The sequence below is a fragment of the Gastrolobium bilobum genome, unplaced genomic scaffold (assembly GCF_033153095.1).
Source record: "Gastrolobium bilobum isolate Gb01-03AN ecotype WA unplaced genomic scaffold, APGP_CSIRO_Gbil_v1 utg937, whole genome shotgun sequence".
NCBI classification, from domain to species: Eukaryota; Viridiplantae; Streptophyta; class Magnoliopsida; order Fabales; family Fabaceae; genus Gastrolobium; species Gastrolobium bilobum.
The window spans coordinates 1-111,226 of NW_026899318.1; the positions used below are offsets into that span (position 1 = coordinate 1).

General features: G+C 34.3%; 8 protein-coding genes, 1 non-coding gene and 3 pseudogenes across 17 annotated transcripts; 5 read left to right on the forward strand and 7 right to left on the reverse strand.

The window, feature by feature from the left end:
* Positions 1 to 7: 7 nt before the first annotated feature.
* Positions 8 to 2,555, forward strand: LOC133289591 (ARF guanine-nucleotide exchange factor GNOM-like; annotated as a pseudogene).
* Positions 2,556 to 7,949: 5,394 nt separating this feature from the next.
* LOC133289582 (probable transcriptional regulator RABBIT EARS) lies at positions 7,950 to 8,741 on the forward strand. Its single transcript, XM_061487562.1, has 2 exons — positions 7,950 to 8,339; positions 8,403 to 8,741. Exons 1-2 carry the CDS (start codon positions 7,950 to 7,952, stop codon positions 8,739 to 8,741), a joined length of 729 nt encoding a protein of 242 aa, XP_061343546.1.
* A 10,582-nt stretch (positions 8,742 to 19,323) lies between these two features.
* LOC133289585 (uncharacterized) lies at positions 19,324 to 25,649 on the reverse strand. 2 transcript variants are annotated; one of them, XR_009748502.1, is made up of 2 exons: positions 25,493 to 25,649; positions 19,324 to 20,099 (listed from the first exon to the last, which is right to left on the reverse strand). XR_009748502.1 is itself a non-coding variant. In XM_061487564.1 (2 exons), exon 2 carries the CDS (start codon positions 25,067 to 25,069, stop codon positions 23,189 to 23,191), a length of 1,881 nt encoding a protein of 626 aa, XP_061343548.1. In that variant the 5' UTR covers positions 25,070 to 25,111; positions 25,493 to 25,649; the 3' UTR covers positions 22,858 to 23,188. The 2 variants fall into 2 exon arrangements, 1 of the variants encoding a protein (XP_061343548.1); XM_061487564.1 differs by lacking the exon at positions 19,324 to 20,099 and adding an exon at positions 22,858 to 25,111.
* Positions 25,650 to 26,893: 1,244 nt separating this feature from the next.
* On the reverse strand, positions 26,894 to 36,800 carry LOC133289537 (protein HESO1-like). Its single transcript, XM_061487506.1, has 8 exons — positions 36,665 to 36,800; positions 31,453 to 31,617; positions 30,783 to 30,961; positions 30,586 to 30,681; positions 29,557 to 29,626; positions 28,455 to 28,585; positions 28,017 to 28,127; positions 26,894 to 27,283 (listed from the first exon to the last, which is right to left on the reverse strand). Exons 1-8 carry the CDS (start codon positions 36,798 to 36,800, stop codon positions 26,894 to 26,896), a joined length of 1,278 nt encoding a protein of 425 aa, XP_061343490.1.
* A 2,151-nt stretch (positions 36,801 to 38,951) lies between these two features.
* LOC133289539 (probable methyltransferase PMT11) lies at positions 38,952 to 53,114 on the reverse strand (annotated as a pseudogene).
* A 2,285-nt stretch (positions 53,115 to 55,399) lies between these two features.
* LOC133289540 (ATP-dependent Clp protease proteolytic subunit 6, chloroplastic-like) lies at positions 55,400 to 63,703 on the reverse strand (annotated as a pseudogene).
* An 8,804-nt stretch (positions 63,704 to 72,507) lies between these two features.
* LOC133289567 (ultraviolet-B receptor UVR8-like) lies at positions 72,508 to 77,276 on the forward strand. Of its 5 annotated transcripts, XR_009748501.1 has the most exons (12): positions 72,508 to 72,854; positions 73,218 to 73,291; positions 73,395 to 73,479; positions 73,587 to 73,718; positions 74,006 to 74,233; positions 74,382 to 74,621; positions 75,064 to 75,107; positions 75,445 to 75,627; positions 75,849 to 75,939; positions 76,081 to 76,136; positions 76,672 to 76,715; positions 76,903 to 76,993. XR_009748501.1 is itself a non-coding variant. In XM_061487543.1 (11 exons), the coding sequence occupies exons 1-11, from the start codon at positions 72,650 to 72,652 to the stop codon at positions 77,023 to 77,025; spliced, it is 1,449 nt and encodes a 482-aa protein (XP_061343527.1). In that variant the 5' UTR covers positions 72,508 to 72,649; the 3' UTR covers positions 77,026 to 77,276. The 5 variants fall into 5 exon arrangements, 4 of the variants coding, with proteins under 4 accessions (XP_061343527.1, XP_061343528.1, XP_061343530.1 ...); XM_061487543.1 differs by lacking the exon at positions 76,081 to 76,136 and having other exon boundaries at positions 76,903 to 77,276; XM_061487544.1 differs by lacking the exon at positions 76,081 to 76,136 and having other exon boundaries at positions 74,388 to 74,621; positions 76,903 to 77,276.
* Positions 77,277 to 78,477: 1,201 nt separating this feature from the next.
* Positions 78,478 to 78,551, reverse strand: TRNAN-GUU (transfer RNA asparagine (anticodon GUU)). Its single transcript has one exon. It is a non-coding gene; the product is annotated as a tRNA-Asn (tRNA).
* A 6,866-nt stretch (positions 78,552 to 85,417) lies between these two features.
* LOC133289551 (mannose-1-phosphate guanylyltransferase 1) lies at positions 85,418 to 88,137 on the forward strand. 2 transcript variants are annotated; one of them, XM_061487518.1, is made up of 6 exons: positions 85,418 to 85,589; positions 86,078 to 86,211; positions 86,551 to 86,613; positions 86,717 to 86,956; positions 87,088 to 87,797; positions 87,887 to 88,137. In XM_061487518.1, exons 2-5 carry the CDS (start codon positions 86,101 to 86,103, stop codon positions 87,757 to 87,759), a joined length of 1,086 nt encoding a protein of 361 aa, XP_061343502.1. In that variant the 5' UTR covers positions 85,418 to 85,589; positions 86,078 to 86,100; the 3' UTR covers positions 87,760 to 87,797; positions 87,887 to 88,137. The 2 variants fall into 2 exon arrangements, with proteins under 2 accessions (XP_061343502.1, XP_061343501.1); XM_061487517.1 differs by having other exon boundaries at positions 85,419 to 85,589; positions 87,088 to 88,135.
* A 4,842-nt stretch (positions 88,138 to 92,979) lies between these two features.
* LOC133289581 (histone acetyltransferase type B catalytic subunit-like) lies at positions 92,980 to 96,292 on the reverse strand. The gene is made up of 9 exons (XM_061487561.1): positions 96,144 to 96,292; positions 95,551 to 95,660; positions 95,369 to 95,437; positions 95,171 to 95,209; positions 95,011 to 95,087; positions 94,769 to 94,868; positions 94,309 to 94,390; positions 94,049 to 94,209; positions 92,980 to 93,914 (listed from the first exon to the last, which is right to left on the reverse strand). The coding sequence occupies exons 1-9, from the start codon at positions 96,262 to 96,264 to the stop codon at positions 93,252 to 93,254; spliced, it is 1,422 nt and encodes a 473-aa protein (XP_061343545.1). The 5' UTR covers positions 96,265 to 96,292; the 3' UTR covers positions 92,980 to 93,251.
* Positions 96,293 to 97,782: 1,490 nt separating this feature from the next.
* LOC133289594 (uncharacterized protein At2g39795, mitochondrial-like) lies at positions 97,783 to 99,217 on the forward strand. Its single transcript, XM_061487575.1, has 3 exons — positions 97,783 to 98,086; positions 98,278 to 98,624; positions 98,734 to 99,217. Exons 1-3 carry the CDS (start codon positions 97,820 to 97,822, stop codon positions 98,891 to 98,893), a joined length of 774 nt encoding a protein of 257 aa, XP_061343559.1. The 5' UTR covers positions 97,783 to 97,819; the 3' UTR covers positions 98,894 to 99,217.
* Positions 99,218 to 100,563: 1,346 nt separating this feature from the next.
* On the reverse strand, positions 100,564 to 109,840 carry LOC133289599 (delta-1-pyrroline-5-carboxylate synthase-like). 3 transcript variants are annotated; one of them, XM_061487583.1, is made up of 19 exons: positions 109,707 to 109,840; positions 109,444 to 109,619; positions 109,237 to 109,339; positions 108,975 to 109,136; positions 108,344 to 108,621; positions 107,641 to 107,791; positions 107,380 to 107,544; positions 107,215 to 107,292; positions 106,845 to 106,934; positions 104,819 to 104,905; positions 104,613 to 104,699; positions 104,422 to 104,509; positions 104,188 to 104,291; positions 104,022 to 104,097; positions 102,248 to 102,398; positions 102,029 to 102,097; positions 101,697 to 101,763; positions 101,544 to 101,614; positions 100,564 to 101,058 (listed from the first exon to the last, which is right to left on the reverse strand). In XM_061487583.1, exons 1-19 carry the CDS (start codon positions 109,764 to 109,766, stop codon positions 100,983 to 100,985), a joined length of 2,139 nt encoding a protein of 712 aa, XP_061343567.1. In that variant the 5' UTR covers positions 109,767 to 109,840; the 3' UTR covers positions 100,564 to 100,982. The 3 variants fall into 3 exon arrangements, 2 of the variants coding, with proteins under 2 accessions (XP_061343567.1, XP_061343566.1); XM_061487582.1 differs by having other exon boundaries at positions 100,566 to 101,058; positions 104,413 to 104,509; XR_009748504.1 differs by lacking the exon at positions 100,564 to 101,058 and having other exon boundaries at positions 101,602 to 101,614; positions 102,346 to 102,398; positions 104,413 to 104,509.
* Positions 109,841 to 111,226: the final 1,386 nt, after the last annotated feature.

Here is a 111,226-nt window from a genome sequence, read left to right on the forward strand (position 1 = left end):
ACAGAAGATACAAATGGTGCTTGAAGCTTTCTCTGAGAGATATTATGAGCAGTCGCCACATATCCTAGCCAACAAGGATGTTGCTCTTGTTTTATCATACTCAATCATAATGCTTAATACAGATCAACACAATGTGCAGGTAAAAAAGAAAATGACAGAAGAGGATTTTATCACGAATAATAGGCACATAAATGACGGCAGTGATCTGCCTCGAGAATTCCTGTCAGAGCTTTACCATTCAATTTGTAAGAATGAAATCCGCACAACACCTGAGCAAGGCGTCGGATTTCCTGAAATGACACCAAGTCGCTGGATTGATCTTATGCACAAGTCGAAGAAAACTGCTTCATTTATTGTATTTGATTCTAAAGCATACCTTGATCACGATATGTTTGCTATAATGTCAGGCCCAACAATTGCTGCCATCTCTGTGGTATTTGACCATGCAACTGTTACAGTTTTCACTATTGCGAATAGGTATGGTGATTACATACGCACGGGTTGGAGAAATATTCTTGACTGCATCTTAAGATTGCACAAGCTAGGTCTTCTTCCTGCCCGTGTGGCTAGTGATGCAGCTGATGAGTTAGAGCTTTCTGCTGAAACTGGGCATGGAAAACCTATTGCAAATTCTTTATCCTCAGCTCATATGTCATCTATTGGTACTCCACGGAGATCCTCAGGATTGATGGGGAGGTTTAGTCAACTCTTATCTCTGGAAACTGAAGAGCCAAGATCACAACCTACCAAACAACAACTTGATGCTCATTAGCGCACCTTACAAACAATACAGAACTGTCACATTGAGAGAATATTCACTGAGAGTAAATTTCTGCAAGCTGAATCTCTATTGCATCTTGCAAGAGCACTCATTTGGGCTGCAGGTCGACCTCAGAAAGGAAACTGCACACCCACACCTGAGGATGAAGATACAGAAGTCTTCTGCCTGGAATTGCTGCTTGCGATTACTTTGAATAACAGGGATATGATTGAACTTCTTTGGCAGGTTGTGTATGATCACATATCCAACATTGTTCAGTCAACTGTAATGCCTTGTGCTCTGGTAGAAAAGGCTGTTTTGGGACTCCTGATGATTTGCCAGCAGCGTTTGCTTCACTCCAAAGAGAATATTGCTGATGAACTTCTGAGGTCATTGCAACTTGTCTTGAAGCTTGATGCCCGAGTTGCTGATGCATATTGTGAGCAGATTACACAAGAAGTCAGTCGCCTTGTGAAGGCAAATGCTTCTCATATCAAATCTCTGTTAGGATGGCGTACAATTACTTCACTACTTTCCATCACAGCTAGACACCTAGAAGCATACGAGACCGGTTTTGATGCATTGTTGTTCATAATGTCTGATGGAGCCCATTTGATACCAGCTAATTATGTTCTGTGTGTAGATGCTGCTAGGCAGTTTACTGAATCCCGTGTTGGACAGGCAGAGAGATCCATACGGGCACTAGATCTCATGGCAGGGTCTGTCAATTGCTTGACACAGTGGACTAGAGAAGCTAAAGAAGCAATGGAGCAGGAGCAAGTGTCTAAGTTGTCCCAGGATATTGGAGAGATGTGGTTGAGGCTTGTACAGGGGCTAAGGAAAGTTTGTTTAGACCAGAGAGAGGAGGTTAGAAATCATGCTTTATTATCTTTGCAGAGGTGCTTGACAGTAGCTGATGGGATTGATCTCCCACATGGTTTGTGGTTACAGTGTTTTGATCTCGTGATCTTCACTGTGCTTGATGACCTGCTTGAAATTGCACAGGGTCACTCACAAAAGGACTACCCCAACATGGAAGGCACACTTATCTTGGCCATGGAGCTCTTGTTTATAGTTTCTCGTCAATTACTCGAAGATAAATTGATGACCTTCTGCAAATTATGGTTAGGTGTGCTGAGCCGAATGGAAAAGTATATGAAGGTGAAAGTTAGGGGAAAAAGAAGTGAGAAGCTTCAACAGATAGTGCCTGAGCTACTTGAGAACATCTTGCTTATTATGAAGACAAAGGTTATACTCGTGCAGAGGGGTGCCTTAGGAGGTGATAGTTTGTGGGAGCTGACATGGCTGCATGTTAATAACATTGCTCCGTCATTGCAAGCTGAGGTCTTCCCTGAACACGATTCTGAGCATTTGCAACTCAAACATGATGAATATATTTATGAAATAGGAGGTTTGGTGCCTGTTGATGTGGGTTACTTTCCTTCAAATGAAACAGAAATCCATGAAGATGCTAGCATTGTTAACCCTTGATCTTATTGAAGGCTGTCTGGATTCTCATATTGATTGTGCAGAATGTCGTGGATCACATTCGAACCTTAGTTTTTTTTGTGTGTGTGTGTGTGTCTACAAACGCACCTTAGTTTTGTTTGAAGCTGTTAGTTGCAAAGTAGTACAGGAGAGGGGTAACCTGGTAGTTTTCTTAGTTATAGTTATATCTCATGTTCACCTATAAATTAGTAAATTTTTTGGATGAAAATATGATGTGGTTGGAATTAGATTTCTCCGCTTCTACTAGAGTGCTTTGGGCTTCCCCTTCTATCCATGGGGTTGCCTCAGGGACAGTTTAACAACAAATTTCCTGAAACAGATTTTTGTACCGAACCTCAAATTTATGTCTTACTGTACTGTAAGATGCATTTAACTGTACGATGCAAGCATTAGAGTTCTCATTTTGCAATCCCTTTATATCTCTCCCAATTTTATAAATCCATCCTGTCGCATTAACGCGATGCATTTGAGATATTAATGGTTGGGGTTGGAGTGTTTACATCTTGGTGTTTGCCTTTTATATCTAGGATAAAATAAAGATCGTTTAACTCTAGACATGTTGTCACGCGTCGAATTTGACTGTTAATGGCAGCAAGTCCTAAGAATTGTACCACAATTACTTCAACTTTGAATTGTGGACGTGCTAATTAATTATTACATATATATTTTTTACGTCTTTCAGTGAAAGCTCAAAATTTAAGATGTGAACTACAATATAAGGAAATGCAAGTATAGACAATTTTCTGTTAGCATTGCTGCTTTCGATTAAGAATTCAAGGTACATAGAAAATATACAATTTTCTGTTAACATTGCTGCTTCGGGGTACATAAAAAATAATATTTTAAGTATAGAAACATCGGTACATAAAAAATTGCACATACTCCTGAAAAAAGTGATAGCTGAGATTCATAAAATTATTTATGCATGCTATTTCTTGATCTAAACACATTTTTTACCAAGCCCAAGCTTATGAACAATTCGTTTTTGGTTTTATTTTTAAGGTTAGGATTATGATAAAACTAAAACTATGATATGATATTCATTATAAAAAAAATTATTACATGAGATTTTGAAGTTATTCGATCAAGTACCTAGCTTGTAGACAGACGACTGATGAAGCCATGTAACAAAATAATAGAATAAAGACGAAGCAAATATGTATCACTCTTTTATATTTTTGTTTTCTATTTTCATTTGCATTTTTTCTTTTTTATGTAATATGCATGTGCCAATTTCTTTGTATCTCATTTCCTTTCACAAAGTTTACAATAGTACTATTTGCACAAATTTAGAAATTCAGTGCATGTATACATTAATTTATGGGTTCATTGCAGATTTTATTTGCAGTAAGTCCAATACGACGTCGTTTTTGGCCGAAATTATGGTATTTTTGTAATTTTAATTTATTTCAGGGTTATAATAGTCTTTATATTTATAATTTGTTAAGATTTCAATACCAAAACAACGTCATTTTGAGAATAAATGCAGATAACTTATCTGCATTAACTGCAGAAACATTTTTCTCTAATTTATTTTTGAAAAATTTTATAATGGTTTTTAAAAATCTTTTCTATTTCTTTTTTTTTTTCTGTCATCTCATGCTCTCCCCCACTCTTTGTAGAAAATTTCTTAGGTATAGCAGATGTACCAATTTGGGTAATGGGTACATCTTTTTATTAAAAGTGAATTTTTTCCTCCTATTTAAATCTAACTTTTAAATTACTTTTTCATTTATGTCCAATTTTTTTGTATTCTTGGGCAGGATATGCCTACATTCACCCAAAATTCACTCCTCTTTCCACAAAATTTATATTACATTTTATGGCTGATCCTGATCAGCAAATATCGTATCACATGGAATAAATTATTGTTCGACACATGCATATATACATCACTTATTTTTTTTTCTTTTTTTTTTTTTGAATACAATGGTGGTATTAAGGTTTGAATCTATAACCTCATGCAAACTATCTAAACGATCGATTCACCATTAGACCAATACTAATTCATAAAGCACGTACTATAACTTGATGTTATACACAGCCTGCAGACTTCCACGCTCCAATCAATAGTGGACTTAGACTTTTTTTTAATGTCTGCACAATTAGAATAAAAGAATAAAGTAAAAAAAATTTAAAGAAAAATTTAAATATATTAAAATACAAAAGAATATATATAAAAAAAAAACTTTAACTTAATATAAAAAAAGTAATCAAGAGTCAACTAAACTGTTACAATAGAACATTTTGGGTTCTCAACAAAAATTATGGGCCTCAATTTAATCTCTTTGGAAAAAAAAAGTCTAATCGTGATTCCTCAGAATTCAAAAATAGACTCAGATAATCAAAATCATGGTCCTCTGAAATTCAAAAAGATCCACATTAATCCCTCAAAAGGACTAACATGAGTCTATTTTGAATTTTAAAAGAATCACGAGTCGACTTTTTTTTAAGAGATTAAATTGAATTCTGTGACTTTTGTTCATGACCCAAAATATATATATATATATTTTTCTCCAAAAAATTTGTGTGTGCACTTGCACACACTAAAACATACGTAGATCCGCCACTGTGTCCAATTAGGCAGGCATCTATACTAATTGATTTCTCGGACTTATTAACTATTCTATTTATGAAATAGGACACCATTCATAATTCGTCGTATTCACTAGCCATCCTCTTTTTGTTTTGCAATCAAATTTATATATATATTGCGTACAAAATTGACTTCCCGGACTTATAATTTTCAACTATCGTTCCATAAGTTGAGATTGAAGACACTTTCACTCTTTCAGTATAATTTATTAGTGGTATTTTAGATTTCACGAGTCAATGACTTTGACATCTTACTATCTTATTATAATTCATTTCTGTCCTATTCTTGTCTTTGCCGTTGGAATTATGTGTCTACAATTATCTTGACAATATTTTCTAAATCTTTTTTAGAAATGGTGTTCATTTTATATTTTTCTTGTTCATTGACACGGTATTTGGACACATATTGTTAAATTTATCAATTCAACACTTATTTGGATAATTTATCTCTTATTGATTATATTTCAATTCAAATGCTGCTTTTGATTACCTTTGTGTTGGGACGAAAACCCGAATTAAGCTGATGAGGATATTTTACTTGAAATAATTAACTATTAATTTATCATAAATATTTAAAATTTTATTAAATATAATCAATAAGTGACAAATTATATATTATCTGTAAATGTTTATATATTCATTGAATATAATCAATAAATAATAAATTATATATTTACAATTCATCTTTGACTACGGCACCTATTTTATTTTTTAAAAAATAGGTTCCAAAATAATCTGCATAGTGAAATTTTGTGATGAACAAAAACTGGATCGTCTTTTCCACCACCAACAAATTATGACACTTTTTTTTATGTTTCTTATAATTAATTCTAAGATTATTAAAAATAATTTAGAATATTCTTTAAGAAAAAGAAAAGGCATTTGATTGTCGATTACTAGATTAATCATTGTACTTTTTATCTTTTAACTATAGTTTCTACATATCATTGATTATGATATGCTCGATATGGTCCCAACTACGTACGATCCATGAAGTTTATCTAAATATAGTCTTTATATCTTCATAGCTGACTAGCCATAAAATTATTTAAAAAGAACACTACTAGAAAAAACCTGTATAGTGACGGAATTGTTATAGAAATTCCGTCGCTAATTTCATCGTCACTATTACTTTCCGTCACAAATTCCCTCCCAAAATTGTTTGCGAGGGAATTTGCGACGAAAAATAATAGCAAGGATCAAATTAGCGACGGAATTTTCATAGCAATTCCGTCACTATACAAATATTAACGTTCTATTTTAACTCTTAAAAAATATGTTCGTTAATTTTCCTTTATAAATTAGTGTTACTAATTTGATTCCTTAAAGTTTAAGTTCTCAATTTTTGAATCCTTTATGCATTCAAACAATAAAGGTAAATAATATGTGAGTTTTCGAGGTATGAAATTAATATATAAGAAATTAAATTAATTCGTAGCAAGTATATCTTTCGAGAGAGTTTTTCTCGTAAAATAAGTGTGGTCTTAAATTATGTTGTTATACAAGGTTTCAATCTTGATAGTAGATTATATACTTGTCGTGTCTTAAATGGCTTTGAGTTCCAAATGTACAAGAACATTAGCATAAATACATGAGTAGCTCCTTTGCTTTATGTCAGCATAACTGATATGTTCTGAGTCTTCTGACTAATTCAATCAAATGGCTCTTAAATAAGCCCTTTGTTTGCTATGATATTCCTCCCCACAAAAGTCCACCAAAAATTAATTTTTTTTATTAAAAAAAAAACTGAAACCCAAAAAATAAGCAGAACATAATGCCAATTTGTTCTAAATGATTTTTTAAAATTTGTTTGAAAATACAGTCACTGAATATTAATAAAGAACTTAAATTCTGTAAACCACCATAATAACTCACGCGTGCGAATGATACGTACAAACAAAATTTTTATTTAGTTTCCTAGGTGGACCTACTTTTTCTGCATAGTGGTGAGAGTTTCTTACTAATTGGTAGAACTAAGTAATTTGGACCATTCTGAGCGTGATTTAATCTATCATTAGTTTGACTTATAAATTTGAGTTGTAATTAGGTTAACGTCATATGGGAGGAAAAGCCTACACAAGATTCTGTTAGTGTTTATGAGCAACACATGCAAAAGCAAAAAGATGTTTGAGATTATCAAATAAGGTTTGACCCTTAGCTAAGGCATGAATAATATACCATTTATTCATGGACGACACAGAAAGGGTTCACTTCTACACCTTGATTTGCGTTGTGCACTTTATGTTTTTGCAAATGAGCTTCACGATTCACAAACAATACAAAGAGCAAAACTGATTATTATTATTTTCCTCTTTGGAAATTCCTTAGTCAATTAAATTCCCTCATATTCCTGTAGTTCTTTTCCTTATTAGATTAACAATGGAAACGAGTATTTATTTTATATAAAAAAAATTATATCAATATCACACATAAATCTTAAAGATTAATAAGCAATTGAGTTACAAGTTGCTTGGCAACATGCTATTCAATACTGCATATTTTAAAAACTTTTAAGGTACTGAGATCAGAGTATAAAAAGATAAAAAGAAGGACAATAACAGATTAGTTACTGTAATGGATCAGAATTATAAATGACTCTATACTTGACGTACATAACTACATATATAGTGCATTTATCGAAAGAAACAAAGAAATGGCATAAGTCAACACTATTACCGTATAGGGTTAATGGAAGCTTCAGGGATCAAGTTTAGCTGTATTTTCTTACTACATGCCGTTATCTCCATCATACGTGTGAATCAAATCCGGTGCAAGACACTTGCTTAAATGGGACCCCACTCACCTATGTACCAAAACCAAGAAAAATAGTTTCACTACAAATTAAAGCCAAAGAGAGGCAGAATTTATAACCAGTCCTTTACAGCTAGTCAATTTCTCTTCCCTTATGGATTCCTAAGTTGCTTTCAATTATAATTACTGGGACAAGCACCTCCTACACCATTTATATATATATATATATATATATATATTCACTTCATTCGCTTACTTTTCCCATTGTACATTAATTAAGGCTTCTGTTTCTTATACTCTTATATACCCTGATCAGCTTTCTTTGCATGTGATGATGGAGGGATCTCAGTGCTTGATGTGGATGAAGAGAAAACAAATCCTGAAGTCACACCTTGAAGTACCAGTTGGAGATGGCAACAATTACTCATGGGAAGAAAGGGCTTTTGCAGAAGACGCGGCTAGGATACTTGGTGGTAGCATATGGCCTCCAAGATCTTACTCTTGTAATTTCTGTAAAAGAGAGTTTAGGTCTGCTCAAGCTCTTGGAGGTCACATGAATGTTCACAGAAGGGACAGGGCTAGGCTCAAACAAAATCTTAGCCCTCATAATGAATCCCTTGATCATCATCATCATCATCATCACAAAGATGATCATTTGCTCAAGTCATTTGGTAATCATTTCTCTTCCCAGGTAGATTGTCATCTTAATCCTTATTCTAGCCCTGCAACTACAATTACAACAACCAGACTCTCACCTATTTTATCATCTTCAATTATTTGGGAACAGAAAATAGGGTCTCCTAATTCACAAACAGAAGGGGTGGTCAATGCAAGAAAAGACAATTTTATTGGCTTGGGTTGTAATAATTATGTTGAGACAAGTTTGTCTGTGGGACTGACTTCCATGTTTGGCCAAAAATCACCAACCGTTCCTTGTGGGGATGAAGACATCAACAGTTGTAAAAGACTAAAGACTAGCATTTCTTCACTGCCCATCTTCCTGAAGCCATGTTCAAATGATCGACACTTGGCTTTCCAATCTGCAGAAATTGTACTTGGACTTAATCCTGTAATGGAAGATTTAGATCTTGAACTCAGGCTAGGGAAACAACAGAAAGTTAAGTAGTTTATATTACAGACAGAATTTGTGAAGTTTTTATGTAGTTTTCACTTTTCAGTACTGTTGCTTGCAATCCCTCCCCTCTCTCCCCTTTCCTTTTTCTTTGGTTCCATTTTAGGTTGATAGGAAAAAAGGCAACAGAACACTTTGTTCGCCTAAGTAAGCCTTGAGTGTAATGATAAGGTTTACTTTCTTGAAATGTTTGAATACACTAATTCTATCTCTCGTGGCATGTTACTATCCCTTTTTTTTTTCTTGAATGTTTAGTGGTTCTTTCTTTTCTCTCTGAGATCAGTAAGGTAAACTGCATGAAGCTAAAATGACAAAGGAAGATTCTACTTTACTAAAGTACTTCCAAGAAAATTTAAACTTCCAGTCTCGACCTCATTGTGATCAAATTTGTTAAACTTTAAATTATTTGTTAATGGGAAATGAAATCTCTGAGCTAGGGTTTCGATGAAGGGCGAGGCAAAGAAGGATGAACAAATGGAATATATTGCTTTCAATTTGGAATAAAAAAAAAAAATTGTTAAAAAAACGCAAGTGGAAATTTATAATAATAATAATAATAAGGGTTTAATGATTATCTTTCTTTGTTTCTATTCTCAACAATATTGTACAGTTTACACGTACAAATTTGATGCATCCAGTAAACTGCAAGTTTAGAAAGGAATCAGAGAGAGGAGGAAATATTTAACTGTAAGGTATTGAAGTGGTGAAAGAAACTGACAGTATACTGGCAATCAGAAGTCACTTCAGCTACATATATTCCAGAGAACTAACAGTAGTCACCTAACATAAAACCTGCACAAAATAATGAATTAACCTTCTTAAGTTATGGAGAGATTTTTTGTATAAATCTATCATACTTAACTATGTCACTAAAAAACATTGACATATTCTTGTTTAATAATGTATTAATATTTTATTAGCTTTATATACACAAATTGAGTATCTCTCTTACTTATCCCACCATAAATTCCAAACCCTTTTGTTATTTTCAACATCATTTTTCCTAACACTTCCAAAAACCAACTAACCACACGGAATCAAATTGAATATAATACAAGGGAATTAATTTAGTGTGAGTGTGACAGAGAGAGGGGAGAGTACAACGTCACATCATTGGCGTAGTTAACGCGTCTTTGTTTTTACTCTTGGTACGTTATATCCATGTTAGCTGTAGCTATTACCCTTCAAAAGTGGGAGGGAACCCCAGTCACCTAGGAACCTAAAAATGTGGACATGTTCCTTATGTTTCGAAGGACGAGACTATTTCTGGTTTTAGTAATGCAAAAACAGTGTTGGCCACCTTATTATGACATGGACCGTTCCTCCATAATACACGGCGACGTCACAGTCTCTACTTTTCAACTAATCTTTGTAAGGAAATTTGATGAAATATCACCTTTGACTTCATATTCAATTCTTTGCAGTCTGCAGAGAGAAACAACAGAGGCATTGTTGTATATGAAGGGATTTCAGCTATACCCTTCCAAATAGTTTTCCCATTATAGGTTGGACTTATATTGGTTCACTTTCTTCTACCTTAAATTAGAATAAAGATATATTAATGATTATAAAAAAGTGGAGGCCTTTTTTTTTTTTTTTGGTTTTTGGTAAACAAAGACCTAACCCACGAAACAAAGAAAGAACATAAAAAGAAATTTAACTATTGCAACTCAAAGCATGAGGTCTTCCAACGTTTGACAGATAAGCAAATAATAGTAATTGGATACTAAGAGGAGGTTCCGGCCAAATAAGATAATCTTCCTGAGCTTCGTAGTCTAATATGAAATTCGCCAACCAATTTGTACATGACTTACACTCTCTCAAAGTATGCCTAAAAATCACAGATTATTTTAGTCACTGTAACTCGGCCCGACCCGGCTGGGTCGACCTGGAACTGACCGGTTCGAGTCAAGCATTGGACCGGTCATGCATCAACCTGTTCAAACCAGGACAAATCCGGTCGGGTCATGCAATTAACAAAAGAAAAAAAAATCAAAATTGTTTCATCTTATCAGACAAAATTTAGAACTCATTTTAATTTTTTTTTTATAATTTTATTTGCTAGTATACCCTTCTACAATGACATCAAATTTTAGTTTCCAATACTGAAACAATTTGCAGAATAATAAATTAGAGAATTTGACATATGTCATTTTAATGTAGTTGAATTTGAAAAATATGAGTTCAATATCATTTAGAGGTATGTTTATGGAGATTATGAGTTGCAATTTAAATTAATATAGTAATAGTGTGTATTTTTATTTATTAATGCTTCACGTTTTTTTATCTTATTTAGTGAACTTTGTTTAATTCATTTTAAATATGTAGAATATAATTTAATTTATATGTTCATATTTATATATCTATATATATCCGGGTCAACTGGTCTGACCAGTGACCCACCGGTTCGACCAGTGACCCAGTACCCCGACCGGGTTGATGCCCGAGTCGGGTTTAACAACACTGATTTTAGTTTTCCTGTTCCGTGATTCAAAATAGAAAAATATACATTTAAGAATAACTAACTATGTTATTTTTAGAAAAATTAAAATTATCTCTTATTTAAGAATTTTTTTTTATTTTTTTAGAGATTTTAAATTTTATTAGATTTTATTTGAAAATTTATATTTAATCAAAATTGTGATTTGTCTATAATTATACCATTCTTTGTTATAAATACTTCTTAGTTCTTAAGTAATTTATGTTAATTTAGAATATATATTTTTTTTGGTAATCTTGTTAATTTTAACTACTATTGATTCTTTCTTTCTATCATACTATCCAGATTTTAACTACTATTGATTCTTTCTTTCTACCATACTATCCAGATTTTATAGAATTCTATTGATTCTCATTTCATTTAAGATTATAGACCAAACTTGAAACTTTTTTTATTTAATAATTGCATAAAATTAAGAATTCAAGATAAGAATTATTTTTAAATAAAATTACTTACTTTGACTTAGTTTTTGCATAAATTATAAGTAAAAGGGGTAGTAGGAATTTGAAACAAAGTCAAAGAATTACTGTGCCTTAAACGAATATACTTTAAAATTATCAATCTGAAAATAATCTCATCCAATTAAAACATTTTTAATTATCGTTTTGAGCGACTCCAGTCGTAAGCATATAACTTTTATGATTAATATTGTGGTTTTTACCCATATAAATTGAATCGTATAACTATTCATTAGTTTAATTCTTTTGGTTAAGATTTACCATTTTAATGCGAAAAAATGCACATTCCGATATTGCATGTTCAAGTCGCATATGATTTCATACGCAACTTATGCAAAAAGCTAACGTGTTGTATATCATGCATCAAGCTGCAAGACGCGCACGAGGAATAACGCACATCAGAATAATGTGTATTTTGCAATGATTTTTGTATAAATTGTACATGAAGGTGATGCATATTTTCTCACATTAAATTAATAAATTATTTATCAAAAGAATTAAACTGCGTATTTTACTTTAGATGGACAAAAAAACCTAATATTGTTGTTTACCATGAAGGGGAAGTAGTTGGTTCATGCGATGATATTCATTAACGTGAAATAGTTAGTGTTTGGCAAGGCCTGATTTCTGGCTCTATACATCCCTGTTATAGAGAGAGAGGTCTCCCATGGGCATGCATGATGTGTGTGCTTTTGTGTTTCCTTTTATTGCGTATTTATTGTAGGAATTCAGCTATGTTCTGTGCTTTAGAAATTACAAGTTTCCTTTTATTTATTTGGGTGGTTATGGCATTATGGAGAATGTAATTAATTTGTAGTATATAACTTGCTCTTGCTTGTTGAAGTTAAGAATAGTTGAGAGCATTTCAGAGACTAGAGAGAAGGTCTGACAATTGCAGCTACCTAGCACGTGTGTGTCTATGAATTGGGAGTTTTTATAGCTTTTGGCAGTGAAAACAACTAAACAGACATTTCGTACTATAATTAATCTGCTTATTCGTAGTGAAAGCAACTTTGATAAATGACACTTCACAAGCTTATTCCTCTTCTCTCCGTTTCTCTTTCCTAGAAACCCAACTCAAATAACTTGTTATCCCATTTTCCAAATAGAGAAATATAGGGATCCATTTCTTTTATTTATTTATTTATTTTTCATTCTTTTGACAAAAGGGAAACAAGAGAGACTGTGAGTACTGATCTACACTATATATATGCACGTGATGGCATTTGTAAACTATAATGAATCTCGTCCGTGACCGTGATGGTTGTATTGTATGGACTCTCGAGTGTTACAAAGTGATACTTAATAGGTAAAGCTGTCGGTTACTGTAGCTAAAAATAGTTGTTTGAATTTAAAGTTAAAAATTCAATCCTGTTTTAAAACATAATATATGACTCTTTATATTTCCATTACTTCTGATATATTTTATAATCACCACATTAATAATGTGTTGAATTGCAATTATTTCCCTTGTTATACTTAGATGAAAAAAATGTGTTTGATGATGAATTCAGAATATAGTAATATTTTCATACTCTCACTATCTTTCTTTCTTTCTTTTTTTGTACATACTCTCACTATCTTTCAATATCTATCTTCCTTTGCTTTCATCTCTATTTTTTATTTTTCTTTCTCTCGTATTTCACTTGTCTTATATTCTCCATCAATTTTACAATAAATCCAAATAATTTTGAAGAAATTTTTAATCTTTACCACACTTAAATTAAAATTATATAATATATAGATATATATATATATTTAAATGTATATGTATTTAATTTTATTTTTCTTTCTTAAATATTTTATATTTTAATTATATAAAAAATTGGTATTAAATTAGAGTCTAACTCGTAGAGTTTAAAAACTCATGAATTAGCTAGGGTGAATCAAAGTTGAACAAAAAAAAAACTGTTCATTTATTAACAAATCAAGTTCAAACTTAATTTACTATTGAAATAAATCTGAACTAACCCGGAGTTAGATAATCTAACTCATTTTAGTTCTTACCTTTATGTGTAAATGTACCTCCAGAATTAAAAGCATTCCCTAAGACATCAATTCATATACTTTGTTTTCATGTAAGACAAATCTCATATAGGATTTGTCAAATAAAAGCTAGCACCGTTAATCAGATCAGTATTTGGTACCCTATAAAACAAAATTTGCCACTTGCTAACGGTAAGTGGATCACATGGCAGAAGAATACCTCTATTGACAAACACTATGCAATCAAGTATAATCTTTGAAATATTTCCATGAAACTATATTTAATAAACCGGTATTATAATTAAGGTTGGATCGGTGATTTTCACGAATCAAGTGTAGGAGTTATACCTTTTATTGCATATTTAGTTTCAAGATCCAACCTCACGAAATCACCGTCATCTTCAGTGATCTTTTTGTCGAAGATAACCGGACGTCGTTAATATCTCACAAGTTAAAATTTCAGATGAAAATAAGAAAATAAAATGGACTTATGTATAATTCTATAGCTCGACAAGTCTACAAAATGGGTTTACAGCAAAATTAGGCATATCACATAAAGGTTTATTGTTTCTCATATTGTATTGTAGGAGATAAATTTATCTTCTAGTGTGTGGGGCCATATTTTTTTTCTCTCCTTTTTTCACATGAGCCTTATACATTTTTATATGTGCGTAGGAGATAAAATTTATTGGGCTCTTTTTTGCAGTGAATGCAAATAAGCTATTTGTATTGAACCCAAAACGACATCGTTTTGGAACGGAAATCAAGGTATTTTTATAATAATCTTTATTATTATAATTTTTTAATATTTCAATCCCAGAATTTAAAAGAAATTGTGCAGATTTATTTATTTATTTTTTTGAATTTCTAGCATTATTTTTTTTTAATAATTATAAGTTTATAACGGAACCACTTCTATAATTTGCAATATTTATAACCGCTTTAACTAAATTTTACAATGTTCAATGAATGATATTCGGGGAAAACAAAACTTAAAGCCAAATGGAATCAAAAGAAACATCCCTCTTACCAAATTATCAAATAATGATAGTTCAGTTGGCGTTAAGAAATTAGATAGGTAGGATAAAAATATATATTCGATCATCTTTAGTACCATCATCTTTAAGAAGAGTTTAAAGCTTTAATCCTGATATCCCACTTTGAATCAGATTAATTGCGAATCGATAAACTAATTGAAATATTAAAAAAAAAAAAAAAAACATCCTTCTTACCGACAGAAATAACTGAGGGCCGAGGGGGGGGGGGGGGGCAGTACTTGAATACCGAATATTTTGAACACTAATTATATCATAAAAGTTAAAATAAGAAAATATATTTATCAAATTATATAGGGTAATAGTTTTCTTATGTAGTAGAAGATAAGAGTTATCTTCTACACACTCATTGGTATAGGTGGGGTCCATTTTTAGGGGAAGAGAGAGAAAAAGTAAAGTGAGACCCATCTTGAATTTGTGTGTGTAGGAAATAGATTATATTTTATGCAGCATAAGAATAATAAATCCCAATTATATAAACAGAGACGACGATAACCATGTGTAGATCCGGAAGACAGTGATTGGGCCTCATTGGATGGGTTTGGGACCGAAAGTAAAGGAGCCCGTTAACTGCAGTATCAATGCGGATGTGCCCAATTAAAACGGCGTCGCTTTTGGATAAGCCCGCTAATTTGAAAGGTAAAAAGGAGCAATAAGGAACCTCCAGTTATGTCCAGTTGTTTTCAAGAGGATGAAATGGAGTAATTAGTAATTGAGTGACTTGGAACGGAGTATAATGATCATGTAAAATAATATTATTTAATTTTTAAAAAAAAATTAGTGATAAAAATCAATATGATGAATAATGAAGAGTAGAATATAAATATAAGTTCTAATTAACCATCTCAATGTTTGAGGCTGGAGTATACATCTTAATATCATTTTAGCAATTTTAATTATTGTTTCTTAAATTTCTTTAAAGACAACCATCTTGAAGTTTTTTGTCAAGCAATAACCATCCTTCAAACGAAAGAACAAGCTTTTCAAAATGTCTATCCCATTTAACAGAAAACTCTTTCAAATCTGCAGGTAATGAAATAATTCTCGGTTATCTAATTATATATGAATTACAAACTTGATTTTGAAATGAACCCCATTCAATCATAGGATATGAAATTGACAAATAATTTCTTGAACCATTCAAACAAACAAACAGATATACACACAACTGCCATCTTAAAATTAAGGAACTTAAAAATCCCTCTTGAATTCTATTATTGGAAGACCTCCTTTGTTTTCCTTCATGCACATTTTACGAAATTTCCGAAAAGTTATGCTTTATCAGTGGCAAAGAAAATATGCAGAAACATATCTCATGCAGTATACCTTACATGATTTGGTACATTAATATTGTGCCGACATCACATCATTCATATGTTTACTCTATTTTTCCACGTTTTAGCAACTCAAAAAAATATGATAAAGGTTAGATTATATAACATATGATCAATGAACCTGGAGAAATTATACTTAATGCACTCTCACATGACATGACATGCAAATTCTAAATAACAAATACCCGAGGACATTTAATGTGGTCCAGGACTTTATAGTCCTTAGTTTAAAATGGAAAGAAAATAGGACTCAGATGGAATTTAAGAAAAAGAGAGGGACTTAAATGGAAATTTTTTTTACCTTAAATAGAAAAAGTGCACCCAAAACAATATGGGCCGGGTGTATACTAGAAAAATCCCAAATACTCTATAGATACTAACTGCCCAGCAATTACATCCGTAGCATCCCACTCAGCTATGTTACAGTGGACACGTGTCCATCGGATGCTTAGTGAGCCCAATCGCTAGGATAGAAGGCGTCCTAGGATGACATTGACGGGTAGTTCTCCTAACCCAACCTAATGTCATTTTAGACGCTCTTCTATGTAGCATTTGGAGCAGTGAAATCCACCGTTCACCTGTGTGTATGAAGTTTGTGGGAGAAAATAATGAGGTAGTTACAATGAGGGGTGATCAGTTTTATTATGGATTTGACATTGACGTATTTGGAGGGTGGCTTCTTCCCAAAAGTGAGAAACAGTTCTATGGATGAAGAAGAAGATGAGTTATTGAAAAATTCCACCCACATGAATAAATCAAAAGCGAGAAAAACATAGCAGAAACTTCAAATGATGCAAGATGTAGTGGCGGCGTTGAAAGTTGAGATTGTGTAACAAAAGTGACGTAGGGTTATTTGATGTTGAGGGGCAGCAAATGGGCCAGCCTAATTTCGAATTGGGTTCTTTTAAATTATTGTGCCATGGACTTTGAAAGTGATGACACAAATTGAATTTACAAAACCTGGGCCTTATCCATCTTAAGTGAATAATCTTAAGCCTTAAAATTAGGCATAGCTGAGAAGTTTGGAAAAGCATTAAACCAAATTGAAAATATAAAAGAAAAATAAAGGAGAAATAACTTCGATGTACGATCCTGTTACCCTCTTCCAATCTTAGGCAAGGTCTCGCATTTGATTACCTTGGGGAAAAAATTGAACATTATCTTTCTAAGTAAGTTTTAAAGATGATTTTTCTAGTGAACTCAAAATGACGTCGTTTTGGAGTTATAAGATTAAAAAATTATAATTATAAAGACTAATATAACATTGCAATATATTATAATTATAAAAATATTTTGATTTTCGTCCCAAAATAATATTATTTTGTACTCACTAAAGATAACTTATCTCCGTTGACTAAAGAAATTCTTTATATTCACTAGTTCGACAAAGTTCTTTTAATTTTCCTTGTTGGTTGAATTGTGTTAATTTAGGACTTAGAGTTGAGCCAATTATTAAGAAACATGAATCTATATTTATGGGCTTTTATTGTGATATTACAGGCATCCATCCAATTGCAATACATTTTTTTTTTAATATTAAGAAAGGGACTTTTTACATTAAAATCTGTTTTCCTGAAATTTATTTAAATTTATTAAACTCAATTTATTCTCTCTCTTGAGTTGATCTTATGCTAACGCTTTAAATTTATTTAATTTTTTAAAAGAATACAGAGAATTTATTTAAAAAGACAAAAAAAAGTTGTATTGAAATGAGCTTTTTATTTTTATATTTTTTTAGAAAAATACTGTTTTCAACTTCTAAGAAAAGTTAGGGATGTTCATGGGTCGAACCAAACCGAATTGGTTTAAATGGTTCGGTTCGAAAGTGGTTCGGTTCAGTTCAAAACTCATTCGGTTCGAAAGTGATTTGATTCGGTTCGGAATTGGTTCGAGTCGATCCTCTTTTAAAAAGAAAAGAAAAAATTCAAAAATAAAGTTATAAAAATTAATTTAGTTCGATTTGAAAACGGATCGATTCGGTTTAAAAATGGTTCGATTCGGTTCAAAATGATTCGGTTCTTAAACTGGTTCTAAAACCGGTTTGGTTCATGAACTGATTCTTTAAAAACCGATTCGGTTCATGAACTGATTTTTAAAAATCGATTATTTTAAGAGTGGTTTGGTTTGGTTCATGGTTCGATTCAATCTTTTGATTATTTTGCATAACTCTAGAAATAACTATCTTTTACGTTTCTGCTCTTTTTCAAAACTTTCATCCAGTTATTAAAAAAAAAAATTCTATAAATGCTTTTTAAATTAAAAATACATTTTTTTTTTCTTAAAAAACACGGACAAACAAGACGTAAAACCTTTCACCCAGCGTTTCGTAAACTTTGCAAATTGCAAGTTACCATGACTGATGAGGGTCAACTAGAGCAGAAATTTAGGATGTCCACAAATATCACTATGCAATTATCGTCAGTTACAATTACCAATTTACCAGCGTTCCGTAAACTTTGCAAATTACAAGTACCATCGACTGTAATTGTTACTAATTGCTCTCCCAATAATTCTATACCATCCATCTAGTGTCATTGTTAGCCCCATACATATTTCATTCTCTACCTAGGTGGAAGAAACACTGTGTATGCGTGTGGAGCAAAAGCAAGCACAATCATACTAGTTAAAAGCCGATTGCGGTCTGTTGTGGCCAATCCTGAAAAACGCTATAATGCTATAACGGGTTGTGGAAATCGCAGAATAGATTAATAGAACCTAGATACACCACCATTGTTGTCAAAAACTAGTTACGTTTTTTACTAGAGTGGTGCGTGTTAAAACTCAAGTAAAAACTGTCACTGGTAGAAACGCCGCGTAAAAACGATAAAAACGGACGTTTTTACCGTTTTGACCATTTTTATTTAAAACTAAAAGTTTAATAAAAAAAACATTTACAAAAAAAAACCTAATTTTCGTTTTTCTCAAATCATATTCACAGTGCCTTAATATTTTTTTGTTTGGATATATGTTTTTTATAATTAGGTCTTATAAAGCTGCAATTCTATTATAAGTTGTGCTACGAGAATCGTGTTGTGTTTTTGGATCATTGAGTGCATTGAAAGAAGTAGAATTATATCCTGATGAGTAATGATCCAAAATCTGCAGGGTGTATAAAGCAGTTAGAGCGGTATTGACCAGACATTGACAGCTGAAGAAACAAATTACATAGAAATTAAATAGAACATATGCAGATGGTGTTGTATATATTATATATATCTCTATTCCATACCAGAAGGCACCAACAGTAGGCAAATACTCATATTGAAAACATAGAGGAAATAAGTCTGCATACTCATTAAAGACTGCAAAGGAAAATTTACAGATAACCTGAAAGGTGTTTAGGGAAAGCTAAAACACAGAACTAAAACGAAGGAATATACCAACACTCTCCAAGAAAGCAACCTTACATTTACTAGAGAGAACTACCCAAAATTCTTTTAATAAATTATTCCTCACTCTGCCATGTTAAAGTGAAAACGTGTCCTTCGAGATTCTCAGTGATCTTATCACCCCTAACCGTGACCACCTCATTATTCGGCCCCACAAACTTCAGACACTGATGAATGGTGGATACCTCTGCTCCAAATGCTAGGATGGAAGGGCGTCCCAAGATGATGTTGAAGGTTGGATTAGGAGAATCTACCACTAAAAATTTGACATTGATGGATTTGAAAGAGGATGGCTTCTTCCCCAATGTGAGGAGCAGTTGTATGGATCCCAAGGGAGTTGTCCTATTAGAAGCAAAATCCATCAGCACACCTTGAACGGGGGTGAGATCTTTCTCAGTGAAGCCCAGCGTCTTCAAGAAATTCAGGAATATGATGTCCGCACCGCAACCCATCCCGACAAACATCCCTGAGACTTCAGTGTTAGCGACTATGCCAGAAACTACCAGAGGGTCGTTATGGCCTTTGCGATCCTCATCCGTGAAACGCAGCACCGGGGTTCTGGAACTGCTGCCCATTGCTACCTTAGGGTTTTTACTTGCTTTCTTACGATTAATTTCTCTCTATAAAAGCCTGATGAAGAATAACAAATGAATGGGAAAACAACCCTATTATATAAAGTGATTTTTTGGTGCGGGACGAGAGATAAAAAATTTAAATTGAAGATAAGAGATGAGCAAAGATAAACAAATAATTCGAAAAAAAAAGAAAAAAAAAGAAGAAGAGACAAATCTAACCGATCAAAAAGATATAAAAATATAAAAAAAAAAAAATGAAACAAGAGATCAAGTGAAATAAATAATAATAATTCTTATGGACTGGATGTCGCAAAAGATGGGGTGTTTGGTACCAGAGAAATTTTTTGGTAATAAAAAATCACGATTACTGAGAATAGAATAGAATAGAAATTGAGTTTACTCGGAATGTTAAGAAAAAGATGTTTGGTTCGCCAAAATTTTACCAGGAATATTGGGTAAAAGTTATTGATTCCATGTTTGATTTAGGAGGAAATATGACTTAGAATCTCAAGTTATTTTACAGAAATAATCCTAACGACTATTTTTACTTTTCTAATTGATACACGTACCTCCACACCCGTTGAAAGAAGTATCTGTCGATGAACATCAGGTTTTGTTCAACATCTCTCCCACCTCTTCATGTGTTGCATCTGGTCTCACGACAAGTCTCACGCAGTGTTTTAAAACCCCACCCCGCCTCCAGGGTCAACCTGACCCCTCCCTTCTGAGGGTTGGGGTCACAAGTTGGACCATATATGCACATCGACTCCCAAAACTCAGCCGGGTTTCAGTGACTCCCGGGTCAGGGGCTCACTGCGTGTTTTTTTTTAAGAAATTTCAATGAAACAACGTCGTTTTATTTAAAAAAATAAAATAAAAATGTTTACAAACCTAAATCTAATCGTTCTCTTCTCTCCCAGCGACCTAGACTTCTGGTCTCTTGATACTTTGGTATCATTAGACTATGAGTTTTGTACTTTGGTATCTTGATACTTTAATTAAGTTGTGTAATATCGGTTATAATTGGTGAATTATGTTAAGTATCTTTTGAATCTTTGATGATTATTGATTTGTTTTTTAATATTTTCGTATAGGATATATATATTTATATTTTTTTAATATATAAAACTGGGTCAGCATAGTGACCTCGTGACCCTCCGATTGAACCCGTGCCCCCTGACCTCGGCCGGGTCAATGGTCGGGCCGGGTTTTTAAACACTGGTCTCACGAGCAAGATTAAGGTGGACTGTAGCAAAACAAAGACCGAAGACATGATAACAACTTGTTCAAGTGGACTGTAGCAAACAGAAAGGCCAATTTTATTATGTATGAAACTGTCAGAAACGGTGTGCAGGAGGGGTATTATTGTCTCAAAAATATGTTATATGCTTTTCCTTCCCTCAGTAATCATGAAAACCGCCTAATTTTTGATAATCCCAACAGTAACTTTTCTTTGTAAAATGCTTTACCGGTAAAGTCTAGATACCCAGGAATTAATTTTTGATACTTCTACCAAACATGGTAATTGACGTTTACCAAAGAAGATTTACCAGTAATCCTTGTGATACCCTTATACCAAACACCACCCAAGGGTATCTCAATAAGTTATTCATTAGGGAATTAAGGGATAAGTTCCCTATCTCAACAACCAAATCAGAAAAGCTAACAACAACAAGCTGATCATTAGGGAATTAATAGATCAGCTCTCAATCTCAACAACAAAATTAGAATAGCTAAGAATCTGGAGGTACTCAAGGCCTAAGGCAAAGAGGTAAGTGCTATAAATAAAGGTTAAAAATTTCAGGTATACATTTTGAACCTACTTTATTTCTAACATTGCATACATACCACGTCTTAGGTTATCCCCAAATAACATCTTGACGTCTTGGCTATCGTCGTGTATACAAATGCAGAGTGATCAATATATCCATATGGAATTTCTTTCATAAATATCCATGAGCGTATCAATCCTATATACAATACAATTAACATACCTTGAGTTTACATTCACGATTCACCCAAATCGAACAATGATGATGATGATGATGATGATGATAAATCAAGAGAAAGAAAAAATGAACATTGTCCTTCTACGTAAGTTTTAAAGATTTGCCAACCAAGGTTTGACAAAGTTATTGAATTTTATTTTATTTTTTTCGGTAAACTCTTGAAGTTTTACTCGTTGGTTGAATTGTGCTAATTTAGGGCTTAGAGTTGAGCCAATTATTAAGAAACTTGAATCTATATTAATGGGCTTTTATTATGATATTAGAGGCATCCATCCAATGATCCAATTGCAATAATGTTTTTTTTTTCCGTGTTAAGAATGGGATTTTACATCAAAATATGTTTTTCCTGAAATTTATTTAAATTTGTTAAACTCAATTTATTCTTTCTCTCGAGTTCATCTTATACTAACGCTTTAGATCATTAGATGTGATATATTTCGTCTATACTTGAAATGACAGAGAATTTATTTAAAAAGACAAAAAAAAATTGTATTGAAATGAGTTTTTTATTTTTATATTTTTTAAAAAAAATACTGTTTTCAACTTCTGAGAAAAGCATGGAAATAACTTTCTTTTAAATTTCTACTCTTTTTCAAAACTTTCATCCAGTTATTAAAACAAAATAAAAATAAAAAAGTTTTTAAAATTAAAAATACATTTTTTTCTTTCTTAAAAAGCACGGACAAACAAGACGTAAAACCTTCCACCCAGCGTTTCCTAAACTTTGCAAATTGCAAGTAACCATGACTGATGAGGGCCACCCAGAGCAGAAATTTAGGATGACCACAAAACTTCGTACACAAATATCACTATTCAATTATCGTCAGTTACAATTACCAGAGACACACAGAATTGAAGAGTAACATATATAGAGGAAATTGCTCTTATAATTTAAAGAACATCACCGCCAAATAGTGTCAAGCAATCCGAAATTGATGTCGTAGACTAAGTATACTTAATCTTTTTCAGCAACTAGGTAAGCATAAAAGAAAAAGGGAAAAAGACCAAGTCACCAAAATATTTAAGTCTATTCTATTTTCTCAACTTAGTCTGACAATATGATGGGAACTGAATACCGCGGAACCATATGAAGACTTATCAACATGACTCCTACACAACTATAGCCTCCACCATGTTAAACTTTCCTACCAATATCACCATCCAAAATTGCATGCCTAGTTAAAACAATCTCTTTGACAAGATTTCTGTAAGTGAAGGGTCTAACAGCTGCTCGCAAAAATAGCTCTGGAGGAAGTTTGCTCTTCTTAATCCTTTTTCTCCATGGACCTCTACCCACATACTTCCACTCTTCTGGACTAACCTTGGCTCTCTTCCCTCTCAAGGCAGTTTCATCTCCATCTACTGAATGTGCTGTTTCTTCCTTTGCTTCCATTGTCATCAATTGCTTCTTATATAACTTCGAATTGAACTCAACACTCCTTTTTACATAATTTTCCATTGCTTCTGCACTACTTGTTGCATTTTCAAACTCCTTCCCCCAGTCCTTCTCTTCCTCTTCCATAAGTGTATCGTCTTCCATGGCATGAAATTTACCATCTTCACTCTCTTCCATGTCCAAATCTAGATCTTGGTCTTCGTCGTCATCATCACTATCGACCAGCTCCTCCTCCTCATCCTCCTCGTCATCAGTAATGCCAGAATCATTATCACCTTCATCCTCAATCCAATCTAGAATCTCAGTTTCATCGGGATCACCAACATTAGCATCATCATCTTCATCAGGAGCATCACAACCCAGCTCCATCTCTTCCAACTTAGCCTTCCATTCTTTAGTATATGGATGTAACAATTGTACTGGATGATTGGTCAACAGAAACTCCAAACATTTTGACTTTTTCTCGTCACTCAATTTCTGATATGCATTGACTACATCATCAACAAATGACTTTTGATTCACCTTCACAATCTTACACAACCCACCAAAATAAGTACACAGCTCAACAGTACCATCATCGTTTTGTAACTCAAAAAGGAAATCCTCTTCTGTGCTAGGATCAAGAAATGGAATTATTGCCTTAAAAAAGTTATCCTGTGGTTCGAACCTACACTGGAACACTGGCCGCTTCACATATATAATATCAGGTCTCATCCATGCTGCACATTTCACTACCAATGACCTTGCCTTGTTCCCAAGTCTACCCATCAAGCTCCATTTATCTAATCTCTGCTTACCAGCTTCAAGTACTACTTCACTAACTAATGTCCACTGCTGCCAAGGAAGCTCTGAAATTCTCCACCTTGGGTGCCTTACGAATACCCAAAAATACCTTAATTTACTTTGATCAAGCTGCTTCACTTTTTCCCCAAAATCTGCAGCCATTTCAGATTGCTCAATCTCCTCCCACTCCTCATGATCCTTCACTTCTTTGATTATTGTCACACACTCATCAGTAAACCGACCGCGAATTGGCTCACCAACAACAACTCCACGCCAAGAGAAAGGTCCATACTGACCATATTTATACCAATCATACGGGTGACGTAAATTTGGATCATCCTTCTCCATGAACCGGACCATTCGATCATACCCAAGACCAATTGTTTCTAGCTCATCCTCAGAGAAGTTATTGGGATAATTCCCTCCTCCCCTTGGGTTTTTCAGCCTGTAGAATAGAGACTCAGCATATTTCTTGCTTTTTTGCCTGGCATTGTGCCTCAACCTTCTTCTGAACTCAGCATTGCCTTCAATTCGACCACCAGACGAGGAGCTACCACCGGACTTCTTGCTTCGACCTGCATAAGACCGGAGGTCTCTTGTGCAACCATTATCATGGGGAGTGTATGCTGGATTGTGGTCACAGCTTGGGAGTTTACTAAATGGTTTAGGGCTTTGGGAGAATGAGACAATTTTAAAGCGTTTCTGTGATTGGAATTTTAGGTTTGGAGACTTGTGGAAATGTCTAAGAGAAGAAAATTGGAGGTAAGCTGAAGATGGGTTCAGGGTTCTTGGCAAGAACTCACTTCTAAAATGGCTGACATCCATCTCAAAAAGCATCCACTAACGTTAGCTCTCCAATTAAAACCATACACAGACGACCTTCCAAACAATATCAACACAAATTCAGGGTTTCAAACTTGAAAAACAAGAAGCAATGTTCAAGGGCACTTCAACATCGGAGTTTGGCACAAATTAAACAATAAACTAGAAAAAAAAAGGAACGAAATTTAATCACAAAAAAACAAACTTTGCCGGCCCGTATCTCTCCACATGTTCACTTCGGTTGTTATATGTAACATGTCACTCTAAACAAGTGTCAACTAAATGAGTATGTGAAAAATTGAAGAAAACCCAGAAAATGCAACAGCAAAGAGGCTTAGAATCAGAATCTACTTATGCCAAACAATATAATTAAGTAAAAAGAGAAAAAAAAAAATTGGGGGTAAAAAGAGAGAGTTGAAGAAATAGGAGGGAGTGTACCATGATATATAAGGTTGCTCGAATAACGTAAGCCCCACACTACCGTTGCCTTCAAGGCTTCAACCGCAGCAGTACTATGGAGAGAGAGAGAGAGAGAGAGAGAACGCTATCCTTATTCCTTTCGAAACGAAGGCGGCGTTGATGTGTTGTCGCTCGGCAATTGCAATTGCAGAAAATGTAAGAACTCCGGAATTACCTTGTTAGATTTTATTTTATTTTTAATTGTAATAAATGACCACAAATTATACAAAGAATTCTGGAATTATCTGCTCGTTAAAATTTTAAACAATTAATGTTATATGGTTAAATAATTAAATTAATTTATTTTTTATTACTAAAAAATGATTGAATATCAACTTTTTTGATCGAAAATAAATAGGTCTTTATTTTATAAAAATTATAAATTGGTAGAAATTTCCTTCTTTTTTTTTTTTTCAATTCCTCTCAAATTTTGAATTGCAAATGTGCCTTTAGCCCCGCCTTGAAAAAAAGGTGAATATATGTCATTGACTATACATAACAAATATATAAAAATAGACCCACACCAACAAATATTGAAATTGAGATTTACGAGAAAATACAGCTCAAGTGTTTAAATCTCATAGCTAGCCATATCATTAAACACGAATGAATATATGTTATATAGACTTTTGATAAAATAAAATAAAAAGCCACACTTCAGAAGTCAGAAAAAGATAAACTCACATTTATTAATCTTGAATATTAATTGTGGATATATATATATATTTTTAAGGATTTATTGTTTATTATGTATGGTCAAGTCAGTATTAAACTACGTCGTTTTGTTTATTTATTTCTTTATATTTATTGATTCACCTTTAAATGGTTATGATTTACTTTTCTCTTTCTTTTTTTATCACCGTTGATTCACTTTTATACGGTTATGATTTAGTGACTGGACAAATGCTTATATCCAGTTACTTCACACTCATCAAACCCTTTTTTTAATCATCCTCAAATCATCTATTTTATATCGTTCAACACTCATTTACAAAGTTGAGAGAGGATACTATAATACTTCCCTTTCTATTTGTTTTCTCTTAATGCACTAAGATGATGATTGGAGATGAAAGAGTTTACACCGCTGCTTAATTGGCATATTGGCACCTTTGATAAATGAAACAACAATATTTACATAATAATCATGTCATCACATCTCATATTTAATGCTATTGAGCACGTAGAAGCGCGTCAAATAGCCAGTTAAAACCTGTTTGACTAGCTAAACTTATGGCGTTTGTCTGTTTTAGTTTTTATTTTTTATGTTTTATTTTTAATTAAAAGTTCAAGGGAGGTTTCCCCATTCCAATGGTTAAGCATAAGCGAATGCTTACGTTAGTACTTATATGTGATTCACCAATAATGGAAAACCAACAAGAATCAAATATTCCCTTGTGTGTCCTGGCTGGCAATTCTTAATTGGATCTTTTGCCTCCATATCTGCTTAGGTCCCCTTGAAGTTGAATTGCTGTAGTTTCTTCCTTGATTGCCATTTTGAAAACGTTGCTGTGGGTGTGGGGGTAGGTGCATGACACACTGCATCTGTGGCCGAATTGGGTAAGACTGTCCATCACTGTAGTTTGGAATCCAAGGTGTTCTGATAAGTTGAGACACCTGTGCTGATGCTAAGAAGTTCAGGAGAGAACTTTGATCCTGATTCTTTGAGGTAACTATGCCGTATGTCTCTAAAAATGCCTTGGATATCTTTTTAAGTTGTCCTGTGCTGACACATCTTGCAGTGTTTTGTGGCTGCTCAAAAGGATCCTCAACCTAACCATCCAAAGTACAGGTACAAACATCATTAGCAGAGCAGGAGAAAATATGCATGAGAGAGTCTAGTATTTTACACTAGAGCCTTGGCTCAGTCACTCTCTCTTTATGGGAAGCTTCAGACCGAAACACAGTTCATGTCATTCCATCAGATACTAAGTGCCCTTCTCAATTGCCATCTCCAATCATTATTAATTTTTTAGATATTCTTAACACATTACTATCTAGAAAACCAGACACTAAGGGCTTGTTTGAAATCTATTCTGAAAAACAATTTTTTGATTTTCAGAACAAAAAAACAAAACAAAAAAATCATTTGATAAAGTCTGTTTTGTCAAAAAAATTTAAAAAATTGTAACTTTTTTTTGATTTTAGAATCAAATTTAGAGAATATGTCTGGGTTGTTTTTGTTTTCTGTTTTGGTTTTTAATTTCCAAAACGAAAAAAAAAACATAGAAAATACTTGTTTCTATAATTATTCTACAAAACAGTTTTAAGAACAAAAAAATCATAATAGAATCAAACAGACCCTAAACTTTCTTCCCAAAGTATTATATTTTCCTTTTATAAGGGTAGGCTTTACTCCTACTAATGATGCCCTAATGGATTGATCTACATTCTATGCTTTTAATGTATTTGATAATAAATTTGATTTTGAACCTGCAGCAACATGCAGAAAATATACTAGTATAAAATAAAAGAAAATATTATTTTAAAGTGAGAAGAGTATTACTAATATAGCATAAGTCTTGGGCAACCACATCATGTTGTTCTTTATCTGTTCCCATTGACCGGTATATGGGCAAATTCCTAGCTGTGAGGCCCATGAATCCATCTGAGCAAACTGCAAGAACATACAACATGCTGTGATTATTACTGTTAAGTAAATAATGCCTGGACAGCCCTATAGATTGAGTAAATGCACTACCATAGTAAGTCTCAACAACAAACCCATATGAAATGAGTTTGCCTTTATAGAAATACACACAATATTGATCACAATAACATGCTCAATGGTATTAATTTTTTTATAAAAAACTATCAATTACAAACTTTATGGACGAATTCATACAAGTAACAAATAAAAATATAAGATGTAATATGGAGCGAACATATAAATATTGTTAACCAGCTCCAATTGAAAGCACAATTCAAGCGAACAATGATTTACCTTTCTTAAAAATTCAACAAAAAGTACAGGCAAAGATTTTCTGTTAATTGGCCTGGACTTGTCTGATAAGAACCTGTTTATGTTTGCATCACATGTTTCTGTGATAAGTTTCTCTGCGTCAGCCCTAATACCTGCATAAATTACACCCAGATAAAGGTTAAATTGTCTTGTTTAGGTAACTCGACAATTCTAAAGGCCACATCAGCCTTTTTATTATACACATGCAAGTTAACAATTCTAATTCACATCCTATCTTAAGAGACCTTGTAAGCATTTCCAATATCACTAGCACAGAATTTGAAAAGAAAAAAAGAAAATACGAGATAATGTTAAGTTCAACCGCCAATTTTTAAAAGGATCAGAGGAACATGCATAAAAACCACATATACATTTAGCAAGTTCTATAGTAAATAAAAAAGGGAACAGACTATTGTTCGATCAATGTTGGATTAAACAGGTATAAAAAATATAACATGGTCTCTCCTTCACCATCCATTCAACAATCACCCTGCCCCAGTCACTTATTGTAGTTAGAATCTTGGTAAGCCCTATAGAATAAGAAAAGAGAGAGAAAACAAAAGGATGCAAATGCGCGTTGTCTATGAGTCTGTGATCAGCCAGTCTCTTGTCACTTGTCAGAGTTGATTGTTCGTCAACCCCAAACCTACAAGCCACTAAATCTCCAACAAATATTAGCCTACCCCCAGAAACAGATCAATTCCATTCCACCAAATTATGTAAATCACATAATACAGACTATAACGTTCCATGAAATTTTTGGCATAGGCTCAATTCTTCATAGATTTGATCATTTGAAAAAGAAAAGCACAAAAGGGCAGAGAACAAGTAATGTGGGGAGAGAGACAGGTAGGAGGAGGAGCACTTCAACTCTTGACATTGCAAATAGTTGTATGCATTTACAGAATTCATAACATTGAATGCATGTACACAACCTGAACATCCAAAAAAAAGGTACATACTTCAGCATTCTACAAAGAGGTCCAATTTATAAGAAAATCACCTCAAAATCTAAAATCTTAGAAGAATGATGAGGATAATGAATTAATGATGCTTTGCTCCAGAAATCAAGGATGAAATGTACCTCTGAGATCATCTACCATATTGCCAGGGTATATATCTTTAAATGGTGGCAAAATTGCAGGAACACATGTCTGAAAATGAAGGGAGAAGTTGCATGCATCAGAACGACAAAGACTCGTCTATTAATTTTCAAAGAGAACAAAGCTAACAATTAAAGCATGTTATAGTGGATGTGCAACTGTTTTAAGCTAAAGATATATCTTTCTTCCAGACTATGAGACTGAAGGAACTATCAAATGGTTGAAGTTATAGTTCAAGCAGGAAGATGTAAAAGAATACACAGAAAATGCATATGACCTGTCTGAAAACTTTCAGCAAAATCCACATCCAAAAAATAAAGTAGTGTGAACAAAATATACTCCTAGTGTTGGCTGCACTATTCTCCCTCTCCTCTCCTCCTCAACCCCTCCTCCCTCAAAAGAAAAAAAAAAAAAAAAAAAAAAAAAAAAAAAAAAGAAGAAGAAGAAGAAGAAAAGAAATTAACACCACGCATTAAGGGGGTGTTTGGTTCAAGTTTTTGGAGAGGATTACCGGTAATCCTTCTTTGGTAAATGTAATTACCACGTTTGGTAGAAGGAATAAATTACGATTCCCGGATATCCAAGGATTACCGGTAATTTGATTTATAAAGAAAAGTCACTATTCAGATTACCAAAAATAATATGGTAATTCGGAATACCAATCAGAATACCAAGTAAAGGGAAAGCACAACAATAAATTTTGAGACAAAAATACCCCAATACACATAAAAATCTAGACCCAATCTATCAATTACAAAAGTAAAAATAGTTTGGGGTTATTTTTGTAAAATAACCTCATATTCCAAGTCATATTTCGTTCTAAACCAAATATGGAATCAGTAATTTTTACCCAGTATTCCCGGTAATATTTTGGCGAACCAAACACATCTTTCGTAAGATTCCAAGTAAACTCAATTTCTACTGAATTCCCATTAATCATGATTCCCGGTCACCAAAAAATTTCTCCTGTACCAAACACACCCTAAAAGATATGAAAAAGGGAAAAGTACCTGAAAGTGGAAGATTACAAGTAAACTGAGGGCGTAGGAGTTGAAAGTCCCAGCTTTAGAGTTATTGATTTTATGTGCTTTGGCCCATTCCTTAACCTACACAAACAGAAGCAATGCCTTAACAATTGGTTTGAAAGAACAAATCAAACAGAAGCAATGCCTCCCACAGAAACCATACTTCCTCAACAACAACATACCAGTAAAACCATACTGCGAAAGCGGTTGTCTATCTTGTGGATCCTTAACAAAATCTTGGACTTCATTTGGTTCTGCAGGCTATCAATTGAAACATCACAAGATATACTCTGTCGGTTGCTTTTAAATTTTAAAATGGGAACTCGTGCATTTGAGATGAGCTGCAAGCTGGTCCATCCACCTGCAAATTTCTGTTATTACAAAAATGTACTAGGACATAAAAAATAAACTTGCAAATTCCAATGTTCCTTCTTGCATTACTATAAGAGCATAAATTACAATCAAATGACAATTGAAAGGAGACTTGTAGAACCAATTCTGTACCCTATAAAAGTCACAAGTGCGTGCTACATAGATTAATTGTCGCCCAATAGGTAACACTTCCTAGTTGTATTGGTAAATCATGGAGAGTATACATAATAATCACATGATGATTATACAACGATTTGTGGCCCATGCTAGAATTTCTTACATGGCTATTTGATTAACTCAAATAAGCTTCTTTTGTTTTGATGAAACAACTCAACCAAGGTTTACACCAATTGCTTGAGCAATGTGAAGGTGAAGAGAAGGACATTATCAAACTAAAAGAGAAGAGAAATCGATCTTCTTGATGTTTAACAAAGAATTTTTGGCAACAAGTGACAGAAGCTCAACGTATGAGAAAGTTACCTTTCATTTTCAAAGCTCTTAAAAGACACCCCAATAACATTTGTTTATGTTTTCTACCAGCAGATGAAATATGTGAACCATTTGATAACTCAATTGAAATATCCAAGTCACTCCATGGTGTGAAGAGATTGGACACAAACGATCCAAATGGCTCAACAGTTGCTCCTGTTCCAAAAATGGAGTAAAAGTACCACTATAAATACTTGAATTTCATAACTGATGGAAATAAACGTTTTCTCATTTCTATAAGATACAAGAGCCCTAGCCACATCAGAAACTGACTTTCTTAAGATTGGAAAACTTCATGGTAAGTCGCCTGAAAATATATTTTGAGTATTCAAGGTATAACAGTAAGAATGAAAAGCTTAAAAAATTTGTTATGTAAAATATGATAAAATTCATATTGATTATTATTTACTGGAAAATCCCCCAGGCAGATGTGAAGCTTGAACCAAAAATCTGGCATATATTGTTGTTCCTTTCATTGGAAGACAGGAAGAAAAAAAAAAAAAACACTACAGTACTAGAAAAGATTAGAAACAAAAATAATAAAGACGGAAGATATGTTGAAAGCAATCTAAATTTTCAACCATGAAAAATCTCCAAGAACCAGAAGGACTTTGCTAATCTTTTTGATGAAAAAAAGAATAATTATCTAGGACAAACGACTCTTAACAAATTGTATGTCAAAAACCTTTCCTCATAATGAAGATGTTGAATATCAAGAACAAGGAGATTTATAAGTAATCTGTGTGTCTCAACTACACAGCGGAGAGACTATTATATAACTCAAAAGAAAGAAAATACAAAGAGATATACATGATGTGGGACTTCTATACTACTATTCTAAACTATTATTTACAACACTCCCCCTCAAGCTGGAGCATATAAATCATATGCACCAAGCTTGTTACATAAGTGATCTATCCTAGGCCCTCTCAAAGACTTAGTGAAAACATCAGCTAATTGATCAGTTGAGTTAACAAAACTAGTGACTATATCTCCAGAGAGGACTTTTTCTCTAACAAAGTGACAGTCTATCTCAATGTTCTTGGTCCTTTCATGAAACACTGGATTGGAAGCAATATGTAAAGTAGCTTGATTATCGCAAATGAGAGATGTTGTGCCAATGTCTCCAAATTTGAGTTCCTTCAATAATTGTTTTAACCAGATAAGTTCACAGGTGGTTGTGGCCATGGAGCGATATTCTGCTTCAGCACTTGATCTGGCAACTACACTTTGTTTCTTGCTTTTCCAAGAAACCAAGTTACCTCCAAGGAATACACAATACCCAGATGTGGATCTTCTATCACTGGGGGAACCTGCCCAATCAGCATCTGAGTATCCTTCAACTCTGGTATGACCTTTGTTTGTATAGAGGAGACCTTTACCTGGAGCATTCTTGATGTACTTGAGGATACGGATCACAGCATTCCAATGATCTTCACAAGGAGAATTCAAGAACTGACTTACTACACTGACTGCAAATGAGATGTCTGGTCGAGTAACTGTAAGATAGTTCAGCTTCCCAACCAATCTTCTATACCTTTCTGAATCTGAAAATAGCTCCCCCTGATTTGGCATAAGCTTGACATTTGGATCCATGGGGGCATCGACGGGCTTAGCATTCAACAAAGTTGTCTCCTCTAGAATGTCCATAGCATATTTCCTCTGGGATATCACAATACCATCCTTGGATTGAGCCACTTCAATTCCCAAGAAATATCGTAGTCTTCCAAGATCCTTTGTCTGAAAATGATGACTGAGATGTTGTTTTAACTGAGTAATGCCTTGATGGTCATCACCTGTAACGACAATGTCATCAACATATACCAACAAATAAATAGATCCAGAGTCTGAGTGGCGATAAAAGACTGAGTGATCAGCTGCACTCCGAGTCATACCAAACTGCTGGACAATGGTGCTAAACCTCTCAAACCAAGCTCGTGGAGACGAATAGCAGCCATAGTAATAAAGATGCGAACAGACGCCATTTTTGCCACAGGGAAAAATGTATCTCCATAATCTTCACCAAACACCGGAGTATATCCCTTGGCCACCAAACGTGCTTTGAGACGATCCACTTGTCCATCAGGACCAACCTTGACAGTAAATATCCATCTACATCCAACAACAGATTTTCCAGTGGGAAGAGGAACCAGATCCCAAGTACCACTGCCATGAAGTGCACACATCTCGTCAATCATAGCCTGTCGCCATCTGAGATGGGATAATGCCTCACCTGTAGTCTTAGGAACAGATACAGAAGACAAAGAAGAAAGACAAGCAAAAAGTGATGGAAAAAGGCGATGATAACTCATATTTATTGAATACCTGGGTGGAGGACGAATATTACGAGTACCTTTTCGGAGAGCAATGGGTAGGTTAATTTCAGAGGGCGGGACCGAAACCGCAGGAGTTGATGACGGCAGATCTGAGTCCATAGGAACCTCATCAATGTCTTAGGGTATGGGTGGATGTGGCCGACGATGATAAACCTGGAGAGGAGGATCTGGTGCTGGGACATATGGAGAAGTGACAATAAGCGGTGGTGGTGTGGAATCTGGTACAAGCGGTGGTGGTGTAAAATCTGGTGACGGAACATATTGAATTGGAACAGAGAGTAAAGGTAACTGAGTATCAACAGAGTCATCGGGAACGGAGGTGGAGCCAAAAAATGGCACAGACTCAAAGAAAGTAACATCCGCCGAGACAAAAGAGCGATGGAGACTGGGAGAGTAACACCGATAACCTTTTTGTGTCTGGGTGTAACCGAGGAACACACATTTGTGGGATTTGGCAGACAACTTGTCACGATTGGGACCGAGTTCATGGACAAAACAAGTAGAACCAAAAATACGAAGGGGTAATGAATGTAAAGGCTGATGAGGAAACAAGATAGAATACGGTACCTGGTTACCAAGGACAGAGGAAGGCATGCGATTAATGAGATAGCATGCGGTGAGAACAGCATCACCCCAAAAACTAGTAGGAACATTCCCATGAATTAAGAGTGTCCGAGCCGTTTCAATAAGATGACGATTTTTTCTTTCAGCAACCCCGTTTTGTTGGGGGGTGCACATGATGTGTGGTGAAGAATGCCGTGAGATGCCATGAATGATTGAAATGGTTGAGACAGATACTCACGAGCATTATCACTACGAAAAGTGCGGATAGGAATACCAAATTGAATAAGAATTTCATGATAAAACTTCTGAAATATGGAGAACAACTCAGAGCGGCTTTTCAGTAAAAATAACCAAGTGTTTCGAGAATAATCGTCAATAAAGGTAACAAAATATCTATAACCCCGAGTTGATTCAGTACGACTGGGTCCCCAAACATCAGAGTGAACCAAACTAAAAGGAGAGGAGGCATGACGATTGACTCTATTAGGAAAAGAACTGCGAGTATGTTTCCCTAATTGACATGATTCACATTGCAAAGTAGACAACTTGGACAAACGTGGCACCATCTTCTGGAGCTTTGTAAGACTAGGATGACCCAACTGAGCGTGAATAGTGAGTGGAGAATCTAATACAGAATAAGCATGAGAGGAATTGGAGAGCAGGTAAAGGCCATTGGACTCAAATCCGCTGCCAATTGTTCTCCCCGAATTTCGATCCTGTAAAACAACAGAATTTTTGGTAAAAGAAATGAGACAATCAAGAGAACGTATTAAACGGCTAATGGAAAGGAGATTAAAGGGTGAACCAGGGACATAGAGCACATTATCAATAGTAATGGAGGGAAAGAGATGTACTGTTCCAATCCCATGAGACTGAGCCTGGGAACCATTAGCCATAGTGACAGCAGGAAAATAACCAGAGGTAGAAAGAGAGGAAAACAAAGATTTATTACCAGAAATATGATCAGAGGCACCAGAATCAAGAACCCAATTACCAAATGATGAACTTTGAGTGAAACCAGCAACGCTATTACCTGTATGCACAACAGTAGCAATGGAACTAGTGATCGTGAGCCGAGAAATATCTTGAGGAAGGATAAATGAGCTAGAATCAGCCATGGATCAAGAACAATTCGTTGAATCGTGAACAGTAATAGAAAGAGGAGAAATTCTTCGGAAGGGCCGCAACGGACTCGAAACCACAAGGTAAGGATCGATCTGAACACGGAAGGAAAGGGTGATCCTAACGGTGGAAGCCGAGCGTATGTTTCACGCACGTGAGGGTGCTTCAGTCGGAATTTAGGAGCGGGCCTTGGACGGAAAGAACCACCTCCTTGTGACGGTGATCCTAACTGTGGGTGGCTCGCCGGAAAAAGTGCCTGAAAAGTGATCGGTGGTGGCGGTCAACGGTGGTCAAACGGTGGTCCACAACGCTGGCAACCTCTGATGACGGTGGGTCTTGCGGCGTTGGGTAGATCGGCTTCTTCTGAGTCCGTTGATGTACTTTTTGATCAAAACGATCGCCAGAAAACTTTTCCGGTGGAGGACGGTGGTGGCAGACGGTGGCTGGAAACTGACGATGGTGACAGTTTCCGGGAAGATTTTTACTCGGTAGACAGTGGATCTACCGGAAAGATGCGGATCTTGTTAGGCTCTAGATACCATGTTGAATATCAAGAACAAGGAGATTTATAAGTAATCCGTGTGTCTCAACTACACAGCGGAGAGACTATTATATAACTCAAAAGAAAGAAAATACAAAGAGATATACATGATGTGGGACTTCTATAGTACTATTCTAAACTATTATTTACAACAGAAGACAACCACAGCAACCAAGTTCTACTTGGCACACAGGTGCGGCAGAGCCGGAACTAAATTCCTAAAGTGGTTAAAAAATAATTGACTAAGGGAATTTATGAAAAAACTAAACTTGTAGAAGGGTCCAATTATACATAAAGCGTAGAGGGTTTATAAAATTTGGGAGGCCTGCCCTCCCCCCTCTATATGGGCACAAGTCAGCCCCTGGTGCTGGTACATAGCAGTGAGATTCAGCGAAGTAACTTAAATGAATCTTGTATATTGAATAATAAGTTTGAGAATAACCAATGCTAACAAAAGCATTTAGATGAACACAGCTAGCCACTGTCATGCATCTTGGTGCACCACATACAAAAACCATGCCTTTTAGTTGCACTAGAACAAGCTACATTAGCTATCGTAAGATGAAAGAAAGAAAGAAAAAAGAAAAGAAAAGAAAGAAAGAGCATAAATAAAACAAAACAAAACTTGTAGCAAAGTCACCTCTCAGGTTTTGCATAGATTGAACAACTATTCGTAAATCAGCGATGAGGGCAAAGCGCAAGTCCCAATCTTTTTGTGAGGGAGTGACAGCCTGAAGTATATCCTTTAAAACAAGACCCAACATAGATGCACTCATTTGTGTAGGTAAAAAACAAGTGGTTTGCAGCAGTAATGGAACAAATGAAGACTAATAGGATCATAAACTAGAGCATAGGCAATTTGGCATCCCACTCCCGTGCCTATGAAACCAACACCTCAAGCGTGAACTTGAACCAGAAACTCAACATTCAGAGAATTGGTCACATTACCCAGAAGCGGCAACACAAACCAATCAATGAACAGAGTTGAGTCAGGTGACGAGAATAGATGGTTGTTGGCCAAAGAAACCAAGTGGGGTTTTCTTGAAGCTGGTTCTGGTTCTTTAATATTCATTGGAAATGGGTAAATTCCAAATAGCACCGAGATGAAAGTTGAACATGTATGGAACGGTTAGAAAGCTCGGAAATTCACGTTATGGTCATGTTTAAGTAGATTTAATAAGAGAAATGTTTTTCTAATCACGAGATAAATTGTATCATTCAATCCATAAAAAAATAATAGGATCCACTAAAAAGAGAAAAGAGAAATGAAAAAGTGAATCTCACTTATTTTTTTATGTGTTGCATGAGACAATTTATCTTATGCAACATAAGAAAAACATTTCTCATTTAGTAATCATACAAAAGGTAAATTATTCGTGACAAAGGGAAGGAGATAAAAATTATTCATAGGTAATTCCTTATCCTATCAATTTTTTTTTTTACCATCTTACCTATACTAACTCCCACAATTAAAATATAACCGTCCAATTACCGTATATAAGAAAAAGTATAGAATCTCTTCTCATTCATTTTTTTAATGAAATATATAATCATTTGTAACTTCTTCTTCTTCTTTTTTGTTCAATAACAGTTTAAATATGACTAGATACCAATATCCCACTAGGGGTTAATCATTTGTAACTTTTAGCATTGATTCTTCATTTAGGAATTATTAATGAAAGTCTTGAATAAGCAATTGAGAATGGCTTGTTGCTCTTAAGTCCTGCCTTACTCTTATTTTGGAAGTAACTTATTTATCAATAATTAAAGAATAATTTTACATCCTGTTTTAGTAATGTCTTAGGATTTGGCTGGGGTGGTTATTCACCCTTAGCCACACCAAAAAAAAAATGTCTTAGGATTTATTTTTTTATTTTTTTTGGGGAGGGGGTATTAAAAATCATTTGCTCCTAAAAAAAATATCCACATCAATCATTATGTAACTGGGTGAGGGTGAGCACTGAGTAGAGTAATGCATGAAACAAAACAACATTGATCACAACCAACAATAACAAGTCTACTCTTATTTTTCATAATAACAGTTATCCATAGAATTCAAACATTAAGAATTGTAGTCGAGAGATTCACAAAGGTGAAGAGGAAGAGAAATCGCATGGGTCACAATAAATGTGAGAAACAGAGGGTACATGGCTGTTGTTGGTCTTGGTCTTCTTCATAAGTAGGACATGAATTGAGTGAAAAATTGTGAATTCGAGAATGGGTGGCTATTCCCGCACCCATGCACATTCAATACAACAGAAGGAGGAAAAGGAGAAAGAAAACAAAAGTACAAGAAATATCGAGTTCGTAATATTTGAACTAAATTGTAAAGAACCTTGGGATACACCACTCCAAAAATTAGTTCAAATGGTGGGAGTGTCCAAGGCCTTATAAACTCCACATTAGTTGCTCATATAACTAATGTGGGACTACATATCTCAACAAAACTTTAGTTTTTGGGTTGAATTGGTTCTTTACATGGTATCAGAGCCTCGTGTCCCGGGTTCGATACTCACCGTCTCCCACTTTCTCTTGTGGAATTTCTTTATTCGCACAGGTAGGTGTGCCTGTGCATTGTCCACTCTTCAAGCTCAATGAGCTCTCGTGTGAGAGGGCGTGTTGAGATATATAGTCCCACATTAGTTGTATGAACAACTAATGGGGCCTTTGTAAGGCTTTGGGTACTCTCACCTTTTGAGCTAGCTTTTGGGGTGATGTATCACAAGATTCTTTACATGAACATTAATGAACAATATAGAAGATGCTCGACCTACAACTTAGTAATGTGCAAATAAATTGAATTTTAGAGACTAACAAGCTCTTGCGACCTGATGTGAAGAATCAATAAGCAAATGCTTCCTACAATCACTGCCGGAAGTGATATTTACACTGGCATCGTCCTATACTTTGTCAAAATGAGTGTGGTTCTATATTCTATTGTAGGGATCAAAAACCAAAAAAGTGTGTGTTTGGCGCCGTAGGTGCTTATGACAAACCAAGATCCTATAGCTTGCATAAGGACCCTCAGAAGTATCTCGCAAAGTGACTAGCCAGCCCATGGCCTTGCTAATCTCTACAAGCTCATCCACGATGGCAAGAGAATCACGGATGTATGCCCGTCCACCAGGTCTTGGTATCCGATCCATCTCAACCATAATTGATGAGACATTGCACCTGATACAGACAAATCCAACATATTCTAAAGAATCACCGTAAAAGCTCTCCCAACATATACAACTAAAAACACAGAAAAACTTTTCCGGCATTTTATTTGCAATGAGCGTTGATGAAGTCATAACACATGCTCTAAATGAACAACGAAATAAGATAATTACAAATAGAAGTTATTTCTAGATGGATAATATTGACTTGTAGAATCCTAAGGCGTATAAGTTAGAATTTAATGACATTAGTATACGCTTATTTCAGTATATCGTTAAGGCAAATAACGATGAGTAACATATTGGATATCCAAACTTTCTGGATACCCACTTAGGCTTAGCAAGATTGAGCTCCATAACACTAAGCCCACAATCTAGAACCTTATAGAGGATATCCATGGCAAGCCATAGAAGCTCACCACTGGGACATTCTCTTTCCTTACACTGCTCCTGTACACTAAGAGTGGGCAGTATGGCTTGATGAGACAGCTCATGGAACTGACCAGTTGGCTCTCCCATGCAGGAGAGGGCTCTCCTCTCTAAATACCCCCCTCACACATGGAGGGGGGATCTTCTCTTCTACTCTCTACCTATGTTGTTACTCTGCCCCTCTGCAGAACCATCTTGGCCACACACTGTCAAATAAACTAAGACTTCTAAAATGCAATTCTTGTATATTAATTTACCTCAATAGAGGAGTATATTTATACACCAGTAACCAACTACTTCCTATTTTTCAGCTCCTATTATCAGATAGACTAGTAGTCAAAAATAACAAAAATAATCCCTACAAACAAGCTATACAGTTTCAACAACTTAAACAACTAAAGAATGATTTAAATTTTAGAATCTTCCGTTCAACACTCCCCCTCGAGTTGGTGCATGTATGTCAATCACGCCCAACTTGTTGATTGCTGCTTCGAATGCCTTCCCAGACACTGCCTTTGTCAAGACATCTGCTAACTGCTCTTCGGACTTTACATGTGGGACACAAATAATTTTCTGGTCTAATTTTTCTTTAATAAAATGTCTATCCACTTCAACATGTTTGGTCCTATCATGTTGGACAGGATTATGGACAATTTCTATGGCTGCCTTGTTGTCACAATGAAGGGTCATTGGATGCTCATGATTGATCTTCAAGTCTTCCAGCACTCTTTTAACCCATATCAATTCACATACTCCATGTGCCATTCCTCTAAATTATGCTTCAGCACTGGACCTTGCTACCACCTTTTGTTTCTTGCTTTTCCAAGTTACTAAATTCCCCCCTACAAATGTAAAGTACCCTGAGGTAGACTGTCTACTAGATTTGTCCCCTGCCCAGTCAGAGTCTGTATACCCTTCAATGGTGTAATTATTTCCTTTTGAGAACAGTAAGCCTTTACCTGGTGACCCTTTGAGATATCTCAAGATTCTATAAACCGCATTCATATGATCTTCACTGGGAGCATGCATGAATCTACTGACTACACTTACTGCATAAGCAATATCCGGTCTTGTATGTGACAAATAAATTAGTCTTCCCACCAATCTCTGATATTTGTTGATATCTGTTTCAATTTGATCCGGATACACTCCTAGTGTATGATTCATCTCAATTGGCGTATCAACTGGTTTGCAAGCAAGCATGCCAGTTTCAGCCAGCAAATCTAAAGTGTATTTCTTTTGTGATAAGGAAATTCCTTTGTTGGATCTAGCAAATTCAATTCCAAGGAAGTACTTCAGATGACCAAGGTCTTTCATTTCAAATTCAGTCTTAAGATATTGCTCTAATAAATTCATTTCACATTCATCATCTCCTGTTAGAATCATATCATCAACATATACTATTAAGACTGTCACTTTCTTCTCTTTGTGTTTGATGAACATAGTGTGATCTGAGTTACTTTGAGTGTATCCAAACCTCCTCATTGCCATAGTGAACCTTCCAAACCATGCCCTGGGTGATTGCTTAAGGCCATACAATGCCTTTTTTAGTTTGCAAACTTTGTTATTTTCTGGCAGATTTCCTTTAATTCCAGGTGGTATGTCCATGTAAACCTCCTCTTCTAAATCTCCATTCAAGAATGCGTTCTTCACATCAAACTGTTTCAAGGGCCAATCTCTGTTGACTGCAATAGAAAGTAAGATCCGGATTGTGTTTAACTTAGCTACCGGTGCAAAAGTTTCTTGGTAGTCAATCCCATATTTTTGAGTGAACCCCTTAGCAACCAACCGAGCTTTATACTTGTATATACTCGCATCTGCTCTTTATTTGATTGTAAACACCCATTTACATCCTATGGTTTTCTTTCCCGGTGGTAGATGCACAAGCTCCCATGTGGAATTTTTTTGTAATGCTTCCATCTCCACATTCATTGCTTCTTTCCATTTTGGGTTGTCCAAAGCCTCCTGCACACAGTTAGGAATAGATATACTGGACAACAAATCAGTAGTCAAGGCATATGATTCGGATAATCTATGGGTAGACACATAATTATTTATGGGATATCTCACTTTAGACCTGGGGTCAGGTTCATAAAGGGTTTTTGGGATGCCCTTGGTGCTTCTTTGTGATTTTCTGGGTTGAGGATTAGAAGGGGATGCAGATGCAGATATATCTGTAGGAGCAGAGTTAGGAATTACCTCTGTATGTGAGTTAATTTGTGGTTCAGAAACCTCCACAGATGAATCCTCGGTTATAGGTATTTGTGTTGGTGATGTAACCACTTGTGATGTGTCTGATGCTGCATCATGAACAATAGGCAGTGTAGATTCGGTTGCTGGTTCAGCAGGGGCAACAAGTTCAGCAGGTGAGATATAGGAGAAAAACTCTTCTTCTCCATGATTATGCATATGTTTCTCCCCCTGAGAAGAAGAGGGAGACACTCCCCCTGAGTAGTAAGGGGTAGATTCCCTAAAAGAGACTTCCAAGGTGACATAAAGCTTATGGTTAACTGGATCAAAACATCGATACCCTTTTTGGGTGTCAGAATAGCCCACAAAAATACACCTCTTTGCACATGGATCCAATTTATTTCTTAAAGGCTTAGGGATATGCACATAGACACTACAACCAAACACACGTGGCTCAAGATTTGAAAGATGAGGGCTGGAAAAAAAAGATTGAAGTTTCTGGTAAGGTGTTTGGAAGTCTAAAACACTAGAAGGAGTTCTGTTTATTAAATAAGCTGCAGAGGTAACAGCCTCCCCCCAGTATGACCGAGGGACATTCATATCAAATAGAGAAGCCCTGACAACCTCCAATAAGTGTCTATTTTTCCGCTCAGCTATCCCATTTTGTTGGGGTGTGTATGGGCAGGAAGTTTGATGCCGAATCCCATTAGTTTGGAGGAAGGAGAGGAAAGAGGAGTTCAGATATTCAGTGCCATTATCGGATTGAAGAGTTTGAATGGATGTGTGATATTGTGTGTGAACCATGTTGTAAAATTTTTGGAAGGCAGGAAATACTTCATTTTTGTGATTTAAAAGAGCTACCCAAGTCATACGGGTACATTCGTCAATGAAAGACACATAATAAAGAGATTTAGAGAAAGAAGGAACTTGGGCAGGGCCCCATAAATCAGAATGCACAACTTGAAAAGGAACAACACTTTTATTTATACTTGGAAAAAAAGAAATGCGGTGGCTCTTGGCCAGTTCACAGATGTTGCATTGGAGCACATCTTTATTGAAAGCAGTAAACAAACTGGGAAACAACTTCCTAAGATAATTAAAAGAAAGATGACCTAGACGCCTATGCCATAGCCAGATAGAAGCTTCAGCCTGCTGCGAAGTAGTTGTAGCAGAAACACATTCCAATTGTTGTCCACCTTGCGGAGTAGCTTCAAGCACATAGAGCTGACCTTGTTTAACACCATAACCAAGTATCATCTTTGTGGAGATGTCCTGAAATACACAGAAAGTTGGCCAAAAAGTGACTGTGCAATTTAAGGTAGCAGTAATTTTACTCACAAATAACAGATTAAATTCGAGGGAAGGAACAATGAGGACAGAATCAAGAGATGGGTTATTGGATAAAAAAATGGAACCTTGACCAGTGATGGGGGAGGTACCACCATTAGCCGTGGAGATCACAGATTGCGAGGAGGGGCCAATATTGGTGAGCTGACTGGAATCTCGAACCATATGATCTGAGGCTCCTGTGTCTATAATCCAGTTGGATTTCCCAGAAAGTGTGGAGAGGGCTTGTGGCTTACCCAAGATGCTGGCGGAAGCAACATTTGCAGTGGGAATGAGTGCATCAGATCCTCGCCCAAGTGTCTTTTTTCTGGGACGCTTGGAGAAATCCCACCAATCGGGGTAGCCAACCAATTCATAACAACGTTGTTGAGAGTGGCCCTTCTCACCACAATGAGAGCACAGATAAGAAGGTTTCTCTGGTTTGTTGCGATGAGAAGGAGCATGAGGTCCTGGGCGAGAATTGGTGGTTAGAGCAGAACTCTCAGGGGATTTATGGTGCCCCATGGTGAGGCGTTGCTGAGCCTCTCTTCGTACGCATGCGTAGGTGCCTTCAAGATCCAATTTTGGATCCTTGCGCAAAATTTCCCCTCTAACCTGATCGAAGTCAGAATCTAATCCACTCAAAAAAATATGGACTCGAAGGCGAGTCATTGCAGAGTGCAAATGAAGAACACCATCAACCGTGTTTGTCTGGGCATGGAGGCGGTGATCAATTTCCTGGAATATGGACAGAATTTCATTGTAATACGTGGACAGAGGGCGACCCATTTGCTTCGTGTGAAAGGAGCGTTGGTTAAGCTCGAAGAGACATGTTTCGTCCGAATCGTCGTAGAACGTTCGCTTAGCCGCATCCCAAATATCCTTTGCAGTGTCGAGACGAAGAAAGCGCTGCATGAAAGGAGGGCTCATAGAATCAATGAGCCAGGCCTTCACCTTCTTGTTGTCAGTAACCCAAGTAGCATAGCCTGGGTCATCAGGAGGCGGTTTGGGAGTTTCACCGGTAAGGAAGCCACCCTTATTGCGGGCACCAATGCGCATATCCAGCAGTTGGGACCAGAGATGGTAATTGGTTTCATCGAGAATTATGGTGACAGGGAGGGAAGAGTTATCCTGTTGAAGAATGATATTCTGAGAAGAGAAGGAGGGTACCGGCGTGGAAGAAGGTGGGGTAGGAGGGATTTCGTCTTCGTGTTCCATTGAGAAAGGGGATTAGGGATTTAGGAGGGTGAATTTGGGGAAAGTGAGAAGGATACAGACACGTGGATGAGAAGAAGAAATATGGGGCGTACGCGTGGAAAAGGAAAGTGACGTGATGGAGAGAAGGAAATAAAGAAGAAAGAAAATTGGGTGGGTGGTGGGAAAAAAATTGTGATCAATATGATACACAAGGAACAGGATCAGAACACTGCTCTTGATACCATGTCAAATAAACTAAGACTTCTAAAATGCAATTCTTGTATATTAATTTACCTCAATAGAGGAGTATATTTATACACCAGTAACCAACTACTTCCTATTTTTCAGCTCCTATTATCAGATAGACTAGTAGTCAAAAATAACAAAAATAATCCCTACAAACAAGCTATACAGTTTCAACAACTTAAACAACTAAAGAATGATTTAAATTTTAGAATCTTCCGTTCAACACACACACTCCCTCTTGATGCACAATACATGGGAAGCCTCTGTAGTGCTTTGATCTCTGTTATTGTCACTATGAGCACCCCTATATTAACATACTTCACCTTCTATGGGACACATCTATGTACCACCAATAGTACATTGGCGCCGTTTGTGGGAACCGGTAAACTATGATTCCACCTTCTCTACAAAGAGCTATCCAAAGATAAAAATCTCTATTTTCCACCTCTGAGAAATGGTTTTATACGTAGAGTTTCTCTTTTAGTTACTCAGCTATTAAACCCAGATCTACCAAAAGATCTCCAGCAGCAAGTCCACATCTTGAAGAACCAGAAGTCAACAATGTTCAATAACCAGTGAAGAGCCCCAAAGCAACAGTAGCCACTTCGAAGTATTTACAGAAGCAACCAGCCAAGAAGAGAACAACCAACCAAGAAAGAGCAACTGACCAGAATCAAAACAACAAATCAGAATGTCAGAACCAGATCCACAAAAAGAATAAAATCAGAAAAGAAGAACTAGCCAGAATAGAAAGATTAGAATACTAGAAAAGAAAAGCCAACCAGAAAAGAACCAATCAGAAACAGAGCAGAAACCAGCCAAGGAGATACTGATCGACCAATAACTGACCAGGACTCTTTGGCGTTCACACACCCTTTCTGGCGTCCACACGTTTCATTCATACCGATCGGTCATCAATTCTTCGTCATGCAAAGATGCACGCTTCCTTCGTTCTGACCGGTCATCAATTCTCAGCTCGCGCACTTCGCCAGAAAGAAGATTCAATATCTTCCAAAAGGAAGAGATATCAAGCCAAGCGTGGACCGACGGGTACTGCTGAGATTCCCTCGCCCATGACTGTATGGACTAAAGGATGCTATCAAATAATGATTAAAGGATAACACGAGGGAATCTCATCCCAATGATTGACCGCCCAACATATAACTTGTGGATCTGCACCCCCCTGTCGACTCCAGAGTTTCCCAACCACGTACCGACCAATGAATGCACACTTGGTAGGTAGATAAGAAAATCGACCTTCAAGCTTCAAGACAAAATCCGCCCAACCAAATCCAGTCGGCCGCAACTTTCATCCTTCACACCCCCTCTGCGGGTGAAACTTGGCGATGAGTTCGAAACTGATCAGATCACCAACCTCCCATTGCATGCACTCTCCACCCTGGTCAAGACTTCTCACCAAACAGTTGCTACCAAATGAGTGGTTAGATGCAGCCCCGTCGTGACCCACCGTTAAACCCATCCACCAACCTCAACTTGACCAAAGAAGCTGACCAGTGTACACTAACCGACCAGAATGGGCCCACCAGCAACCTTCTTTTTTGGCGTTCACTTACCCTCCTTGGCGTTCAAGAATGGGCATGTCGTCTTCAGCTTTACCAGTCGTCTTCTTGCCGGTCGTCTCTCAGACCAGGTCGCTTATTAGAAAATGTGATCGCCCATCGTCCCTCTAACTAGTACACCAAACTAGTCGATCAAAATGCCAAACCCGCAAATCAGAATACTACTCATAGCTGACCAGGTCTTCAACCAGTCGATAGAGCTACGTCGCCAGCCACTTGCCCGCCAACAAAGCAACACAAAACAGACGTTATCAAAGCCTAGTCGGGAGGAAAACATGCGAGAAAATAGATCAGCCAGCCAACCTCCTCTGAAGCTCAGATTTCGACCCCCCGAACCAAGCACCTTCACGCCCAACACCGTCGCCATGGAACCGTTCCTGAACTTCATAAACAAAATGTTGAGCTCGTTCACTTAGCTGATCGGAAGATCAGTCACACCAACCGGTCGATCCAATAGAAGGATGCCTATTTTTCTTAGAGGTACCATACCCGGTCGGTTACCTCAACCCGGTTAGACCAAGTGTCAATTCCACCTTAAACAGTCGGTTATTACAAGCGGCATTGAGGTAAGTCAAATTCTCGTGGACAGAACCGATCCATGAGGACACATAAGTATCTGAACCAACTATAATCAACTCCATCAATCCCGGAATAACAACCTGTGGCCGGTCATCTTTCCACCTTCTTCAACTTATTATCGGTCGACATCCACGCCCCAAAGAAATAGTTGACTGCACGTCCCAGGGAACCAGAAGTGAAACAAGATGAACAAGCACCAAGCATGAGCACAACAACGCCAACTCGCTTTACGGTCGCCAGACAGGCATCAAGGTAGTGGTTTCCATGCCAAACGAACTCCTCTCTTCCGCCACCGCTGACCAGCCATTCACCTACACATGGGTACAAGCCTTCTCCGGTCAACAGTCAAGCTCTTATCTTCTATACCAACTTATCTCTAGGCACAACAAATCAACAAACCCAATGAGAAGCTTCCAGTCAGAAGCAACGTCCAACTACTAAGCTTGAAAATGAGCTTGATATGCAACTGGAGGAAAACGACAATTTGGTAGTGAAGAGAGCTATCGAGGGATGCGTTTGAGTAGTCGTGTCAATAGTGCCTACAAATGAATGAGCCACTTGAAGTTTAGTCTTAAAATTCACGCAAAGCAAAAGCTGACTCTTCAAAGTTACAATCAACAACTTCTCGAGGTGTTCACTATTCACACTATATAATCGCACGAGATTATACAAGAGTTTCTTTAGAATGAATAAGATTATATCATTTCACGTGGGCCCACCACGCACCAAGACAAAATTCACAATTCATGCCATAATTAATTTGTGGGGCCCATGAAGACAATTATCAAGAAAAAAGCATTAAAGACATTACCTAGGGCTATTTTGTTTACGGGGAGCACGTGAAGTCTAGCATTGGAAAGGCAAAATGATAACAAAGAAAGATTTATAATTCCAAATTTCAACCAAGTTTCTTGTGGGGCCATCATGTAGTAAAGTATGTCAAAGTGGATCGGTTAGTGTCTCAGCCACTTAAGCTTGAAATCCACAAAGACTAAAGGCAAAAATTCAATTTCTCGTGGGCCCACCACTCTCCAAACCAAAGTTCACATGTCAAGTCACACTACATTTCCTCGTTGGGTCCACATCAGAGTCCTAAAACTAAGCAAACATGGAAGAAAGCTATTAACGTGGAGCCCGCCACTTACCAAAAGTAAAATTGGCAATTCAAACCTTCAATTAATTTCTTTGTGGGCTCGCCATCTTCAAAAGCAAACATAATATAAAGTCACCAACGTGGAAGGTCAGCAACAAAGATACACCGACCAAAACCAAATTCTTCACTCTCCGCACAGGATCCAGGATGCTTAGATGATCGATGTCCACATTGATAGGAAGACCAGCCTTCTGCGCTGCCCTTCCGCCCGCCCAACAGGAAGACCAGCCTCCCATGCTGCCCTTCCGCCCTTCTATTAGGGTGACCAGCCCTCTGCGCTGCCCATCCGCCCTCCCAACAAGATGACTAGCCCTATGCGGTGCTCATCCGCCCTTCTAACAAGACGACCAACATTCATCAACATACTAAAAGTTGTCTAACCAACATCTACACACTAAAGTGTCCAGTGAGACTCACACGGTTAGGTTTTATTTTCAACACCTAACAATAACTTCTCTTCACTAGCACATATATGTTTCTCTCCAACCACATCATTATAAATTTCATATGATTATAAATTTCATATCAGTTGCTTAAACAATTAACGAAGGTCGGGATGGTTCTCACCCCTGGTATACAATGAAGACCGGTAGCCCGGGACAAAAATGTATCCCTATATTTGAAGACCAGTAGCCCAGGACAAAAATGTCATACAACAAAGTCCTGGATGATGCTTTTCCATCCAGGAAAATAAAGTCCGAGATGTGCCACCCTTCGGCAAAACAAAGTCCTGGTTGATGCTTTTCCACCCAGGCACATTTTTATTTAAATGTTATTACATTTTAGCTATTACAGGTCATGATCATAGAGCAAATATCTGAGCAATCGGTCATCAAGGACCCAAGTCACTGGGCATTATTTATCATATATTCACGCCACTAACAATGTTCATTTCTTGGAACATACTGTCATCTCCAGGCTACTTGATTCAACATGGGCTTGTCAGCTTATTCTCGCAATCAAATTATTGTTGCTTCAACAACATTTGAAGGCTTTCCTCAATAATAAGGCGCATCTTTGAAGACAACAAAATTCAACACAATTGCAAGCCAGAATAGAAGAGTCTCTTCAAGCATCGCCGACCACACAATTCACACTTAAAGACAGCAAATAAACAACTCATGAAGGCCGACGTAATACCGATCGGTTACATTGTATCCTGCTTGGAACACTGCACACTACGGGTAACCGACCTAAGCTGCCATACATCTTGGAACCCTGACTCCGCAAGCTACCAAGCTGGAGGGCTTCTGTTCTGGATACCCACTTAGGCCTAGCAAGACTGGGCCCCATATCACTAAGCCCACAATTTAGAACCTTCTAGAGGGCACCCATGGCAAGCCATAGAGGCTCACCACTCGGATATTCCCTTTCCCTGCTCTGCTGCCCTGTACACTGACAGTGGGTAGCATTCCATGTCTCAAGACAAGACATGGCTTGATGAGACAGCTCATGGAATTGACCAGTTGGCTCACCCATGCTGGAGAGGGCTCTCCTCTCTAAATACCCCCCTCACACATGGAGGGGGGTCTTATCTTCTCCTTTCTACCTATGTTGTTACTCTGCCCCTCTGCAGAGCCATCTTGGGCACACACACTCCCCCTTGATGCACAATACATGGGAAGCCTCTATAGTGTTTTGGTCTCTACCATTGTCACTATGAGCACCCCTATATTAACATATTTCACCTTCCATGAGACACATCTATATACCACCAGTAGTACACAAACCATTTTCTTTTATTGAGAGAAATGAAATATAGAGTAGTGAGAAATGGTTCCTAAGGGGAGAATAATTAAAAAAGAAAAAGAAAAAGGAATGAACAGAAATAAGAGGCTTAATTGTGTCAATCAATCTTACAGGTCAACCTGACATATTTTGAATGCAATACTTATTTTCATTTTTATCAACACAAATATAAAAGTAATTAACCGGCAAAAAAATAGAAGAGCTGACAAGTGGAGAAAATGGTACCTTTTCTTCTCAACTGAAAGCATATTTGCAGCGTGCAATAAATCATAGGTTCTCGGGTAGGTGTCAAATGGCTCACACATGAAATTACAAATCATAAATAGAGAAATATTAATACATGCTGACAACAGTGACAAGTTCACAAAATATTGGTACAAGATATTTAGTATGTGTTCAATATAATCTTAAGTAAGTTTAATACAATATCAGTCATGCATAACTCCAATCAGCCCACGGTCATATATAACAGGCAAGGTGTTTGGACCACTAACAGGAACAACATTCATAACCCAGCTGTCAAGATTCTGATCAATCAATGCAGCTGCAAATCTGCAAAATACTCGAATATATATACTAATCAGAAAATCCAAAATTCATAATTATAACAATAAAGAAAATAGGATAAAAACAATACCCTCCAAAACCAGCTCTAATGTCCATAACATTTCTTAATTTCAATGTCTTCCAGCTTAAAGAAGCTATGTAGTTAGCTATTATCATGTTCCAATATGTTGATTCTGCCTTAAAAAGCTCTTTTCTTGATATGGAAGCATCAAGGTTTATGCTTTGAAGCCTATCAGGTGGAGTTTGCAAACGAACAGGCCATCTGGTAACATTTGCTCCATATCCACTCTCAGGCAACGGAGAGATGCATGTTTTTAGATTAACATACCTAAACTAATCAAGCAAATGATGAAATCGTCAATAATGGACCTGATAATTTTAGTAAAACACTCTGATGCATGAAAAGCTATCATGAAGCTGGACCCAAATTGTTCAATTACTAAAAATAATTTAAGTTATCATTAAGTTATCATCAAGAACAAAATACCAAATATTGTCTGGGTCGTCTCTTGGGTCACACAGTGGAGGTTTAGTTCCTGCCTCATGGTTTAGATAGCAGCTATAATCAGAAGGTTTCTGCCATATTGCAACGTACCCATCTTTTTTCAAAAACTTCCAGCATAGACGAGTTGTAAGATTAAGCATCTCTGAAGATAACAACATCCAATGTTACACTCACCATAATGCAGACCGCATTCTTAGGAACACAGAGTTAGGGTAACCCTAATAAATTAGTAAATATTCAAGTAAATACAATACAAACAGCATAAATAACTGTCTAAGAAAGAAAATGGGAGCAGATGAACACGTGTTCAATCTAAATGGAAAGAAATTCGAATGATACCTTCCCATTGTTCTTCTAACACTTCCTCATGTTTATAAACTGGTTGGGCAGCCCAGACAAAGTACCCTCATGCCCTTAGCATTCTATTAACTTCAAGCAGCAAAATACCATCTTCATCACAAGTAAAAAAAAGGTATTAAAATTAATTCAAAGTGAGCAACTGAAATGCGAAGGGCACATTAAAATTTATCTTCACTAACACTATTTTGTCTGTAAGATTTCAAGCAATCAGAATTTAGCCCTACTCCCCCCTTATTTTATTTTCCCACTAACAACCCAAGCATGATATCAGGTTAAGATTGGTATCATATCTGCATCTACAGTTATTAGTTGTAATTCTTCCCAATAAGAACTACGAAGAATCTCATGGGGAAGAAATCAAGATCGAAGAAGAAAGATTCCAGTAATAAATAGAGACTAAAGGATCTTTGTTATGATTGTTATTTATTTTCACTTATCAGGAAGAAAAAAGTGCATATATGTAGATTTACAACATCTAAATACAGTCATTCATATCATGAAAACTAGAAGCTCAAAACAACTGGGAAAAATGAAGCGGGGGTGGAGTTAAGAATCGTTCGTAATGCAAATAATGACATTTACATAACAGTAGGAAGAAAACTGGTAATAAAAACATGCATTTTCACTGGTCAATTAGTTGTTATAGACCACACAAATTATACATGAGAAATTCATACCATCACGAGTCCAATTAATTCTACAGCGCAAACAATGTATCAAGTCAAAAGCTTGACTTGGATATAATAAACGTCTAGTTGCAAATGCAGCCACCATTGCTGGCACACCACGCTCAAGAGCAAACTGGATCTGATTCTCATGAATATCCTTGGGAGCCACGGACATGGTTACAACATTCCGTGACAATAAGTATGCACCAAAACTAGCTACACCGCAGCCAATATCAAGAGCAACTCTTATATGCTGACCAAATGTGATGTCAGGAACCATCTACACAAAGTCCATGTATAAACATCAAAATCGTAGAAGATGCACATATAGAGCCCAAAAAAGCCAAACCAATTAGTACATAATAAGTTAATAACCTCAGAAATATGGTCCAAGTATTTATCGGCTCCATGTATAAATTGGGTACCACCACCTAGAAACTTAAACTTATTTTTGTCTCTGAAAATCCAATTTTGACCCCCTTTATCTTCAACAAGACGATTGTGAGGAACATTATGGTACCACACCTACAAGAAAAAATAAATAAAACATAACATTGCTTTAAAAGGGGTCAATCTGGTGCTATAAAGCTCCGGCATGCAGGTCTAGGAATCTGTGACCAAATTCCCCTTCTTATTTTTTATCGCATTGCATAGAAAAAATAAAATAAAAAATGAAGAAATCCAAAACAAGTTTCGCAAGTTGAGTTCTTATTTCCCCATTAATTTATAAGCAATAGAAGCATTTGGAAAAACTACAAGGGAATACACCTCATCGCGGCTTCTGGGCCAGGGAATAGGGGCACGGTACCCTTTGGGCGGTGGAACCAAGCAATTGAATCGTTTTCCCTCCTCAGGACAATGCCGCTCGAACCTTTCCCCTCTCTCTGTTGATTCCAGCTTCTGAATCGCCTCTGCATTATCCAAACACGGTATATACTCGCTCATGGATCCGCGAGCACATCCCCAACTTCTTAATCGCGTATTTGGGAGCAGCAGACCCGAAATCTTCAATTTGGGTCTCGTTGACCCCCGTTCATCCTCCGTCACCGGGTCAAAATCCCTGACCTCGAAGTCGTCAGACATCGCGCCGTTATCGTTGAAGATCCCGAATATGTTGATCGGATCCTCCGGCGTTTTTTTGGATCAGGTCCGGTTGCGATCGATTAGTGCAGAGGCATTGAAGAATTGGTTGAAATTAGGGGATCTGGAGACCTTAGGGATTGTGGTTCTGGTTGTAGTGGTGGTGAAAAATATGAGCTGCTGGTACCGGTTGGACCAGTGTTTGCCGAGGTAGAAGAAAGTGACGGCGAAGACGATGAAACTGGACATCCTGAGAACGAGCGTGGCTCTGAGAAAATCTCCATTGATGGAGGCTTTCATGCTTCGATTCCGAGTCTGAGTTGAATGAATGGAGAAGAAGAAGCTTACGAGTGTGAGTGTGAGTGTGTACGTTGTGGTTTTCAGTTATAACAGAATCTATAACAGAATTTTGCTTAATCACGACATTAAGATAATTTAATATTTTGTCAGGGAAGGATATTGTAAGAACCAATTTATATTACTACCATGTTACTATCAATCAATCTCACTATCAATCAATCTCACTATCAATCAATCTCACTGTTAGATCAATTATGTTGATTCAACGGTTATATTTATTTTCATCTTTGTATGGTTATGATTCCCCATATTTAAAGTGAAAGCATTAAATATGGGAAATCATAACAATACAAAGGTGGAAACAAATATAAAGTGTTAAATTTGGGAAATCATGACCATACAAAGATGGAAATAAATATAAACGTTGGATCAACATAATCAATCTAATGGTAAGATTGATTGGTAGTAACATAGTAATAACACAACTTAATTGTTACAACATGCTTCCTCTATTTTCTTAATTATAATCTGATATAACTGTTGTTTCCTTTTATTTTGTTAAGCTTATTTGTTATGTCCATGAGTTTAAATCCAACTGCATAAAGATAATTTAAGCTTCTTCTTCTTCTTTTTCCCGTTCTTTCATAGTTTCACTACGCTGTTCATTTACCAAATCAACTTCCCAAGTAGCTAAGGACCCTAGCTTTGAGGATGTTCATGCCAAATGGCACAGTGGCTTTAGAAATTGAAAATGTAAATATGTGATACTCTTCCTAATATCAATTGCATGACTGATAAGGTATGCACAATGCACATGCGGATGGAAATTATAAATTGTATTATTTTGAGTGTATTTATAAAAAAAATTAAACATATTTGTCATCCTAAAGTATTAATTATAGAAAATAAAAATATAGAAAAATGCTAACAATTACAATAGTACAAGATGTGGTAATGGCAGTAACAATGTACAAATTAAATTAAATATAATAATTAGGGTAAGGTTATTCTTATAAACTTACAAATTATAATAAGTATGACTAGTCAGACTTTAATCAAGAGTGTACGATCGGACAAAAATAGTATAATTTGTAAACAAAAAATTTGTAAATATAACTTTCCCCTAATAATTATGCCTACATCAAACATTTTATGTGACTTTTCACACAAAACAAAATAAAAGCAAGAAAGTTTAAATTAAGTAAAATCCCGTCTCCGTGCAAGCTCAAAAAAATTAATAATATTAGGATAATTTATATTGAATTAAAATAAGTATGTTTAAGAATTAGCTTGACAGAAAAAAGAAAAATGTTACAAGAGAATGAGAGGTAATCAATAGATTTCTTTTAAAAGCTTATGTAAAGAGTTTTTTCTCACACCTAATTAATAACTCACCATTCAGAATATCATTCATTTGTGAAAAACCTTTGATATTAAGTAGTATTATTGCTCATTAACATATTTTGTAAGGCAAAACTGTTTGTAATTTTAAATGACATAAAATTATGTTATTTTTAATAAAATTATATCATTTTGATATGTTTTGTCATTTTCTCTTTTTATAAAATTAAGAAAGAAAAAGTGGAGGAGAGAGAATCTAAAAATACACAAAAACAACATAATTTTATTAACAATATTATAATTTTGTATCATTTAAAATAATAAATATATTATCCAATTTATAATCAAGAAATTAAATGAATTATCGGGACACATGCCCACTTTCACTACAAAAAAAGATGTATTTAGCCACATTAACAAATGTGGCTAAACTAAACAAAAAACGTAGCTAACTAAAACAACCACACTTTGCATGAATGTGGCTAATAATGGCGTTGCAATATTTCTGCCACACTTGTTGGTTAGTTTTGCCACATTCTGTTTGAGTGTGGTAGCATTGATTTAGCTACGATTATAACTAACTTTGGCACGGTTAAACCGTGGCTAAATTACTTTTAAAAAAAAAAAAAAATAACCATAATATAACACGATAACAAATTGATGCTCGATTATTGGATCAGGTATCATCAAAAGAAGGGTAAAAAATTGCATTTGATGACAACCAAAAGATGCAAACTATTAACAGTAGTCTATTAAATAATAACTCTATTTTTAGATGTAAATGAAGATTACTTTAAAAATTTAAGCACAATTTTTTGTCCACGTGAATCAAGATGCACCCACAAATAGCTTACTAGTTCAAGTATTGAACTCCATTTCAAACTTGAAAGTGCTACACCAAAAGAAAAAGAAGATGAATATTCAATAGTTATATTGGAAGAGAACTATAACATCACCAAGTTGATATGGTTAAACTTGACAGCAACATCCTGCAATTTAAAAAATAAATGAATTCAACAAAACAGAATTCAATCAAAAAAATCAGTAACTGTGTTAAGTACTAAACGGTTATGCAAAATTAGCTAACTGACTTAGTAAGAATCATTGCTTTCACAGTTCCTTGCACTTATAGTACATAATACATTATTTACCAGAAAACTACTATGAAAAGAAAATTCAAATAAGATCATGTAAAGAGGACATGGAAATGTTTCAGAAACTAAAGATTAAAAAAGTCAAACGCAAGCATGTCTCATATTGTCACTGAAGTCTTCCAACAGATTCAAATAATCGGGCCATCTTGTGAGATAGATCATGTAGAAAAACATGTTAAACTGAAGCAAACAAGGACAAGCAATTAAAGTGAAGGAACCATCAGCATCCATTGAGTTCACAATCCCCAATTAAAGTGTTGAATGGAAAACTCACAGTTTCTGACCATAAAGAATTGCTTGAACAGATGCATATTCAGGCCTGTCATCTTAATTTTATTAAAAGAACACAATATCAATAATGTAAGCAAATTCTTTCTTTAGAAATATAAATCTTACCCCAGACATACAATCATAAATTGCCAACACTGAATATGTGCTTCCACCTATTTATATACACCTACCAATAGAAGCAGCTCAATATAAATCCCACTTCATGACTTGACGAAAGTAAAATAACAATCACAAGACACAACAAACCAGTATATCTGCATCAATAGTAGCTAGAGTCACATGCTGCGATATAACTCTCTGAGCCACTTGTGCGTTAACTGGTTGTCCTATGAATATTATACGATTCCTGAACAAAATAGTTGAGAGATCAAGAGGTCCTCCAGGTGTCATCACTACTTGTGTTATTGGTGGATTTTCCTTCCTGGCTTCAATTGCACCATAACTGCATAATACAACAGAAATCACAAGTTCAAGTTCCTCAAGTGGCCACTCGTATCCTCTCATTAGGGGTGTTCGCGGTCTGGATTGGATCGGTTTTGGAAGGAAAAATCATCCGATCCAATCTCTTCGGTTTGATCATGTCATCATCCATTCGGTTTGAATTTTTTTTCAAATCTGATCCGATCCAATCCAATTTTTTCAGTTTGGATTGGATCGGTTTTCGGTTTTTTGAAAATCTTAAAATTTGTTTTATAGTTATTGTGCAAATAACATTTTTTTGTATAATAGGCTTTGTAAAAAAAAATTAAACAGAAAAGTAAATGATAATATAATTTTTTTTTTGGCAATGAGATATGAAGCTTTACACAAATAAATTTTTGTTGATGAGATGTGACTAGGTTTTTTCTTGGGTTTAGTTGATGGGTTAATAGGTCTTGGGTTTAAAAAAATTTGGGCTATGATGGGAGGAAAGACCCAAGTAAGTAGAGGGGAGTTAATATATTGGATCGGTTTGGATTGGATCGGTTTTCATCAACCCATCCAAAAACCGATCCAATCCAATTAAAATTTGCGGTTTTTATTCGGTTCTCGGTTTTTCGGTTTTCGGTTTATTCGGTTTTTGGTTTTTCGGTTCGGTTACTGCGGTTTGAATCGGTTTGGATCGGTTGATGAACACCCCTAACTCTCATGCAGCCTCAAATATTTACGCACGTGATACAGGTCATGACAGATAGACGTAACTGATTGAACTACTTGTAGTTTAGATTCTGGTAATAAGCTTAAAGTGGTTAGCCAGTTAGTTAGTTTCTCTTTCTTGTACCTTGCATCTGCTATATATTATTCTGGTATCTCTATATATATGAGAACCTGATGAAGTTCATTCATTATTCAATATTCAATCAAGAAATGAGTTTTCTTTACGTTTTTATTACTACAAGTAAATTGGAATATCAATTAGACATTTTTTTCCATTAGCTACTACTTTGCCAATTTTCCATAGTCTATCAGCTAAATAGATAGGTCACGGTGCTCATTGCCAATTTGCCATGCCATAGTCTATCAGCTGAATGCTACGGTAGTGTTTCACGATGCACTGCTTTATAACCTAATTCACCTTTATACATATACACTTACTTGTCCAGTAAAGAATTACAGACAAGTCAGGCCTTTAACAATACAAAATGGACAAAAATATGTATTCAAAGGCATGCTAACAAACAACCATATAATACATGAAGCACTTGAAAGAGGAAGGGAACAGAATTGTACCTTGTACTAGCATGATAGGTATTTTTCTCATCAAGCTTCAAAGGAAAGCAAAGGCTTTTACTAGATAACCCTGCGTTATACAAAATATACACATCAATATCATATCATAACATGCTTTAACGCAAAGTAGTCCGTATCCATAACTCATTGCCTTATATAATAATAAGCAAACAAAAAACCAATTATTTGTTAAAAGGATTTAATTTTGATCTAATAGTGGTGTAAAGAGTTTTAAATTATCAATGAACCATATGGTGCCTATTATTTAAGTACTTGTGCTGCAAGTGAGAAACCTTTTGTGGTGCTGATTTATGGTCAAAATTAAACTCTTGGTTAAATATCTGAAATTACGCAAGACGGTAACTTATCTCAGTATCTATTTGCAAGGTTAAACCTCAATTGAAGCTTCAGTAATTCAAATAAGGACAAATGATAGGGAAATAGTGTTGCTCGGCACAAACAGCAGGGCACAAATAAGGAGGAAAGTAGGAATACCATATCAATATTAGATACAAGTAGGAATATCATATTCCAAGGGAAGAACTTCAACCTACAAATGCAATGAAATTTAAGTAAATTCATCCCCTCCTTTTGAAAAAGCAGAGGATCCCCCAAAACTTATTAAGCATGTGAACAAAGGTTTTGACGTCACAAGAACAATTTTATTTTATTTTTGGATACAAGAAAGAACAGTTTTCATCATCCATAATGAACCAAATCAATTCCAACAAATGACAGAGACAAAAAAAATAGGAGGGAAGTTATAATATGTTTTAGGAGTAATGTTTTTTAATGACTAAAAATTAATTTTAAATTTATTAAATAATGTTTAAAATTTAATCTAATAGTTTACCATTTTTTTATTACTAAATGCCCAGTTGCATTTTAAATTTTAAATTATAACTAGTTTTGATTATTTTAAATTTAAGTTGTATAACTTTAACCTAAATACAGTTTATTTACATGCGCTATATTAAAATAAGCTCCACCTAAATATAGATAATTTATATGCACCATATTAAAATGCTCGCTACAACTATATACTACTATGTTATATTATTTGCTAATGTGACTTCTTTTGAAAATTTTCCTATTCATTTTATATCATGTCAAGTTTTTGTTTTAGTCATTCATAAGAGTTATTGAATATTAAAATGGAGAGAATATCTATATACTCCAAATTCCAGTGACCAAAAGGAATGATCGCCCCCATAATCATCTTTCTGCTCCATTAGCAATACATAGTGCACCATTAAATCATGTCTTTCAAACAAAATTTTAAGATAAAAAAAAAAATAGCTTAGAGAACTAAAGGAAGTGAATCATTGCATGCTGTGCTAATCGAATCCAATAACTCTAATATCAAGGAATTTCAAGACAACAACATGGCCCTACTCAAAGGTTAAAAATAGATCAAATACCAAAACATGATTCAACACATATGTTACTCATACAGAGACATTTAATCAAACAGGTTACATGCACTAATTATATGTTAGACTCAAACATAGATATTTAATCAAATAAGTGACATGCAACAACCTTAAATCGCAGCACAAAGATTAACACATTCACAAAGCTACTAGAGACGCACAAATATAAAGATAGAAGAGTCACCGCTAGAGAGTTTGGCATTTTTGGAAATCAAACTTGCTATGGAGAAAAAGCTTGATGCCCTACGGTGCATCGAATCTACAGAACAGAACGAGGAAGAAGGCCGTGAAGAAGTTATGATCCTAAGAGTTGAAGGATTGGAGTATTTGAAGGCCTAAAACAAACAAAAGTTTCAGCTGAGAGGTACGAAGCTAAAGCTTGGGTTTTTTTGATGAGTAAAGCATTTGCTTTTTTTTTTTCTGATTTTGACTAATTATTAATGGTTTTTAAAATAATTTTGCTATATTTTTAAACAACGCAGTAAAAGTTGGGGTATTTTGGTACATTACACTTGATTTCGTTTAATGTCGCTAAAAAAATGTGGCTCAACGCCGCATTTCTTATAGTGTTTGGGGCAGAACTCTTTCTTAGTCCCCAGACGACACAGATTAGGATAGGACCACAGATCCTAATGGACCAGCTCATGAATTGCCAAATCAAGCACATATAGACAAATGTTGACTTATTTTAAAAACATGATCAATTTAAAGAATTGATCATGTATTACTAACACGACGATGATAAAATAAAAAATAACACGACGATGATAAAATAAAAAATATTAATTAATAAAGACTTAATTAAAATTCAAAATATCCAAGTGATTTGCAACTTAATATAATGTATTTGTGATAAAAAAAATTAAATGTTGTGCTTGACATCAAGGTAATAAGAAAGATGCGTAACATGTACTTACAAAAGTTATTAAACTTATTCCGCGATTCAATCTTAACGCAACACATAAAAGTATATTGCTGCATTTTACCTTGTCATGTAGTATATTATTGAATTTATAACTATATTTTTCTTAAATCGATAGAGCATTTTATGGTTGAGAAGAAAAATATTTTTAATATATAATTTTTTTATTTAAAAAATTTAAATATTTAAAACGTATATGTTAAACTATTATGTCAAAAAAATTGGCCATTAATTTGTTAATGGTTATGTGACATTGCTCTTTAAAACATATAAGTCCAGTCGCATATTTTCAAGATAACTCTTCTGAGAAGTTGTAAGCTGAAACAGTGACCATTTTGTCATGTTTGGCTAAATTATTTATCAGACTGTTATGTCAACAGTAAAAATTCTCGGAATGCTACGCAGCGAATTATGTTTGTAAATAATACGCTACACAGTGTAGCGAATTATGCCATGTCAGGCTGCATAGTCAGCAAAAATGACACGTGTCAAGCAGGCAACAATACAAGCATAATTCGCTACACAGTGTAGCGAATTATTGTCTGTTTGACACGTGTCATTTTTGCAGTCTGACATGGCATAATTCGCTACATTATTTAGCAAATTATTTGCAAATATAATTTGCTGCACAGTGTAACGAATTATGCCATGTGACATTTTGGAAATTTTCACTGTTCACATAACAGTCTAATAAATAATTTACTGAAGTGTGACAAAATAGTCAATGTTCTCTCTAAACCTCTATTTTTATATAACATTGGAACAACAGTGTAAACATATGATAAGACATATAACGTATCCCAATGGCACAGAATGCAAAGCTGTTGGGCATCACCAACTTTGGACGACAGTGCTGACCGAAGCTGCTCCTGCGTGTAAAAACGACTTCCCATCTTACCTGCCTGCAACTAGTCATGCAGCATGCTGCATGAGGGATGTTTTCGGCATGACTCGCAATAAAGCTGATTATTTTATTCTCAGTATTTCAAGTCTGTCTTAGGTAGAAATACTTACCGTACACATTTATGTTTATCTTATTTTACATGATATAAATAACTTTTTTACTCATATAAAATAAGATTGAATCTCACCATTTTATTTTTTTTTTTTATTTGTGAGTCTCACTTTTACTTTTATTTTTACAACATAAAATATTTTTTTTCTTCAATATAATAAAAATATATCCCGACGTTAAAACGCGTAAATTCTCTTGAATGCAGACTCCCCCCTGTTGAATGCTTACTTTTTTTTTTCTGCTGAATGCTCGCTTTTGTATCTTGAATGATCACTGTCGAAAGAAAGATTCAATATGATTTTTATAGATTTTTCCTCCAAACCAATTATCTAAAAAATTACCAAATTTTTATATTGAATTTGTTTTCCGTTCCTATAAATGGCAATGAGATTCCATTTCCAGCTTTGCTAACAGAAGGGTTGCGAGTGACAGTGATTCCATTTCCGAGGCAAAATTTTTTTAACGCAACACATAAAGTACTGTTACTCAATATTACACTTATTTGTACTAGCTTTTTTTATTCTTATTCTTATTATTTTCTTTTTCTAATCTGTGTAGTATTTTTATCTTATTCTAATTTATTGGGATGAAGAGCTCAGAATTAGAAACTCTTTGTTGTGAGCTAATGGGTGCAGCCCAGTTGGTAACTTGACGTTGAGTTAGTGATATTGGATATGTGTTCGATTCCCGCTGAATGCATTCTTGGGGAGGGGCTGAACCTTTAGCCATCACTGTTCCCCCGCACTCCGGATTAGTCTCATAGCCGGCTCAAAGAGTCGAAGCTCGTGGAGATACCGGAGGGAGCCATCTCAAAGAGATAATTAGAGTTGGGTAACTCCAAAAAAAAAAGAAATTCTTTGTTGTAAAAAAGGAAGAGAATCTTGGAAAGAAGCAACAATACAGTTCATTATTCGAATTCGCATACAATTGCATGCATGAATAATCAGTGCGGTACAAAAGTGATTTTTCATTAATTTAGATTTTGGTTTTTATGGCATTTTTTTGGTTTGGTTCTCTATGTTTTTACTTGTTTTTTTTTTCTCTTACTATTAAGCATTAATTCTTATTCTTTTCAGTTATTTGAGTTTTAGTTCTTGTAGTTTACTTTCATTAAACGTAAATAGTTTTATTTTTCTGGAGGATTGGTTCATATAATTTGATTTATTATTATATTAATTCGTATAAGACCAAAACCTTAATGATATGAAATTATAAGGATTGAAATTAAAAAAATTATAAAAGACCAAAATCTGAAAACACAGTAACTATATAGGTCAAATCTATCTTTCTTAGACCAATAAATATTAAATATAAAGTGCATTTTAGGTGCATGAATTTGAATGAATTTTAGATTTTATTGTTTTTTAGTTTACAAGCTAAATCTAGCTCCACCTCCCACATGAGTTATTCTTCGGTGTCAATCAGTGGGCAATTCTACAAAAAAAAAATTTTATTAGTGATAAAATTTTATGAAATTTCGTCACAAATTTCTGCGTCGCAAGCAAATTTCGTCACAAATTCCTGCGTCGCAAGTTTATTTGTGACGAAATTTGATTAGTTACGTCAAAAATTGTCATTTAAGACAAAATTTATGACGAAATTTTTCGTCACAAATAAACTTTTTTCTTGTATATGATGCACGGTCACTGACACGAGACACGATGCGACACGACACGTCGACACGTTAATTCTAAAAAATGACATATTTTGACATGTTGGGACACGTTTTGATATTAAATAATATTTTTAATATATATAATGTAATTTATATTTAACACATATAACAGTCCATAATAAGTCATATAACCAATCAAATATTCAAATTTCATAACATAAATATAAAAAAAAAAATTGTACCTCGTTAATTTTTCATATCAAATTTCATAACAGAAAAAAATTGATTTATAAATAATTTTTTTTATTTTAGGTTAATAAAATAAAATTAAGACTAAAAAAAAAATGTGTCGAAATGTTGATCACGTGTGAAAAAAATTTGATTGCATGTCAAAAAAAGTGTCAGAATGTTGACCATGTGTCTCAAAATATTAATCGCGTGTCCATATTCGACACTTGTCAACACGTATTTTTTTCAAATAATGACACGTCCGAGTATCTGAGGTATTGGCAACTTAATAATTAATTGCTTCTGAAGTAAAAATTAAAAATTCATGTGGGTCAGTCTAATTTGTTCTTTGGGCCTAGTTTTGGTCTTGCACTTACATTTCAGACCATTCTCTTTTTTCAAGGGTTTCATAAATGGACATTAAACTCATATTTTGCTTTGATTAGGCGCTGCCCTACTATGCGCTATTCACGTGCTATCTTCGAGGTTATACTTATGGACACAATCACATACTGTCATGGTGCGAGAAAGTATTTACTGAAAACTAAGCATTTATTGAACATAAGTAACATTATATATTAGACTGCATGTGCATAAGATTGGATGGGTAGAACTGTAGAAGTATTTATTGAACATTTGAGCTTATCCTATATGGAACTCCTAAGTAACATTATACATTAATTCCATAAAGTAGCATATAAAAACTACATTAATTTCTTGTTTCTTTGTAAGCATTGAAACACCTTGTTGCATTCTGTAGCAAGGTTCAAGACTTTGGCCAAAGAAAAGTACCCATAGCAAACTCTCTTTTGTAGGCCAAATCACCATGTGTAGGCAACCCATATTCCTTGAGGAGCCGGTCAAGCTTCCACTCGGGCATGTCCTGGTAGTCTTTCTGAGTGTATCTCGGGTAGTGTAGAGGCATTTGAAAGAAGCTAAAGCCATCTTTTTTGGGGCTTTCCATCCCTCTCTTTTCTCAATATTAGCTATTCTTTCTTACACTGTTTGAAGTTTCTACTTGTGCTTCGCAAATTTTTAATGCTTTGAGGAAGAGATAATATATATATATAGAGTGTCATTAAGTTGATGCGAGGCTCTGTTGGCATGAAGTGTGTCACATGAATGGGTTGGTGTACCTTCTCTCACGCATTTAGTGGCTCCACTGCTTTATTTCATGCGTGCGCCCTGAGAAATTAATTAGCCCATAGTTGCATTTATCTAGTGAAGATTTCCTATACTCTCGTACAATTTAGGGTTGTGTTTCGTAATTTTAATGATTAGAATTAATATAATTTATATATCGGAATAATATTTCAGCAATTAATGCAAATAAATTATCTATATTTTCTTCCAAAACGACGTCGTTTTGGGATTGAAAAATTAAATAATTATAAGTATAAAGACTATACTAACTCTGAAACAAATTAAAATTATAAAAACACCATATTTTTCGTCTCAAACGACGTCGTATTAGGCTATCTGCAGATATCTTATCTGCAATGACTACAAAAAAAAGTGAACCCTTACATTTACATAAAAATTATATTTTATGTATTTTATATTTTTTGCTCTAGCATTTATATGTAAATAAATTATATAAATGGGGAGAAAGATAAAACCGACCAATATTATTATTGTTATAACAAAGTCAACTATTGAGACTTAACAAATTTATAATTCACTTGACCTACGATGGGGTGTCAATTCACTCTAAAGTTTGGGTTTTATAAAAGTTATATGGTAAGAAAAATAATTTTCTCATGTTATATAAATTCGTTTTTCATGTCTTAATTTTTTTTTTTACTTCAAAAAATACGAGTTTCACAAAATGTTATATGTATAGGAAAAGAAAAAATTCTTGTTGCATTTAGGCATAATTTTTATATTTTCGAATTACTTTTTGGTAAGGTGCTTTGTCATTGTCGCTAGAAATTAAGGATAATCATATGTCGGCTACATTATGCATGAGCGCAGGGCCCAAATGCATAACCCATTTCATATCATGCACAGTCACTACACCACCCAACCATTTGTTCCTCGCCACCGATCTCTCTTATCAAAGATACTGACCCCCACCATCCAATGATTGATGACGGAAACATCCAACGGTTCCAACTGAATGGGCCCCTGATACTTCAATATAAACCATGCTTCTAATGGTACAAAATGAGAGCAGATGTAAAGGGACCAATACCATGATTAACTGCGACGTCACGGAATCTATTCTTGATAAACGACGCTGAAATAGTTACACATCGCGCCTTATAATGGGTCCGACCACAGACAATTATTAGCAAGCCATTCCTAACTATACTCCGTTATCCAAATCGTAGGGCCCGGCCCGTACTATTATTAATGTGAGGCTTTTCGAGACACGTGATCATGGCTGGCCCTTTCACAATTACGACGCGTCTATGGAGGGCCCAATTTTGTAGCAAATGTAGTTTGCTTAAGGCCCAAATGTTAAAATTTGGAATTGTGCCACAAAAATTAAGTTGTTAGTTAAAGAGAGCGTTTGGTTGAGAAGAAATTTTTTGAATACTAAGAAAATATGATTACTAGGAAAATGGTTGGAAAATGAGTTTGGTAGGAAAATGTAAAAAAAGTTGTTTGGTTGACCAAAATATTACCAGAGAAATTTATTTAAATTTGCAAAATCTATGTTCGGTAGAAACTTCGCACTTATTTTTTCACTTCCCCAGTTATCTCAAAATACCACATCTCAAGTGGTATTCTGTAACAGTGAATTTCATCCAAAAATCAACACAAAAGTCATTTCCCCATCTATCCTATTTGTTTAGTATCTTTTTCAAAAACCTGAACCAAACGTGGTATTTTCCAATATCCACTTACACATTTCCATCAATCCCAAAATAAATCTTCTACCAAACAATGACTAAAAAAGTTTGAAAGAAGGGAAAGCTATCAGTGCAACGCTGGCCCCTACAGCTGCTTTCGGTTACCCCACAATTTTTTTCTTTCTGATATTGTGACATTGATATAAATTATTATTTGACAATGAGCCTTTAGCAGTTATGGAGCTTCTAATATAATATTCATGTACTAGGAAATTAATGGCCTTTAAATTTTAATATAATGATATAACTATACCGTACTGTGTATAGCAGTGATATATAGTACTATTTATTTTTATTTTTGAAAAATATATATAGCACTTTCATACTATAGAATAATTTTTGGATTTTCTATTTTTATTTTACGTTATTGGAACACATTTCCATGCTAAATATATTCTGGTAGTGAGATAATTTGGTTCAGTAGACAGAGTTTTGTATTAGAAGCAGTAGAAAGAATAGGCCAAAAGTTGGAAATAATTTGTATGAAGAGATCACTGTTCACTAGTCACTTGTGAAATAGATGATTGAAAGATATACGAGAGCACAACTGATTTTGGAAAGTGACAAGGCCACAAGTGAAAATCAAAACGTTTCTCAACTAGGAAAGCTTTCACGAATAAAGCAAAGCTGCAATTATCATGAGGTAATCTTCTAGGTGTGTCTTTGCCTATCTTTCAAATCTTGTCCAATAATATTATAATATCTCTCTTGACAATGACCTTTAAAAAAAAAATGAAGCTGAACATTCAAAATATTTCATTAACGTTATAATTTTTAAATTGCATTTGTAAATATGTTTCCTTAATTAGTACTTGGTAGATTTAACTGGCATGAAAAGTGACATTGTAACTGTTTCCCAATTTTCCCTATATTTGCAACATAAATATGGTGATGGATCGCAATAATTTTTCTGTGTCTTTAGACTAATATAAAACAGTTTGTTTTATTATAAATAAGTTCTCCTCTAAAACTTGTTGGGAATGATACTAGCTTAAGAATATAGTTTATTTATAAATTATATTTATATGTGATATTTCATTGCTTATTCATTGTTTATACAGTCTATTACTTTCGTTAGAGAGAACGAATGATTTTATTTTAGTTACGAAAATTTTATTTTATTGTTATATAAAAATTATATATACTTCTTAATTTATAATCATAGCTAATTTTAAATACTACTCATTACTATTCATTTTTAAAATTTCATCTAAACAAATATTAAAAGTAAAAATAAAAATAAATAAAAATGTGTAATGACACCTAAGGGTGAAACTGGGCCAGGTCGGCCTATAGGGGCCTACGTCAAGCCAAACCTGACCTAATATATTTCATAAAATAGGTCGGACTCTAGCCTTAAAAAAAGTTTATTTAATAAATAGGTCGTATGCCCAGTTTCACAAGGCCTGACCTATAAGCCTACATGCCGACCTATATTGTACTATTTATGTTAAATAAAATAAGTATGGCTTGAAAAAAATAAAAGATATAAATTTAATCAATGGAAATTATTTTATAATTGAATTATATTCGATTATATTTTAATAGAAATTTAACTTTATTTCTTATGTAGGAGGAACCAACATCTCAGCATGTTAGATTGTGTATATGAATATATTAAAAGGTTTTTGGGAGATGTTATACTTTTTTTTTCTTACTATCTTTTATTACCAAATCTTAGCCGTTGATTTTTGACAATCTCACGGTTATAATTTATTGGGTCACACTTATTAATTAATTATTAATTTTCAGTAAATTATAACTGTTAGATTGACGGAAATCAATGGTTAAGATTTAGTAGTAAGAAAAAAATGTAGTAAGTATAACTTCCTCCAAGATTTTTTGTTTCTTAATCTTGTTTTTTTTTATTTCTATTCTTTAATATTGTTTTTTATTTTCTACATTTACAAATTGTTTGTCAACTTATGTAACGTTCGAATTGTATTTGCAGGGGAAAGAACATGATGAGAAGTTTTTGGCTACTACAAGCATCATAATGTGTATGTTGAATTCATGTAATTATTTTAATTTACATAGTATGGATTGATTTGTTAGATCCGAAGAAATATATATTATTTAATTTGAGCATTTTGCTTTTGAGAGTGACTAAAATGCAGATTGTGATAAGTTGTTGTTGTGAACTTGTGATTTATGGTTCTGTTTTGATATTAAAATTGTGGTTTTTGTTTTAACAACATAATTTTAGTTTTTCGTGAAGTTGATTCATATTTTGCTGAAGTTAAAAATTAACAGGCTAATGGGACAAGACAGATCATTTATCTTTTTATAAATGGGTCAGGTCAGATTAATAGTTAGTCTCGTCCTATGTTATCGGACTAGATCAAATTGGAATTTTTTTATCATAAGCTTGGACTTTTCAGAATAAGACTCAACCAGCTCAACCAGCTCAACCCACTATCACTACTAATTGGCACCAAATAGGTTAATTAATAAATTAAGTCATATATGATCTTGTTATTCGCGAGTCTCATTATTAAAACTTTATTAATTAACTCATACTTTTATTATTAATCAAGCCTTAATTTGATACTTATATTCTTCAATAAACTATGTTTGGTAAACATGAATACATTTTTAACGTAAAAACATACTCTGATAATTAAGGTTTAGTTCGTATAATTATCTTTTTGGTTATCAGATATGACGTGGTACTCGCAAATGATAATAATAAATTTGATCTGATGGTATTACTTCGTATATGCTTATAAGCTTTTCATTAAGTGCCTTGTTTTATTTTATTTTTTCTTATAAGCAGAAGTATAGTAAAATATAATTTTATAAAAACTTTTATTTTAAAAAGAGTATTTTTTATAATGAGAAAAAAAGTTAAAACTAAAAATTCTCGAGAGAAACCTTTGTTAAGATGTATGTTAGTTTTTTAAATTCTCATATTTATTTTTCAATTATATTTATATTTTAAATTTTTATTTATAAATTTTATCTTTTATTCTCTCCTTACAAAATATTAAGAATAATTTTATATAATTATCAAACAGCTTTTAATTTTAATTTTAATTTTTTTACTTTAATTTAAAAATAATTTTTAACTTATTAAAAGGAAAAGGTATTTCTTTGGTCACTGTAGATAAAGTTATCTTCAGTAAGCTCAAAACGACGTCGTTTTGGATTATAAAATTAAAAAATTATGATATTAAAAGACTAATATAATCCTGCAATAAATTAGAATTACAAAAATACTTGATTTCTGCCACAAAATAATATCATTTTGTGTTCATTTAAAATAATTTATCTCGAGAAATGATTTATCCTTAAAAAAAAATATAGTAAGCCTTCTTAAAAAAAAAACAATAAACCACAAAAAACTTTTGCTTCATCGTTATGTAACAGAACAAAACCTTATTTGTGGTTGTGGTTGTTGATTATGACCTTTGACAATGACATATATGGTCAAATGGTTATGTAACTGAATCTTAATTGTGGCTGGAAAGAAAGTCGGCAACGGCATCGCAAAAACGTTACATATAATTAATGCACGTTTTGTTATCGTGTGTACGAACATGGCAACTTCATCAGTAATTCTTGAATCGCCTTAAGAAGAACTTGGATCTTAATCTCGAAGTTGAAGTTAACGGAACTGTTGGTGTGCTGCAGAAATCTGTCACAAAATCTTCAAAACAGACTTTTGCTAGAGACTCTTTCAAATAAATCAGAGATATATTCGTAACTCATTTTTGATTTGGCTCCTTGCCCACTCGTTGGTTGTTGCAATTACAACAGATTGCAAATTGTGGTCGCGACTGGCATTATATACGTACAAGACTATAATAGTCATGGATGGAGGTGGATCACATGAATGTTTGTGGTTCTTTTACAATTGATAATCGTCCTCATTTAATTCAAGATGTAAAAAATATTTTTCTATTGATTTTTACTATAACTTGTAAAAAAGGGTTCATTTTTATTAATCCATACTTATTACATTATATATGCATATATTTGGACTTCATATATATAGGTTTGAGGGTCCAAAATAATTAAAGACAATTTTCATTCAAACTCTTTATACCCTAAACTAATTGGGGGCAGCTATATTTACTATTGAAAAGTTTTACAACTCTTACTATTAAATTAATTATTATTAATTTTCATCAATTTAGCGATTATAATTTATTAAAATTTAATAATTAATTAATAAATACGTCCAATAAATTATAACCGTTAGATTGACAGAAATCAACGATGACTAATTTAGAGTTATAAAAATTTTCAATAGTAAGTATAACATCTCCCAAACTAAATTTACTAAACTATGTTCTATGTATATATTTATGTTCATGGAGTATTACTTTTAAAGATTTATATCCATTTAATTTATCATTTTTTTTTATAACATAATTTATCATTTTTAAAACCTATCAAGGAAGCATTTTTTGACCAAATTCCTTGTCATTGTGTGAATCTCTAAAAGTCATATGAAATAAAAAAAAAGGGAAATACTACTCTTATTTTACATGAGGTAGTTATCTCCTTTTCTCTCACTTCGAAAATCGTGTCCCTTCTTTTTTCTTTTTCTTTTTTACTTTTAAATAGCGGACCCTACTTGTATTCTCTCTGTAACATGAGAGAACTACTCTCATGTTACACGAGAGTAATATTACCCTAAAAAAAACCCCAAATGGACAAATGAGGCAAAATTTTCATTCTTCCAAAGTTTATACAATTTTAGGGTATAGAGAGCTTGGATGAAGATTATCCTTAATTATTTTGGATCCACAAACACTCATCTCAAGTCCATTTATACATACACAAGACATTAGAATTTGATTTGAATAAAAAATATTCGTGGATACAAATTTGAGTTGCTCATTTGTTTAAGTTAATCGAATAACTAGGTCAGTTACTCCAGTAACAACATAGTCCAATAAAAACAGATTGATATATAGTTTGAAAAGAAGGACATAGTGATAATTTATTTAAAAAACAATGGCAAAAGGATCAATCAGTTGCAAGATGTAGACAATTTTATCTCCTACACTCACGAAAATGCTACCATATGAGTGCAGGAGATAAAGTTATATCCATTTTACACATTTTACCGGAGAAACATTGATCCCTTAAAAAAATTAAATTAAAAAAGTGTATTTAATACTTATTTTTATCTTCTTATTTTAAAATTTTACTTTATAATTTAGTTTTGCAGTATAAAATTAAAAACACATTAATTATTTGAGGGTGAATATATTTACAACCACTTTTTTTTTTACAAAAAATTTTATTATCGTTGGATCAAAATAAAATCAACGGTTACAAAATGATATTAAATGAGAATCGCTAATTTAATTTTGATCAAACAATAATAAATTTGTTTTAAAAATTATAAGAGAAAAATGACTGTAAATATAATCTATGGCTAATTATTTTTGTTTTATATTTTTACTATCCAATGCCTCACTACCATTTTTTTCCTGTTGTTGCAACCGTACCAACTTTACATAACTAAGTCTCTCGAAGTAAATCCTTTCATGTCTTATTTAACATGATCATATTATGTGTGAGAATTCTAATAAATATAAAAAGATAAATCAATAATGGTAAAGAAAGAGTGAAAAAATTAGAATACAAAATTTATAAAATCTTAATCTATCTATTAATCATTAATATTCTCTCACATTAAAATTAATCATTAATCATTATTTGTCCTGCAAAATTTTTATCTGTCCGTGGGTCAATATTTGGTGAAAAATGATAACTAATATTCATTAATGTCATGTGAGAAATTATATCCATATAAATGTGGATTAATGATAACAAATGAAGAGGGAGAAAAAATATTGAAATAGATAGTTAGAAAATCATAATTATTTATTTATCTTTATATAATTGTAATTTTCTCACATGACTATTTAATATATATTTTTTACATGAGAGGATTCATTTTCATATTTGATATATTAGAATTTCTCTTTCGCAAGAGGCTAATGATGATGGATTTGGATCCTCTGATATTTTTTAAATATGACATAGTCATGTAAAAAATTATAATCATATAAAGATGAATCAATAATAAAAAAAAAAAATAATTAATGAAATAGATAATTATATAATTATTACCGTTAGTTTACCTTTATACAATTATAATCTTCTCACATAACTTGTCATGATCTTTTTTAACTTGAAAATGATGATTTATGATTTTGCAATGGGTTTAGCAAAATACACGTGGCAAAACAATGATTGTAGTTTCTGCATGGGGATAACACGTGGCGCAGAACAGAGCTAACACGGTAGCACGCAAAACACAAGACCTTCGAGAAACTTCGGCCAAAACTCGTGGATAGAAATAGCGGACGCATCTAGCGAGCAGCATTACGAGATGTGTAAATTCACAATTGAGCATCCGATCTGGCACCTCCATTCGGCTGAAAATGATACGCTCCTTTTTATTGTTGGTAAAAAAAAAATATCAAGATGTTAGTAAATTTTGTCAAAATATCAGGTGACATATTTTGTTACACTGTGTAGTGAAATATGTATGTAAATAATTCGCTACACGGTGTAGCGAAATATGCCGCGTCAGAATTCACAGAACTAGAAATGTCACGTGTCGGACAGAGAGAATTTCGCTACACTGTGTAGCGAAATTCTCTCTGTTTGACACGTGACATTTTTAGTTATAACGTGGCATATTTTGCTACACCGTGGAGTAAATTATTTACATACATATTTTACTAGTGTAACAAAATATATCACGTGACATTTTGGCAAAATTTACTATTGCCCGTCTCATTTTGATATATATATATATTTTTTTTTGTTAACTGTGGCACTTTCGACGCTGTTCCAAACAATCAACTAACACTCTCTCTCTCTATACAAACACAAGTAAGTATTAAGTAACCGCCCAACCTAAAGGTGGTTGAAAGAGTTCTGACCTTTTGCACTGCCAATTTGAGTTTCCATTCCTTTCTTTTGTTCTCGGAATTGCCATGAATAGTGGCGACGGAAGTGAAGGACGAGCTGAGACATTGCATGGCCTCGGCCGCAGGGTACTCTACATGTGGGGTTATCTTCCAGGGGCTCTGCCGCAGGGAACGCCACTCTTGGCTCCTGTTGCTGTTAGGTTTCCGGCGTCTGGTTACTCCTGGAATGATGTTTCCGGTGGTGGCATTGGATTCGCTATGGCTATCTCTGGTGCCTTACCTTTTTACTGCAATTCCTTTTTCTTTTTGGATTTAAGAGTTAGAGGCTTTGTTTTTCCGTCGTCGTTTTTGTTTCCTCAGAAAATCAGGCAGGTTTGGGAAAAAAATTTAACCTTTCACTACTGTTTTCACTGTTTTTAAGAGAGGGGTAATTTGCAGTTTGTGAGGCTTTGACTACTGTTTCACTTTGACACTAGTTATTCTTATTGTTGTTACCAATCTCTTGCTCCTCGTTCCTATGGAATCCACTGTTGTTGATATTGTTCTAGTCATGTGCATATGTTTCCGTCCCTCTATCTCTTTATTAGCTTATTTTCTTGTATTGATGATTACTCATGTGTTTTTCCTTAATCAGAGCAAGGGAAGCTCATAACATGGGGCTCAACAGATGATCTAGGCCAAAGCTATGTGACGTCAGGAAAGCACGGGGTAATGCATATAAACATATACAATGAATGATACTGACCTCTCTCTCTCTCTCTCGCTCTCTTTTATCTGTGAGACAATTGATTCTCTAGTTTTAATTGTAAAGGAAACTCCAGAGCCTTTCCCTCTTCCAACCGAAACCTCCATTGTAAAAGCTGCAGCTGGATGGGCTCATTGTGTTGTTGTAACAGGTAAGGTGGATTTCCTTATCTTATAGAACGAACGTGTATAGTTTCAATGAAGCTAAGTTTCTTCCTAGTGTCTCCCCTACAAGTATGTTTTTTCTGTTCCTTTGCAGAGTGTGGAGAAGTATACACTTGGGGGTGGAAAGAATGTATTCCCTGTGGGAAGGTATTTGGTGAACCATCAACAGGGGTATGTCTTGAAAAAGATGTGCCGGGAAAGCAGAGCTCACTGTCGACAGAGCAAGGTATGTTTGACCTCTTTACAATGACCATTTACGTCCAGCTAGCTGTTCCTCCCAAAGAGCGGTCTAAGAAAGTCAAGGGTGAGTGGGGAAGGAGTATAACTGCAACGATATAGGATAGAATTTTCGCAAACCCAAAAGAAACAAGAAAAGAGTTTTACGCCCTTTATGATGAGCATGAGCCCTCGTTCCCCTCCTGGATGTACTGCCTCCTGCCATTATCCCTCCCTGGGAGGGACGGCGTTCTCAAGAAAGGAGTGGTGGCTTATGTAGAGTTGTTTTGCTAACAGCGAGTCCTTGTTCTCAAGGCTCAAGATCTACTAGAGGAGGTACTGCCTCCAATAACGGTGGAGAAGAAAGTACAAAGCGAAGGAGAGTATCTTCTTCAAAGCAAACAGCTGAAAGCTCATCATCCAGTGATGATACTCTGAAAGCATTGCCTTGTCTTGTCACACTTAACCCGGGAACAAGGATAGCTAGTGTTGCTGCTGGTGGACGTCATACCCTAGCTTTGTCAGGTATAAACTTTGTTAAGGACTATTTTTAAACCTAAGATTTTATGTATGTTGTTTTCTCCCCATCTTATAATGAGGTCATTCTTTGGTTGAAGCGTAGATTTTTGAAGTCCAAGACTTTCCATTGATTCTAATTTTCTGAGAGTTTCAGATATAGGACAGGTGTGGGGTTGGGGCTATGGAGGTGAAGGGCAGCTTGGTTTGGGTTCCAGAACACGTATGGTTTCCTCCCCTCATCTTGTTCCTTGTATTGATTCATCTTCTTATGGTAAAGATAGATCTATAACATTGGCTCGAGGAAGCGTGGGTTTGGAGCGACAGAATTTTAGAGTTCCTGGAAGTTATGTAAAGGGAATTGCTTGTGGAGGTCGACACAGTGCAGTAATTACAGGTACATAAGCGTTAGTCACTTGGTCTAATCAGTAACTGAACTGGATAGCATTCATTTTGGTTACTTTGGAGAACCTAAAAATTAGAGTATCCATATGCTTTGTTCATAATGCTTCAATTTACCTTGCTGGTGTTAAGTTTGGTGCTTAAAGGTGTTTAGAAAGAGAAAATTAGTTTTGCAATGGATGGAATGGTCAGTCCAGGAATTGTATGGTTTAAAGAGGAGAAGAGAAATAATAACTTAACAAAAGATCCATAAATTTGTGAAAATATCTATAACGGGTGTTGCCTCTCTGGATACTAGATTAGGAGTTGAATGGTTACAATATTGGAAACTGAGAAACTTGCTTAGTAGTTCATTTTGTTTCCAAAATCTCTTCTATTTTATCTACGATTAATTTCTTGTCTACTGATATTGGAATATCTACCTGTTGAACTGACAGATGCTGGAGCTTTGCTTACTTTTGGTTGGGGACTCCATGGACAGGTAAAATTGTGCTCTGATTTGCCCGAGATTGTGGGAGTCTTTATTATGTAGTTCCATGAATTTTCTTTGCATTAGAATCAAACTAAATTATACGTAGTTGAAATATATTCATCTACAACACTGCTTGGATATTATCACCTGTTAATCATACCTAAGGGTCAACCTGTAGGTAAAGTAGAATATGGTGGACAAAAGCTGCGTATGTTGAAGATGTGGTTCACTCTAACAAGGGATAATCTGTTCTATTACTTTACAATATTTATCTTTCCTGCTACTCTGTTGGTCGATGCATGCTTATATTGTTATACTATATTAATGTCATATTGTTTTGGTCAAGTGTGGACAAGGAACTACTGATGATGAACTAAGCCCGACTTGTGTATCTTCCTTATTGGGTATCCGAATAGAGGGAGTCGCTGCAGGACTGTGGCATACAGTCTGTACATCTGCTGATAGTGATGTGTATGCTTTTGGTGGGAATCAGTTTGGGCAGCTGGGAACTGGTGCTGATCAAGCTGAGGTATGCCATAGTTAGTTCCATACCTTAGATTCCCCATTCTGTTTGTCATTAAAACAAAACATAATGATAGAGATTATATCAATTACTAGTGAGCTGTGGTTGTATCATACATCATAATTGCTGTCATCCAAAGCCCCGTTAAGCATGTCGATTCATAATTCTATTAGTTGAGGCAATATGCAATATTAGTTTTTTAAGTGTTAACTTCAATTTTGAAGCAGACTCTACCAAGACAGGTTGGTTTTCCGAGCTTGGAAAATATGCATGCAAAGAACATATCTTGTGGTGCTCGTCACACTGCTTTAATAACAGGTATACGATACTATACAGACCTGCTTATTTCATTTTCGTAGCTGCCTAGACAGAGCTAGGCTTCCACTATTGTAGTCAGTTTTACACATCTCTAAACACAATAAAATTGAATACCTGTTTGATGTCTCATTGTCTCTGAAGTCCATCCCTTTTCTATCAACGGAATCTAGAAGGTGCTGTAGATCAAGTACAAAACAGTGAGCACATACAATTTTCTCATTTGATGTTTTACAATTTTTAATTAATGTATTTTTCTTCAAGTTTAGTTGAATAATCTGTTGCCAAAACAACTGGACAGAAAATTGTGGAAAAAAAATAATTTTTTATATATTTATTTTGGCTAAAATGTCGGAGTCTGGTGCTACTGTGAAATGGTGTTGAGGTGAAAATATTCTTTAATTGTATGAAGTCCACAATGACAGTGGTGCTAGTCAAACTGAACAATCTTTGGAGTGGGTTAGTGGTTAAATATAGTCTCTGTTGTAGCCTAAGCGCACCTGATCCAAAACTTTCTATCATAGTGTAACTGAATAAGATTGCTTGCTGAACTTCAAATTCATATTGTAAATAACTGTGTTTACTTTCGCAGTAATCATACTGGACGTCAAATGCTTTGCTCATTGATATGTATTTTTTATTTTATTGGCAATATAAAACACATGGAAATTCACATGTCTATTATTAATTATTAGATTCTCATTAGTTCTCTTTCTTTTGTTTCTGTACTTCAAGAGGGTGGAAAAGTTTTCTGTTGGGGATGGAACAAATATGGACAGGTTCTTATATCACACTTTCATATGTATCTCCTTTCCTTTTTATTTCACGTTTTAAACAATGAACATTATTAGAATTCCTTTCTGACCCTGTGTGTATTTTAAGTGATGTGTAAAGAAGTGTTGTGTATTAGTAGCATTCTTCTTGTGGAATCATACTGTTCTAAGTCGTAATTTCTGGGTGTGGCAGTTGGGCCTTGGGGATGTGATTGACCGTAACATTCCTTCTGAAGTCACCATTGAAGGTTGTGTCCCTAAAAGTGTTGCTTGTGGTTGGTGGCATACTCTTGTTCTGGCCGAGTCGCTCACTTGATGTCATGGTTTCCAAGAGGCTCTTGGCCCAATTTTGTTAGTTAGCAGTTCTTTTGATGATAGGTAAATAAATTGTAAGTCATGTATCTGTACATATAGTAGTGGTATGCATATGCATATGCACTTGTATTCTTTCATGGCATGAATCACCATATCTTCAAAAATGATATATGCACAAGGTGTAACTTAAAGTCAAGGATCTTAATTACTAAACTGTTGCTTCAATGTTCCCTGTCAGTGGGGCAAACTGCATAGATAGATGGATGTGTTCGTATGCGGTCGTAATTTTAATTGTTATTTAAATTGACTGCAAAAAAAACTAGATTAATGGTGTAAACTTCTGGAAGACAGGTACTGTCCATGCTAAATACATAAAATATCCTGGAATCAAAGCATATATTTATTTCTGTGCTGCTTTTCCTTTATGCGTTGGTGATTTATCTTTACTGTTGTCCAAAAAAACATTCAAATTAAAAATAAAATGCAATATCAAAGGGAAGAAGTCTTGGGAATATGATTCTATATTGCTAATTTAGTTTAAAATTCACTCATATTTTTCATCTCCTAACTATCTTTTATGCTTTTTATTAGAGAATAAGGCAACAGTCAACGGTTAAAAGTAAAAACCTTTTTGAGGAGCATACACTATTGTATCAGAAAAGAATTAAGGGAAATTTGGTCAGCTTATCAATTATTGATGATCTGGGTTAGTCCAAATAATTTCTAGCTCTATGCCCATACCGAAAATGGCTAGGCCCAAAGTAACAGTCCCACAGCATTGTTCTCGTTCTTTTCATTTCCTATTCAAGGATATATGCCTGAAACATTTTTTTTTCTTCAGGTCAGTCGGTATTCCTTTGATTAATATCACCTTTATCTTATATATTTATTAACAACTGTTCTAATGCACCATTATTCAGTTCACGCATGAAAACAATTGTCATCATACCCTCTCTCTCCATCGTTCAATAGAGGAGGATATTATCTGGTCTTTTGCAATGCAAGTTCGAATCCTGCCATTTATAATTTTATTAGTCAAAATCATTCATTTTTTATTAGTAAATTTTGGAATGTTTTGGCCAGTTAATATAAAATTTAACAAATTTCAAAATTATAATAAGGACACGCACACACACATATGCGGTATCAGTGAGTATCATATATTTTTCTAATTTGGTAAATAACGAGAAGATAATATAATGGGTTTTATATATATCATGTTATAGAAAACTTGTAACATCATGTTACTCTTACAAAAAGTGATGACTCACCTTGTTTTTTTTTGTTTTGAGTGGGCCCACATAAGATGTATTAGAGTACATGACATTATAAGTTTCCTACAACATGACATATATAAAACCCTAATATAATATACAACAAAATTAAATGTTTCATCATAATAGTTCAATAGAGGATATTATGTGGAAGTCCAAATAAAAAAATATAAAAGAATCGCTAGAAGGAGGGCTTGAACCTCCGACCTTGTGGTTAACAGCCACACGCTCTAGCCAACTGAGCTATTCCAGCAAGTTGGCATATAATAGCCCACAAAAGATAATAATAAAAATAAAAATATGTATTTTTTACTTCAAATCTTGTACTTTTAATCCAGTTAAATATAAAATCATTTTTAATTATTTTACTATCTTATATTTAATAATATTTTTAATTAATGAGACCAAAACCGATTACAAGTAATCTGAGCAGCATATCAAGAGTTGAGATCGTCCACAAGTTTTAGAAAGACGATCTCAATCGTTAGAATTATTTTATTTACAGTTAGAAAAATGATCTTAATTAAGCAAAATACAAAAAAATGAGTATTTGACCCTTTCAAATACAAACTGCAAGACTGCGGGCGAGTGAAATTATGATATCAGATATGTAGTTAATTAATTTAAACCATGTGAGTGGTCAATTTTAGAGTAATCCATTTGAGTCCAACAAAAACTTAAAAATGAAAAAAACAAAAAGACATAATTCAACTATTGTTAAAACTAACTTTTTCAATGTATCAAAAAAGAGTTTAGTATTTGTCATTTAAAATGATAGTCCTTTTAGATGAATGTAGTGTATTTTTTTAAATTTTAAATTACAAATTTTTTCCTCCATTCTCTCCCCCTTATAATTTGTTCCTTTATCTCTTTTAAAAGGATATAAGTGTGTATCCTTTAAAAGGACACACACTTGTCCCATCAAAAATTAATAATAATAACTTTTTCATGCTATTTATCGTTTCTCTTTAATTTATCGAACGTTGCCCATTTCATAATTTTATGCGAAGAACAAGGCATAGGCATGATGGTGTTTTCGATTGGCCTTTGATTATAATTCCTTTGATTATAATTATACTCAAAGGACAATCGAACTAAGCACATGTGTTTTCGATTGAATTTTTTAAACTAAGCTAACAAGACAGCCAGTATTTTCTTCCAAATTTCTTGATCACGAAGTGCTATATAAATTATTCATTACACAGATAAAATACACTTACGTGGGATGAAGTTTAAGTTGATGGTTAGTTTCCAAAACATTGCTTCTTTTAACATAATTCTTACAATTTTAATTAACAGCAAAATTTTAGGGCATGATGTTTGCCTATTTGACTTACTTCTTGTTATATTTGCACTTCTAAACATTTGATACCTTGGTCATTGTTATCCCTACTTTGCTTATGCATATGTTTAGTATCATCACGTACGCCCTTTCTATTGCTGACTTTTTTTAGTATGCATCCATGTATGTTAAGCACAAATCTCTAATATCGTCGATTGCACTGATCATAGCCTTTTGCAGATCGCTTATGCACAAAATTCATTTAAAAGGGTTTGCTCAAAGTGCAAACATAGCATTTTCCATATATCAAAACTATCAATGAGGGATGTCACATGCTCCAAGGATTAGCTACGTCAACGGTTTATGTTGACTTCACATCCCTTTGCAATTTTTTTAATTTTTTTTGTAGATCATTTTGCTATAAATTTCGTTATATATCCTCTTTTAAGTTATCACATGATTTCCATTGATAGCATACAATCTTTATGTATTGGTGAGTTTTAAACAATCAATTAAATTCTCAGAGTCAGAGAATATGCTCTCGGACCTATATTTCTGGTAATTTTCCAATTTCACATTCAATGGCTTCAATAAGGCTGTCTTAGACAATTAATTGGGCTTTCCTTATCATACTGCCATTCGAAAGTGATATGATGTAAACTTGAAACAAAATTGCGGTTCCGATTTCCAATTGATCGGCAACTAAGAACAAACACACATAGACATATATATGTGGAACTATCAATTTGTAAATGTCAAAAAAAAAAAAAAAAAATCAATTTGTAAATGCCATAAAAGTTTCGATCCCCAAATTAATTGGCATGAATATTACTGCTCCACCTTCCAGTCAACGCTGATAGAACATTTTATGGTATATTCTCAGCATTAGGTCATAACCTTGCATTCATGCTCATTTTCTTACAGTATTTTATTTATATATATATATATATATATATATATATATATATATATATATATATTTATATATTTATAATCAAGAAAAATAATAATGAAAATAAGCGTTCATAATGTTTCGATTACATTATATAGTTTTTTATGTCATCACAGTCAAATTCAACAATATATAAAAGGAATATATAAGATTGTATATACTTGATCTATAACACCCAATCATTTTCTAAACACATGATATGCAATATTTATATACCATTTGTTTTAGAAAACTTAGGAGAAGTACTATTGATTAATTCATAACGTAGGAGCTACATAACATCAAGCAATTGGGTTGTCCTTTTCAGTATGCACTGAATTCATTGCTGCCATACCCCAAGTCACTCAAATGAAGTAATTATAATTGGAATAAAAACCATTGACACATGAATTGGAGTGAGTCGAGGGCTCTGTAACCGAAGGATTTTAATTATAGATGACAGCTTATCTACGCCATGTGGCATGTGAAGGTTGGAGGCTATAAATGTTCCCACAAAAAATCCGAAACCACAAGGGTTAATTATGCAGCAGAATTTACCCGCACGCGTCTAATTAAATTGCTTAAACCACGATGAGATTGAAATTTTATAGTCAGATGTTTAAGTTCAAATATCATCATTTAATGGTGAGTAGTTTTGGTATTTTAAATAGATAATTATCATTATTTTTTATTTTGATGTGGTAAAATATTTTCTTTTTGGATTAAAATAAAATAGTTTTACAAATTAAGCCTGCGATCATTTATTTATTTACTTAGTTACATACAAAAATATTTAATTTAGATTTACAAGTTTTACTGCAGTTGTCATATTTATCCATTTAAATTAATTTTGAATTTTGGATAAATTATATCAAAATCTTAACTTATTAAAATTTATAAATAAACACAATCATTCATGTAATTTAGGACCCTTTTTTTCCCTTTCTATTATTGCCACGCATTAATAGATGGAAACAGTATTATTAAACCCGACTCAATCTAGTGGTATTGATCCCAAAAATCGGTGAACTAGTGATCTAATCGTTTCGAGTTAGCTAATGATTCAGAACCCAGTAAGAATCGGTTTAAGTTGGCCGATTTTTGTCAAAACCGTCGATCGATTTTTATTAACCCCGTCGGGTCATGTATAATTTTTTTTTTTTGAAAATAAATAAAGCAAAACGTCATTTTTTAAGCAATGACCAAATATAATATCTCTAATTTACATTGCTCCATTTTCAATTCATAAATACACGTACCAATAACACAAAAAATAAAACAATTAAACATTTACATTTAAGAAAAATAAATAAAATTGAAATGAAAAGTAAAAACTCAATGTAAGTTGGATTGAAATTTGAAAGCATAGAAGACAAGGGTGAGAACTAATTTAAAATTTGAAAAGTGATATTAATTTTTTTTAATAATGACCCTATGGATAATTCTTTTTTTTTTTTAGTAATTAGGGAGGGCCTAAGCTCGAAAAAATGTATTACAATGATGCAAGAGTTTTATAATTATGAAAAATAAGTAAATTCTCATTCAGTTTAGTAAACTGATCATTTGAAAAGGAGGCTGGTTGAAGATGATAATATCATCTTCCATGCCAAGCCTTGTTTCACAAATCAATCCTTGCGTTTGTTAACAGACATAATTTTGGATAGATATAATTATGAATTTTGCTAGAGAATATAAAAGTTACTATGAGTATAGAATATAAATTTTATATATATTTATCTGAATTATGTTGTTCAATCAATGATCCACTAACTCAGTGACTCGACCGAGTCAATAACCGATCCGAGTTTAATAATATTGGGTGAAAATATAACGACATGAGGTGTGATAAACAAACACAACTCTAGCTTTTAATTTGCGTAAGTAATCCACTCGAATTATGTTTGTTTATTTGATGAAGATATAAATATTGTGATATACTAAAATCGGGAGGAAAATTTTGTGCTGTACTAACATAGGAAATTTTATGGTTTTTAAAACTACCTATCCATATTATTACATATAAAATAGGATGAAAAACAAAATACTTATACCAGCATATCTCCAAAATATATATATCACACACCTAACATCTACACAAATATGAACAAAAAGTTAATTGTAGTAAAAATAAAATGTATGGATTATTCGCATAATGACATGATCTCATTCTCGAAACATGAAGATGAATTGATATATAGATCGGTTAACAAAAAAGACATTTGCCCTGTTTATGCTTAGCCAAGTTTACGAGTAAAAGTAATATTTTTAATTAAAAAAAAGGGTTTATTTATGACATGTCACCCAAAACCAGTGTTTTAAAACCTCACTCCACCCCTGGATTGACCCGGGTCACAAGTTAGACCCTATATGCACATCGACCCCTCCGACCCCCAAAACCCGACTGAGTTTCAGTGACTCCCGGGTCAGAGGGGTCAAAGGGAGTCACTGCATTTTTATTTAAAAGAAAATTACATGAAACAACGTCGTTTTATTAAAAAAATAAAAATAAAAATGCTTACAAACCTAAATCTAATCGTCCTCTTTTCTTCTAGCGACCTAGACTTGTAGCATCTTGATATTTTGGTATCATTAGAATATGAGTTTTGTACTTTGGTATCTTTATACTTTAGTTAGGTTGTGTAATATTGACTTGTGGTTATAATTGGTAAATTATATTAAATATATTTTGAATCTTTAATGGTTGGTGATTTTTTTTTTAATATTTTCATATAGGATACATATATTTATATTTTTTTAATATATAAAACTGGGTCAGCGTAGTGACCCCGCGACCCCCCGGTTGAACCCGTGACCCCTGACTTCGGTCGGGTCGGGTTTTTAAACACTGCCCAAAACTACATTGTTTTGGAAGTAAGGGTAATTAATAAATGGTGTTTTGATATTTTTGTTTGTTTACTTATTATATGAATTTGACCAAAACATCCTTCATTAATTCTCTTAACTCCAACGACGTAATTTTGAAGTGACATGATATAATTTTATGTAATATGACATGACAAATAATAAATCCTTACAAAATTGCACATAGTTTAATTTTCCACTTTTCATTAACTTACAATAAAAAAAATCACTAAAGATAACATCGAAGCATTAATTGTGCTCAATAAAAAATAAAAGAGGTTGATAAAGTAATGATATAATTGCCAATAAATGCAGGTACAGTTGGCCAAAAGTTTGGTACATTCCCCTTAAGGGTATGGTTTCAAATTCCATTTGGTCGATGTGAGGATTATGTTGGTGGGTGATATGTAATTCCTCCCGAAAATTTTCAAAGAGGTTGAGATCTTCCCTGACCCTAGTGAGTGGGATACCGATGTCTAACCTTACTCTGCAACATTTATTGCAGCTATTACTTGTGATAGAGAGGCTTTTTCTTTCAAATAAGCCATGACTGATATTCACTGGCAGCAAGCAATGGCATCCAAAATTCAAGCTCTTCAAGAAAATGGTACTTGGGATCTTACTACTCTTCCTCCTAGAAAACATGCTCTCCCGTGTAAATGGGTGTTTCACATAAAATATAAGGCTGATGGGACTACAAACCGATCAAGGCTAGACCTATCATTGCAGGTAATAATCAGATTGAAGGAGTCGACTTTCATGAGATGTTTGCTCCTATCACCAAAATGGTTAGTGTTCGTACATTTCTCTCTGTAGTTGTGGGAGCTTCACTAACTTGATGTGAATAATGCTTTCTTAAATGGGGATCTCATTGAGGAAATCTATATGCGTTGTCTTCTTGGTTTTCATTATGATACAAAATGCATGGTTTGTAAGCTCAGAATCCTCTTGGTTTTCACTTTGATACAAAAGGCATAATTTAAAATTTAAATTTTCCGTGTCTGTATCTCTCTTAAAATGACATAACTTTCTATCATTTAAAATGACAAATACTTTTTCCAAAATAATAAGGGTTTAGTGTTTGTAATTTTAGAAAATTTTGACTTATGTCATTTTAGTGAAAGAAAGATATAAGCAAATAAGCAATGGAAATCAAGGGAATGAAAATGAGTAATTTTTTTTTAAAAAATTAAATTTTAAATAAAAAATGCTAGATTATATTTTTCTCTATCTTAAAATTATACAACTATATATTCTTTAAAAGGACAAATATTTTTCATAAATAATAGTAATAATAAATACAAACTGTGAAAAACTCATAGGGAAATTAAATACAACATACATCTAAATATTTAAAAATGAAATTAAATATAAGGGAAAAGAAAATTTGGAGCACATTGTACAACCTTTTACCCGTTTTTAGTAAATAATAATAATAAATATAAAGTGTGTGAAAAACTGACACGGACATTAGATACTCATACATCACATTGTTACAACTTTTGACCCATTTTTAGTAAAAATCAAGAATAATAAATACAAAGGGTAAAAAACTCGCAGGAAAATTAAATACTACATATATCTAAATATTTAAAAAGAAAAATTAAATAAAAGGGAAAAATAAATTTGAAGCAGATTATTACAACCAAGATTATTATCCCCAATCAGTGAAAAATACAAGAGACCAGGGAGTTGAAGAAGTTTCAAATGTTGGTGGGGTGTGTAGAAGTCGAAGAACATGTGTAAAATAAGGAAGCAGAAGGTACAAAAACGGACAACGTAGAAGTTAACAGAAACAGAGGAAGCAGTTAACAGAAACAGAGGAAGTGGCCAAAATCCGAAACTACAAGGAAGCTGCACCGACACTGATAAAAGGAAACCCCAACCCCACGCTCTTAAAAAATTTCATTTTTAACTTACCCAATATATTTATTTCGAAATCCGCTAATAATAAATTTAAATAGACAAACAAAATTAAATAAATGAACAGATAAAATAAGTAGGAAAGCTTCGTTGGAAATATAATTGGCGCGTGGGTCTTATATATAAAGGGGAAGATGGTTCAGACGCAGTGATTCCAACACAGCACGGTTGGGGGCTCTTTCCTTCTTCTCCTTCTAGATTCCAACTCGCCGCGTTGACTCGGTCCGGGTTGGGGTTTTAGTTCGGATTTTGATTCTCTCCGACACGACCCTCGGATCTAAATCCCGTTCGAGGTAATCGTTTGTTTGAGCTGAGGTTATTCTGATTCCGACAATGTAATTGGCGTTTCGCTTCGATTAAGATATTTTCCCGTTCGATTCGTTCATGCTCTGCTGTAATCAATCAGTGCATGTTGTTTCCGTATTCCGATTATTTAATCACAATGTTCGCGTTGTTTTTTTTTTTGTTTTTTTTTCAATGCTTGGAATTTTGCTGTAATTTCGATTTCTGTGTGCTACTCTGATCTGTTGCTGAAGTCACTTGCTGCCCCTGTATCTGTTGTTTTTCTTTTGCTTTGTATTGAATTGATGTACCTATTCAGTAATTTCGCTTCCATTTTCATGGATTTGGGTGCCTCTGCTTCAACCTTTTAATTTGTGTGGTGGTTGTTGTTGGGGGGGAGGATCCAAGCTGCTGCATAAGAAAAGATGCTCATATTTATAGGACACCATGGAACCTATCTGCTCATATCTTGATCTGCTTCTAATTTATAAATTTACAGGAAAAAGCAAAGGGCATATCACAATGAAGGCATTGATTTTGGTTGGGGGGTTTGGAACAAGGTTGAGGCCATTGACACTCAGTTTCCCTAAGCCTCTTGTTGATTTTGCCAACAAGCCCATGATTCTGCATCAGGTAAAGCTATTTTAAGCCTTTTTACCTAAAAGTTTTACATCTGTTTTTATGCTTTGTTGATTTTGCTATAGAAATTAATTAGAGATATGCTTTGTTGTTTAATGCCTTCTCAATGCAACATCTGATGCCTTTTCTTTTACATAACAGAGATTTGTGAAATTTTTGAAGAATAAAAAACGTCTCTGATTTGTATATTCTAGATATATGATCTGAAAAAGCAACTATTTTATGTGTGCATGAAATATGAATATTTATTTATGTACATCATTGTCTATTTCTCGTAATATGGAATAATAGACTATCATACTGATTTGCCTTTTAATTTGGCTTGTTTTTCAGATTGAGGCTCTTAAGGCCATTGGAGTTTCTGAAGTGGTACTAGCCATCAATTACCAACCAGAGGTAAGGATCGTGCCTCTCCTTACAACATTGTTTTAGTCAATGCTTAAAGAGATTTTAAGTGGCTAAGGTTTCTTTACCTTGGTTACACTTCCTACTACTGCAGGTTATGTTGAATTTCTTGAAGGATTTTGAAGCAAAGCTCGGCATCAAGATCACTTGTTCTCAAGAAACTGAACCACTGGGAACTGCAGGCCCCCTGGCTCTTGCCAGGGATAAGCTGATAGATGACTCTGGAGAGCCCTTTTTTGTTCTCAACAGTGATGTTATCAGTGAGTACCCGCTTAAAGAAATGATCGAATTCCACAAATCCCATGGAGGAGAGGCGTCCATAATGGTAACAAAGGTAAAAGAATTGACCTCACTCCCCGCTCCCACACACACAAAAAATAAAATAAAATAAAAATCCATTGCTAACATGTCAGACTATACATACAAGTTGGAACATGGAATATCATTTTTAATCTACGTGTGTAGGTTGATGAGCCTTCAAAATATGGTGTGGTTGTGATGGAGCAGACGACAGGACTGGTTGAGAAATTTGTAGAGAAACCGAAGTTGTTTGTTGGTAACAAAATCAATGCTGGAATTTATCTGTTGAACCCCTCTGTTTTGGATCGAATTGAACTGAGGCCCACTTCTATTGAGAAAGAGGTGTTTCCAAAGATTGCTGCAGAGAAAAAGCTTCATGCAATGGTCCTGCCAGGATTCTGGATGGACATTGGACAACCGAGGGACTATATTACTGGCCTGAGGCTTTACCTGGAGTCATTGAGGAAGAAGTCTTCTTCTAAGTTGGCCAGTGGCCCTCACATTGTGGGGAATGTCATTGTGGATGAGACTGCCAAAATTGGTGAGGGATGTCTCATTGGACCTGATGTCGCTATTGGTCCTGGCTGCATTGTTGAGCCAGGTGTTAGGCTCTCGCGCTGCACAGTCATGCGAGGAGTCCGGGTTAAAAAGCATGCATGCATATCCAGTAGTATTATTGGGTGGCATTCCACTGTTGGGCAATGGGCTCGTGTGGAGAATATGACTATCCTTGGAGAAGATGTCCATGTATGTGATGAAATTTACAGCAATGGTGGCGTGGTTTTACCCCACAAGGAGATCAAGTCAAGTATTTTGAAGCCAGAGATAGTCATGTGAGGTCAATGTTGTTCAAAATGGTAGCATGGGATGAAGAGGTAGTAAGTTATTTAGTCTGAAACTTGTTTGTTCGTTTCATCTGTTTTCCCTTTTCCTTCATCCCATCCTTTTCTTTCACCCCACGCAGTGTACAAGTCAGTTTTTCGATTATAACGAGTGACGTCATTACAATGTTCAAAGGTCAGAATCTTTGTAAAGGTCGAAAGTTTGATCTGCTGTGCAAAGTTTGTGTAATTTTCAGGGTATGTATAGGAATAAATTATTAATTACTTGTTTCTTTCCAGCTATTACAACTCACTAGGAAAAAGCTAAGACGTATTTCAATTTACGATTAAATGTGCGAAATCATAATTATATACCTGTCATTGCTGCTGCATGTACAGCAGCTTTAGATGTGATTTTGTATATATATATATATATATATATAGTAAAATTATTTCTGCACCTGCTTTACATATAGCAACGACAAGTATATGGTTATAATTTTTCGCATGTAATGCTTTCATCCTTTGTATGGTTATGATTTTTTGTATTTAATGTTTTCAAGTATATATATTGCAAGTATTTGATTGCTGCACGTATAGCAGCTACAGAAATATAAACCCTTATGTATATATATATATATGGTTCGTTTTTTCTGCCGTCACTGCAGATAAGTTATCTGTATTGAGCTCAATACGATATCATTTTGGGACGAAAATCATAGTATTTTTGTAATTTTACTTTATTTCAAGATTATTATAGTTTTTATCATTATAATTTTTTAATTTTTCAAACAAAAAATGACTTCGTTTTAGGAATGAATGCATATAACTTATCTATAGTGATTGTGAAAATATTTTTCTCATATATGTATAACTATGTACCCCAGAAGTATATAATTATATCATCAAAGTTGTTTTTTTTTCTTTACATGTTAGCAGACAAGTTCTGAAAAGTGATTGAAGAGAGAGAAAAAAACAATTTTAATGTTATAACTATATACTTTCGGGAGTACATAATTATAAAGGATAGTTGTAAATTTGGGGCTAACGAGTTTGGATGTTTACGCAGGGGCAGACCCAGTAGGGGGGCTAGGGTGGGCCCCCGCCCCCCTCTAAAATTTGAGAATTTTTTTTATATAATATATGTAGAAAAATTGAATCAATTTGAATTACCCAATTTATATAAAGTGGCGTAACTTTGACTTAGTAATTGTGTTCCAATTCACCACTTAACTAATTACATAGTGGCTAATCCATTTTGAAAGACGCGTCTTACATACATTCACTTTATGAAAGTGCAAACATGGACAGATAATCATATACTTTCTTTTTTTTTTTGTTTTGGAAATAATCATATACTTTTAATTGCACGCAAATGCAGCAGAGGGTAATTTGACTCTTTCTACACGGCTTCTAGAGACACACTTATGTTACAAGTTCTTGGATGATTCACACATATTTTAGAGTCTACATACGACGAAGAAACACAAAATTTAGAAGACTGAACGATCGAACTGCAATGACTTAGCCATCGTTTTTTCCTTCTCCCTCTCTCTCCTTTCCGTGTTCCGTCCATCACCAATCTCCTTCTTCATCCTTTTGATTTTGGCTGTGTAAATTCTAGAGGCAGGCAGAATCAACTTCCTCCTTCCTTAGATCATTGCGTGTATGTATAATCATAGACTATCTGTGATTACATACATTGAAAAAGAAATTATTGAGTTTTAGCACGGATTTAATTATATGAGTTTGACAATATGAAAACACGTAGAGCAAGAGTAAGTGAAGTGATATTAATTTCTGTAATAGATTTTTTTTCAATTTTTTGTATATTAAATTTGTATTGTATTTCAAGTATTTTTATTTATAATATAGTATTTTTTATTTTCGTCCCTTCTTATTAAAATTTCTGTGTCCGACACTGTGTGTTTACGAGTGATCAATGACGAAGCCAACAAAAGATGTTAGTCCTGTGTAGTCAGTGCCTAATTTTATCTGTTTTGCATATAATGCCAAATTTTAGCCAATTTGAAAATCATCCGGTGCCTAGGCCTAGCTGGTCTTAACGTGGTTTCGTCGTTGTGTGTAATCATCCAGTGCAACTGTTGTAGCATGACAAAATTGGATACTTCCAAGTTCCAACCACTACAAAGAAATCGTCGGCGAGGTATATATAAAGGGAAAAGTGTTTATAATTTTAAAGGATGTAAAGTTGTGTCATTTTAAGAGAGAGAAAGAGATAGATTAAGGAGGAGAGAGAGTTGACAAAAAAATAAAGGTGTGGGTCCCACCTCTTTGTGAGAGTGAAATGATGTAAGTTATGTAATTTTAAATGATAGACATTTTTCCCATATATAAAAGAGTAAAAATATTTCCCCAATATGAATTCGAGAGAAGTTTTTAGATAGACTTCTCTTAACCATTTGCAAGCTTCAAGTTTTATTTAGGAGCTTGGATGGTATTTTGTGAGGGTTTTGCCATAGATTCGTTTGTACAAATATCTTTCTTTTTCTTTTTATTATTAAAAAGTAGTGATTATTTTATTATAAAACTCAAATTCTCAATGTATCAACAATAATATTTATACATTACCTTTTTTTTGTAATAATATTTATACATTACTTTTGTTCTAATATTCTTACAAGTTACATAATCTATTTATTTATTTTTTGTGTGGATACATCACCTATTTTTTAATAATAAAACAAGAGAAATATATTTTTAATCTATATTTTTCCTCTTTCTTTTTAACCAACCAAACAAATAAAGTGTACCTCAAGATTGAAAGAAAATGATGTGCAAAAGTCATTTCGACATTTCCCATTTGGATAGTGTACGTTTACACACGTATTGCGTATTGCAAGTGCATGGCCCAATATGTTTTTGTCTATTTGCTTCTGCAGTTATATCACTTGACAAGAACTGAAACTTTTTGGTTAAATGGCCTTGCCTTTATATTTGTCTATATTAGAAGTTTTTCAAAAAGATTAGAAGGGGTGGGGCAGGATTTCCTCAGTGCAGCAACCTTTGGAGCTCACCACAAACGAAAATGTTCCTCTTACACAAGCACTTTCCACAAAGACTTTAAAAAAAAAAATGAGGCATTGCTTTATTGGAAAAAAAAAATGAAAGAAAGAAAGGATAAAAAAAAATGGTGCTGATTTAATTAAAGTGAGTTGGTGACGCTTTTAGCCGTGGACATATAACATAGGTTAAAGATTTATTAAGATACCAACAAAGCCCAGCACAATTGGTAGATAGCTGAGTTCCTTAAATATGTTGACAGGGGTTCGATCCTTGGCCGTGCGTATGAAAAAAGCTTTGTTGGGAGAGGTTTACCCACTTAATGTGATCTCCCGCCTTGAAAGGATTAGTCTTCAGCTGTCGGCGGGAAGATACCTTGAGAAATCAAAAAAAGAAAAAGAAAAAAGAATTATTATTGTACATGATTAAAAATATTTTTCTCGTATACATATAATATACATGTGAATCCCGTTAAAAAGAAGAAAGATAAAAAAAAGAATAAATAACTTTTTGGATCCTCAACAAAAAATAGGAAATCCATTTTAATTTTTTAGAAAAAAAAATCGACTTATGGTCTCGTGAAACTCCAGTTCTTTGAAATTGTGGTCCTTCAGAAATTCAAAGAAGACCAACATTAATTCGTCAAAAAGAATTAATATAGATGTTTTTTTCTAAGAGATTAAAATGAATTATGTGTTTTTTTGTCAAGGACCCAAAACGAATATTTATTCTAAACAAAAATCAGTAGTACCTACATATTTGTTACGAGAAAAAAATATCTCTTTATAATAGGAGAAGTTTTTAGCCAAATAACGTCTCAGAAAAAATATTTAATATAATATGATAATTTGTTTAGAATATGTAGGTTTTCTAATTCTCTACGACAAAAGCAGGAAATTAGAAAACCTAGAGCATTACCGAATCCAGATCTGCCGAGATTTGATGACAGCTATGACTTCGATGAAAGCTTCCTACAAGGATTGTCAGGACATTGAAGAAGATAAGATAGTGCTGGCCAATGGCCATACATATTTATTAACATTCATCGGATAATTGGGCTTGCGCAGTCCCACTTCTCTTGATGCAATATAAAATAATTAATTCAATTTAAAAGTTTAAATTGTTAGATGAAAATATATTAACAGTTTTATATTTTATATTACAAACCTGAGATGGTAATAAGATTCAAATACAATGAATTTTTTGTATTCATAGTGAATAGTATTCGTCTGCCGTGTTTGTGTTAAAAGCATTCATGGTCATATTTTGTTCATATCAATCCACAATTGATCTATTATAATTAATTTGTTATATAAATATATATTTACCTTCAATTGTCACTTATTTATTAACTTAAGGTTATTTAACTAAATTTCATGCGAAAAGTAAAATTAACAGGTATTAATATAGTGTTATCTCAACCCATGCACTAAACAAGTTGTATTGGTTTCTAAGATTTTAAGGCTAATAATTATTGATGTCATGACTAGATTGAGGGTATTCATTTCAACCCAAATACGACCCGTAGACCCAAAGTACCTCCCCTTCAACTTATACTGTTTTTTTTTTTAAATTGTTTTGACATCTGCAATTTCTACATACACTCTACTGAGACGACTTATGTGTACCTAAACTATAATTACGACTTATGTCGAGAAATTTCAGCACACGAATTCGACGTAGATAAACTACGCCCGGTCCTTGAACGAAAATACACTGACAGAAAGATCACGCGTAGTTTTACTTTTACCCAGTTCTCAAGTTGATTGATCCGGGCTCAGTTGATTTGTTTATGTATTGAATGAATAGCTAATTTTACTGCCATGAATGATTTATCCTGACATTTATAGCATATTTTGTATACAAAACAGTACATAATTAGAAGCTCCCAAAAGAAGACTTCGGGGGAAGAAAAAAAAAAGTACCTATTTCTCCTAAAATAAATTAAAATCAATCATGCCTAACTACAATTGGTAAGAAGCTAGTGATATTCACATGTACGTTCCAGGTTGGATTCTATTAGCACAAACTCACTGACATGATCCTGACCATGATTATAGTTCTACGGCACCAATGAAGAACAATTAAAGAGTGAGAACTACAAAACCAGAGTCCATAACCTACATATTTCTTGGACGTAACAAACTATTGCATGGCAGAAAAGTACGAGCAAGCTGAATAAGTGGACGACATCCACTGTTTGTCACTCAAATCGACTTTAGTTGTGGTTAAATCTCAGTCATCACAACCTACGACTACATCACATGGTTCTTTCACAGCCTATTACAAGAAAACTTCAATTACAACCTAGTAGAAAGAACCAAAATACAGTAGTGATCGTGCCTCCTAGGAGTCTGTCTATCAAGATAACAATCTGTGTGATTGTCCAGAAATACAAAATTAAATGGGTCAACAGGAAAACATTTACACAAGATCATAGATGGGCGACCTTGTCCTTTCATGCCATCTTGTGGAGGCCGGAATTTAATTAACAGCCAGAACTGAGCTCCCAAGATGCAGGGTTACCTTTTCCGCAATCAACTGTATTTCTTTCACCCTTTCCTGAGCTACCTTTAGGAGCTGCTCTTCTTGGTTGGTCTGATTGTCATCCAGCTGCACAGTACTAGCTTCATTAGCCTCTGATCTGAACATGACAAATGACATCTCCTGATCAACATCACTTGGTACTTCAATAAGTTGCTTCCCAGAAGTCCCAGAACCTTTCCCTAAGATGTCATACTTCACACGGTCGGAAATAAAACTAAAAAAGTTCTCCATGTTTTGGTCAACAGGATTAAGGCCAATGTAGATCAAAACCTCCCAACACTGGAGAAACTGCTTCTTGTTAATTTTCAGACTTTTCCTTACCTCCTCAATAGCACTGGGAGGTGGCATGAGCTGGGGAGAATGTGTTTTCTTTGATAACTCTCCTTGCTTTAGAAATGAGACAGCCATAGTAACTAAATGCTGGATTGGGTCAAAACGAAGCAGGCGAAGTGTGTCAACACAAGTGCGGACATGTTGGAAGTGATCTAATGGCTCTTCTACTGTCAAGTCAAAAACATTTTCAGATATGGCAACATCATTTAGCACCTCTAGAAGGAACCGACCATAACCCTTGTGCTGGTAAGGAGGCAATATCAGTATCTGGCATCAATAGAAGGTCACATCAAAAGGTCATAAAAAGAAACACTTGAGAGAATTCTAGAAGAGCATGTTAAAAGTTAAAACTGATTTTGAGAGTATAGCAGCTATTACTGAATGACCAATATATAACAAACCTGACTTAGTCGCAATCGAGAATCATCAGGATAGCGGTAAAATCGATAAACAGCAGAAAAACCAATCAACCTACATTGGATCTCTCCCTGCGGATCAGTTTTCTTCTGAATCAAGACATACAACTCCCAACGTGGATCAGTAACATCAATAGGGCTGCTACCTATATGATAAACAAGAGTGGTTAAAAAAGCAATGAGCAACAGCTACATGCAATCTAAACATCGCTTAAAATCGGGTATATGAAGTGGGTGAAAATTACCATCAACAAGAAGAAGAATAAGGGGTATTAGATGACTGTAAAGTTGTCCAGTAGCCATGTTACCTGCCACCAAGCGAACAACCTAGTACAGGAGATATATTAGAATGGCATTCAATTTCACAATATTTCTCTAAAATATGCATATGCAGAAAGATACATGAGTGGGGTTAAAAAGGAAAAGGAAGACAAAATACAAACTTGTTGCACAGACACTTATAACAAAAAAAAAGAACATTTTCTGTTGGCTGGACTTTTCATGCAAAAGAAGGTTGTTGGAACAAGTTAATCACATTTGCATAAAGTACATTTGATCACTGGCTGGCAAGAATATATGACACAATATACAAGTGTATCAGACAATTCATAATTTCTCTGAAAAAATTTAAACTGAGCATTTGTGCTCAAGCAACCTAACTTTTACCTATAGTGCAACACATTGAGCCTAAATGTAAATTACAACCTCAACATCAGAAGTAGCTGAATCTGCATGCTGATTGGAATCATCAATGTGCCCCTCGAAAGCTTTGTGCTTCAAAACCTCTCCATCTGAGATGGTTGTCCTGCAAACCAATTAAAATTGGCATCCAGTCTTTACAATTTTACAAATTAAATTTGAAGTAATCTATTAAAAATGCAAAGAAAGTGTGCACAGAGAGTATGTTGCTTTTGTTTAGAATGAAAAGAGTAAGAAAGACTTAATACCTAACAAAATCCTCATCTACCAAATTTTTTTGAAGGAATTCATCCTTGCTATCAACAAGAGTCTCAGCAAAAATTGTCTGCAAAAAATAACAAACCAAGTCACAGTGTCATTGGTAAAAGGTGTCAAAATAATGGTCACACAGTAGATGTTGATGCATACCTGAAGAGCAGATTTAAGATCTGTGATCCCTTTGCCTCGCTTAAACAATCAAATAGCACATTTAAGTAAAGTGTCAAAGCCATAATGGAGGCAGCAAAACAAAAGAAAATTCTGAACTATCTGGTAAAATAAAACAAGGAATGGAATATGAATATTTTTTTTACATCAATCTAAAGTCTAAACGAATTCAGAACTTACATCAGATGAACTCTGGAATGTAATTTCAGAATACGCATAAAAGGATATGCTGCTAACCCAGATGGTGATCTACAATAGAAGTGGAAAACAAGCTTAAAAGGAAGATATTGTACACCATGAAACATTCAAATACGATTATCTTTGAATTAAGAGTTTCCAATTTTTTTAAAAATTAATCTGACCTTCAAATCCTCATAACCATAAAATTTTCCATCATCGTCAAAAAAGCTATTCAAATCCACAGGATCAATGAGAAAACTCTCTGGAGCATGGAATTCCTGTATGCTTGAAACTGTACAATAATGACAGACATTACATAATTAAGTACGCCAATTGCCAAATCACTGCATACGGACCAGCAACTCAAAGAAATGAGGAAGAAAACTAAATAATAGGAAAGGCCACTTTAATGAACTTGGACATAACTTGTATTTTCATAGACTGAGCACGAGCAAGAAACAATCGCTTCACATGTTTAATCAAAATCTTCACCCTAAACAGCAATATGTATATATATTATTTTATTTTATTTTATAACGATGCTAATTAGTTAGCATCGTTCTGGTTACCTATAATGCTGAAAACACTAGTCTCAATTGATAACCCGCAAGTCAAAAAAGAAAATCAAAAAGAAAGAAAAGAAACAGAGTGAATCAAGTTAAAATCAGAAGAATATAAGGTCAGAATCCTATTTTGAAAGTAAAGGAACACAAATCAAGAGATATAATCCAAATCAAGAGCTGCGTGTTATGATTATTGCATTCTTTTAGCGTACCTAGAAAGATTCTTATGCAGTCCTTCGCTTCAACTCCGGCATCTACGCCGGAGAAGCCAGCACGGCGACTTTTTTTCTTTTCGTTGTTGGGATCCGAAATCGTTCGCTTCTTCCGCCCCATTCGCTTTCGGGTTCTCTTCTACGAGTTGTTAGGGTTTTCAGAGCGGGAAATGTATTAGATTTGGGCCTTTAAATAGGAAAAATTTTCGGTACCCATTTTCTAACGTGACAAGCAAAATTTAAAACAAGTTAAAGCAACATATTTTTTTTGTCTTTTTTAATTTGATGTATTTTAACTGGTAATTACAAAAAATATTGTATTTTTTTATTTTATTTCTGCTTTAAAGAATTTACAAAACTGAGAGTAAAAATAACAAATTTTTCACCATTTCCTTCAGAATATCTTAAAAGCAGAGAATAATATGAAACTAGTGTGTAATATTATAATTAAAAATAAAAGTATATTAATTGAGAAAGAAAATAAAAAACAAATTAAGTACCACCTTAAGTTCCCGGAACGATTTAAAGATGAATACACTAAATATTAAAAATTATGTATCACAAATATGCATTAATCATCCATTGTGTTTGTGTAGCTCAACATTCAAGGTAGATTTCTCACCACTTTTATAATCTTAATTATGGCAGATATAATTAACACTAACTCGATCTGGATGAGATTTAAGTCCCGTAAGTGCCAACGCCAATAATTAACCAAAGTCCCTTTAAGATTTCGACATAGTTACACTTAGCAACTGTACAATTCAATGAAACTATAATACACAGTATCTTTTTTTTCTATTTTTTTTTTTGGTAAACATTTTCTCATAAATTTAAAGGTTTGTTGAGGATCATGTAAACTTTTATTGTAGTGAGATCCACAAATGTGATTACCCTATTAAGATATCTGTTATCTAATGTATTTAAAAAAATATATAATTTTCTGGATATATTTATCTATTATAAAGATCATTAAAATAATAAAATAAAAACAAATTATTTATCAATAAATTTTCATATATATATATATATATATATATATATATATATATATATATATATAGTGTCAAATTTAAAATTTGACACCTCATCTGAGAGCCATTAGATCAAAAAAGATCAACGACTCTGATTTGTAAGTATGCGACACCATTGATCTTTTTTTTTTATCTAATGACTCTCAGATGATGTGTCAAATCTAAAATTTGACACTGGTGTCAAAGGATCCTACCTCATATATATATATATATATATATATATATAGGGATAGGATAATCTTACACCGGTGTAAAAGTTAGAAGTCTTACACTCAATTTTGAACATTGATCCACTTGTATCCAATGGCTCATATTACTAAAAAATTTGAGCCCTTAGACATAAGTGGGATCAACGGATAATATTGAGAGTGTAACTTACACTAGTGTAAAATGATCCTGACTCATATATATATATATATATATATTTACGGATGTATTTCACTTACTTCGTAAAACATGTATCATTTTGTGAACTCTACCCATTTTTAATTTTTTTGGGCTGGCCCAACAACAATAATGGGCCGAAACAATCTATACCTAGGTTTTTCATTTTACATAAATTTAGGGGTTGGAAAATTTCCCAATCGTACATCGTAAAACCTTAGTAAAACCCTTCTCTCTCTCCCCCTGTGTGTTGTGGAAATGGCGTTCAACTCGATTCTTCTTCGCAAGTTGGGTTCTTTTGCGAGGCCTCTTGCTGTTGCGGGTCGATTGATGAAGAAGACCCACCCGGGTTATTTCACCGCCATTAACCAGCTCAACCACAAGCCCTCTTTGGACCCATTGGTTCCGAGGCTTCACTTTTCTTCTGTTGCTTCTTCTAAGAACATGCCCACCTCCGATGAGAACCTCCTCCGAGTCATCGAATCCGAAATTGATTGCGCCCAGGAGACCGACGATCATGGCGCTGTAAGTTGTTTCCTTTCTCATTTCACTCATACATGATGATGATGATTGATGGATTCAATACCCAACTCATATTATGGATGATGATGATGATGACGATGATAGTTGTTTTTTTATTCATAATTTTTTAGTTGACCCAATAAAATTTATTTTTATTCATCTTATGCAATGTTAAAACTGTAATTTGTTATCAGGTTGAAGAGGTTCCAAGTAATTTCCCATTTAAAATAGTTGATAGTGCTGGACAGCAGACTATAATACTTGAACGAACATACCAAGGTGAAGAAATTAAGGTTGAGGTTCACATGCCTGATCTGGTAACTGGGGAAGAAAATGATGATGGTAATGATGATGATGATAATGAAAGTGAGAGAGCATCACAGTCAAGCATTCCACTTTCAGTGAGTGTTTCTAAGAAGGGTGGACCCTTTCTAGAGTTCAGTTGTGTGGCTTACCCTGATGAGATTGTTATTGACACCTTGTCTGTTAAGAATCCTGACCTTGCTGAGGATCAAATTCCTTATGAGGGACCAGACTTCCAGTATGCCCCTTCTTCCTTTTCTTTTGTGGATCTTGCTTCCATTTACAATTTAATTGATGTTCTTTGTAAGGCCTTGTTTGATTGAACTTGTTCAATGTGTCTTTTACAGGGATTTGGATGAGGGCCTGCAAAAATCTTTCCACAGGTATCTAGAAATTAGAGGAATCAAACCTAGCACAACCAATTTCTTGCATGAGTACATGATCAACAAGGACAGTAGAGAATACTTGGTGTGGTTGAAAAAACTCAGGAACTTCGTTGGAGCATAAACCATTCGCAGCTCTTCATGTGCTTACAGCCATCGTTTGAAGAAAGTACGGACCATACTTGCATTGCTTGTATGTTTTAATGAGATACATTGGAAGGGAAAGATAATAAGATATCTTATCATTGTGGCTTAGTAGTAGTAGTTTCTATTAAAAGTGGACCATATCCGAAAATGTTTAGTTAATTTTATTTATCTATCTCCCTCCCGGTACGCATTTCTTTAAACATGGCCTTAATATGCTGAACTTGAGGTTTGGCTGGAAAGCAACGCATTGGCTTTTATTTGTTTCCTTCAAATTCGATGTACGCTTTTTTATTCTCCTTTTCATTTTGAGTAAATTACTGTTTTTCGTCTTCTAGAAACATGGCATTCTCAAGTTGGTAACCAAGAATTATTTATTTATTTTTTGCAATTAAAGCGTTCGTTTTAATGTTAGAAGTAACTAGTAAGGTGTTACGAAAAAATAAATAAAAATGAAAATTTGGCTTTATTGAGGAAGCTTGACTTTTTATACAGTGTTTTTTTTTTAAAAAATAATTCTTATGATTTTTATTCAAATACTTCAAAGTTTAAATAGATAATAGAGAACCTTAGAAATAATTATCCATTAGCATTAGATAGATTCTAGCAATAACTATGAGCTATCATTTAGGAAAGAAATTCAAATAACTACCCATTACTTGAACAACCCACTAATTTAGAAAATAATAAAATAAAAATAAAAAACTATAAGATTTTCTCACCCTAAAAATAACTTTTGTCCTCAAAAGTAAATTTAACGTCAAGTAATTGAATCATCTTCAATATCCGCTTCTTCTTCACTTTCGTCCATCATCGTCTCGTAGTCGCTCTCTTTTGTCACTGCTTGGATGGTGAACAATTGTTTTGATCTTATGATTGGAGGCCTCGTATAATTTTGTTAGCCCAATAGTAGATGAGAGGGTGTTGGGCCTGTTACCCACCAAGATGTCCAACCGGTTGGAGAATTGGTTGAACATCTCCTTGAATTACTCTGACAAAGACTAGATCGCGTCTTTCAATTTCTGAACGCGTTTGTCCATGCCTGAGCTTTGATACCAATTGTTACTAACAAAATAAAGAATGTATTGAGAAAGCCTGACCTCTAATAGTTTTACTGAGGAAGTCTGACCTCTTACATAGAGTGCTTTTTTCCAAATAATTCTTCTGATGATTTTTATTCAAATACTTCAAGTTTTAAATTGATAATATAAGACAACCTTAGAAATAACTACTCACTGATACTAGATATATTCTAGCAATAACTATGACCTATCATTTAGGAAAGTTAAAATTTAAATAACTACCCACCAATTCAGAAAATAATAAAATAAAAATAAAAAACCATAAGATAAGGGTTTTCTATTATTTTAGTCAAAATGGTATGGAACAGAAATTCTTCAACTAAAATTAGCAATTTCTCTTTTGCGGTTTTATCCGAAAGTACAATAATTTGCTAATTTAGGAATGCTATGGGTTGCAGATTTGCTGACTAGATTTTTAGTAATTCGAACACGGAACTATAAGGGGCTGATCTATTCATTTACGTGGAAATTTTCCAACATTAACATTTGTCTTAAAAATACACATAAAATTGACACTAAAAACATTCAATCGTTAACAAAACCCAAAAGAAAAAAAGAAAAGAATTATACTGCTTTAGAGACTTTAATTCTCAGAATTTTCTTAGCATAAGCAAAGGACAAATTAACAATAAGTGAAGCTACGGATTTTAAGCTGAAAAACAATTGCACACTGCAAAAACAAATGCACTAAATAACATACCCTATCACAAGGCGTACTGTAATCAATAACATTACTAAAAAGGTTCGTGAACAATGGAAATCAATTTGTTATTGTTGGGGAGGAAAACAAATTGTCTTGAAACACCGTTAAAAGCAAAAGCATCACATAACACCTACCCCGCTTCTGTTTAATTGTACAATCTATCCCGCACTCTCCAGACAAACTAAAAGGATACAAAAGGAAATTAAGCAAGCAGAGCAGTCACCTTCTCTGCCTCGCCTCCTTGATGACGAGACATGTTTAGTTCTAATAGCAATACCAACAAATTAGTTTGTAAGGTCTCTGTGAGTGTAGACAACCCCTTTATCACCATCTACTACTTGTCCACTTCCTTTAAGAATCCTGCACACGCAAAAGACAGAAAGACAATAAGAAGTAAACCACGTACGTAACACTATATATAACTTGGTGGGTTAATTATAAAATGACTATGCCATTATATTATCATCATGGCTGGGAGGAAATTCAAATTGTAAATCATACATGGGTTGGATCTGTGTTGTAGACAGTAGGGTAATCTTATGAAATATATTTCATTAAAAACAAACAATATCATAGTTTGACAACTTTCATTAATCCTGTATCAGCAAGTTAAGCATACTTACAAATGAAGGGCTGAAATATTAGTTATAGTCCTTTACAAACCTATTTTTATGTTGGCTATTCATAGATCAATTTTACATAAATCTTTCATTCCTCATGTAATAGTGATTAGTGCCATTCAAGTCCATCATATTAACTAAGAGACTGAATGGAATTGTTAGTCATATTGAAAACTAAAAGATATGTACTGTTTCTCAAGTATTATAATGACCATCAGCTCATACCATCTTGTTGTTAACAATCCGTCAACTCCTACTGGACCTCGAGCATGAATCCTGCTTGTACTTATTCCAACCTATTCAGCCAAAAGGAAATTACAAATTAAAGCAACTACCTTAATGTAATAGATTGTTTAGAAAATGCAAACAATATTATACCTCTGCGCCTAAACCAAATCGTGCCCCATCACAGAATCTTGTGCTTGCATTGTGAAAAACAGCAGCACTGCCAATACAAGACAATTTTTTTTTACAGAACTGCAGCTATTGCACAATGTGCTGATATCTTCTAGGAAAACAGTTAATAGTTTAAAGGACAATGTTTAGTGTTTATAAATATTTAACTTTGTCAAAGATTGCCAACTAAATGACACAAAATAATAAAACGCTGCAAAGTAGAGAATTGATGAAAATATCTGTTATTTTTTTCCCTGGACTTATTTTTTATCATTAAAGAAACAAAATAAGAAACATCATATTTAAAATATTACCTGTCTACTTGGCGGAGAAACACAGCAGCTACTTCGTGATCTTCTGCAATGATGGAATCAGTATGTGCACTGCGACAAAAGAAAGAGAAGATGTGACACTCATCCATCTAAGCCCACTGCGCTACCATAGACGTCATTTGAAATGGAGCAGAGGGAAGAAAGACAAATGAAAGCAAAATATTTTTCATGTTTCCTATCAAGAAGAAAACAGTGACATGCCTTCCATAAAGATTTATATGATCAATAGCTGCATACACATCATCCACAATTTCAACAGTGCAAGCCAACGAACTGTACTCATGATGAAATGAACGTGCCTGTGGAATATTTAACAAAGAACTTGCCCTTGGTCCTCCATATAATGTAACCCCTGCATAAATTTTACATCATTTAGCCATTCCAAAAACCTTACAAGATAACACCTTGACATTCAGTATAACAGTTCATTTAACTTCCAGATAATTAGAAATCTTTAAAACGATGCCAATCACACAACTCACCAGTCTAGTAAGTATGTAAACTGAAGTCAACACAAGGACAGACTGCAATCTAAACCTTGGAGATGCCTTTCATTTTTTTTTTAATTGTCTATAAGATCATTTAAATTGCTAGAATATTTCTGAATTACAAAAATAAACAAATTGAACATTACTCGGACATTTAAATCTCATTAAAAAATAAAATTCAATATATCTTTATAAAACATAGAGGGCAAATGTTCGAGTAAGTAGTAAAGTTACTCCTTTGCGACCGGAATGTCACATGTTTGAGTATAAGAAACAATCTCTTTGCCACACACAATTGATCCTTACTCCTACCCTTGCAAAGTCGGAGTCTTTGTGCACCGAGGTTTATCGTTTACCTTTGCCCTTTATATCCTTTTGAAACAAGAAGTTTTAGTCTAAGCAGGAAATGCTCATTTTAGAAATATTCACAAATTAAATAGTACGTCAACAAATTCCAAACCATTAAACAATAGATATATAAATGTGCTGCTCTTCATAATTTTCACAGCAGAATTTGTCAACAATGACTTTGATCTGGAATTACTAGCACTGTGATGCAACTGTAAGCATTAAGCATGCTACAAATGATCCAGGGACTTAGTATTAGCACCATAATATCAAGCTTCATTGATGGTTCTCTTCTCACCAGAATTTCCTAAAGAGAATTCAAGAAAAGACACAATATATTTCTTATTTTATTTGTTTTAAGATACAATATACAATGCTTCATTGATGGTTTTCTTATTTTGTTTGTCGTGCGTTACAAGTTACATCCAGTCTATGTAATAAAATCTTCCTCGAGTGGCACTAGGTGTTTGCTTGACATGCAAAACCACCCCATACTTACCCACAAACATGCCCGTGAACTTTTTTCTCACAAGAAATTAAAAAGAATACTAACAAATGAATTTATTTGATAGTACAAGTTCTTATTTCCTAATCCAAATATTGAGGAGCATAGGTATTTCCTAAGGGATTTGCATTCATCATGCAACATGACCAGAAAAAGTTTTCTACACACACAACATTTTGTGGGGCCCGCATTTTTTGAAGCAAAAAAAAAAAAAAAAACTACGACACGCAAAACGAATCTCTATAACATAACACAATCACTTTTCCTACAACATAACTTTTATAAAACCCATTTCCCAATCATGTATCAGAATGAGAGCTTAAATTTCCATAAATGAGAAAAAATTGAAATTATACCTACAGCAAAATTTATCTAGTATGACAGAGAATGGGCAAAAACACCAACATTGGAAGAAACACTTGATATTGGCCTATTTAAAGAGTCCATTGGCTTCCTTATAGCTAAATAATTATGTAGTTCATGTCACAAAAATTAAATGTTTAAATGATACACAAAACCTTTATCCAGTTAAAGCTACAAAACCTAATGGGGAGTGAAATTAAATAAGCATTCAGAAGAATCAACTGTTGAAAGAGAATCTAGAATAAGAGGAACTGATTGCCAGAAATCATACCTTCGGTTCGTAGGTCAACAATAATATCATTAAGCCGACCTTTCTCTATTAAATCCTTGTGGACAAGAAGCGTTTCCTTAAAAAAAAAAAAAAACCATGGCAGTTATTAATGAGCAAAGAAAATAGCTGGCGTTACCAATCTTGCAGTCATCCAGAAATACTTTACCATAGCATTGCAGCCAGCTGGATAATCTATTTTTGCATCCAGTACAATCCGCCTTGCCAGACCCATATTGGCAGACTTATCGACATAGATGTGGCAAATTCCATCTGTATTAGCAATAATGTGGCTTATTATGATAATCACTAATAAATTCTTTTAACAGGAATTATCCTGCCATATCAAGCACTGCTTGCAAATTATATTTGAACATAAGCATAATGGTCCTACCAGCATGACCCAGAACGGGAATTTTGGTGGAACTCTTGATTTGAGAAACAAGATTGTTGCTGCCTCTTGGAATCACCAGATCAATTACATCATCCAGCTGAAAGTCAAATAGAAATAGAAGTCCTTGTTTAGCTAGAGATGCCAATGTTCAATGCGAGTAAGTTTATAAATCTGAAATTTAGCTAGACTGATCAATTCACCTTAAGTAGCTCAGGGATTTCTGCTCTTGAGGTCACAAGTCCAATAAGTTTTCCACCAACAGTATCTGGTATGGCTTCAGTAATTACCTGCATCTCAGAGATAAGGAATCATCCCAAAAAAATTTATTAACGGAACTACCAAATGAAAAAAAAAAAAAAAATTAAACAGAAAATAGTTCGCAAATTATTTTTATTTGAAACCAAACTTTGTGCAAAACTGCATTTGATCGCTTAGCTTCCTTGCCTCCTTTCAAGAGAAGCCCATTCCCACTTCGTATTGCCAGGGAAGCTATCTGTTCAGATGATACAAAGCCACTGGCTTAGAAGGCAGATAAACAGTATATAATGCAGAGATAAACAATCCAACTGCTTTAAGCTCAAAAAGTTCACGAATACCAGAAAACTAATCCACTACAGATCAATAATGGTTAACAGTGAAACTTTATATTCATTTGATCAGTTAGAAACCTATGATACTATTCTTATAGGTTAAAAAGGAAACATGCATAAAATTTAAAAAAGGAAAAACATTATAAAGTCCAAAAATATGATGCCCCTCAAGGATGGAAACAAAATGAAATACACCACCATGTCACAATACATTGATACAAAGAAATACCATCATCAGTGGCAAGAAACAAGTTTGAGAATAATATAAATCGTTAAAAAAGCCCTCACCCAACAACTTAAATTTTTGGGTTTTATTGGTTCTTTACATGTTATCCGAGCTACCACGAGGTCACACGTTTGATCCTCCCACTTTATAGTGGAATTAAATAAGCACAAGGTAAACAAAAAATTGGGCCTGTGCAATATTCACGCTTCAAGCCCAAATGACTCTTGAGTGAGGGGATGTGTTAGAGAATGTTGAGTTCTATTTGCAAGGTATGGGACTTGGAGTCCCACATTGGTTGTATGGGCAACTAACGTGGGGTTTATAAGGCTTTGGATACTCTTACCCTTTGAGCTAGCTTTTGGGGTGGTGCTCTGATATCAGAGCACCACCCCAAAAGCTAGCTATATCAGAGCACCACCCCAAAAGCTAGCTATATCAGAACACCACTCCAAAAGCTAGCTCAAAGGGTAAGAGTGTCTAAGGCCTTATAAACCCCACGTTAGTTGTCCATACAACCAATGTGTACCTTGCAAATGGAACCCAACAGAAAATAATATAAACCATTACAAAGGCCCTCACCCAACACCTTAAGCTTTTGGATTGAATTGATTCTTTACAAATGTCTATGAAAAATGCTATTCAACATATATGAAAAATTAGCATAGTCAATGAGATTATGGTTTCAAGATTGTGGATGGGCATGATATCTATTGCATGCAAGCAACAAATTATTATAACTGACTACAAGGAAGCAACAAAAAATATAAATCTGGTAACTTAAGAAGTATAAAGGAGCAAATGGAATGCTAGTAGCCATAAAGGAAAAATGAAAAATTAAATTAAATTATACACTAAGATAACATAATAAAAAGATCAATGTGTTAGCTCATACGTATATTGAACACAATATTCCTTCTTTTTTCGCATGCACAACCCAAGTGGAGAAGGGAAGGGTGTTTTCAAACTCCCACTTTTACCGGCAGGGGCCATATTAATCTCAGCTAAATTTTCATACCCATGTTTCTTCAAGCTCATTCGAAAACATATTCATTTAGTAACCTCTAAACAGATCTTCCCTAATTCCTTCTGAATGCTGAAAACAAAGTGAACAAGGATAGCAAATGAATATAAATGCTGAAAACAAAGTGGAAAAGTAAAGGAAGAGAGTGTTATGAACCCACAAAAGAGCAGAGAAATAGAGAGAAAAGAGAACAAATCTGCGGTTTATCTAATCTCAACAGAAAAAGGAGAGAATTCTCCTTCCAAGGTTCTCCTTCAACAAAGGGTTTCCTCTTTTAAAACAGAGCTAATGCTCAGTTTTCCATTCCTAACAATTCAGAATGATTGTCTCTTCTACCTACTTCGTACTATTTAAGCTAAGCCCCTGCTCTTACAACTCTAAAAAAAAAAAAAAAAACCACTCCCCGTTAAACCCGAATAGCGAGTGTGGAATGGAGGAAATCCTTGTACGCAGCCTTACCCTTGCATAATTGCAAAGAGGCTCTTACAACTCTAAACACCAACTAATTCTATAACTATTCTGTATCTGATTCAATAACTACTTTGTCCTGGTCCTACAAGAAAAAGAGAGAGAAGAAGAAAAGGGTTTAATTTACCTGTACTAGTGCATCAGGGCGAGACTCAAAAACAATCAGGAGAACTCCCAAAGGAGATGATGTTTTTTCTAAAATTAGCCCATCTGAAAGCTATTAAAGGGTAGCTGTCAGAAACATTACAAATCAATATTTATCATAAAAATTCAGTGCAATCTTAAGGGTCCACAAAAAATTTGTTCAAACTGAGTTTGGACAAAAAATCTGCAAATAACACAAGTCCATCTTATCTACTAGTAAGATGTAAAATTAGAATCTGCAGTTAATACTATGCCAAAGGGAAGCGGATCCTACTTAGACAGTGGCCCCTGTACCTGGTGTTTTAAAACTAGCATGACCCAAAATATATATTTCCAGATCAACTTTTCATTACCTCAGTTCGTTTTAATACTCGACCAATTGGATCTTCCATATTTGCAATAGTTCGGATGTTTTTTGCTAGGCTTTCAATCTGTCGGTTATCATAGTTTATCATCAGAAACTCATCAATTTGTTAAAATTTATAGACAATTTCTTCTTCAAGTGAAAATTGTCTTGCCTTCCCAGGTTTCAAAGCTAGCCTAGCCACCAAGGATTTTTCATATCCTGCTTCTTGTGAAGCAGCAACATCAGCTTCATTTTCAGTCGTTATCACTTTTTCATTTGCTTCCAGGGCATCAGCTATTTTTAGTAAAATTTGTTTCCTCTCTTCTGAAGATAAGGCCTGCCAAGTAAAATTAGGATATTACAATGTTTGACTAGAACCGGTTCACTAAAGCTCAGCAATATCCATTTGTAAGTGTAAAGATAGAAAAGATACCTGAAGCCGTCTGGAACATTCCCTGGCTGCAACAGCCATCTCGCGTGCGTCAACCTCTTTTACTGGGGCCCACTCATGTGAATCTTTATGGAAGAGGGTTCCAATACATTGTCCTTGGAGAACTTTAATGATATTTTCAGCTGCAAAACCACTGAAAGGAGAGAAAAAAAAATGTGACAAGAGCAAGGAAAAACCAACTTTTAAAGATGAACATCAGATATAAGTCAATGTCCACACTAAATCTCATAGTGTTCTTGGTATAAATCAACAAAAATGAAAAAGAAAAGAAAGGGGGGAGGGGGGGGTTCATAAGTGATTCTCTCATTTTGTGTTTGTGCACACTGCATACACATTTTCATTTTAATTTGCTAAATCGAAACACTAGGAGGACATAAAGACACACAGAGAAGAAAACAAAAGGATAAAGATAAGATAAATAGGTAACTGCAAGCAATTTAAATCAAAAAGTTTTTTTATTTTTATTTTTCCATAGATGCTTGTGGTTTGGTTAAATAGTCTGTTCACGTGTCATGGCCTAAATAACCTATTTCTAATTGAAAATGGCACTGATGAATAATGATTTAATTAAAACCTAAAGAGGGTAAAGTAATATGCCTACAACAATGATGTTTTTTAAAAAACAAAAAACAAAACAGCAGCGTTCAGTTGTACTCTTTCTCAGTAATATAGTGTAAAAGATTACCTGGTAATAACAACAGGAACGCCAGCTTCAGCTGCATTAACAGCAGCTTTTACTTTGGCGGTCATTCCACCTCTTCCCACCCTAGACTTGTCGCCAAAAGTAATTTCATTTTGATGTTTTTCCTTAATATATGTACGAATAAGCTTCGACTGTGGGTCATTCGGAGGGCCACTATAAAGACCTTCTACATCACTCAACAAAACAAGAAGATCGGCTTTTAACTCCAAGGCCAATAAAGCAGATAAACTATCGTTATCCCAAAATATACCAGAAGAATCCTGCAGAAAATATAAGTTGGTGACACTCTTAAGTACTTAAATAGTTAGAAATGGAAATAATTAAGTAACCATTTCCAGGAAGCACGCTCCAAACTGAACTTTCAAGCTGAAAAGACTGTAGTTCTAGGCTCAAATAAAATTCAAGTGAAAAATATTGACCTCCAAACAAACAAACAAAAGTTAACCTAAAAGTATATTTCTTACTTTTATTCTCATACATAACCAGCAATAGAACAATTTGAGCACACCCCAGGAATGCTTGACAGCTAGAGGTACATTAATCTAACTAAATAGGTTAAGCTTCATGATTATGTTCACGTTTGTTAACAAATCAGGCAAGAAGAGTAAGAAACCTCATATGGAGCTTGCCTAGTACTGACAGCATCATTCTCATTGAATACCGGAATAACTTTTAGCGCTAACAATGATTTCACAGTTTCAGTAAGTTGCTTTCTGAAATCTTTATCTCTAAAATCATTGTCCGTTACAAGAAGCTGAGCAGATGTCACATCGAGCTGAAACCAATAAAAAAAAATCACTGTCAACTGCACTAAAATCAGATAACAACTGAAAACAAATAAGGCATTAAAAAAAGAAAAAGTAACGAATTACTACCTGACTGAACAAAGAATCATAAAGAGCCATAAGACTATTCTGTCCAACAGCAGCACATGCCTTGCCATCAAGTTCAACTTGTGGCTTTTGTAGCTCAGCGAAGCTGCACCAGTACATGAAAGTAATTAATTAAATTAATATATAATTGAAGTTGGAAATTAATATGAGTGAGAGTAACAAAACCAAACAACGAACGAAGGAACGAACCTGCTGTGAATTAATTTCCTGTATCGTAGCCTTTGGCGGCCAATACCAACAGCACCAGATGAGACCAAAATAATCTCGTATCCTAGGGAATTGAGTTCCTTAATTTGCTCACACAGAGTCCCTAATCTTCCAACGGCCACTCTTCCCTCCTGGCGCGTGACCACAGCAGTCCCAACCTAACCATGAAGAACACACAACATCAGGCAATGCCACTTTCTAACTAATTCTATAACTAACTACTACTTTGTTATGGGGGCTCTCACCTTGATGATAATGCGCTTAACATCTTTCAGGAAGGTTCGAGAAGGATCCACGCCCTCCATTTTCAGATGAGATGAGATGAAATGAGAGTAGTATAAAGTATAGAGTATAGTGGTAGACTTTGTTCTTGAGAAGGAGAGGCGGCGCGACAGCAAGGATAAACATTAGAGACAGACAGCAAATGTGGCCTATTAGTGTTGGAGCCCGCCCAATCACACCTTGCCGCTTTTCTCTTCACCATTTTACCCTTTGTCACTTTTTTTTATTTTTTTTCCATCCTTTTTACACTAACTCAGCAAAATCTCCAATCATATTAATGGAGTAATTTATGTAAAATATTTTAAAATTCACTTAATTTATTAACTTAATATAAATTAAATTATAAATTTGATCTTTTTATTTTTTTTAAATATAAGATTTGATATGATGTATAAACATTTAAAAATAACATATTTCACAATGAGTTTATAAAAATAAAAGCATTATAATTAAAACCACACCCAAAATTTTTAACTATCTTGCTGTAAAGGAAAAATAATTAATTGAATTAAATTATATTAATTTTTTATTATAAAGCTAAATTTTAATTTATTTTACACATGCATGTATTAATATGTGCTTGCGTGCGCACAAATAATTATAATGATAATAATTTAACAACTTTTTTGATAAAAAGATAGTTAAATTTATTAATTAATTATTAATTCATTAATTAATTATTAAACTCATTAATAATTATAATGGTTTTTACAAATTAAACTCATTAATTAATTATTAATTCACATTAAATGATAACCATTGATAGACGAAAATCAACGGTATTAAGATATAGTTGTAAGAGATTGTAAAAAAAAAGTTAAAGTATAACTTTCCTCTACCTATATTAATTTAAATTTTTTAATTTAAATTTAATTTAATTTTTACTCTTACATTAAATATATATTATAAATTTTATGCTTAATTTATATTGATATTTAAAAATAATTTAAGCTTATATTTAATAAATTCTAAAAAAATTATATTTACATATTAAAAATTTTAATCATTTATATTTATATTATTTTATTAAAAGCCAGCACATATCATACATACTATTTTTAAAACAGATTAGGTCAAATCAAGCAAAAAAAAACAAGAGAAGCTATAGACGTTAATAAATCGGGTAACTTTTTTATACCCTTACAATTTTGAATAATAAAATAATATTATTTTAGTTATTCTTTTAATTTTTGAATGTTTAATAAGCTTAAACAAGCTAACATGCCTGAGCCAAGACTTTTATTTTTGAAATATAGGTCAAACCAGACTTGTAATTTGAGGCCTACATAGACTAATAGGTCAGACCATACAAAGTGTTTTTTACACAGACTTGGCCTATTTAAGCCAAGTCTAGCCTAACCCAGCCCATTTACACCCCTACTGACTACGTAATAGAAAAACCCAAAAACAAAAAATCATTTTATTATACTTAATTTTTTAAAACACAAAAATATACATTATCAGGATTAAATAAAGAGTTTTA

What these genes read in the sequence shown, in the direction of transcription:
- LOC133289582 (XM_061487562.1), top strand. Translation starts at nt 7,950, where the DNA reads ATGGAGGGATCTCAGTGCTTGATGTGGATGAAGAGAAAACAAATCCTG. An exon ending in TTAATCCTTATTCTAGCCCT is followed by an intron (nt 8,340 to 8,402) that starts GCAACTACAATT and finishes ATTTGGGAACAG; the next exon opens with AAAATAGGGTCTCCTAATTC.
- LOC133289567 (XM_061487543.1), top strand. Translation starts at nt 72,650, where the DNA reads ATGAATAGTGGCGACGGAAGTGAAGGACGAGCTGAGACATTGCATGGC. An exon ending in TGACGTCAGGAAAGCACGGG is followed by an intron (nt 73,292 to 73,394) that starts GTAATGCATATA and finishes TTAATTGTAAAG; the next exon opens with GAAACTCCAGAGCCTTTCCC. An exon ending in GATGGAACAAATATGGACAG is followed by an intron (nt 76,716 to 76,902) that starts GTTCTTATATCA and finishes TGGGTGTGGCAG; the next exon opens with TTGGGCCTTGGGGATGTGAT.
- LOC133289585 (XM_061487564.1), bottom strand. Translation starts at nt 25,069, where the DNA reads ATGCTTTTTGAGATGGATGTCAGCCATTTTAGAAGTGAGTTCTTGCCA.
- LOC133289599 (XM_061487582.1), bottom strand. Translation starts at nt 109,766, where the DNA reads ATGGAGGGCGTGGATCCTTCTCGAACCTTCCTGAAAGATGTTAAGCGC. An exon ending in AGGAAATTAATTCACAGCAG is followed by an intron (nt 109,340 to 109,443) that starts GTTCGTTCCTTC and finishes GTACTGGTGCAG; the next exon opens with CTTCGCTGAGCTACAAAAGC. An exon ending in GATTTGGTTTAGGCGCAGAG is followed by an intron (nt 101,615 to 101,696) that starts GTATAATATTGT and finishes TTGGCTGAATAG; the next exon opens with GTTGGAATAAGTACAAGCAG.
- LOC133289594 (XM_061487575.1), top strand. Translation starts at nt 97,820, where the DNA reads ATGGCGTTCAACTCGATTCTTCTTCGCAAGTTGGGTTCTTTTGCGAGG. An exon ending in AGACCGACGATCATGGCGCT is followed by an intron (nt 98,087 to 98,277) that starts GTAAGTTGTTTC and finishes ATTTGTTATCAG; the next exon opens with GTTGAAGAGGTTCCAAGTAA. An exon ending in TATGAGGGACCAGACTTCCA is followed by an intron (nt 98,625 to 98,733) that starts GTATGCCCCTTC and finishes TGTCTTTTACAG; the next exon opens with GGATTTGGATGAGGGCCTGC.
- LOC133289551 (XM_061487518.1), top strand. Translation starts at nt 86,101, where the DNA reads ATGAAGGCATTGATTTTGGTTGGGGGGTTTGGAACAAGGTTGAGGCCA. An exon ending in AGCCCATGATTCTGCATCAG is followed by an intron (nt 86,212 to 86,550) that starts GTAAAGCTATTT and finishes CTTGTTTTTCAG; the next exon opens with ATTGAGGCTCTTAAGGCCAT. An exon ending in CGTCCATAATGGTAACAAAG is followed by an intron (nt 86,957 to 87,087) that starts GTAAAAGAATTG and finishes CTACGTGTGTAG; the next exon opens with GTTGATGAGCCTTCAAAATA.
- LOC133289537 (XM_061487506.1), bottom strand. Translation starts at nt 36,800, where the DNA reads ATGAGTGCATCTATGTTGGGTCTTGTTTTAAAGGATATACTTCAGGCT. An exon ending in TTCGCAGTATGGTTTTACTG is followed by an intron (nt 30,682 to 30,782) that starts GTATGTTGTTGT and finishes CTGTTTGTGTAG; the next exon opens with GTTAAGGAATGGGCCAAAGC. An exon ending in TTGTAATCTTCCACTTTCAG is followed by an intron (nt 29,627 to 30,585) that starts GTACTTTTCCCT and finishes CTTCATTTTCAG; the next exon opens with ACATGTGTTCCTGCAATTTT.
- LOC133289581 (XM_061487561.1), bottom strand. Translation starts at nt 96,264, where the DNA reads ATGGGGCGGAAGAAGCGAACGATTTCGGATCCCAACAACGAAAAGAAA. An exon ending in CATTCCAGAGTTCATCTGAT is followed by an intron (nt 95,210 to 95,368) that starts GTAAGTTCTGAA and finishes TGATTGTTTAAG; the next exon opens with CGAGGCAAAGGGATCACAGA. An exon ending in CTCGATTGCGACTAAGTCAG is followed by an intron (nt 93,915 to 94,048) that starts GTTTGTTATATA and finishes TATTGATGCCAG; the next exon opens with ATACTGATATTGCCTCCTTA.